This window comes from Solanum dulcamara, chromosome 10, assembly GCF_947179165.1.
Source record: "Solanum dulcamara chromosome 10, daSolDulc1.2, whole genome shotgun sequence".
In the NCBI taxonomy this organism is placed as follows: domain Eukaryota; kingdom Viridiplantae; phylum Streptophyta; class Magnoliopsida; order Solanales; family Solanaceae; genus Solanum; species Solanum dulcamara.
This window is the reverse complement of record NC_077246.1, coordinates 48322414-48466592: the sequence shown is the minus strand read 5'-3', so window position 1 is coordinate 48466592 and position 144179 is coordinate 48322414. Positions and strand designations below refer to the sequence as shown.

Sequence of the window (144179 nt, the reverse complement as noted above, 5' to 3'; positions counted from 1 at the left end):
AATAATATAAAAAAGTATGTAAAATCTACTAGAAGAATATGTATGTATGTAGAATTTCAGTTTTGTCATTGTATTTAAGATAGACACTTTGTTTCTTCCATGATTATGCCATAATCTCTGTTGTGCACTCCAATCTCTTCACGAAAATTGTTAATTACCGTCTCCATAGTCGTTGATGTATGGCTTATGGATAAATTCTGCAAAATTAAAAAGCACATATGTATCAAGTAAAACTTATTTGATTCAGTGTAGGAAAAGCAAACCAATTAAAAAGTTTGAAATTCGAAACATGAGTGCGAATTTGTTTTTGAAGACATGCAGAAGTATTTTACCTATGACAAGTAGGGAGAAGAGAGAAAAAGGGGAAAGACGTGTGGGGGGGACGTGGGAGGGGGAGAAGAGTTCTACTGGAAGAAGGATAAGTGGAAGAGGTACAATTAAAGAGGGAGGTTTAAAACTGGCAAATGAAGAGACGCGGTCTTTGATTTTTTTAAGCAAATAAAAGGGAAAAAAAAGAGTAAAAAGGCAAAAAATAGGGTAAAAGGATTAATAACTCTGTGCTGTTTTGTTAGGGCGCCACGTAGGAAGGTTGAAGATTCTCTTATATATATATATATAATATTTGACAAAGACTTTCAAAAGTAAAAAAACTGACTTAAATGTAGATTTGACCAATTTTTAAGCCAATTCAAACGGGCTCTAAGTCAATTCATTTTCTTCCCATTAAGACTTCATATTCTGCTGAGGACTATGATAGACTTTATATTCATGAGTTGGTTAATCTTCATGATGTTCCATTATCTATCATTTCAGATCAAGGTACCCAATTCACATCTCTATTTTGGAGGTCTTTCCAAAAGAGCCTTGGTACTCAACTTAAGCTTAGCACAGTTTTTCACCCTCAGACTGGTGGTCAGGCCAAGCATACTATTCATATCTTGGTGGACATGTTGAGAGTGTGTGTCATAGACCTCTAGGGTAATTGAGATGATCATTTTTCTTTGATCGAGTTTGCTTATAATAGTAGTTGCTATTCTAGCATGCAGATGGCTTCATTTGAGGCCCTTTATGGAAGGAGGTATAGATCCCCTATTGGTTGGTTTAAAGTTGGTGAAGTAACCCTGATTGGTCCTGAGTTGGTACATGAGTTCATGGAAAAGGTTTGACTCATTAGAGAAAGATTAAAGACTGCCTAGAACCAACAAAAGTTCTATTCAAATATGAGGAGAAGGAAAATTGAATTTGGGGTCAATGATTGGGTTTATTTAAAAATTTCACCCATGAAGGTTGTGATGGGTTTTTTCAAGAAGGAGAAGATTAGTACCCGCTATGTAGGCCCATACCAGATTTTGAGGTGGATTGGCATGGTGGCCTATGAGTTGGATTTTCCCTCTAAGTTCCTTATTAAGGAAGTGTGTTGGTGATCCTAGCTCCATTGTGCTTTTGAACAACATTGGTGTAAAAAAGAGTCTATCCTATGAGGAGATTTTGGTTTAGATTCTAGACCGGCAAGTTAGAAGGTTGAGAAATAAATAAATAGCTTCTGTTAAAGTATTGTGGAGGAACCAAGAGGTTAAAAGTACTACATGAGAAGCTGAAGCTCATATGATGTCACGAAATCATCTCCTTCCTTCCGCTCCTAGTTGAGTATTGAGTTCCTTCATGATTCACTCCTTCTAATCCATATATTTCAGACATTCGCATATTTTCATATGCATGCATGTTCACGAAATGAGTTTTAAAGTCATGTTTTAGCTTAGGACTAAATATTGCATGTTTCTATGCATTTTTGATATGATTTGCATTCATGTTGGGCTGCTATGTCTCTTTTCAAATGCATTCATGCTAGTTTGAGTCCCATTCGAAGATGAATGTTCCCAAGAGAGAGATATTGTAAGACTCCGGAAGTCAAAAAGTCGGAAATTGGAATTTAAAGAAAGTTCCCAAAAAATCTCAATTTTTCTTGCACTAGATGAGTTTCACGGGCAAGATTAATGGGTAATGTAACTCACCAAGGACCGTGGAAGGCACCGTGGTGGAGTCCTGTGAACTTAAGGAAAGGGGGGAAGGTCCACAATAGGATTTAAGGGTCATGGTGGACTCCACAGACCATACACCCATCTGTGAAACTTGACCTCTCAAGATGTGACACCCCAGAAAATTTTTCGCAAAAACTCGAATATTTCTTCACATATGGGTAGACTCGGACCGGAGGACTTGAAATTTTTCACATGAGTTAGGATGAGTTCCTAAGTAATTAAAGAGCGTTAGAGGTAATGTGGGGTCATGAAGGACCCCTAGGACCAAATCAAGCCAAAAGGTTCTTCGTGGCTAAGTTTGAGGAGGAGTTTGCATGAGGGGTTAACTTCTAACGACCCTATATTTTGATATATGACGATCTGGGTAGCCCACAACCTATTAAATTAATGGTCATCGAGTCTTCTTTCCAACGCCACCAAGAATGTAATTTTTGGAGTTCGGAGTCGAAAGGTATGGCGATCCTAAGATGAATGAGCACAACGGAGATTTTCAGGCCTGGGGTTCAACTACTGGAAATCTGGGCTTGGCGCCGTAGTGGCGCGATGCGCCACTATCGCGCCAGGAACATGCCTCAGTAGTTTGGCCCCTGGCGCGACGCGCCGCTAAAAGTTGTGCAGGGTTTTTCAGGTTAATTTTCCAGAATCCAGAAATTTTGGCCTTGGCGCTGTAAGGACGCGACGCGCCACTATCGCGCCAGAAACAAGCCTCAATAGTTTGGTCTCTGGCGCGGCGCGCTACTACAAGGTGTGCAGGTTTTAGGCGTAATTGGCCTGGCGCTGCAATGGCGCGACGCGCCACTATCGCGCCAGGTGCATTTTTGCCTATTTTTCAGAACTTGTGAGGAGGGGCAATTTGGGAACTTACCCAAATTATATATATGTTACCCTTGGTCTTTTGGGAACACATTTTGCAGCCTCACTCTCTCTCTAAAAAGCCTTAGGAGCTCCTCTCTCTCTCTTCTTCTTCTTCTCCATTTCCAACAAAAAGAGTCCAAGTGCTTCAAGATTTGAGTCCTCCATTGAAGATCCAACCACAAGGTTTTCTTCAAGTCTTCACTAAGGTATGTAAGGCTAACCTAAAATATGGATTGAGTTCTTCCATATGCCCATAGATGTGTTGGTTAGGAGTTGTGAAAGAGTTGAACCCTCTAAGAAGGTTTTCTTGAAAGTTTTCCTAAACTATAGAATGTTTTTAAGTACTATTAGTTGATTGATGTTTTTAATGACTTGAGTTACTAAATAGTTATCTTTTATATTATTGATTTCAAATGTACCTTTGTATATAGATTTATAGATGTTGACGATATTCTTGAGTTGAGTCTTGTTGAGAGTATGGATTCATGTTTCATTCACATGAACCCAAGATGAGATTTCTTATTATAAATGTCTTGAGGTTGAGATGGATAGTTGTGTGTATATATGTATTGATTGGAATGAAAAGAATGAATTGGTTAGTTAAGAATGTCCCTTTGCTTCTATAAAATGAACATAGGACAAAAATAAGGATTTTAGAGTAGATGTTTGATGAATGATGTGATGATAATGTTTGATGATGATGTAAATGATAATATATGATGAATGATGTGATGATAATGTTTGATGATGATGTAAATGATAATAAATGATGATGATGTGATGATAATGTTTGATGATAATGTAAATGATAATATATGATGATGATGTAATGATGATGTTTTGATGACGATGTGAGGGATGACGTGAATGGTGCTTATTTAATATGTGTAGAATGATTGATGAAGAGGTATATTGATGAGGATGTTATGTGATGAAGTGGATTGGAGTCTAATGTGATTTTGTGGTATGTGATGTGCATAATTTGAGTTGATTGGAGTCTTAGGAATATTTTAAAAATAAATTATCTTTTGAGGAGGAGCTTTAAATAAATTATTTATGAACCTTTTTGCGTAAACTATGTATACACTACTTTGAGTCTAAAGAACTATTAGTTTCATCTTTGATTTAGAAAGGAGTTTAAGTATGAGGAGCCTTTAAATGAGTTGAGTATTTTTACATTAAAGTATCTATTTTGAGTTTGATTTGAGGAGTTGAAATTATATTTTAATGTACATAATATTTTCTGCATTCATTGAGTTGAGATTGTATAAATTTTTAAAGAGAAGAGTTTGATGATTTGAGATGAGTCGATTTGAAAGAAGGTCCAATGAGGCTTGATTGAGTTGAAATGAGAACAGAGTTGATGAGGTGGCAATGTTCCACATGAAACTAGCCGTGAGGGCTTGCTTGAGATGATTAGAGGAGTTTTATAAGCATAGAGTCATGGGTGGAGTATCGAGCACCGAGGCGGGTGAGAGTACAATCCATACTCGAACCCCAGAAAACTACGCCGCCAATATAGGTAGGGATGGAACCGTTAAAGTCGGATGCTTCCCGTGGGATCAAACCGTTAAAGTCGGATGTTTCCCATTTTTATTGTCCTGAAATGATAGGACTTGACTAATCGATGGTATCTATGATTAGGGAGGCGTTTATGCCCTGTCAAGGTATGGACGGACGTGGCAACGACGTCTGATTATTGTACTATCACTGGCTCATAAGTGATGGTTGTCGGATAAGAGAAACTCCCATTTAGGTCTTGATAGTGCTCCGAGTCAGTTGAGTTGAGTGGGTTATGAGTTAGTCCTGTCTAAACTATTTCTTGTTAGACTTAGGACACTTGAGTGAGTTGTTACATATTTATTGAGTTGAGTCCTTTGAGTTGAATTGTAAAACATTGCATAATTTAATTTGCATATTTACTGAGTTGAGTCCTTTGAGCTGATTGTTGAGTTGAATGTTGAGTTGATTTTATATGGTCAGATTGGAATAGATGAATTGTGATTGGATTGAATAGAATGGTATGTGACTAGATTGGATTTGATTATTGAGTTGATTGTTGAGTTGAGTGTATATAATCGGAGTGTACATGATTGAAAGGGATCGAATTGTAAATGATTTGGTTGAACTGTATTATACATAATTGGGTTGGATTGTATGGTAGATGATTGGCCTCTGTCTAAACTGTATCCTTACTTTAGATTTACGACGCTTTATTTGAATCCCTCTTATCTTCCTGAGTTGAGATATTTGAACCAATGTTACTCTTCCTTGAGGTATGTTTCATTCTGCCATTTTACATACCAGTACATTCCACGTACTGACGCCATTTGGCCTGCATCGTTTCATGATACAGAGACAAGTTTATGAGATCGTCAATAGGAGCATCATTGGGGATCTATTTGCACTCAGCGTATTGGTGAGTCCTCCTCTACATTCGGAGGACACCGTTTGTGTATTCTTACATCGAGTTAGCCCTTTTTCTTTTTATTTGAGGTAGCCATGAACATGTCATCGGCACCAATTAGATAGTAGTGATAGAGGCTTCATAGACTAGATAGTGATGAGTCGATTGAGTATTTCTATCCTTGAGTTATTCTTGTCAAACTATTTTTAAATGACAAATATTTTAGTTGATCTGTCAGCCTATGGCCTTTATTCTTTGAGTTGGATGGGTGATTTGAGTTGCCCGCTTAATTATTCTTTATTTTTAAACTTTCCGCTGAATGAATGAATGAACGGATGTGTCATCAGGCTATGTGATTTGCTTGGGAGCCAAAAATGGTTTCTGAGTGTCGGTTACGTCTAGGGTACCCTCCCGGGGCGTGACAAAAGACCCCAAATGTGATTGACAACCACAACTGACTCCACGGACCATGGAGCACTTCATGAACCATGGTGGTCTTTGTGAAAGTCGAACCCTCTAGTATGAGTTCTCCTTCAGGTTCACGACCATCACCACGGACCATGATGGACTTCACGGGCCATGATGACCTCCCGTCCAAACTACTTCATTCATTTAAAGTTTAAGGGTATTTTGGTCTTTTCCCTATTGGTTCATTAATGTATATGGATGGTTTTTAGGTACAAATCAATTATATTAACTACCCTAAATCCTCCTAACTCCCTCATTCACACCCTAACACCCAAATCACAAAATCTTCTCTCTAAAAATTCTCTCAAAGTTCATCTTCTTCCTCAAGCAATATTTCAAGGAATTCAAGCTCAAGTATTCAATTCAAAGTGCATTTAGGGCTCCTATAGTCTAATGTATGTAGGAATTCATCTATGGATCCTTCCATCCATGGATTCCCAAGGTTCTTTTTCAATTTTCTTTTATGAATTCTTCATCTAAGCCCCAATTTTTATGGAATTGCATTGGGTCATCTCATTTATGGTTTATTTTACTTTTGATCTATTTATGCATAATTCAAGTTATATTTCATGATTTTAAAATGATTTTCATAGATCCATGTGATATGCTATTTTCAAGTATGATTTTAAGGATTAATGACCATGATTTATAAAGGATTTGTGTCAATGATTTATGAATAATTATCAAGGCTTATGAATGACTCATTAAAAGTAATGAATGATTATGAACTATGATCTTAATGATGTTTCAAGCAAAGTATAAAGGTTGTGATGGATTTTCCTTACACACTCATGTTAAATATGGTGAATTATTCTCTCACTGACTCATGGATTCATACAAATCAATCATGTTAATAAAATACTCAAATGATTATTTTATGATGAGGATTGATATCTGTTATTGTCTTTTCTAATGATGATAATGATTATGATTTATGACTTTATGTTGAAATAATGACTAGGCACTGAGAGGACTTTAAGGTGGGTTTCGAATCGAAAGCTCAAGTAGCAACCTAAGAAAATCCTAGTAGCCATCTTTATTCCCTAACTATATTGCCCGCATAGGTTTATTTGCCAATATGGCCTAGCTACTGGATCCACAAATAATTCAATGTTAAAAAAAGGTTCTCATGAGTCTACCTTGGCAAAGTAGCTTCTCTCTTCTTGACGTGGGAGTTATATTGAATTTCATGTTATAGCTCACATGGTCTTATATGTCAGTTAAAGATACCTTCCCACACAAAGGTTTATGAAATTGTATAAGTTTTCATGATGATCTTTATGATGCATTGACCACATGATTATGATATAATTTTTAAATGCTTTCAAGTTTACTCATATTTTAATGATATTGGTCATGCATCTCATGCTCACATTGCTTATGTTCTATTATCATTGTTCATGCACGCTTCTCATATACATAGTACATTCCATGTACTAATGTATACGTTTTCCTATATTGTATCATAATATAGGGATTGACGACCATCACACACCTCCCACTCGTAGACAGAGATTAGCTTTACTTTCTTATAGTGGTGATTCCTCATGCTTCGAGGACGAGATATTTATCTTTTCCATCATTCTTATGACTTCATCTTTTATTATGGATGAGCTAGTGTAATGACCCTCTAGGTCATTTAAGAAATAAAGCATTATTTCATCATTTAGAGCATTCCTGGAGTGACCCCAAGTCACTTATGACTTGCTGGCACTGATTTTTTGGTCGCCTAGTCGTTTCTTTGGTTTTTATGCTCGTTTCCCTATTTTGGAGCTTTTTATAACTTGAAAAGGTGATTTCGGTCATTACCTCAGGAAAATGAACTCAAAACAAAATTCTGGCAATTTCATCAGCTTTGAAATAGCCAAAGTAGGCTAATAGAATGGTTGGCACGAGTATCAATTCAATCAATACGAGTTTGGGGTCATTTGGTGCTTCTGCCTTTAAAATTTAGCTCATAATTGACTTTAGTCAACATTCTTGGAAAAGGCGCTCAGATGAAAATTCTGATAGAGCGATTAATTCCAGAATGTAGAGTTTGGTCTAGAATAACCCTTCGTTCACTTTTCGAGGCTTCCAGTCTAATCTCGAAGTCCAATGTGGAATTTAGCTAAAAATGGATCTCAGGTATAGGACCTATTTTTCATTAAAATGACCACGTACGGGAATTTTGAATGTACCATTGAATCTGAAATGTTAAATTTTGTGGGGTAGCATATCCCGTTTGTGCACACGGAATTCCAAATGAATTTTGAGCACCACATCAGGGATTTGGAACTTGCCAAAATGTGTTGGTGCATCACTTTGCTGATGCAGTCCACCACAGACATTGCATTTCTGAGGCCCTTGGCAGCGATCGTGAGGATTTGGTCCCTTTCCCTTTTTGATAGCGTGGTCCTCTCTCTCGACAGTAAAGAGGAGTGACCCGCTTTGATCACTTTTTGGTCATTGCGATCGCTAGGTCAAACCTCTACAATTGCAAGGGCTTTTTCCCTAGAAGGTCACAATCGCGACCCCTCCTTCAGCATTCTTGATTGGCAATTCCCTAGTCTTTTAATTAAGACCAGAGATGGGATCAGCTCACTTATAGAGCTTAGAAACTCAATATCTCTCTCGTCTCTCAATAAAAATTGGTGATTCAAAGGCTAAAACTGTCTAGATTATAGTCGCTACATGGGTCAGTGTTCAAAAATATTTGAAGATGCATTATGTGAGGTAAATTTCTCAGAAAACCTGTTGTCCCTTTAGATTTAATGGTGATAAATTGTATATTTGTGCATATTGGTGTTCGGGCAGTTTTGAGAACTGAATTGTGTTCCTTTTTTGAACACAAGTTTAGGATAGAATTTTGGACCTATTCACGAAGTCAATTCCATAATTTATAGAGCGGGTTCCACATTCTCGATTTTAACTCCAAAATTGTCCCATCTACGAATTTGGTAATTTTAATATCGAAACTACCATAATAATATTTTAATTCTATTTTTGATAGCATGGCAGCTTTTTGAGCTCATTCGAAAAAAAGGCTTAGGTTCCATGAGCTCGAGCACGCGCGGTCGGCCTACAAGTAGGCTATGATTTTCCCCTCTTTAGACTAAGCATGATTAGGCAATTTTATGATGATTTGTATGATTTCGGGGAGGTTTGGGTGTCGAATATGCTATGTTCCTATAATTCATGTCGTAGGCTATATTTTTGAGAAACTCAAGCTACTTAAGCATGTCTCATGTTATTGTTGATCATCCATACCTTGTGGTGCGTGTTGTGCCTTTGGTTTAAGTCTTTGGAAGCATGTTTCTCCTTAGTCTATGCTTAGACTAGTGTTGCCTTAGACTTATGAAATTTTGGTGTCGTTGGGCCTTAGAACTTCTCTGACACTGTTTCAGACAGCTTAGCTCCCTGTAGACTGATATAGAAGACTTGAGTTTAATAGTCTGAGCTTTATCTAGGCAGTAACACATCTTTGGAACCTTATCTCCATAATTTCCTATCCTTCTATTAGTTTCATATCACTGGATTTTTGGGTTTAGAAGTCTATTCATCGATTCTAGTTGGATGTGATTTGGGCTGGAGTGATTTATTGATGGCACTCGGATTAGGGGTACTCCCCATAATGCTCGGTTGTCCGCTAATTCTGATCCTAACCATTTTGCCTCTTTTCATAGTTCAAGTCCTCAATTCACTCCACCGGTGGGGTTTAAGTCCTTGTCTTAGTATTATTGCCTCGGTTCAAGTCCCTGGCCCTACTTAGCCTGGTTCAAGTCCACCACTGTTATCAGCCTTTGTTCAAGTCCATCGCTACTTACTAGCCTTGGTTCAAGTCCATAGCAACTATTATCCACACCTTGGTTCAAGTCCTTGGTTACTATCAAATCTTGGTTCAAGTCCCTGATCCTCTTATGATTCTATGGTTCAAGTCCTTAACTATGTTCATCTTAGGTTAAAGCTTCAAGCTATAAAAATGGTTTGGTTCAAGTCCGTGGGAAGTTGTGGAATTGTTGAACTTCATCGTATTCTCTCATTTTTCTTCAACTAGCTCTTCTATTGGTGGGATTATGAGAGTCCCTTCAGGTTGTTACTTTTAGAATTGTGCACGAGCATACCCATCGGGTTTATGGAAGCCCGGCGGATCTAGCTAGTTTTTCTTTGTCTCTTTCTATGTTGAGTACGTTCGTTTACACACCTACCTTGATTTCTTATTTCTATCTTTATTTCTGATTAGTTTCTCGCATTTCAGTTTATTATTGCTTATCTTACTCAATCGGCCTTTGGTACTCATACAACACTCTGCATTTGTTTTCGTGATGCAGGTTCGAGTACTAGCTATCAGCATTGATATCGAGCCAGCTACAGTCATGATCAAAGGCGAGGGTGAGCACACAGCGTTCTAGATTTACCCATCTCCTTCTGTATATATATATATATATATATATATATATATATATATTGCCTATCATTTGCTTTTTGAGACAGTCGTGTTTCTGTGGTCCACTTTTGGGACTTATGCTCTCTTTGTAATAGCTTTGTACATGTGACTTTCAGGTTCAGGGAGCGATCTTTTGGTTTGTATATATATTTTATTTTTCTTCTGCCATTCATTTATGTCCTTATTATTTCATTATTGTATTTAGTTCAAATTATTGGTCTTCTACCCTGACATCCCATTACTCACAGTTCTGGAATATGGGTCGGCTTGCCTACTGGTAGGTCATAGTAGGCATCATCATGACCTGCGAAATTGGGTCGTGATAGCTAGGAGCTTATCTTATGCCCCCATCTAGACTAGTAGAGGTATATTAGATGTTCATGGAGTCTATGTTGTCTTCGTATTTAAGATTTACTCTCCTTTATTTAGACTATTCATGATGAGATTTTACTACCGCACCTATGTTGTAGTTTTATTGCTTTATCTACCTTATGTATGCTCATTAATGATATGCTAAGGCTTGGTTGGAGTCCTTTGGGATTCTAATCATCGTGTCATGCCTAGGGCCTATCTTGGGTCGTGACAAACTTGTTTTCCAAATTGATGTACTTTGATATTTTTTTCATTGCATGGTACAAATCTATTTGGTGAGTTCACCAACTCAATACAACTCTGGTGAATTAAATCTGCAAATCTCCTATTTATTTCATCAAATAGAGTGATAATGACAGATTCTCTTTCAAACTCAAACATTGCATTCACCGACTCAGCAATATTTGACGTCATAATATTATATATATACAAATTAAAATAAAATCACTCAGTAAATATAAAATAACAATAAAACTCAAACAAGTCATGGTACCTATTTTTTTTGTAAAAATGTCCTTCTCCATGTGTGGAATTCGATACATTCAAGATATACAGTTGCTTTGATGCTATATAAAATGATATACCACCTTTGAATTGTGAAAGTTATTTCGAATATTTTCCCCTAAGTGCCTCATGCAAGAACTATAATGAGTTGTAGGGAAGATAATTGAAACCATCTTTTGAATACTTGGATGTCTATCAGAAATTATCCACTACTTATCGGTATCGTCTACATAGCTTCTTATTTTTTTCAAAAGAATATTGATATGAGGCATCACATTCCTTGTCCACTACACAAAAAGACACCAAAAAAATATGATTCTCTACATTTTGCACCACTACCGATAGTAAAATTTCTACATACTTTCTCTTCAAGAATGCCCCATCAACTGCTGTGGCTTTTCTTATTTCTTGAAAAACAAGAATCCAAGCTGCATATGCTTAAAAAAAGTACTTGAACCTCCAATTTCATCAACCTCCAATGTCGTCCTGCTTCCTGGATTTTTATGCTCAAGCATATAATGGTAGCATCAAAAATTGCATACCCATTCTCATGTGTACCCCTAACTAAAGACTTTGTCCTTATAAATTTTCGAATAACTTACCTTACAATCTAATTTTGTGCAGAGTTAATTTGTCATAGCTCTTGTAGATGGGCCTTTACCATTGGGTAACCTACTTTGAAAGTATTTCACTATGACTTTTGTCGTGGCATGCAGTTATGACTCGTAATATGCTCTGAACCACACGTATTATCACGATCCGACCTAGGAGCTAGTCATAACACAGCGATTGAAATCTTAGAGGGATTCAACCAAGCCTCTTGTACATATCATAAGCATTCATACGGTAAATCAAAAGAGAAAACATCATAAGAGAGTCTAAACCATAAATAGTAAATGAAGAATGTCACATGACAACATAGACTCGAAATATTTGTCCAACTAGATGCCTCTACATATGAGTATGGGCGGGGACTAAGACATGTCCCTAGCTCACCCTCAATAAGAAACATAACAAAAAGTATTTGAAACAATAACCAACTCGATGACTAGTCCCCGATAAATGAGGACTCACCACAAACACCGCCGGATAGAAAAGCTTAACTAGCCATGTGGACGAATATGATCTTCAACCTCAACCCCTACATTATGAGATAATGTAGGCAAAAGTATTTATTAGTACGTTGGAATGTACTAAGTATGTAGGCAATGCAACGCATAGAAAATCATGTTTGTACAAATGACCATTTTAAATAGCATGATAGCAGAAGTAGTAAAAATCATAAATAATCGTTAAGAAGGATCAATGCATAATAAACCATAAGAGTATCATATAAAGTAAAAGATAGGATTAGTCATTTAGAACATGAAATGGACCATACATATATGGGATAGGAACCATAACCGATAATAAGACCATGCGAGCTATAACATGGAATCCCAATATTGCCCTTACATCAGAGGAAAGGGGAATCTACTTGTCAAGGTAGACTCTACCCTGCTAGGCGGGTCATGCATATGCTATATGTGGATCCACTAGATAGGCCAAAAAGGAAATCCTACGGTGGCACGTAATTATGAGACAAGAGACTTTATATAAGGACCCCGTACTTTGAGCCCCCACCTCAAGTCCACATTCGGTGCTAAGTCAAATTCCACAGAATACATACATAGCATAGAAAATTATAATTTCATATATCATAGTCATTATCATAGGTTTGAAATCATGGAGTAGCTCATTTTCATAACACAAGTGCAATGCGGGCATTGTTCTTCCACATTACAAATCATACATACATAGACATGGTTCATACTTAGAATTTCATGATCATAGCTTATATTTGAAATTAGGGTAAGACATGAATGCATGATCAATTGACTTGAAAATCATGAAATTGACTTGAAAACATTCATGATCATAAACTTTCTTTCAGCCCATATATAATTCATAAAAATAATATCATTTGGAAGTATAGTTGAAAATACTCATATTTTACATCATGAACCTTAAAAATCAAAATAGGAGAATTCATGGGAAAACTCTTCAATTTAATGCAATAACCATCAATTTATATCAAAATAGACTCATGATCATACTTTAAATCATAATTCATACAATAAGAATAAAGATCATAAAACCCATAAAATACCATACTTTAATTTGATAGAAAACCTTGAGAAATTTATTGGGCTTCATGGATGAAAGAATCCATGAATCAATACTCACATATCTTAAGTGAGGACACCAATTAATTTGGAAGAACTTGAGAGTTTTGATGAAGAGCTTGAGTGAATTTACTTGAAGCCTTCAATATAGTCCTTAAGAGTCTTTTGTAGAGAGAGAAATATTTGAGTAAGTGAATTATAGAAGAATGAATCGAATTAGAGGTTTAGGTTAATTTATATAGTTAAATTAGGTTCTAAAAACATCTAGGTTCATTAGCTAACAATTTGGGGAAAATCTAAAATGCCCTTACAAAAAATCCAACTCGGCAAGAAAACCCTTGTCAGGTCTACGACGTGGACTTGTCGCGGACCTTTCTATTCTGTGCAGTTTCTTGAGAAATCTATCTTTCGATCTATGGGTCCTAAAAATTCACCGAAACTAATTTTCTGCAGGTTTTGACCCCCTGATCAATATTTCGAACTCAGATTTTCCTAAAAGATTAAGGATAATGTGTTACATGAGTGGCCTAATCCAAGGCATTCTTAAGGTAATTGTGAGCATTTTGAGGGATGTTACACGTATGATACTTTTCATAGGTTCGAACACAAAATTTGTCTAAACTTGTAAATTTCACAGCCCTCAACCACCACTTCCACTCTGGATGTGCACATTTAAAACAATACATCTTAAGAGAATTAATCACCTTTTTTAGTCTAAAATATTTTTTAAGAAAGCAATTTTTTCTAGTTCTTCCTTGTTCTTGAATGTCATTCCTTTATAAAAACCTATTTAATCAGATTGAACATTGCTCACCTGTGATGATTGAGAATTGGATACATTATTGCTCCCAATAATAGGTGTAGGTGTAGATGTAGGAATTTGGTACTTCCCAAAGTCTGGATGGTCCTCCCCAATGTCTGGAACATCCACTTCATTTCCACTTTCATCATTTGGAATATCCAAGTTCACCCCATTCAATTCATCATTTAACATATTTTGATCTACTTTTTCATTCTCTATCGGTATTTCAACCACGTACACTATTAAAATTAGCCTATCTATATCACTCAGATAAGCACACAAACTAATCTGATCATTTATCTTAAAAGGTAGGGCCCTCTGATTTTCAAAAGAGTTGTGCATGAAACTGATGACAAGATCTTCCGGTTGGCAATTTAGTCGATAATGATTGATGATTAAATTCACAATATCATCATACAAAACATCTTTTTAACACACAAGATCATCATACAAAACATCTTTTTGGATAGTCATTGCTCTCATCTCTAACATGTCACCATCCTTCCAACACCAAATAAATTCATTGTTCTTCTCGGTCTATTCACCATGACAATCAACCACTATTGTTATTGATTCCTCCATAAATGGTACCTAAACAAATAACAGTATACCAAATTAAGTAGTATAAAACCAAATTTGATTGCAACAGATAGGTAATCTACTGCAACATGAATTGATTATTCTCATTCACAATGATAATCAACCGCTATTGTTATTAGTTCCTCCATAAATGGTACCTACACAAATAATAGTATAGTAAATTAAGTAATGACTTTTGTATATGCTAAAGATGGGATAGAATCAAATTTGAATCCAATAGATAGGTAATTGTTTATAACATGTGACTTATTTGTTGATAACATACAAGTAAACCTCTCAAAAGAAATATAGACGATCGTTAGCAATATATTTACCCAACTAAGAGTCGAGGTCAATCCCACATGGAATAGGTTGAAACAAGTCTATTAGTATTTACTTTTCAGTTGTAGTTTTCACTTTCCGAAAATAAAACTACATAAAGTAAAATGGGGGGGTTTACTGATTGATTTAGTCACACTTAATGATGCTTTAGTAAAGTAACTAATCATTAGGCTGTGAACAATATGAGAATTTAACTAGGATTCTATTCACCATGACGTTTAACTCAGCAAACCAATCGTGTTAGTGGTAACATCTGACCCACCTCCTGTTCCTTCTTAGACGCATATCATTCATCTCTACTCGGTCTCAAAAAGTGTATTTTACTAATCCTCGCTCTAGATAGTAGAGTACTATCCCCTTTGGAACTCAAGTAACTTAGACGAAGTTTTGTTCTTTCGAATTGTTGTTGTGATAATATTTTCATAATCACTACCTCCCTCCTTGGCAAACAATTAATAAGGGTAGGTTTCCAATGCGTGCACTCATAAAAAAGACTTTTAGATAAAGAAAATCATAATACATGCAAGATAAATCACGATAATCACTTTACACGTTTGCCTAATTTGTTATGTTGTCATGGTTCCCACAACCCTAGTTATGGGCTTAGCTACTCATTATTCTAAGTAAAGAATTAAGAATTTGTTTAGAATTCATGAATCAATACCTATATGAATGAAGAAGTAGACCTTGAATCACACACATGAACCACGAATCAAGAATGAAAACCAAAATTAGATTTCAAGAAGTAGTAGATTATTTCTTCCAATGTCGTTCATAGTAATAACAAAAACTTATAATAAAAGGCATAACCTTAAAAACATAATAAATTTGGGTATATATAGAATTACAAAACCTAATCCTAATCCAACTAGGAAAACTTAAATTGGCGCAGCTTCACACCCATACACTACGGACCATACAGATCTTCAGGGTCCGTGTTCCTTCTCCTTGGTCTTTGACTTAGTTCCGTCACATAGTGGAAGCCTTCATTTCTTCATGGGAAACCACCACATCTCGTGGTCCCAACTACGGGTCGTACTGGGTCCGTAGTGATTCCCTTTGCAGAATTTCCATCTTTCCTTAACTAGCCTCTATAAGCCATCTTCACGATCCGTAGTGGACTCCACGGCCCGTGAAGGGCACCATGGAGTTTCAATTGGTCAAGATTCAATCCACTTTCAGCTTCACAAATTCAGTATTACGGCAACCACCACAGCCTGTGTTGTACTCCATGGCCTGTAAAGGGTTCCGTAGAGTTATACTTGATCGATGTTTTAGCACCAGCTTCTTCCTCTCATCAGCACTACACAACCACCATGGCCCGTGCAGAGCACTATGGTCTATAGTGGGGCTCGTAGTCCTGAATCCTCAGCAAATCAGCAACTCAGACCCAAAAAATCATCTAAACTTATGCGACTTAGTTTTACTGTGAAATAAATAAAACACACATCATATCTACAGAAATATGCTTATAACGCACACTTATTCACTATTTTGAGCATCAAAAGTATCATAAATATGCGACATATCAATACCCTCAACTTAGAACCATTGGTTGTCCTCAAGCAATGACACGAAAAAAAATAACATGACGTGAAAACACAAATGACTATAAGAGGATATATAGCATCCTAACACATCAACCATGACCCTACTATTCAGTTTACTCGATTATGCAATACACTGGCATCCAACTAACTTACAAGGATTGATTTATGATATCACACTACTCACACTCAACCAAAAAAATGCAAATGACAGTGTACTAGTCAACATATCAACTCAGCAATATAATCATAGTGCCCTCACAACAAATAAGTCTCTCACACAGTATGCAAAAATAGAACAGAGACTAAGATGAACTCATGCACACTCACAAATGAAGTTCAACCAATGCAAAAGTACGTACCATAGGCTTGCCCTTATTTTCAATTCTTAAATAACCTTTTTAGGATCACAATAGGACTTTTTTTAGGCTTGTAACGTAGGCTCAGGCTTAGGTAGGATATATTTAGGATTTAAGTGACTACATTGCCCCTCCTTGATGCAACTTTGACTTAGCTACTTCTCTTCTAATCCCCAAACTATTTCATCCCCTTGCTTACTTCTCTATTCTCACTCGGATGTGGTTTCAACCTTTTTTCTTTTCTTCTTCTTTCTTTTTTTTCTAAGTGTGCTTTCTTAGTGCAATTTTGAATCTCATGATACATCACACTTGTTCTTTTGTTTCATTAGCGAACACACCCCCATGCTTATTATTTTTCCTCTCATTACACAACTCTTTTCATGCCCTATTTTTTTTACTTCTCTTTATAATAGCCACCCTCAACTTAGGCTTTTAGCCTGAATTGAGTTGCACATTGTTCTAGAAGGGACCAGGGCCAAGATAAAGGTCTATAGTTAGACAGGGCAGGTGATTTGTGTTATGCCAAAGAAAAGGTCTTTTTCAGGCTCAAAATTCTGGTTCAAAAGGATATGCTTTCATTTGATCAGTTATTTTTAGGCTAAGTGACTCATTTTCAACAACGGCCTATGATCTTGTTCTAATCAACCTATTCAATCATTTCAGTAAGACAAATTAGGCAAGTTCTAGCTTACAGATACATTGTTCAAACTAAGTAGTTAAGCTCACACACACATGGCACATATGTTATACTATTCAGCACTAATCAACCCAGTAATTTTCTAACTAGCATTTGATCGACAAGTTAATATGTACAATGTCCTATAAAGATCCTAACATGTCAGTTTTGACAAGCAAGACCAATCACATAGTATTTCACAAAATTTTTAGTTGGGAGTCATTTTTGTTGAATTTAACTCATTCTTTTCACAAGCTACTATTTACTTTTATAGACTATTGTATTTACACAAAAATAATCCGACACATGCCAGTTTTACTAGATATACACTTGAGGGAAAAGAAACATAGAAAGAAAAACTCCAAGTATCAGGATGCCCCACCCCCTATCAAAAAATTGTGCATTGTCCTCAAGTGCACGTCAAAAGGCTAAAAAATAAATACAAGGGAAGTGATCATACCTATGACTCCCTAGGAGTCAATCGGTGGTGGTGTAGTGATACCAGAGTCTGTCGTTGCACTCAATAATGTAGGCTCCCTTAAAGGGTCAACGCCTACAGTAGGAGTAAGTATGCTGGGAGGTACCTCACTCATAGTCACAACTGGAGCCAGAATCGCAGCAGTCTCAGAAGGAGAAACTTCACTAGTCGATGCTCCAACCTTTACAACCTTAAGCCACTATCCCTCGAGCTTTTCACTCTCCTGGGCTTCTTTTCAAGAAGCGCACTTAGCCTTCTTCTCAACTTTCTTCTCAGCTCTCCTTGCCTTTTCTACCTCGTTAGGGGAGCTATCTCTCTGTCGCCGCTTTTTGTCCTTGGCCTTTTTATCAGGCTCAGGTGCCAAAATGGTGCTCCACACCCCATCTAGCTGCACAGGTGAGGGAGGAGCCAAAAATATCTGTAGCTAGAGGAAGATTTATCTTACAATTTCCCAATAGACTCTCATAAGATGGCCTGCTCTGCCCAGATGGATGCGGTCTCCTTATGGGTCTCAAGGCCATCTATGCGACCCTATACGAGTGTAATCTCCTGCCTGAGTTCACTACAAAGCTGAGTTTCCTTCTGTAGTATCTGTATCTTGACCACCCTAGGTAGCTCTCAATCACTTAATCTACCAATGCCCGTGTCTGCCACTAATTTTACAGCAATATCTCAAGAAGTGCATAAGGAATAGTGATCATCATACCTGAAGTTGCAAGAGTAGAGGGAGTAGGCCTGTGTCACCCTCGGGAGGGTACCCTAGACGTAATCGGCACTCAGAAACCATTTCTGGCTCCAAAGCGAACCACATAGCCTGATCACACATCTTTTCCTTCATTCAATCAGCGAAAGATAAAAAAGAATAAAGAGAATATTCGGTGGACAACTCAAAACATCAATCTAACTCAAAAAATAAAGGCCATGGGCCAACAAATCAACTCTAATATTTGTCATTAAAAATAGTTTGATAAGAATAATTTAAGGAAAGAAATACTCAATCGACCCTTCACTATCTAGTCGATGAAGCCTCTATCATTACTAGCTAATTGGCGTTAATGACAGGTTCATGGCTACCTCAACTCAAAATGAAAAGGCTAACTTGACGCAAGATTACATGAGCGGTGTCCTCCAAATGTAGGGGAGGACTCACCAATACGCTGAGTGTGAAATAGATCCCCAATGATGCTCTTATTGACGATCTCTTAAACCTGTCTCTGCATCATAAAATGATGCAGGTCCAAATGGACGTCAGTACGTGGAATGTACGAGTATGTAATATGAGAGAATGAAACATACATCAAGGAAGAATAGCAGCAGTCCAAATATCTCAAATCAAAAAGATAAGAGAGACTCAACAAGGCGTCATAAGTCTAAAGTAATAATACATTTTTAGACAAAGACCAATCATATACCATACAATCCAATTCAATCATACACAATATAGTTCAATCAAATTATTCAATCCAATTCGATCATATACTGTTAGCTCAAAGTCAATCGCATATCATCTAATCCAATCGAATCATATATCCATCCAATCATGCACAATCCAATCACAACTCATCTAACCTAACCTGATCATATACCATCAACTCAACAATCAACTCAAAGGACTCAACTCAATAAATATGTAACAACTCACTCAAGTGTCCTAAGTCTAACAAGAAATAGTTTAGACAGGACTAACTCATAAGCATATAGCAACTCACTCAAATGCCCTAAGTCTAACAAGAAATAGTTTAGACAGGACCAACTCGTAAACCACTCAACTCAACTGACTCGGAGCACTATCAAGACCTAAATGGGAGTTTCTCTTATCCGACAACTATCACCTATGAGCCAGTGATAGTACAACAATAATACGTCGTTGCCATGTCCGCCCATACCTTGCCAGGGCATGAACGCCTCCCTAATCATGGATACCATCGATTAGTCAAGTCCTATTATTTCAGGATAATAAAAAAATGGGAAACATCCGACTTTAACGGTTCGATCCCATAAGAAGCATCCGACTTTAACGGTTCCATCCCTACCTACATTGGCGGCGTAGTTTTTGGGGTTAGAGTATGGACTATACTCTCACCCGCCTCGGTACTCGATACTACTCCCATGAATCTATGCTCATAAAACTCCCTCCAATCATCTCAAACAAGCCCTCACGGCTAGTTTCATGTGGAACATTACCACCTCATCAACTCTGTTCTCATTTCAACTCAATTAAGTCATAATAGCAAGTCTTATTTAGGACCTTGTCCACTCGTCAATTCCATTCTCAAATCAACTCAATCGAGCCTCATTTAGATAAGCATTTATGAAATCTCCTCAAGACTCATCACAACTCTATGGCATTTAGCCCAACAACTCAAGTGGAATAACACATTCAAGAAAATTGACTTATGCAACATAATCACATGGTTAAAGAGATCAATAAGACATATTAACAAGTAAAAATTCTCAACTCATTTATAATGAAAATACTCATGTTCAAAATAATTAAAAGACTCCTCAAACTCAACTCATGCTTAAACTCTTTTTAAATCATAGATAAAAATAATCATTTCTTAAACTTAAAAATAGTGTATAAATAGTTTATGCAAAAATACTCACAAATCATTTATTTAAAACTCCTTCTCAAAAGATTCTTTATTTTCAAAATACTCATAAGACTCCAATCAACTCAGATTATGCAAATCACATATCACATAATTACATTAGACTCCAATCCGCTCCATCACATAACATCCTCATCAATATACCTCTTCATCAATCATTCTACACATATTAAATAAGCACCATTCACGTCATCACTCACATCTTCATCAAAACATCATCATTACATCATCATCATATATTATCATTTACATCATCATCAAACATTATCATCACATCATTATCAAGTATCATCATCACATCAATCATCAAACATCTACTCCAAAATCCTTATTTTTGTCCTATGTTCATTTTATAGAAGAAAAGGGACACCATTCTTTTCATTCCAATCAATACATATATACACACAACTATCCATCTCAACCTCAAGACATTTATGACAAGAAATCTCATCTTGGGTTCATGTGAATGAAACATGAACCCATACTCTCAACAAAACTCAACTCAAGAATATCGTCAATACCTATAAATATATATACAAAGATACATTTGTAGTTAATAATATGAAAAATAACTATTTAGTAACTCAAGTCATTAAAATCATCAATCAACCATTTGTATCTAAAAACATTCCATAGTTTAGGGAAAACGTTTAAGAAAACCTTTCTAGAAGGTGCAACTCTTTCACAACTCCTAACCAACACATCTATGGGCATATGGAAGAACTCAATCCATATTTTAGGTTAGCCTTACATACCTTGTTTGAAGACTTTGAAGAAACCTTGATGTTAGGTCTTCAATGGAAGGCTTGAATTCTTGAAGCTCTTGAAGACAATCCTTGTTGGAGAAGGATTTGGAGAAAAAGAAGAAGAGAGGGAAATTTTAGGGATTTTTAGAAAGAGGGAGGACTGAAAAATGGTCCCAAAACGTTCAAGTATAGGGTATATATAATTAGGGAAAAGTCCAAGTTGCCCCTCTTCAAAAATCTGAAAAATTGGGCAAAAACCTTGCTGGCGCTATAGTGGCGCGTCGCGCCACTACAGCGCCAAGCCAAAATAGGCTTAAAACCTTGCACATCTAATAGTGGCACGTCGCGCAAAGCCCCAAACTACTGAGGCTGTTATCTGGTGCTATAGTGGCGTGGGGCGCCACTGGAGCGCCAAGCCTAAATTTCGCCCAGGCCTGAAATTTCTGCAGTACTAGTCTGTAGTAAAATGGACATAACTTTTGACTCCGAACTCCAAAAATTGAAATCTTGATGGAGTTGGAAAGAAGACTCAAATACCTAATTTGGTAGGTCGTGGGCCACCAGTTCTTTATATCCTAGGAGATATGGTCATTTGAAGTTGACCCTTATACTAACTTGTCCGAAAACTTAATCGATTGGAGTTCTTTGGACTCGACTTGGTGTTAGAGATCCCTTATGACCCCTAAACACATCTAACACACTTCAAATACTTAGAAATTAATCCTAACTCATGTGTAGAATTACAAGTCCTCTGGTCCGAGTCTACCCACACATGAAGAAATGTTCGAGTCTTTGCAAAAACATTTCCAGGGTGTCACAGCCTGGTATCGCCCTCAGGGTGCTCTATGCGCTCCTACATTGGAAAGAATGAAACTGTACCCTCCAAATCTAGAGTAGGAGGGGGTGGACCTATAGGCATAAAGATTGTAGCAATGGGTCTACCCAGCTTGGTCTTGTTCAACAGGTTGTCTAATTCCTTTATAAGTGCCGCATTTGTGGATTTTGTAACCGTGATGCACTTGTCAAAGTATCTGCACACCGGGGTGCCAACGGACTCACATATACTTCTGATTAGATAAGGGAATAGAATTCTAGCTCGCTAATTAAATGCTCGATCATAAATTTTGGCCATAATTATCTGACCGTTGTGTAGTCCAAAATGAGCCATAATACAAGCTACCAGTGATACTTGTGTGTGGTGAAGGGTGTTGTCATTTCCTATAGGTCAAAGACAAGTACAGAAAATGGCCCACCAAAACTTAGTCGAAATGTGAGGGAAGCCTTAGTAATCGACTGCATGGGATTAGTGACCCACGGTGCATTTACACTCTTAATAGCAATGTTCCCAGCAATCCATCCCATAATCTACTGGTGTACCTCGGGGTCATTTATCTTCTCCTCATCACTAACTTCATGGTGTCAATGCTCATAGAGACCTGTCCAAACATCAGTCTATAATTCTGAACCATATATGAACCTGTTTAACATTGTCTAAGAAATATTGCCACCTTACCACGAATTATAACCTCACTCTACGGTGGTGACTTTAGCGCCAAGGCCCTTTTCTTCTTTTTCGAGGTCTCCTCGAGATCGCATTCATCATTATGGATGCATATGCAGAGTAAAACTCCTGAATGATATTTTCACCATAATAACCCAAGTACTTCATCATCAACCCAAAATGATGCTTGTAGAAGAAATCTTTTAGCTCAGACAGGGCGGAGAGTTATTAGCGATCACCCGAGCCTCTAGCACAATGGGTCGTTTAGTCAAGCCTTTGGACCCTTTGGTTAGACCATTGGCAAAAATGTCATATTGAACCAGAACACTCCACCAATTTCTCAGAAAATCAATAAATTTGTGGCGCACAACTTAGTCACTCTCTCTAGTGAGCAAACTTCTCGATGTCATCCATATCATTGCCATCGCTACCAGCTACACTTTCTTCACTACCCACCTCATCGGAATGTGCTTTGTCTCCACTTCCCATATTGTCTGAGCTAGTTTCCCCCTCTTTAGACTGGGGGTAGCGGTGTTGGTCTCAGCATCTCTTTTGGGTCCTATAGTGGGCGGTGCGTGAGGAGAGATAGTGGTGGTAACTTGAACCTCGAATCCACTGGAAAACTCACTTCTCAACCCCTGCTTTGACTCATGAGTTGATTCCTTAGATGTGGAGTCGTGGAGTCAAGATTGAGATGCATTCTTAGTGAGTGGTCATGCCATGGTACCTATGAGAGTGAAAAATTATTTGTAGCTTTCCAAGACGATGCAATGAATTGAAATGGGTACTCAGACTTCCGCGTATTGTATATTAGCATCGCAATAACCCTTAAGAAATGATGTGTCTCAATCTATCATAGAGTGATCGCAAGCCAAAATGAAATAAAACTTATTTTTTGGATTTTAAAAAAAAAAATTAAAGTCTTTTAATACGGTGGACCTTAACAGACCGTAAAGGTCTCCATGGTGCCTTCCAGAACCTAATCTTTAGGAGGTATCCAAAATATTTCCAAGTGTTGGCCCATGGCCCATGATGAAGTTCACGGTCCGTGAGGCCTTCCTTGATCCTACACTTAGAAACTTTTTAGAAATGGAAAAAATGGGCCTCCATCACAAATCGTGAAGTGCAATACAGTCTGTGGTGAAGGTCATCGTCCCTAACCTCTCAGTTCTATCAGTGTTAGAAATTCCTCACATTTCACAACTTAATATTCATAAAATGTCACGCACTTTCCAAACATTAAACTACTTAAGTAACACAAATTAACATTCAGCAATTTATGTTTAAGCATTCATAACTAAAATTCAACCACAAAGTTAAGCTACTAATCCTTATATTCAAAGTACCCTATCCCCACATAGTTAGCATATTCACAGACACACTAAGTTCGAACGTACCCCACAAATTATGCATAAATGATTTAAACTACATCACAACTCTCATTGTGCATCGATGCAAAGATTTGAAAGGGGAACTTACCTGATACAATGCGATGTTCCCTTACACAAATTCGACCCTCTTAGTTTATGGTACTAGAGCACATGAAGTATACACACTAAACAATAATTGTGACCTGAATCGGTGGGAATAGGAGTAGTTTTCACGATTTGGAAAAATGGAGGGACTTTAGATTATGTTGGATTATAGTGAGCAAGAAGGGAAATAGCCTGTATTTTGCGTGCAATTGGGTAATAAACCCAATAACCCTAATTGATTTAAAACCGGGTTGGGTAAAAATGTGACTAGACTTTTAGGCTCCACGATCCATGGTGGATACTCGTGAAGAGCACCACGGGCAGTATTTTCTCTGGTGGAATGGGACTTGGACAAAAGATGGAATCTCACTTGGGATTTATGGTAGGGAAAATGGTTTGTAAAGTTCTTCACGGACCGTAAACCCCCCACCCCCCTTTAGTACTAGTCTTTAGAGAAAAGGTGAGTGATCTTATATCGGATTCACGGAAGGCAAAATGGTCTGTTAAGTTCATCACGAGCCATAATCCCTCCCGTATTCCTAAAGTACCTTACACATGTGCACATTATGCCACTCCACCATGGGACATGGTTTCTTATACGGTCTGTATAGGTGCTTGTGATGAGGAAACTTTGTCAATTTTCAATGTTTTTCTCTTCCTTTGAGACCCTGCACTCACAGAACACACCATGACACTACCTACCCACTAGACTGGGGGTGATATAGAGTAGCAACCTTCTGTTGCCACATACCGTATTTCACCAAAAGGGTCCGAAAGATCTTATTATAAAAGTGGGAACCCCCATCACTGATGATATACCTAGGAGTACCAAACCTGGAAAAGATGTCTCTCCCTACAAAACCAGTAACACTCTTGCTTTCATTATCTGGTAAGGTTATAGCTTCCACCTATTTTGAGACACAGTCAACTGCCATAAGAATGTACTTCATCCCATATGAGCTCACAAATGACCCCATGAAATCGATGCCCCATACATCAAACAAACCCACCTCTAGGATTGGTTTCATAGGCAACACTTGACGCCTGGATATGTTTCCTTGCCATTGGCACTAGTCATAGCTCTTCGCCAAATCATGAGCATCTTTGTAAATAGTGGGCCAGTTTTAACCACATTTTAGTATCTTTTGCACAATACGTCTCCCACTATGGTGTCCATCTACTTGATATGAGTGGCAAGCCTCTAAAATACATAGCACTTGTGCTTCTAGAATACGCCTCCTTATGACATTGTCAGCACACATCCTGAATAAATATGGTTCATCATAAAAGTACCTATTAACATCATGTAAAAACTTCTTCCTCTGTTGGAAAGTAAGATCTTAAGGCATAATATCACTAACAAGATAGGTAGCATAATCAGCAAACCAAGGAATAAGATCAAGAGTAGCAGCCAAGACATGTTCATTTGGGAAGGAATCATCGATGTCAAGCTCGTCCTTACTTCTATTCTCATCTTCCAGCCTGGACAAGTGGTCAACTACCTGATTTTTACTACCTTTACGGTCCTTCACCAAAAAATCAAATTCCTGAAGCAGTAGCACCCATCTGATTAACCTTGGCTTAGCATCTTTCTTAGTCTTCAAGTATCTCAAGGTTGTATAGTCAGTGTGCACTATCACCTTGGTACCCAAAGGTACGCTCTGAATTTCTCAAACACATACACTACTTCCAATAATTCCTATTGAGTCACAGCATAATTCTTTTGGGCTGCATTCAGTGCCTTGCTAGCATAGTATATGAGATGTAAGATCTTATTACGCTTTTGCCCTAACACAACCCCCTAGCATCACACATGATCTCAAATGGGGCATATACCAATATGGAGAAAAACTCAATGGTGTTGAGATTAACTTCTCCTTCAAATAATCAAACGCTTCCATGCACATCTCATCAAAGTAGAACTTTATCTGCTTCTCTAATAACTTGCACAAAGGGTGTGAAATTTTAGAGAAATCCTTGATAAAATGCTTATAAAAACCTATATGACCCAAGAAGCTGCGAACACCCTTTACAAAGATAAGAGGAGGCAGTTTATCAATCACCTATATCTTTGCCTTGTCGACCTCTAAACTTTTTTCAAAAATCTTGTGGCCCAGCACAATACCCTCTTTGACCATGAAGTGGCATTTTTCCCAGTTCAAGACTAGGTTGACCTCTTTACATCTTTGCAAATCCCTGCTAAGATTCAACAAACAGTCATCCAAAGTATCATTTACCACAGAAAAATCTTCCATAAATACCTCAAGAGTGTCCTCCACCATGTCATAGAATATAGACAACATGCAGCCTGGAATGTAGCAAGTGAATTATATAGTCTAAATGGTATGCGCTTGAGCACAAAGGTACCATAAGGACATGTAAAAGTCATCTTCTCTTGGTCCTCTGATGCTATAGGGATCTAATTGTAGCCAGAGTACCCATCCATAAAATAGTACCAACCTCTATCAGCCAACCTATCTAGCATTTGGTCCATGAAGGGCATTAGAAAATAGTCCTTCAAAGTCTATTTGTTAAGCTTCTAGTAATCCATATAGACTCTCCATCTAGTGACTGGCCTAAGTGGGACCAGCTCATTCTTATCATTTACAACGACAGTCATACCTCTCTTCTTAGAGGCACATTGCACAGGGCTAACCCAGATGCTAACTGATATAGGATATACCACACCTGCATTTAACCACTTGATAATTTCCTTCTTCACCACCTTTTGCATAGGCGGGTTAAGTCTCCTCTCGTGTTCAATACTTAGAATTTAATCCTCTTCCAACTAAATTTTATAACTATAAATGCCTGGAGGAATACCTATAATATCAGCAATAGTCCAACCAGTTGCCTTCTTGTACCTTTGTAATATCTCAACCAGTGTTGTAACATGTCCTTCACTCAAATCTATAACAACAATCACCAGAAAAGTATTATTTTCACCAATAAATACATAACTCAAGTGGACTGGCAATTCTTTGAGCTCAAATACAGGCGGCTTCTCTATGGATGGTTTAGCGGGAGGACTTAGCCTGTTCTTTAAGTCAAGATCAAGCTTCTTGGGGGCATAGGTGTGTGATCCTATAACCTTTAAAGCATTCATAGACTTATCATATCCCTCAATACCATCACCTTTTAAATTCATGATTACAGCTACTAAAGGCTCAACAACAAGCCTTTCCTCAATGGGCACATCAACGGAACTCTCTACCTCGATATCGAACACAGACATCACTATTATATCTTTTAGCTGCTTCATGGAGACGCATACATTGAACTTGACTTCTTTATTGTATAGTTGGAATGTAAGTTTTCTGCGCTCTACGTCCACCATTGCTCTACCAGTTGCTAAAATAGTCTCCCCAAGATGATAGGGACCTCAAAATCAACCTGACAATCAAGTATGACAAAATTGCCAAACAAAGATTAACAGGCCCACTCATACTAGCATATCACACAAAATTCCTACTAGTCATTTAACAGATCTATCTACCATGAGTAGCCGCATAGAAGTCGGTTTGGGGGATCCCAAGATCAACTACCTATAGATAGCTAACGGTATGAGGTTGACACTGGCCCCCAAATCACATAGGGCCCTTGCAAAATCAAAAGCACCAATGGTGCAAGGTATGGTGAATGCGCTTAGATCTTTCTTTTTTCCAACCAAGGACCTTGTAGCAATGGCACTGCAGTGATGTAGATTGTCGGCTGGCTCACAAGAGATTGTCCTCTTCTTTGTAACTAAATCTTTCATGAACTTGGCGTAACCTGGCATTTTTTATAGTGCTTCCACTAATGGGATGTTGTTCGATATCTCCTTGAGCATAGAAATAAAATTCAGAAACTTTCCATCCTCAACTTTTTCTTTAGTCTATGGGGCAATGGAGGTGGCCTCTTGCGAACAAGTTACAATAGTTGAACTACCTCTGCCTCATTTTGCTTGGTACCATTGTTTACATCAGCCTATTCCTTCTCCAATACCAACTTCTCAACCTCACAATCATCATCAAACACAACTACCTTATCAGCATATCTCAGTGCAAGCTCATCAATCTCAGAAGTTGTATCCTTTGTCTGCTCAATGCCTGCAATAATAAGGTCAGAAAGTACCTTACCACTCCTCGTTGTCGCTGCCATGCATTGCCCATTTTTTCTAAGATTTTGCATCTTATCGCTAGGAAAAGTACCAGTCTTCCTCTGATTTAATCCTGCTGACCACTGGCCCATATGCTGCTCTAACTACCTAATAGAGGTGGAGTGTGAATCTACCAATTGGCTGATATTAGTCATGTCTCCTCACATATGTCTGACTCCAAACTCGGTCGCCTCAACCTTCTATAGGAATTTTGTCATTATGTCTTCCATATTAGAGTTACCATTATTGTTTCCAGCCTGATGTCTGTTCATAGGTGGAAGATACACCCCATTTATGTCATTCTTGAAGTTTTCTTTGTTCTGCCAACTTCCTTGATCACGATTTCAGATCCGATCATAGTAGTTATCCCTTTGAAAGTTCTGACCTTAGTTCCTAGAATTGTATGGTTGGAAACCCTTCGGCTATTCAAAAACTTGGCTTCCTCCTCATAATCAAACTCTTGTTCATCAGATTGACTTTCAATATCCATAGTTTTTACCTTTTCCAGCCCTCCACCTAACAAGCGCTTGGTCAAAAAATCTATCTGCATCCTCATGTGAGCCATGTATTGATCACGCTCCTCTTCCTTTTGCCTTTGCGCCGCTAACATCTCAAATGGAAAGTCAAAACCTCTTATATCAGTGTCTCTAGTGTACTAGGATTTATCATTCTTTGCAAGATGATCCCAAATTTTTGTGGCTTCCTAAAATGTCCTAAAAATAAATAAACCACCACAAGCCACATCTATGACTGGTTTGGTCATGAAGTTGCAAGACCTATAGAATACTTTCTTCAAGTGCTTATCAGTCAGGTTGTGATTTGGACACTGCTTTAACTTCTGCCTGAATCTCTCCCAAGTCTCATGTACAGCTTTAGTAGGTAGTTGCTTGGGAGAACTAATCTCATCTTTGATTTGTAACTTCTTGGATGCTGGGAAGAACCTCTCCAGAAATGCTTCCCTTCGCTCCCTCCAAGTTGTGATAGAATCATGTGGAAGCTTATTCAGCCACTTCAATGCCTCCCTAGATAGAGACAATGAAAAAAGACATAGTCGTACGGCTTATTGACTAATCCCCAGGGATTTCAGATGACATGCAGGTGGCGATAAAGTTCATCAAGAGTTGGTTAGCATCATCAGTTGCTACTCCGCTAAATATTCCTTTTAGGTTCAATATTTGCAGCATATTATTAGTGATAGTGAATTTCAGGCCTTCAGATAGTGGTGGGAGGACTATAGCTCCAGTAGCTCCTGCGCCATCTGTATCAGCATCATCATCAACTAGGGAAAAGTTCACAGGTCTTTGATCTCTACCCCTCACTACTTCATTAAGTGCATCCCTGGCTTGATTTTCAACAAGCTCTCTCAATATTTATGCCTCATGCTCTTGCACTTTCATTTTCTGAATTGACCTTTGCAACTTGGGATTGTAGGGAAGTAGTGGTTCACCCTTACTGCAGGTGTTTGGCATGAACTACCTGTTCCCTCTAAAAACAAAAAAAAATTAGGAAAATAGAACTACAAACTGAAATACAAACTAATAGAATATTTCTAAGTTGTATTCCCCGGCAACGGTGCCATTTTTTATAACATTCAAGTATACCTCTCGAAATATCTCCAATAGCTCCTGCGCCATCTATATCAGCATTATCATCAACTAGGGAAAAGTTCACAGGTCTTTGATCTCTGCCCCTCACTACTTCATTAAGTGCATCCCTGTTGTCAGCATCATCCCTGGCTTGATTTTTAGCAAGCTCTCTCAGCATTTGCGCCTAATGCTCTTGCACATTCTTTTTTTGAATTGAACTTTTCAGTTTAGGATCGAAGGGAAGCAGTGGTTCACCCTTACTGCGGGTGTTTGCCATGAACTACTTGTTCCCTCCAAAAACAAAAACAAAAAGAAAAAATAAAATTAGGAAAATAGAACTACAAACTGAAATAGCAACTAATAGAATATTTCTAAGTCGTATTCCCCAGCAACGGCGCCATTTTTGATAACTTTCAAGTATACCTCTCGAAATAAATATAGATGATCATTATCAATATATTTACCCAACTAAGAGGCGGGTTCGATCTCATAGGGAATAGGTTGAAACAAGTCTATTAGCATTTACTTTTCAGTTGTAGTTTCCCAAAAACAAAAGTGCATAAAGTAAAATGGAGGGGGTTACTGATTGATTTAGTCACACTTAATGATGCTTTAGCAAAGAAAATAATGATTATGTTGTGAATAATATGAGAATTTACCTAGGATTCTGCTCCCCATGACTAGGGGTGGGCGTTCGGTATTCGGTTCGGTATTTTCAAAGTTCGGGTTCAGTAATTTGGTAATCTGTAATTCAAAGTATATACCAAATACCGAACTTTCAAACTTCGGTTCGGTAATTCGCTAATCGGTAAATCAAACTTCGGTTCGGTACGGTATTCGGTAATACCATATTTTTTTAATAGTTAATATACAATAAAAATTTATCCACATTTAATATTTACATTAACCTAAAGAATACATATCTTAACTTACATTTTTATTACTACACCATAATTAAGTAATATATGCATTTTAACTTGCCGAATATCGAAATCGAAATTGCTCGTAAACCACATTCTACGGAGGAGAAATGATACATCGTAAACAAAGAGAAAATAATTTATGAATCAATACAAAATAAAAAAAATATTACCATGTAATAAAAATAATGAAAAAGAGTGAAAACAAAAATCTCTAATATATCATACATAATTTTTATACATATATTTTTCTTTGAATTATCCAAAAACTCTACATCACTGCACTAATTATTAATTAGTTCCTGCAAAGATATGAAAGAGTTGGAATCTTTCGTTTTCAATGTAACTACCAAATAATTTATGTAGATAACTAACGTGGGAATCTTGCAAAGTGAAATTAGAATTCTTAATCAATTACATTATTTATTCAAAAAAGATCATTTTTGATCCATTTAATAACAATAAAAGCATTTTTTGATCAAAGTATTCATAGGAAGGGCATTTTTTGACTAAACTATAAATAGAAGACATTTCTATTCATTTCACATAATTTAAGGGCATTTCTTTTTACCATTTTCTGTATTTTATATTACTTATTTCAACGAAGTTATCAACATTTAATCTATACTATATTAAAAGCATGAAGGTCTTAATAATGTTGTTTGAATTTTTTGTCTTTTATTAAAAGACTTCTCTTTAGACAAAATTGTCTTTTCACTATTTTTCTTTAATTATTATATTATTATTTTAATGATATTAAATATGGAGTATAATATAAATCCTAAAATAATTTATCCTAAAATAATTGGCCAACTCAAAATATTTAGTAGAAGATTTTGTTTATTAAGGTATCCTAAAATAATGAAAAATTCCATGAATCCTAATAATATAAGGAGAGATTTAGAACTAAATATGTTTGTGCATAATGAAATTGAGTTAATCAAGGTATTTTTATAATTTTTTATTTAATAACCTAAACATATTATTTACGTATTATGTTTTCTAGGTTTATTAGGAGTTAAATTCTCTACATTAAGAATTTGAAATAAAATATTTTTTATATATTAAACACATGCATTTGGCTTTACCATTTTTTTGTTTCTTACTTTTTTTTCATTTTTATAGGAGTCCACTTTTTTTCTTTTAGTCGATGTCCTTTTTTAAGAAAACTTTCAAATGTAAACTAATAATTTTTTTCACTCCTGCTTCTAAATTCGAGAACGACTCCCAACCTCTATGAACTCTTAGGTCCCAAATCGATGCGGGATCGAATCTGGATTTCGGTGTCGAGTCCTACATAAGCTTCGGGGTCGAATTCTGAGTTGAGTGTCAGAGTCGAATTTTGAGTCAGGTGTTGGAATGGTGTTTTGAGTTGAATATCAAAGTCGAATTTCAGATCGAGAGTTGAGGTTGGGTCATAGGTCAACGGTCGGATTTGGATCCTGAATCGATCATCGCAATTAGATATCAAAGTCGAATCTCAATTCAGAAACTGAGTCATTGGTCGACTGTTAGGGTCGGTTTCCAGTCAGGTGTCGAGGTTGGATCTTGCTTTGAAAGTTGGGTCCCGACTTGAATGTTAAGGTTGGATCTTAGTTCGAAAGTCAGATTTTGAGGCCGAGTCCTAAATCAATCATTAGTGTCAAGTGCCGAGGCCGAGTCCCGATTCAAAAATTGAGTCCTAGCTCGGGAGTCGGGGTCATGTCCGATTTGAAAGTTGGATCCTGGATCAAGAGTCAAGCCTCGATTCGAGAGTCTAGGTCAGGTCCCGCTTCAAAAATTGGGCCCACATGAGGTATCGGGGTCGGATCCTGGTTGAGATGTCGGGTCTCGATTTGGATGTCGAATCCCGAGTGAGGAAGTCAAAAGTCATGTTTCAAGTCAAGTGTCGGAGTTAGATGCCAATCGATCGTCGAGGTCATGTCTAGATTCGGATGTCAAGGTCTGAGTTTTTCATAGAAAATATTTTTCTGCATCTAACTTTACTCTTTAATTATTGGTATGGTGATTTATAATATTTCTCTTTAAGTGTATTTTTTTATCTTAAAAAACTTATGTTATTTCATAAAAAATTATACTTAATAATATAATATACTACGAATGGTTAGTGATGCCTTTTGAATTAAAGAATGCACCATAGATTTTTCTGAGAAAAATGGATAAAATATTTTCTGAAAAGATATATATATCATTAATTAATGCAATACACATGTGCAAAATACCTACACTTAACTAGTACTAAAAATATCATGAAAACACTATTCACATACCTGGTCCTTTCATTAACAGGACCACCATGTATCATTTACTTTTTTTTAATTACATAATCAAACCATGAAAAATAATTTAGAAAAACTTTTCAAAGTAAAAATGTTGTTTATAGAAAATATTTTCCCGTGTAACAAACATGTATTAAGTTCTTTACTACAAGAGAAAAGGAGGGGGAGGAAGTCTTCATAGTCATAACCCAAAAAATATGAATTTGTGAATTTGTTTACCGCAGAAAATGACTAAATGAGAGGTGATATTTATGTGGTTAACTTATTTACGTAATAAATGCTTGAGAATACACATAAAAAAAATTATGAAATTATTTTATCATGGATTCAGGTGATGAATCAAAACATATCGTAATTTGAATATCTAAATAAATTTTACTGATAAATTTAAGGGACATGTCGTTGTATAACGCCAAAGGTGGCTTATGCAATAAACTATCATTTATACACAGATAAAATGTATCCATTTCGACCAAAAAATTTTAAACCCAAAACAGAAGAAAATATTAAGATAGGGTGTCATTCGATTTTGTGAAAAATATAAAACACAGTATAGTATTTAGTCGGAGTTTGATGCAAAGCTAGCTGACAGAAAGAACATAAGGAAGAGAGACCTAAAGCAAAGAATAGGAAAGAGAGAATGGAAGTGTAATTCCTATCTGTGTTTAAACTCAAAGTAAAGAATAGCAGTAATCGACAGCAACCACAACATTCTTTGGAATTGTTAAGTCTCGATATAGAAAAAGGAAAAAACGAAGAGTCCCATATGTCAGCGTCATGCTTAAGCATACAACTTTATGGCGTGCGAAATTTGACAGAAAAGCTAAAGTTTCAGTCTTTGTATTGTAGACCGGAAACACGAGTCCTCTAAAAAAAGAAACATTATTTTCTCTCTCCACTCAATTTTTAAAGAAATTAGTGCATGTCTTGATGAGTAAAAGCATTTTAACTGCCCACACCCCCAACCTCACCATGGTCAACTCAATTTCTACTCATAGCTCATGCCATAGAAATTTCAGTTCAGGTAATTTCAGTTGTTGAAAATGGTGAGAAAGTAAATAAGTAGTCTGCTTGATGGATTTGCTGGCAAAAACATACTAATCAATATAATGTTCACAGCAACATATTAATACAAGAAGAAGAATTATGGGTTATAGCTGTTTCAAGATTTCCATTTGGTTTATCTTGTCTGTTTGTCCTGTTTGGTCACTGCAAACTCAAATAATTTCTAATCAGACATGGAAAGAGAAGATGATTATTAGAGATCATCTCCTGAAGATCAATAAGCCTTCCCTCAAAACAATTCAGGCATGTTTTTACTATTTTCTTAATTCATGTCGTCTCCCCCTGTAGCTAATAAAATACTCTACTTATTAGTGATGCAGAGTCCTGATGGAGATGTTATAGATTGTGTATTATCTCATCAACAACCAGCTTTTGATCACCCTCACCTAAGGGGCAACAAGCCTATGGTAAATCCACTTTGAATTCCTCATTCCAACTATATTGGATTTAGCACTGAAAGAATATTAATTATATTGTTGATTGTAGGATCCCCCTGAGAGGCCAAAGTCAAATCCCATGAAATTGGAAAACTTTCAATTGTGGAGTTTGTCTGGTGAAACATGTCCACAAGGAACAATACCAATTAGAAGAACAAGAGAAAAAGACATTCTAAGAGCCTCTTCTCTTCAAACATTTGGCAGAAAAATCAAAACACCAATTCAAAGAGACACCATAAGTAGTGCCCATGAGGTTTGTTTCATCAATTCTATTTTCAACAACCTCTACATACACATGTGTAGTAATGTGTGTTATTTCATTAAGCAGCATGCAGTTGGTTATGTAAGTGGAGATGAATATTATGGAGCAAAAGCAAGTATAAATGTGTGGGCACCTCAAATATCCAACCAATATGAATTCAGTTTATCACAAATCTGGATTATTTCTGGTTCTTTTGCTGACGATCTCAACACAATTGAAGCTGGTTGGCAGGTAGGCATCCTCCTATATATTATTTCTTCTTCTAGTCATAATAATATAAAGTTTGATTATCATTAAAAAATTTAACAGGTTAGCCCAGAGATATATGGAGACTATTTTCCCAGGTTCTTTACCTACTGGACAGTAAGTTTTCTTTCTATAGATATGCTAGTGCATTTTTCTTCCACCTATTTAAATTTAATGATGGGATAATTGTAATTAATTATACAGAGTGATGCATATCAAACCACTGGATGTTACAATTTGCTTTGTTCAGGATTTGTCCAGACCAATAATAAAATAGCTATTGGGGCTGCAATTTCTCCAACATCCTCTTATGATGGTGGTCAATATGATATCACCATATTGATTTGGAAGGTAATTACACTTTTAACCCCCAAAACAAAAACTGAATATATTATTTTAAATGCTCTTTTTCAGATAAATATATTTTATTTTATTATAATTATTTTTTATCGTTATTTGAATAAAAATTAATGATGAATTTATTATGATCTTATATATATGACATATATTATCCGTTAAAACTTTTAAAAAAAAAGGGCAGCCCGGTGCACTTAAGCTCCCGCTATGCGCAGGGTCCGGGGAAGGGCCCGACCACAAGGGTCTATTGTACGCAGCCTTACCTTGCATTTCTGCCAGAGGCTGTTTCCAAGGAGTGTTTATCCGTTAAAACTTAGAATACATAAAATTATTCTATTTTAATTGATAAAATGAGATTACGAAGAATAGAATAATTTCCTAAATTTTTACTACCTAAAGTGATTTAAAAAGAAAGAAAACAAAAATAGAGTTCTTAAAAGTAATATTTTTATAAGGAACAAAATTTATTTTTTAAAAAAATATATATATTTATTCGGAAAAGGGTATTTTTGATCCATTTTGTAACAATAGGGACATTTTTTACCCATTAAATAATAATAAAGGCATTTCTAGATCAAAGTATTGATGATAAAGATATTTTTGGACCAAACTATAAATAGAAGGTATTTTTATTCATTTCAAATAATTTAAGGGCATTTTTGGTCTTTTTTTCCTTTTTTAAGTGGATGTTACTTAATTAATTACATCTAATTAATTAGACTCCTAAACCATTCCACCAAACCTTTTCCCATTGTGAAAAATTGTGTTCCGGTTGTCTTCTCCAGCGTTTCTCCGATCGTCTTCTCCGGCGTAGCATTCATACATTATAAACCTTCCCACACTCATCCATCACTTCATCTCCTTATCCCTTTCTGCCAGCCGGACTCTTCTTTTTCCATTACAGGATTCTCCTCCATATAACAAATCAATAGTCGTCTTCTCCGGTCGTCATAGGTCAATCGGAGTAAAAATCCTAGCATTTCAAAATATAATCTCACCCAACAATCCCAATTAACTAACATTTACCACCAACAATCTACACAAATTAGAACACCCACTTACTAGGATTCTCAATCCGTTATTAATCTCATCACAAGGCAACACAAATCTTTTCAATATGGAGAAAAAAAGATTTAATACTAAAAACAAATGTGAAGCATGTGTAATACACACAAAGGATACGTGTTTGGTTATCTATGGCACGTCAGTATTTAGGATGAAATTTATTCTGAGAAAAATGTTCAAATATATTATCGAACTTTGAAAAAATGATCATTTATGTCATCCGTTAAAAGTTTGACTCATTTGTACTATTTATATTTGAGAAAAAGTTTTTCTATGCCATTATTTATTAACTGAAATAGCATAGATGAGCCAAACTTTTAATGAATGGTATAAATGAGCCTTTTTTCGAAGTTTGATGATATATATGAACCTTTTTTATTTTAAATAATAATTTAGTTAATGAAGTGGCCTATTACAAAATAATTTTACAAAATCAAAAATATTTTTAGTTTACAAATAATGATATAGATGAGTTTTTTCTCAAACGAAAATAGCATAAATAAGCTAAATTTTTAACTAATGATATAGAAAGTTTTTTCTCAAAGTTTGATAGCATATATGAGTCTTATCCATTTATTTTATTATAAATAGTTTAGGAGATAATAAGATGCTAGTTAATTTTAGGTTTGGTGCTGAAATTTCGGCCTTATCCCTTTATTTTATTATTAAAGAACTTGTTTTCTATCAAAAATATTTTCTAAAAGTTTTGATTAAAAAAAATTCTCCCTACCGAACACACCCTCCTTGTAGAGTCAGGGCCTTTGTTTTGACAGTGACTTTCTAAACATGGTTCTACAGTTCCAATTCTAATGTTTTTTTCTTCGAAATGTATGTTAAAAGGAATACATCTTGGAAATCATTTTATTCAGCTGGCCAGCTTAATTAGCAATAGCTTACAGTAATGTTTATTCGTACTTATGTTAGTTATGTAAAAGTGAAACTCATGCTAAGTACCACAACAATATTATTTCTTAATTGTTCTCACTTCTTATAAGCCTCTTCTTTGATTCGATCAGCACAATGTGGTCCTTTAAAACAGTGAGCAGCACAATGTGGTCCTTTAAAACAGTGAGCAAGAATGTATCCATCATCTTGGTTTCAAATTATGTATATATAGTAAAATTACAAGTGAAAGTTTGGACAATCAATTAATTATGTTACCATAATTTCCCAAAAAATTCTCCTCCCATTCATTGACTACAAATTTTGAATTCGCTTCTAAGATATTCCAATATGTATGACATAGTTTGACTTGTCATTAAAGCAATGAAAGACTTTTGAAATTTATTATTTTACAACATGTCACGACATGAATTGAATTGATATAAAAAAAAATTATTTCAAAGTAATTGACGCATGCAGGATCCCAAGCATGGGAATTGGTGGCTAGAGTTTGGGTCAGGAGTTATTGTAGGGTACTGGCCATCATTTTTATTTCCACATCTTAGGAGTTCAGCAAGCATGATACAATTTGGAGGTGAAATAGTGAACAGTAATCCCTCTGGATTTCACACATCAACTCAAATGGGAAGTGGTCATTTTGCTGCACAAGGATTTGGCAAAGCTTCTTACTTTCGAAATTTACAAGTAGTTGATTCAGACAATAGCTTAGTACCTCTCACAAATCTCAAACTTGTGGCTGATCATCCAAATTGCTATGATATTCAAGGAGGGATTAATTCTGTTTGGGGTCATTATTTTTATTATGGAGGTCCTGGTAAAAACCAACATTGTTCTTAGTTAAAACTAAAAAGGTATATGGTCTTTTGTTTTTCTTTTTTTTTCTTTACAGTTTTGGGGTGATTGGTTCTTGAGCTTGCCAGCTTGGGGGTTATTCTTTCTATTGTAATATGGGTCAAAAAGGTGATCCACTAATTAGTTATACCACATTTAATTAAAGAGTTGTGAACATGGAAAAAGGAAATAGTGAATACAATATGCTTTTGCGTTTATTAATCCTATCTTCTTTCTTTTACAACATTTTCTTGGCTCAAGTGAACTTTTAGTCTTTGTGAAACAAATGATGATAATATATAATCAAGAGTAGTTTATTGATTATACTTAAAAGTGAAGACATGAAAATCATATAGTTATCTCAGATTCTTCTTTCAATCGTGTAATTAGTTATACCACATTTAATTAAAGAGTTGTGAACATGGAAAAAGGAAATAGTGAATATAATATGATTTTGTGTTTATTACTCCTGTCTTCTTTCTTTTACAATATTTTCTTGGCTCAAGTGAACTTTTAGTCTTTGTGAAACAAATGACGATAATATATAATCAAGAGTAGTTTATTGATTATATTTAAAGTGAAGACATGAAAATCATATAGTTATCACAGATTCTTCTTTCAATCGTGTACATACTTCTATTCTATGACTGTCTAGTGTCAACCTTGAGATTGTAATGTCTCATTTTGAAACAATTGCCACAACTAATTGAAATATACAAATTGTCTCTATTTTTTCCATACCTTTTCCTTTATCCTCAGTGTAATTTAACTTGTTATAGCATTGTTTCTTTCCATTTAGTTCTCAATCGATGTTGCATTATACAGCATGGCCTTTTCATTCATTTCACGTCAAGCATTAGTATTTTCACTGATTTCTGCGGTGGGTGTTCCAGATACTTCTTCCATTTCACAAATTACCTGGTTCTAACAGCCATCATCACAATCCATCCCCTGAAAACAATCTTTCCTTCTATTCCCAACATCGCCAGTAGCAGTACTTCATAATCCATGACAAGACCCACACTCTAGAAATGAAATCCTAGCTTCATCTTACTATCACAATAATAATCCTTCGACACCAAGAATAAAATACTTTAACAAAAAGAAGTATCAATTGCCAATTCTTGCTATAACATCAAGCTACTTTAAACAAGGATAAAACAGAATAAATAATATAAACGACTAGCCTGTACCAGCAGTCGTGAGTTAGACTCATGGCTTTAAGCAAATATGCAACATTGATTTTTTTTCAACAGTATATGCAACATGAAATTAATCAGCAGACATCTGTATACAAGAAAATGTGGGTAGCATACAAGCAATAAAGTCAAAATACAACAATAACAAAAATTGGCACAACAAAACAATTTGCTTCAAACCTACGGGCTAAACCAGTTCATCTCCTGCAAAGCAGATCAAAGCATTGGAGCTCGTGAATTATATGAGCCTCAAGCAAACTTAATTGGGTTGGATCATCATCTCGGTGTGGTTTTACGTAAGTCTCAACTCATATTCACCAGCCATGGTAATATATCGCACCCAAGGAAGAGCCTGATAACCACTTTTTTCGATAATCTTCAAGTAGCGAACCTAGCATGCATTAAAGGATTCACATTGGTCACAAATTTGGAAAATAAGCAATTCCAGCTTAAAAGGAAAGCTAACAACAAAATTCCATTTAGGCTGTCGATGCAGAAAGTTTGCCAAACTAAGCCCACAAAAAATGGTCATAAAAAACAAGATATTTGTCACGTCTTCCATTACCAACCAGCAGAACAAGATTAGGCAGAAACGTTCAAGACTGAGTTTTAAGACTCACAAAAACATGTTAGGTTCTCTTCTTTAGGGCGTGGGGACAATCAGGACCACACATTTAAGTTGCTTCTGTTGGCCCCATCACCTCATTCGTCACTTTATCTAAACTCATTTAGAGTTGCTCAGCTTATCAACTGTACTACTACCCACCTCCAAATCATGCTTTGTCTCAAGGATAATAAATACGGATAATACATTTTCCCCCCAGGACTTGTCCAGTTTTTCCAAGTGAACACTTACACTTTGCAGGCAACCTATGACCCCCTTGAGCTATATCAAAGTGGAATTATTTGGCCCTTTTCTGCTGAGTTGGTACAGGTGTCCTCTAGGATTTTCTTTTTCCATTCTTTCTTTCTTCCTTGGCCGCTGGACTTGCATCCTCCGTTTTTTCTTCAGCTTGTTACTCTTTGGCTTCTCTTATTTACTCTTTTTCAGCTTTTCCCCCTTTTTTCTCTCTGATTTTCTTCTTCAGCTGACTCTCCTTGTTCTAATTTTTGAATTTGCTATTTCTAGTTTATTGATTTAATTGTATTAGCTATTTCATTTCTTTATTTTATTTTTTCTGGCAGGCAGCAGTTATTAGTTAATTTCTGAATTCATTTTCTCTAAACAGCGATTATATCTTTGTGCAAGGTTTAATTCTCTTTTTTTTAAAAATGTGTTTCACTTCAATGAAGTGAGCGTTTCGCTAAAGCGTGAAGCAGGCCTTGTCGCTTTTTCCGCTTCGCACTTCCAAAAACACTGTGCTACTTGCACCTTCTCAGAAAGGAGATCGTTTTTAATTTTATCTTTTTGTATGAGAGCACATCCATCTTAGCATTCGCATCTCTACAACACTCCTCATCTTATGGATATGTTGGGACTTTAGCGGCCCAACATGCACTGCATATAACATTGTTGATCTTATAGTTGTTCTGCAGAACTTACCCTTCACTTTGGTAAGGCATTGTTCCATCACATAACACCATGGTAACACTTCTCTATTTGAACCATCAGGTTTTAATTCTCTGAGTAACATCTTCATCTATCATTTAGTCTCTTGAAACAACGATCCTAGATATCTAAATTGTTTGTATTTTGGTACCACCTAGTCTCACCTCAACTTTACTCTTCTCATGCAGACTAAACTTGCAGTGCATGTACTCAAGTTTTAATGTTCTTATCCTACCTTACCCGAAGTGTTTTTCCATAGTTCGAGGCTTCAAGATTTGGTTGACACCCTCGATAGTTTCATCAATTAACACAATATCATCAACAAATAGAATACATCCTTTATGATCTATGCTAAAAACCCTTAACACCCATTGAATACTCAACTCATAATGGTTTCTAAATACGATGGACTAAATGTGGACATGTACAACTAGAGTGCTGTAGGAATTTGATAAAAGGAAAATACTGAATAATCCAACTGAACTACAATTACAGCCATTATTAGGGCTCACCTGTATACCCGAAACCGTAAAATACGGTATCTCAAATTTCACACGTATGGGAGCTTTTCTTTCAGGAACTGCTTCTTCTGCTGTAATGCTGGGAAGTCTAAACTCTGCTCTCAACATATATTCCTGAAAATGAAATGAGAATTAGCAAAAAAGAAATCTCAACAAACGGCAAAATAACTGAGTTAAACCTTCAGCTATGACTAAGCGCACGCTTACCTTACCACCTGGAAAAGATTTTATCTTCCAAATCAACGCATCCTTTTCAGGTGCATAAGTAGATGATCCCATTGATGTACGAACATCTGGATTAGTTGCATCAGTTGGAACGGGCAACTCAATTTCAACATTAGTTGCAGTGCTGAAATTATCAAATAAACTCAAAACTGAGCCAGCAACACATTGTAATACCATAACGCATGTCATCCAAACTCCTACAGATTAAATGATGCAGCTCCAATTAGGTGTGTAGCATAGTACAAATGGACATACCTTCTCTCCTTGAACTGGCTTCGTGCTTTAACCAGAATTTCCACACGGCTCTTAGAATGTCTTTCCACTTGGGCTTCTACCCACACAAGAGGCTTGACCTGAGAATAAGTAGTACTAACGCTTTAACCTATTGGAGTGAAGGCACTAAAAAAATTCAGCACCAAAACATTATTGTACCTGTGTACTGAGTCTGTAGGTCATAACTTCGAAAGCCCCATCAGGAGGTATGAATGATATAGTACGATCATTCTCAAATCGGGCCAAACGCACACACCTATGTTGAAGTAGAAGTTATAGAATGAGAGACGGGTAGGATAGGAAAGGATAGTGGGGGAAGGGAGATTGGTTGAGTGGGAGAGAGATGGGTTACAACTTGAACGTGGTCAAACTATACTATAGAAAAGCCTTAAGATTTTTTCATTTTAAAAGGGCAGCAAGGATTTACCGATTAAAAATAAGGACCACCCACTCCCCCACTTGCTTACTCTATCGGAAGTTTTAAAAGATTATACTACATTTCCCAGAATAACATAATTTGTCCCCTACTACCACACCAACATTGGGCCAATTCTTGCGTAAAGCATATATGCAAAAAGACGTTATAACGCGCAACAAAAGTAGTTGATCACATACTGATGAAACTTGATATCATCTAGATCAATAGCTTTCCCCTTAGCATTACGTCCTTGTGCTTCCAGCAACACTCTATCATTAAGACCAAGCTTACATTCCGGCATACCACTGCAAGAGAAAAAACATTATGGCTTTAGACCAGTACCACTCATAGATTAAACGGCTGGGTAAAGAACAAGACCTCAAAATTGAGACTAAAGAAAAAGTGGCGTGGCGGCACTTTGCGTCTGGTTTACATTTAGCAGGAATTGAATTGCATTTAAACTAGTGAAGCAGTCCTTGTGTCAACATTTAAATCCTAGACATTTTACGGGGACAGGCACTAGTGATGCTACTATAGAGGCAGCTCATTAGAAAAATGAGGAGGAAATACAGCAAGAAGAAAGAACTCCATCAACTCAACTGTGTAGATCTAGAGTTAAAGGCTCGGAGAACAAGGTTACATGTAAATATGACCTTAGTGATGACAGAATCATAATCAGTATACAACATTTTCACGCTGCTAGAAATAGTTCAAAGCATATAAAAAAACATTTAAAATCAGACAGGACACTTAGAAACATCCCAGAGGTTTTAGGCTTTATCTTGGCTTAAGGAAAAACTGTTTTAAAATCTTCAGAAAAGGGGCAATAATCTCAACTTTCACTGAAGTGCCAAAAAGATTTTAAGAGCCTGTTTGGATTGGCTTATAAGTTGCTTATAAGCTGTTTTCAGCATTTTTGAGTATTTGGCTGGTCAACTTAAAGCCATTTTGTGCTTAAAATAAGCCCAAAAAAATAATTGGGTCTGTTTGGCTTTGTTTATATAAAGCAACTTATAAGTTGAAAACAGCTTATAAGCCAAAAAAAAATAAGTTGGGCTACCCCAACTTCTGAAGCCAAACAGGCACTAAGAACACTTCTGAAGTATAATTTCATAAACGAGAACCACTACAAATGTCCCATAGTTAACAAAGTTCTCACAATCTTCAATCTTATATACAACAGGGTCAAGCCCTTTGTGTTAAGAAAATTACTCCGTCTAACACATTAATGGCCAAAAGCCTGTTGGTAAAGCCATATATGTTGACGACATACTGTTGCTCTGCACCTTATGACATTAACTGTACCAACCTGTATTCTCTGTACCCAGCTGATGTTCTAAGCTCAAAATCAGCTCCAAAGTTCTAACGTTTTCTACCTATAGTAATGATTGGAATTTTCTTTGATTGAAGTTAACTTTAACAATTATATAAGAAAAATACAATTAAGAGAGAACAGTTGTTTCATTCTATGAAGCAGCTAACCTTGCCAAAAATTACTTCTGATCATACACCTCTACTCTTACAATGTGGGGAATGGGAAGGAACAACATCTACTTCAAATTTGAAAATCGGTGGCTCGAGAAGGAAGGCTTTGAGAAATGATTGGTGGATAGTTGCCTTCATTTGTAGTTCAGGGGAGGCCTGATTTCATTCTGGAAAAAAAAATGAAAATGCTAAAGTTGAAGTTGAAAGAGTGGAACAAGGAAGCTGCTGGAAATTATGAAGTTAGAAAATGTGATTGTTGAGAAGGGTTGAAGCTATGGATAGATACATGGAGGAAAGGGATTTAACTGATGAAGAGAGGGTGGAAAAAGCAAACATACTGAAGGAAATAGCCAATGCCAACAGACAATACAATCAGATTGACAAATAGATGTGGAGGGGATAACCACGAAAGAACCAGAGGAAATTGAAAGGGAGGCTCTTGACTTTTATGAAAAACTTTATGGGGGAGAAAGAGAGTTGAGCATAAATATGAAAGGTTCAGCAAAAGTGACTGCAAAAGAAAATGTAAGGCTACAAACATCTTTTAATGAGGAAAGCTCTTAATGTTATAAAACAATATGCTTGTGACAAAGCTCTAGGGCCGGACGGGTACACAATGGTTTTCCTCCAAAAAAGTTTGTTTAGAATCAGAGATGTTATGAGGACCACTGACTATTTTCACCATCAGAAGAGGTTTGGAAAAGAGTCCCAATGCTACTTACATTGCTTAATTCCCAAGAAGAAGGGAGCCAGGGAATTGAAGGATTTAGACCAATTGGTCTAATTGGGATCTTCTACAAGTTAATAGCTAAATTGCTCACAGAAAGGTTGAGAAGAGTTGTGCCAAAGCTTATTTCCAACTCTCAGATGGCCTTTTTGAAAGGGAGACAGATTATGCATGCGGAATTTATTGCAAATGAATGCATTGATTCCAGACAAAGGGAGAAAAATACAGGTATCATGTGCAAGCTCGACATTGAGAAGGCACACGATCCTGTTAATTGGAGTTTACTTTTAGACATACTTAAAGACATGGGGTTTGATAGGAGGTGGCAGAATGGATTTGGTACTACATCATCACAGTCAGATTCTCAGTTCTCATTAATGGCTCTCCACAGGGTTTATTAGCTAGCAAGAACAAAAATGGGGATTTGGTACTGCATCAGCACAGTAAGATCCTCAATTCTCATTAATGGCTCTCCCTAGAATTGCTTTACTACTCAAAAGGGCATTAGGCAAGGTGATCCAATTTTTTCCGTTTTTGTCTTGCTGGTGACTCTTCGCCTAAGCAAATTGCTTAACTTTCCTGTAAACCAGAGTTGGATCCGAGGTATCAAAGTAAGCAGTAGGTCACACAACTACCTGTCTATCTCACATCTTTTATATGCTGACAATACTATTATCTTTTGAGGTGAGGCATCTTAGTTACGTGAGATTGATCCTGAAAGTCTTTGAAGTTGTATCAGGTTGGCACATCAATTGGTCAAAAAGTAGACTTCTCCCAGTTAATCAAGTTCAGAATTTACGGGTTCTAGCAACAGTTTTCGGGTGCAATACTGATAGCCTTCCTACTATTTATTTGGGCTTACCTTTAGGGGTAAAACATAAATCATATTCCATTTGGCAAGGTGTGAATGAAAGCGGCTCTCTGATTGGAAGAATCAATACCTTTCTTTTGTAGGTCACTTGATTCTAATTAATAGTGATTTGAATTCCATGACAACATACACTATGTCTTGGTTTCCAATGCCTCTGAGGTGGAGAAAAGGTTAGACAAATTGAGAAGAGATTTCTTTCAGCAAGTTAATAAGGCAAGAAAGACCTTTAACTTGGTCAGGTGGGACATTGTGATTCTGAAGAAAGAGGATGGAGGACTAGGTATCAAGAATTTAAGGGTGCAGAATAGAAATCTCTTGATGAAATGGCTATGGAGATTCAACTTTGAAGGTAATGCTTTACGGAGGAAAGTTACTACAGAGAAAGCCCACCACAAGGAGTAGGTATCTGGAGAAATATCAGGGCTCTATGGCCTGCTTTCTCACCTAACATTGGTATCAAAGTGGGCAATGGCAGAAAAGTCTCTTTCTGGAAGGACACCTAGATTCGGTTTTCCCCTCTCAAAGATCAATTTCCTATCGTTTTTAGTATAGCACGAGATACAAACCTCACTGTAGCACAAAGCGAAGAAGGAGGCAACTGGAACATACTTCTAAGAAGGCATCCAAATGACGGGGAAAAGGAGAGTTCTGTAGAATTTGTTGTTCTTCTAACTTCATTTAAAGATCTTAACAACAGTGAGGATAGCTTGATATGGAAGGGGCAACGACATGGTCTTTTCACAGTGAAGTCCCGTTACTCTTTGCTTATCAGGAACCAATACACATATGGCCCATGGAAGCAGGTGTGGAATTCCAAAGCACCAGTGGAAGTAATGTGCTTTGTGTGGTTAGTGAACAGCGAAGCTGCTTCCTTCCAAGATAATTTACAAAGGAGGGGCATCCAACTAGTCAATTGATGCAATTTGTGTGGAAAGGAAGAAGAATCTAGTAACCATCATTTCCTTCACTGTTCTTTCACTTTACAGATATGGTAGATGTTCTTTATTATTTAAATGGGTGTTTGGATTGACATATTTTAAGTAGCTTTTGGCTTTTAAGCTCTTTTTAATTTTGAGGTGTTTGGGACAGACAAAAATAGCTTTTAAGCACATACTTTGAGGCCAAAAAAGTAGAAAATTAAGCTAAAAGCCAAATTGGGTAGGACCAAGTTATGGCTTTTGGCTTTTAGCTTATAAGCTACTTTTAAAAAGCCAATCCAAACACCCCCTAAGCCTTGAATAGGTCATGCCAATGTCGAACTCTGATTTGATGTTCCGTTGGCATAAAAAGTACCTATTTAAGAGATTGAAGAAGGCACGGAATTATACCTGCCCATATTTGGTGATGCATTAGGAGAGAAAGGAACAATAAATGTTCTGAAGGCTGCAACAACTCTCCATTCTGAAGACCAAAATGGACCATCTACTTTTGCTTTTTTGGTGTAAAATAGACTGGATGGATGATTTTGAACCCCTGCTACATATGGTAGAAACTTTTGTATACTTCAGTTCTTCCCTGGGGGTTTCTTTTTTCTTTTCCCGCATATTTTTCAACCCTTCCCTTCTTGTTCATCAGATGTAATCTCATAGTGCTATTTTGTCGCATAGGAAATCAACAATACTTACCATTTCAAGAAAAAACAGTACAAAAGTTCATTTAAAACCAGAACTTCAAACTTCATAGTATTGATAGTCCAGACTCCAGCCTCACATCAAAACCCAGACTGATTCGTTATATTGGTAAACATGACAGGGTAAGGAATGAAGAATAGGAATCCAGATGAGGATAATATTAAAACCAAGAACAACTCAGTAAAATGATAAACTAGAACAGACAAAAATCAGTAATTACATTAGGGGTGTGGGGTGGAGGGGGTGAGGGTGAAGATGAGGTGTGTTGGAGGGTGGGGAGGACACAATCAATGTGGAATGCCACTTGTGGAACTTGTTTTCCCTGCTTCTACTAGGGGAGTCATTTCCTCAATTTTAAGGAATTTGTTTTCCAAGAGAAAATGTTTTCTTAAAAAATTGACTAACCAAACATGAGAAAATTGAAAAACATATTCTGGAAAATGTTTTCCTCCATACTACCATAGAACACTGCTGGTTATTATGGCAAGAAGTAGCCAGTACGAAACTTGATTTTTTTGTGGTGATTCTCAGGAAGACAAGTAAGCAATTGATGATAGAAGTTTTTTGGGCTGGCTTGGATAAAGATTGAATGCAAATCTGAATTTTTTATCACCGTGACAAGAAGGCATAAAGTTAAAAATCCTTTACCACCTATAGACATGAAATAGATGTTTATCACCCACTCCATGCTAGGCAATCATAAACAGACATTTCAGTTTTACCGATACAAGTACGAATATGCAATGAGTGACACATACATACATAAATACAGTTATATCTAGGAGAAGCATACCTCAAGTATGTCCGCATCTTCAATGCACCAACAACATCCGACCTCACAATTTGCCCATTGCTATTAACAAGTATATTAACACTCTCCACAACATCCAAAAATACCTGAAAGAAAAAAGAAATTTCAATATATGCCACTAAAAGAAGCTGTCTATTAAATAAAACACAAAACTTACTTCATTCTTCTTGTATTGGATCCCTTCACTGCGCCAGGACACAGCATTTGTAACTGCCATTGGAGGCCTTTGTGTAACCTCCATTCTATATGCATCAGTTTTTATAAACTCACTGAGAATATTTGCTTCAGTATATTGAGGATAACCAAAGTCCATCATTTCGTCAAGTAACTCATACTGCACAAGACAACATAATTACAGTCACAGCCAGTACTTAATTCCGGCCACATGCTCCTTTTTTGAAAAGAAATAAAATGTTCCTTGTACCACTACAACAAAATTATCTCGTAGGGATTCTTCCTCTAGCTCTTCAAAGTAATGCTTAAAGACCTGCCAGTAAACCAAATACAAATGAATAATTCTCCCCAACTACTCAACAAATAAATTCATCTCAAACCAAGATACTAAGAGCACATATTTTTAAATGCTATTGAATTGAGCCGATATTTTGTGTAAAAACAGTTAGTTTGTTAGAGATAGTTATAAGGCCCATATGACTGGCATGGGTGTTGGTCAGGGAGATGGTTAGAAGAACACTTACATAGGCTCTGTAAATGTATTAGTGAGAGGTAACTCATTTTGGCGCAGATAATAAAAATCTCTTCTCCTCTCTTCTCATTTCTTCTCTTCTTTGCAAAGTTTCATTTACTAGAAGTTCAAATCCGCTGATTCAATTTACATGCATGCATAGAAATTGACCGAGTTGCTTAATGTCGTTTTCAAGACAGCAAAGATGCCTGAAGCATAGAGATGAAGTACGATGATTCTGTTGTACAAGAACAAGTGTGACATTCAAAATTACAACTATAGGATATCAAGCTGCTAAGCCACAGTATGGAGGTTTGGTAGAGGGTGGTGGAGATGAAGGTGAGGAGGGTCATGACTATTTCCGAGAACCAATTCGGATTTATGCCAAGACGCTTGACTACAAAAGTCATTCATCTCGTAAGGAGATTCTGGAGCAGTATAGGGAGAAGAAGAAGGATTTACACACGGTGTTCATTAAACTAGAAAAAGCGTACGAAAAAGTCCCCAAAGAGGTTCTATGGAGGTGCTTGGAGGGTAAATATGTACTTATGGTGTACACTAAGTTAATTAAGAACATGTACAGTGAAGCCAAGACTCGAGTAAGGACAATGAGAGGAGGCTCAAAAAACTTTCTCGTGTTGATGGGGTTGCACCGGGTATGAACCCTTAGCCCTTTTTATTTGCCTTGATGATGAATGTATTGACGCAGCAGATTTGAGGTAAGGTGTCATGTATGTTATTTGCGGATGACATAGTTTTGATTGACGAAACTCGCAATAGAGTTATTGCTAAGTTGGAGACGTGGAGACAAACCCTAAAGTCTAAAAGGTTCAAGTTGAGCATGAAGAAAACCAAATACTTGGAGTGCAAGTTCAGTGATTTGACGCATGAGGCTAACGTGGAAGTAAGGTTTGATACACAGGTCATCCAAAAGAGAGGTACCTTCAAGTATCGTGGTTCTATTATCCAGAGAAATGCAGAGATTGGTGAGGATGTCACTCACCGTATTGGTACAGTACAGGGGAATGAAATGGAGGCCCACATTCGAGGTCTTGTGTGATAAGAAGGTGTCACATAAACGTAAAGGCAAGTTTTATAGAGTAATTGTTACACAAACTATGTTGTATGGAGCGGAGTGTTAGCCAGCGAAGAACTCTCACATTCAAAAGATAAAAGTGGCAAAGATAAGAATGTTGTGATAGATGTGTGGGTATACTTGGAGAGATATAATTAAACATGAGAATATCTGAGACAATGTGGGAGTGACTTTGGTGGTAAACAAGATGCAGGAAGCAAGGTTGACATGGTTCAGGCATGTGATGAGGAGATGCACGAGTACCCTAGTGCGGAAGTGTGAGAGATTATCTATGGATGGATTAAGGAGAGGACAAGGTAGATTGAAGAAATATTGGGGAGAGGCGATTAGACAACACATGGTGCAATTGCAGCATACCGAGAACAAGACCTTAAATAGGAAGGTCTAAAGGAAATTGTATGACCCTCTAGGTCATTTTTGTGTCAATGCCCCTTTTTCATCGGTTATAGCTTCCCTATAGCGACCTCGTGTCATTTATGACTTGTTGGCACTGATACTTTGATCGCCTGATCGTTCATTTGAATTTTTTGCAGCTTTTCGTGTTTGGAGGCCTTTATAACTTGAAAAGTTGACTTCGGTAAAAAATGCGGGTAAACAACCTTATAATGGAATTCTGACAGTTCCATCAGTTCCGAAATAGCCATTTTAGGCTAGAAGCATGGTCGGCTCGAGTTTCTAGGCTTTCGGTGCTCGTTTTGAACCGTTTAGCATTTTAACTTTAGAAATTTGGTCTAAAGGTGACTTTGGTCAACATTCTTGAAAATCATGTCGAATGAAAATTATGTTAGTGCAGTTAGCTCCAAAACGTCGAGTTTGGTTTAGAACGACCTTTTGTTCGGCTCCCGAGGCTTCCGGACTCATTCCGAGTTCCATGGTGGGATTTAGTTAAAAACGATCTTTAGGAGTGGGACCCACTTTTTTTGTCAAAACGACCTTGTATGGAAATTTCGACTGCGTCGTTGAGTCAGAAACGTCAAATTAAGTGGGATAGCACAGTCCGTTTGCGCGCACGAGGGTCCGAACGAATCTTGAACACCCCGTCGGAGACTTTGAAAATGGGAAAAGATATGTTGGTGCGCTGAAACGGGTGCAGTCTCGCCTAGAAGAAAGCCCATTTTCAGATTTTTTTTTCTAATTTTCAAACTTGAATATCTTGAGCTATAGAACTCCAAATTGAGTGATTCAATAGGCTAAATTGTGGGGAACTAGAGAGATTGGAGAACTGGAAGCAGTTCAGGAGGCCAGACCTCTAACTGATGATGAACAACTCTTGAAAGCTCACTTGGCTATGGAATATGAGGAAGTGGCTAGAAATGAGGAAGTCTTTTGGAAGCAAAGGTCCAGAGTACAGTGGACCAAAAGTGGTGACAAGAATTCTAAATTTTTCCATAAAATAGCCACAGCTCATAAAAGACTCAACACTATTGATTCTTTAATGATAAATGGAGAACATTCTAATGATCCTGCTTTTATCAAGAATGCAATAGTTGCTTTCTATCAAAATCTGTACAAGGAAGATGAAGGTTGGCGACCAAATCTAAACATTCTAGATGTACAAGGAATAACAACAGAGGAGTAAGAGGGGTTAGAAAGGGCATTTGAAGAGGAGGAGGTGCTGGAAGGATTGAAGTTGTGTGCAGCAGACAAGGCTCCTAGGCCAGATAGGTACACCATGGCTTTCTTCCAAGCTTTCTGGGACACAATAAAAGATGATCTGATGCAAGCATTCCACAGATTCCACTCTATGCAGAGGTTTGAAAAAAGCTTCAATACCATTTTTGTGGCCTTGATTCCAAAAAGGATGGGGGCAAATGATTTAAGAGACTTCAGACCTATTAGCCTTGTATCAGGGGTATACAAAATAATAGCCAAAATATTGTCTGAGAGATTAAAGAAGGTGATGAGTAAGTTGATCAACAATCATCAAATGCCTTTTGTCAAAGGGAGACAGATAATGGATGCTGCACATATTGCAAGTGAACTAATTGATACCAGAATTAGAGATAATGTGCCTGGGGTGATGTGCAAGTTAGACATAGAAAAGGCTTATGATCACCTTAATTGGAACTGTCTAATCAGCACACTTAGACAAATGGGGTTTGGGGCTAGGTGACTCAAATGGATTGAATTCTACATTAAAACCACCAGGCTCTCTATTTTGATAAATGGAGAACCTGCAGATTTTTTCCCAGCAGAAAGGGGTCTTAGGCAAGGGGACCCATTGTCACCCTTTCTATTTATTATTGCCATGGAGGGACTGGAAAGTTTGCTAAGAAAGGCTTCAATCAATAACTGGATAAGAGGATTCAACATAAAAAACAGGGCCATGAAGTTATGGAATTGACACACCTATTATATGCAGATGATACAGTAGTGTTTTGTGAAGCGGTACAGGAGCAAATATGTTACCTCAGGGTAATATTGGTGGTTTTTGAAGCATGCTCAGGGCTGAGAGTGAACTGGAGGAAGAGCAGCATTTTTCCAGTCAATGAAGTTCAGGAGATACAGATACTAGCAGATATTCTGAAATGCAAGATAGAGAAAATGCCCACAATCTATTTAGGCATGCCATTGGGTGCTAAACACAAGGCACTCCACATTTGGGATGGGATAATTGAAAAAACTGAGAGAAGGCTGGCCGTATGGAAATCACAATATCTTTCACTAGGAGGGAGAGTTACATTAATCAATTCAGCACTGGACAGCTTACAAACATATGTAATGCTCTTTTTCCTATTCCTGAGAAAGTGGTTAAGACTCTAGACAAGCTAAGAAGGGATTTCTTATGGCAAGGGAACAAAATTGAGAAGAGCTTCAATCTGGTGAAGTGGGCTACTGTCCAACAAAGCAAAAGATATGGTGGTCTAGGAGTGAGAAACCTAAAATTACAAAATGAAAGTTTGATCATGAAGTGGCTCTGGAGGTACAATCAAAAGGACCAGGCCTTGTGGAAGGGAGTGATATCCCATAAATATGGACAGAATGAGCAGTGGTGTACAAATGAAGTGATTACCACCTATGGAGTTGGAGTTTGGAGGTCCATTAGAAATTTCTGGATGGAACTTGGTCTTTAGGAGGATGCTTAATGGTTGGGAAATACCCTGGGTAACAGATTTGCTGAATATGATTGTTGGATTCCATGGAAGAAGACAAATTGATTTGGGGGCACCACAAGGATGGCTTGTTCTCTGCAAATAAAGTTTACAAATGGGGATTAGCAGAAACTTCAGGTAGAACAGAAGGTCCTTGGAATACCATTTGGAAGAGTGTGGCTCCACCAAAGGTGAAGTGCTTTCCTTGGTTAGTGGCTAAGAGAGCCTGCTTGACACATGAGGCTATGCAGAAAAGGAAAATTAATATAGCCTCTAGATGTACACTTTGCAAAGAGGAATTTGAGACAAACAAGCACCTCTTTCTTCACTGCAAAGTAACTGCACAAGTTTGGGAACTCTTCTTCAGCATAGCTAATCTGAACTGATGCATGCCAGAGCACACAGCAGACCTCCTTGGCTGCTGGATGAAGAGAGGAGGTAGTAAGAGTCAAAAGAGGTGGTGGAGAACAGTTCCAGCCTGCATATCGTGGATTATATGGAAGGAGAGAAATCAGAGGACCTTTCAAGGGAAAGAATGCTTTGTACAGAAGATTAAGTGGAAAGTTATTACTATGTTAGGTTGTTGGTGTAAAGAACAGAATATAGAAGAAGAAATCCAATTAGTGGATTTTATAGGATCCTTGTAAGTATCCATGACTCTTTTGTAAATTTTTGGAGGTGGCCAGCATAGCCCTAAATGCTGATGAATACAAATTTACTAATTTTCAAAAATTGTGGGGATTTTCCGATAGAACGCAGTGGTGTGGTCGGAAATTGTTGAAGAGGCTCTGTTTGAGGTAAAAATCGTGATTTAGCTGCTGTCCCTGACGTATTTTCTTAGCTTAAATTGAATTTTTATTGCATGTTTGATTTTCGAGCCCCGAATTGTGTTCCATTTTGAGACACAAGTTCAGAGAACTATTTAGGACCATTTTACGAAGTCAATTCTGGAGTTTCTAGCGTGGATCTCACATTCCCATTTTGGACTCCAAAATTGATCCATCTCCGTTTCTTGCAACTTTAGTGTCAAAATAACCGTAATGACGTTGTGTTTCTATTTTTGATAGCGTGGCAGTGTTCAGACGCCGTACGGAAGGGGAAAGCTCCGACATTGTGATTGAAGCACGCGTGATAGGCCTACAAGTAGGCTACGACTTTCCTTCTTTTAGATTGAGTTTGAATATGTGAATGTATGTGGATTTACATGAATATTGGGGTGGGGAACTGACTTAGTAGGCTATGCTTGATAGAAATCATATTTTGGACTGTTTTCGAGTTAGGCGGGTATGTGAATTGCTATAATTGAGTTTTCTTGCATCTTTGGTTGTTTGTATTGACTTGTATAGCATATTAGAGCATGTTTGGCTTTCGTCTAGGCTTAGCCCAGTGTTTTCCATAGACTTGCGATATTTCGATGCCGTTAGGCCTTGTTTCCTTTTTTCCAGTGTCGTACCAGACTGCTTGGCTCCCTGTAGATTGATGTAGCAGACTTGGGTCTGATAGAGATGGGCCTTAGCTAGGCTGTAACTCGGCTCGAAGCCATATTATCCATAATCCCCGTACTTCCCTACTTTGGCATCTCCGACCACGCTTTTGGGCTCGTTTGGAGCAATCGATCAGTTACAACGCGCCCTCGGCTATGTTGAGATTATTCTGAAGGAGCGGATGGCGATCCATAGAGACTTGTGATATAATGGTTGGTACGAGAAACTTTCAAAAGACTTACTTCAGATTGGATATTCTTGGTGTGATATTATTGGGAGGATTCATCCACGGTTCGAGGTCCGGGCTCTGTATTTCTTGATCTCCTACACGGGGTTAACATTAAGAGTGCCCTTTGATATCATCATTGCACTTACCGGAAGGCGACATCCGTGGTTCGAGGTCTGAGCTCTGCGCTAACCCTTACAGGTTCCAGTTTATTGACACTCTACAGTGGGGAGACTCATCCACGATTCGAGGTTTGGGCTCTGCGCTTCATCCCATTCAGAGCTCGAAATTATTGGCACTTTTGATATATCTTGGTTCCACCCGTTCTTTTATTCTTAGTTTAGCATTTTTGTGTACCTGTCGGGCTTATGAGGGACCGTCCGAATTTTCACATTAACTTGCGCACGTGTGTACCTTCTAGGCTTATGGGGACTCAATTGGGTTTAGTTCTTAGGTTGTGGTTGTTCTTCTACACCCGTGTGCATACCTTTACTATTCTTATTCTTGACCTCTATCTATGTTTTATTCTAGCATTTCCTATTGCATTTACTTTTCTTACTCAATCGGCCTATGATGCCTGCAGGGTATTTTTTTATTGGTATTCATACTACACTTTCCATCTGTTTTCGTGATGCAAGACTGAGCACCAATTATCAACTCCGTCATTCGAGCCAATAGCATCCAAGATTTGGAGGCAAGGGTGAGCACACAACGTTTTGGATCATTGTCGTCTCCTTCTGTTATTTTGTGACTTGTCTTTTGTATTTGAGATAGTTCCTTATGGCTGTATATATTTTTGGTCCACTTGTGGAACTTGTACTCTGTTAATGGCTTTGTACTAGTGACTTCCAGGTTCTGGGAGGGATTCATTTTGCTTATGCATATATTTTTGGCTTGCCTTGTATTACTTTTGTATTTCTTCCTTTCTGTTATTTAGTCCCTATGCATATACCCATTACTAGCTGTTCCGAGTTACAGGTTGGCTTACCTACTAGTGGGTTATAGTAGGTGCTATCACGGCTCGAGGAATCGAGTCGTGACAAACACGAATTAGGATAGAAGGATTAGTAAGTAGTGGTGCGCCCATACTAGTAGGTAGGAGCGCATTGTCTTGTTCCCTTACTAGTAGTTGTAGTACTACTCTTGTAGTTTCTTGTTCTTTCATTTCTGTTACTATCTGTTGTTTTGTGTAGTTTGATTATAGTATAAAATTGTTGTAGTACTGTTCTGCTACTATAGTTGTTTTTGTTACTATCTATTGTCTCTTGAAACTACAATACCTCTCTTTTGGATGACCTCGGTAGTTTCAAGTACCAAGGTGACATCACAACTCCAGATTTTGGATCGTGACAGTTGGTTCGTTGGGTTTGGGGGGCGGGGGTAGAAGAGCACTTTAATAGGCTTTGTAAATGTATTAGTGCAAGGTAATTCATTTTGGCACAGATAATTAAAATTTCTTCTTCTCTTCTTCACAATAAAGCTTCATGTACTAGAAGTTTAGATCTGGTGATTGAATTTACTTGCATGCATAGAAATTGAGCTTAATCAGGTGAAATTAACAAATGCCAATGTCACTTACATCAACAACACGGTGTAGAAACAGAAGAATACTAGCAGCATTACAATTCTGCCTTGATGCGGTCATGAGGTATATATTATTGTGCTGTATAAACATATATGTCACGCCATTATCATATGCAACAGGATCTTGAGGGTCACCCTGCAAATGATCAAATTCTAGCACTTAAATTAGTCCGAAAAAGTAAACTCTATCTTCCCAACTAAGTTCATAGTCAGCTGTCTACGAAAGAAACAAAATTATTAATAAAAATTGCAGACCATGAGGAAAACATTGAAATCTGTATCAACTCAACTATAACTTCCTAACCAGATTCTCTTTTCACAACTTTTTCATCATTTAGAAAAGAGGCATCTCTAAATAAGAGAAGATCAACACAGTCCTAACCAATGGAAAGTCATTCACAACCCATGCTTGCATGATAACTCAGATTGAAGCTTCAAAGCACATATTTACCAACTACAAGATTTCAAACGTGCTAAACCTCTTATAAAATGCTCTTTCATTCCTCCTTACTCAATTTAGCATTAAAATGCAGCATTTCCACTAAAGGCATTAACTTGGATAATGTCTATTTGGCTTTAAACTGCAGCATCTCCAATAAAAGCATTAATTTGAATAATTTTACGCTCGGTAGACGAACTTGCATTCTGGAAAGCCACCAGTTTTAAATAGAATTGGTATAAATTAAGAGAACGGAAGAAACTGCTTCAAGCGAGCAGTGGCATTTGCTTCTAAAGCCAGTTAGAACTCCGAACCAACTGAGTCTTCTACATCCTGGATCTGTCTTTACTTGCAGTCTATCTTTCGATCGTAGTCGAAATCTGCAGACATTTCGACATAAAAATCTGGAGAGAAGGGAAAAAGGAGCAAGAGAAAACCTCTTTCTCAAGGAGCTTGGTGAAAAATCGTTCGGCCTGGACGGAGGAGACATCTCCACGGAAATCACGCCAAACCAGTACTCGGCCTTTGATGTCAAGGAGGAACAGCGCCGACGCCGCCCCTGCCATGTGATGTAGCAGATCGCGAATCAGAATCGGGGAATATAGCAATATCCGATGAGATCTAGAAGTGATTGAGAATTGATTTTGTAATTTGTTATGATTGAGGGGAATATAGTTTCAGGATTTGAAAATGGATTTTCCAATCAGCTGACTGAATTTTTCACATTAATTCATTGTTGAATTGTAAGTGAGCTCATTTCTTCCTTTGTGCAGGACAACATCCAAATGTAGCTCCGATCAAGTTATTACTATGCTTTTCACGTCTAAAGTATAGACCTTGGAGGTTAAAGTTTCTCCTTGTAATAACCTATAAGGACTGATGATATTTTGTCATTCGTAACAAAAATTTTATAAAAATAATGTTTATTCATTTAATAATAAAAAAATTAAATAGTTTACCATCAAGATGATATTGATTACATAAAGATGATATTGATTACATAAAGATTTTAATTATTTGCATATTGGTTTAGTGCAAGTTGCTTTTAAGCCTTTAACTTTAAAAGGTTTACCTGAATCTTTTATTGCTGCTTTAAGAGATGGTAGAAATTTAAATTGAAATAATTCTTTAATTGGTACAATACAATCTAGTTTGGCTTATGGTGCGGTTTATTTTAATGCCTATCCAAATTTGAATGTTGCATTATCTGATGTGAATGTTTTACAGTCTTTACTTTTAAATGTGAAAATTAATGGTTATAATTATTTACCTGGTACTGAAGTGATTTGTATTTGTACTAGAATTGTGTATCGACCTTTATATATTTTATCACCTAGGTGTCGTATTGCTGACCAAAATAATGAGACTATATTATTTGAAAATAATTTTTCTAAATCTAAAATTATTACACGTAGATTAATTAAATGGGAAGAAATTAATTTTCCTAAAGAATGGATTATTGAGGAGGCTGTTGTCCCTCAAAATATTACTTGTGAAGAACTTGCTGAAATTTTCCAGACTTCAGATGGGATTGTTAGACTCCATTTTAAAAATAATGATATTACTAGATTAACTAATTCTTCCTCTAGATTAACTAGATCTGTTTCTTCATATATATCTCCTGCTAATTATTTAGTAGATATACCTTCTAGGGCATCTACTTCTCAGATTAGAGAAACTATTCCTCAGAGATTTAATCATATAATAATTGATAATAAAAATGTTGCTCGAGGAGGAGATTTAAGCGAACCAACAGATTCTGAAATGAATTTTTCAAACGGTTTAGATGGATAGTACACCTATTGATTTTAGTCCGGGTTCACCAGTAAGAAAACAAATATCTGAAGAATTTTTTTGTAAAAAGTGGGAACCTTTTCGACAATGATTTTTTCAATCATTTTCCCAGAAGAAAAGAAATATTTTCAAGAAGATTTTTATGCTGATTTAGCTAAAGAGGATATTTTATTATCATTTGTGCCTTGGTTTATGATTAAATATGTGGGTCAATATTTATCTGTTATTGAACATAAATATAGATTATCTACTGGTGATATTGTCATTTCTTCTTTACCTCCCATGCAATCTTTTGAAATTTATAAAGAAGGAAAAATAATTAATTTTACTGCTTTTGCTAAATTATTTAATGATAAAAATGTTTTAGTGAATTATGAGCATGTGAATCTATTGTTAAAACAGCAAAATTATGCTAATTATTATTTAAGTATTTTGGGTGAACATATCATGTCTTTACATAAGCATCTTGATAATTCTTTAAAGCAAATAAAAATTCTACAGGAAAAAAATGATTTATTTACAAACAAAAAAAAGGGGGAACAGAAGATTGTTCGAAATACTTTACAACCACCTCCTAAAATTCCAGATTTTAAAACAGAGTCTTCTAAAGATATTGAACAGCTTTTAAGAGATAAACTGAAAAGCATTGATTTGTCTCCTCAAATTAAAAATCTGGATTTACAACCTCAACCGATTTTATCTGCAAAAGAAGAAGCTTTTATTAATCAACGGGCTAAATATGATTTTTCTATAAATAGAATTAACACTAAATGGGCTGACAAGTCTATTCAACGCATGTATTATTATAATAGGCCTACTCTTGTTGATGTTTTGAATGAAGAACGGGAACATGTTTTTAATAACAGTTATAATTCTCGTGAGATTTACGAATGGAATATTAATGATTTTAATGACAAACAGATTTTCACTACTGTACATAGAATGTTGATGTATAGTACAACTTCTAAGATTAATAAGAATTCTGACAAAGAAATTGCATATATGATTGTTGCTGGTTTTACTGGTCAGTTAAAAGGTTGGTGGGATAATTTTTTGAATGAGGAACACTGAACCACGATTATGAATACCACTACAGTACAAACTATTGCTGGTCAATTAGCTTATCAAACCACTGATGTTTCTACTTCTGAAGGCTAAAAAAGGGTCAATGCTGTTTATACTTTAGTCACTACTATGGTTGAACATTTCTGTGGTAGATGGACTGATGAAGCTGAAACGATTAGAACTACTTTATAAAATTTATGTTGTAGACAATTGTCTGATTTTAGATGGTATAAGGATGTTTTTCTAAGTCGAGTCATGGAATTACATGATTGCAGTCATGAACATTGAAAATCTAAATTTATTGATGGTTTAACTTCTATTTTTGGTGAACGTTTTAGAAAGACTCTTCGAGGTACTAAAACAAAGATTTCTTATGAAGAACTTACTTATGGTAAGATTATAAGTGTTTGTACCCAAGAAGGTTTAAATGTTTGTAATGATATTAAAATAAATTATCATATTAAGAAAAATAAATTAAATGAAAAACAACATTTGGGTGAATTTTGTGATCAATTTGCTATTGATATGCCAATTACTGCTAGAAAGAAAAAGGTTTATCCTTCTAAAGAAAAATTTTATAAAAAATCTCGCAAAGTTAAGCGTCGTGATTTATCTAAATCTGATTTGAAAGAATTTTCCAAAAAATATAGAAAAATGTATAAGAGGAAAGTTGGTAAAAAAGATTATAAGAAGAATGTTAAATGTCATAAATATGGTAGGTATGGTCATTATGCCAATGAATGTAAAACTCAGAAAAAGATTAAATCATTAGATCTAGATGATAAATTAAAAGAATTTTTGTGTAAAATTCTTTTATATTCTGATGATGAAGGTTCTCTTTCTGCCACTAATAAAACTGGTTCAGATTCTGCTTCTCCTTCTATTGAAAACCAAGTGCGTATTTTACAAAATGAAGATTTATATTCAGATTTCGATCAATCTTTTTCTAATGATGATTGTGTACCCTGTCAAAAAGGATTGCCTTGTGAAAATGATGATAATTTGTATAATCTGTTATCCAATTTTCAGGATTTAATTGTGATTGTTATAGATGATGATAAGATTTTTGATATTTTGAAGACTGTTAAGGATAAAGATTTACGAAATAAGATTTTTGATATCATTTTTGATGAAGGTGTTAGTAGTAGCAAAATAGAGAAAAAGCCTACTGATACTATTAGACAACCTGCATATTATTCTATGGCAGATTTGAAACAAATTTTAAACCAAAGAAATTTCTTTTCAAAGGAAGTAACTACTTCTGATTTACGACAAGAAATTGATATTTTAAAAGAAGAAATTATTCAATTAAAAAATCAGAACAAAAGTTTTGATAGAAGGATTTCAAGTCTAGAAGATTCTAAAACTTTTGATTTACTTTTACAAGCTAATAAACCTGATGAAAATAATAAACAGATTATGTTAGAACCCAATTTGCAAAATAATGATGATAATTTTTTAAAAGTTATTAAGTTTGATACTAATAATGAATTTTTACAAAAACTTAGTACTATTACTTCACAAAAATTTTATATTAATATTACTTTACAAATAGATTATAATTTTTGGAAAGAATTTATTGCTTTATTTGATAGTGGTGCTGATGTTAATTGTGTTTAAGAAGGGATTATTCCTTCTAGATATTTTCATAAGACTACTCACTGTTTAGGATTTGCTAATGGTAGTAAAATGAAATTACGTTACAAATTATCTGAAGCATTTCTTTGTAACAATGGTGTTTGTTTACCTTAGAGTTTTATGATTGTTGAAGATATTTCTTGTCCAATTATTTTAGGTGTGCCTTTTATGAATACTATTTTTCCGTTGAAATATTGGGACAATAGTAAATTAATTGGTACTTACAAGAATAAGGATTTTCAATTAAATTTTGTTACTAGACCATTTACAAAAATTGTTAATCAGATTTTTAATAAATTAGTCTTAAAAAATCAGCAAATCGATTTCATTAAACAAGATTTTTTTTTAATGAAAATAGATGTTTTGAAAAATCCTAAATTACAGGAAAAAAATAGAATTGTTAAAAAACCAGTTTATTTTAAATATATGTGGGGACTATCCTAGTACTTTTTGGAATAGGAAAAAGCATGTTGTTACTTTACCTTATGAAGATTCCTTTGATGAATTAAATATTCCGATAAAGGCTAGACCTTGTCAAATGAATTCTGATTATTTAGAGCTTTGTAAAACTGAAATTGATAATTTGTTAAAAAAAAATTTGATCCGACATTCGAGTTCTGCATGGTCTTGTACTGCTTTCTATGTTAATAAGCATGCTGAACAGAAAAGAGGTGTTCCGAGATTAGTTATTAATTATAAGCCTCTAAACAAAGTTTTAAAATGGATTAGGTATCTCATTCCCAATAAAAAAGATTTATTAGATAGATTACATGAGGCTATTACTTTTTCTAAATTTGATTTAAAATCTGGTTATTGACAAATACAGATTTCTGAGTCTGACAAATATAAGACTGTTTTTAATGTGCCTATGGGTCAGTTTGAATGGAACGTTATGCTCTTTGGATTAAAAAATGCCCCTTCTGAATTTCAGAAAATTATGAATAATATTTTTATTTCAGATACTAATTTTATAATTGTCTACATTGATGATATCCTTGTATTCTCCAAAAATGTTGAATCACATTTTTGTCATCTCGAACTATTTCAAAAAATTGTTATTCAGAATGGTCTGGTTATTTCTAAACCAAAAATATTTATTTTTCAAACAAATGTTAGATTTCTCGGACATAATATTGAAAGAGATAAGATTAGTCCTATAAATAGGAGTATCGAATTTGCTTCTAAATTTCCTAATATTTTAACTGATAAAACCCAGTTACAAAGATTTTTAGGAATTTTAAATTATATTTCTCCTTTTGTTAAAGATTTGGCTACAGATACTACTATTCTGTATGATAGATTAAAAAAGGATCCTAAAGCTTAGAGTGATTTGCATACTATTGCTGTTAAGAATATAAAATTAAAGGTTAAAGAATTGCCTTGCTTGACTCTAGCTAATCCGAATTGGATAAAAACAGTTGAAACAGATGCTTCTGATATTGGTTATGGTGGTATTTTAACTCAGTATTCTTCTATTGACAAAAATGATTTTATTATCCAATTTTATTCTGATAAATGGAATAATAGCCCAAAGAATTATGCTACTGTGGCAAAAGAAATTTTAGTTATTGTTAAATGTGTTTTAAAATTCCAAACTGATTTATATAATCAAAAATTTGTTATAAAAACAGACTGTCAGGCTGCTAAATTTATGTTTAACAAAGACTGTAAGCATAATATTTCAAAACAAATATTTGCCAGGTGGCAAGCCTTATTAGCCCCTTTTGATTTTGAAATACACTACAAAAAGGGAATTGAAAATAGTTTGCCTGATTTTCTTACCAGAAAATATTTGAATTAACTATTTTTATGAACAGGATGCACCCGAACTGGTCTGGGTCCTCAAATCGAGGAAGAGCCCGAGGAGTACAAAATCAGAATAGATTTCAGTCTTTGGGCCAGATTTCAGGCTCTAACAAATTAATTGGAGAAATTTCTACTCTAGGAGCGTCGTCTTCAACAGTCGGCAATGCCGGTATTCGACCCTCCTTTGAAGATTATCAAAATTACACAAATTTTATCAATGCCAACAATGCTGAAACTACTGGGGGCAACAATGTTACCATTCAACCCACCTCAGTTGAGGACCCTACAAATGAAGATTCTTTTGCCTCAATTATTGGCAAAAATGATAAAGAGATTTTCTGCACTAATCCTAAAAAAGAATTGATTTTACATGTGGACCCAAAAGATTTTCAATGGAAGACTAATCCGTGGATCGTGATGAAGCGTTATTTAAGCAATGCATTATTTTCAATGCAAACTTATAAGACAAAATTACATAATGAAATGATTTTAACTACTACAGGGTCTGTGGAGATTACTCACAATAATACGGGTGGGTCCAATAAGTCATATTTTACCTATTCTAAGATTATTATCAAAAAATTAATTTTGCCAGAAAAATTGAGATTAAGTACCCTGAAAGATTTCCAATACACTCATCCTATTGTCAAAACTAGTGTCAATTTTAATTATTGGGATTATGTTGAAGCTTTTACCAAAACTCTGTATTATGAGAATGATGACCACAAACATTCTTGGTTCATCAAAATTTGTCCTCAGATTTTCAAAGCCACCATAATTTCTACCTGATTTGTCAAATGGTGATCTTTTTTCGGACCTTCTAATTCTATTTTACCCACATTCTTTTTAGATCAATATACTTTATGGCTAGAAGCAACCCCAAAAATTTCTGAACTGGAATGAGAAGACAGACTTTTTCCAGGAACATCATTAATGAATTTCTTTATGGAATTTTCTATTCCTTGGATCTTCAAATGGACTGTTGAAATTACTTCCGATTCAGAAAGTATGCCTTGCATTTGTAGATTATTTCATATCAAAATTTGGTCCAAATTAGTACAAAAAGATCAAAGTGGAAAGCTTTATGGGCAAGATCTAATAAATGAGATTGGTGAAGTCATAATTAAATATGATAGATTTGATAGAATCAAGATTCCAGAAGAAGAAAGTCATTTTGCCAAAGTGACTAAAAAATTACAGATTAAAAAAGGGGGATTGTTGTCCCAAGAAGAACTTGTTGCTGCTTACATGGAACAGGTTAAAAGGGATATTCAGCAACAATTTGGAACAGATGATGATTCCATGCCGAAAAATTCCGGAGAAGATAATTTTTTTAATGATGCTCAAAGTTTACACAACACAGCCTCCAATGAAATTCCAGATATAATTAAGAAGGCTGAAGAAGAGATTATGCAGCTCAAAAATAAAAAAAAAAATTAAACAGACTGCACAAAGAGATAAGCAGACAGATTTGATAGCATAAACAGTAGATTTCACTGTACAAACAGTAATTTCACTGTTAAAACATTGAAAAATGAATGGTTACTGTAGATTTTTACTATTTGTAACTGTGTACTTTTTGATTTTTTGCACATTTTACTATGCACTTTTTAGATTATGAATGAATGCATTCTGCATTCATTTCGTTTTAAGTTTTAGCTCCCCCTTCTCTCTACTCTCTCACTACCCTCTACTATCAGCTTGTAATAGTTTATGTAATATTGTGTATCATAAATAAAGTTTAAAGTTTGGCTACAATTCGAGGAGACTAGTGGTGTTACAGGTACCCTCCTTTTGCTTATTTTATTTAAATTTTGTTTAACTTAGACCCATGATGGGCTAAGTATTTAAGTGTTAAATAATAACTTACATAGATTGTTAGAATACCAAATGACAATGACTCTAAAATAAGAGCTTTTCTTTAATGAGTTACGGTTTTAGTCAGGTTAAAGTTAAAACAATTTTATAGTAAACTAAGCTTAAATCATGGCGTTGGTAAGCCCTAAAAGGGGTGTTCCCTACATGGTTAGTGATGAATTTATTGGGTTAAAATCTTGTAATTCCGTTGGTAAGTCCTGTATGGCTGATGATATCGCCTAGGGATATTCTCGGTTGAATTTTAAACGATTGATTCGTGGTTTACATAATATAAATTTGACTTTGTAAAATTATCAGACTAAGTAAAAATTTCCACAAATACAGAGATTATTATTTTGTAATAGTTACTACTTTGAATTTAATATATATGAATTATGTGTGTGTATATTTCTAATTCAGTAATATAGAAGCAGGAGTTGGATTAGTTGGTATCAACATTTATGCTTAAAATTCTTAATTAATTTATAGGTGGCATTTTAATCATTTAAGTTTAGTTCTGAATTATGATTGGTCCAAACAATTTAATTCATGTGCATTGCTTTGCTAATTTTTTACTGTGTGGACCCTTTAGCTCTTTGACAGTTTTAATATTTTTCTTATTTTATTTAATTTTGTTATATATTTTAAAATTATTATAAATAACAATAATTAATAATTTAAAATATTTAAATTATATATAAACAATTTGATTGATTCTCGAAATTCTATTAGTACCACATAAATATATATTTCTAAATTGGGACTTAGGAAGAAATATATAGTATTTGAAATGATGTAAAAAGTACTGTAAATCATAATAATTAACAACTTCAAATTTAAAAGACATATAAAAAATGTAAATAATTTTTGAAATTTTATTAGTGCCGCATAAGTTGAGATAGAGGGAGTAACATATATTATTTGAAAACTACGTGAAAACTACGTGAAAACTACTATAAATTATAATAATTAACAACTTAAAATATTTAAAAGTCATATAAAAAAAATTGATTGAGAGAGAGGGAGTAACATATATTATTAAAAATTATGTAAAAAGTACTATAAATCACAAACAACTTTAAATATCTAAAGAGCATATTAAAAATTTGATTGACTCTTCAAATTCTGCTTATATGTCATATAAGTTGAGACAAAAAAAAATATTGGCCCCGTGCTAGCACAGGCTCCTGTGTCTAGTATATTTATATATTCGGTTTAATTTGAAATTTTATGAAATACTCTTATAACTCTTGTCTTGCAATACTTAAAAACTTTCAAAGAACAAGTTACGTCTCATGGGCAAGAGTTGACACTATTTTATTGTGTCTTGATTTATGCGATGATCTATAACTCTTGCATTAGAGGCAAGAATTTTAAAACAACAAATTATGCCTCATGGAGAAGACTTGAAACTATCACATTGTGTCTTGATTAATCAGTTTATCTATAACTCTTGTATTAGAGACAATTCTTACCCCATAGACTTTCAAAGAACAAGTTACGTCTCATAGGCAATAGTTGACACTATCTTATTGTGTCCTAATTTATTAGATGTTCTATAACTATTGCCTAGAGGCAAGAGTTTGACCAAAAACTTCAAAACAACAAGCTATGCATTATGGGCAAGACTTGACACTACCAATTGTGTCTTGATTTATCAAATACTAATTAACATACTTATTTTTGCAAATAAAGCGCAACATTGTGGGACTCATAAAAGATCAATCAAATTGTATAAAAAGATTTTAGAGAAAATAATTTAAGGAATCGCCACCTAATTTTAGGATAATTAGGAAACTAATCAATTTTTTAAAAATGTATATGAAACCAATAGACTCTAGATAAGGGTTCAACTTATTTCGAATGGAAGGTATTAGCACCCTTCAAAATCCACGATTGTGAGTCCCGACTGAACTCATTTTTTTTTAAATTGAAGAGGAAATAAATAATATAACAAGTATCATAAACATTAAGCATACACAAAAGTAAAGTAAAACAATAATATAAGAAATGACCTAATACTTTCTTAACATCAATAATATAAATAATAATGAATCAAAAATATTTTTCGAACTTCGTTCGAATAGCTTTTTTGGGAGGCAACTCTAGGTACCTGTAAAGACACTTAGTAAAAGTGTTAGTAATGGATAAATATGAATCAAAATAAAAGAAAAAAAATAATAACTCAAAAATAAAATCTATCTTATATAGATAGGAGGCTTGATGGTAATTTTTTCATCGACCAATTCTAACTTGTAATTAATATGAACTTAAACTTAAATTTTCCTCTTTTAAAATGTGGAGGCAGAGATTTTTTTATTGACCAATTTAATATGATATTTTCATAACACAAAATCATATAAATCAAGAAGGATAACTTAAAACAATACACAATAACCAACGAACAGTAATCAAAAGATAACAACAAAACAACAGCTTGCTAGAAAATTCTTCAAAAATGCATGAGATTAACGCAAATAAATCAAGGGCAACCAAATACAAATAAAATAGAATAACCACGAATAATGAAGTAAATAAAAATAATAGCAAAGCACTATAATGTCTTGTCTATTACACAAAGTAAAGAAAAGAAAAGTAATGTGAGAATACAATCCACAAAATTGGAAAAGAACACCCACTTGATGGAATGAAATGATGATCGAAAAAATCAACAAGTGAACCAAAAATAAAAATTAGTAATGACGTAAAACAAAGAGTAACACGAACAGTTACAATCTAGCACAAAAATAGTAAAACAACACCCAAAGATCAATAAGTTGGTTTGGAAAGATAAAATTTATCGGAAAGACCAAGCCAATCGCCGGAAAAATGCAAATCCGGACAGATCTAATCGCGTTGTTCTTTGTTGTTCACTAGAGCTTAGAGGTTTGAGCTCGCTAACTGCGTTCTGGTGGAGAGTTGAGAATCAAAATGGGTTGGCGTTCATCATTGTTGTTGGTTGTCTCGTCTGAGAAGACGAGAAAGAAGAGGGTGGTGTTGAGTGTTGGCTTCTTGGAACTTTACCGGAGCTTTTTCAAAGTTGTTTCGTTTGTGGCCAAATCTCAGAGCGGCAATGGCGCGAGGCGGGGGATTTTCTGCGTTCACAATAGTTGGAGCTTGTAGCTCACTGGTTATAGGGTTTGTGAGCTTGGTTGGCGAGCTTGTGGTTTCACCGGAGTGGCGAAGAGGAGAGTTAACAGTGGTGGTATTAGGAAGGAGAAGAGCTCGGTGATGGAGTTCATCGGAAACAATTGAGAAGATGGTCTTAGGTGGTGGTGGCGGCTGATTTGGAAAAAAATGGGAGGAGAAAAATATTAGGGTTTCACCTAATTTAGAAAATTCACTCCTAATCTAAAAATTTGTCCACCATCCCCTATACTTTATGGCCAAGTAAAGGTTTATATAGGAAATTGAAAATCACTCATTTTACAAGATCATGAGCTCAAAATCATGTTTTCAAAATAATGGACTAATTAAATATATGTGTAATGTATGATATATCTGTGTTTCAATGTATTCTTAGACTATATTAAAAATACTAAAATAAATATAATTAACAACATGTAAAAATGCAATTTAATGAAAAATGATGATTTAACAAAACTAAACAATATTCAAAATATTCAATAGACTGTGACAAAAAAAATAATAATTAAAATTAACTAAAATTCAAAATAAGTTAATACATATCCTAATATTTTGAAAAATAAGAATATATCGATAAATTATTCTAAAATTGCAGAAAATGCACTTTGAACTATTTAAAGAATAAAAAACTTATAAGTATTAACTTTTAAAAAAGTCTAACAAAAATTGAGTGTCAACAGTTGTTCTGTAGCAACTCTTTTGTGAGGATGCCACTTACGAAACAAAATGTAGTTTTTTATTTTTTTTAAAAATCACAAATAGTCAACACCATTGCGGGTCCATAAAATACACAAAACTCGAACCAGTAGTTATTACAAAACTATTATCTTTCTTTGTGCAAAATAACAAGGCAACATATAAATGCAGTACATGCATGACTTGAGTTAAAAGCACACTTCAAAATAACAAAACTAGTCACCCTGTTCAAGTTACAAGCATATAGTTTTGTTTTCATAAGCCACATGTATCATGTACAAGTCCCCCAACATATTTACAAAAACTAGATGCATATGTAGATGTGATCTTCACAAGGGCTACAAAAATTCTACTCCAAATGGCCATCTTCATACCTCGTCCCGCACATTATCTACGATAGAAAACAACTATCGCTAAGCATAAAGCTTAGTGGTGTAAAATTTTTGGGCTTGGAGCAATTAAATTCTTCAACTCCCTGGTTCATCGCAGGTGGCTCAATAAGGTAAAAATAAGCCCAAGTGAACAAGTATATCAAAGTATCGAATACAAACCTTGAAGAGTTTCAAAATCAATATCAATATTCGAAGGCTCAAGTATCAAGAAACTTATAATTCAATTCGAAAGAGTTATCAAATAATCAATTTCGCCCAATAGGTACGTCATGCCTTCACACTAAGCACAATCAATATCAAAACGAACCGAAGCCCCGAAATCAAGAAGGGTCGTCACCCAATATCAAGAAAATTAAGAACCATGTTGAAAGTGGCTTTCCACTCGTACTCGAAAATGGACGAAAATCCCATCATCAAGATAAAATATAAATCCAAAGTTAAGATGGGCAAGATTCGAATCGAGAGGCATGCCAATATCGATGACAAGTCACCGTAACAAGAAGGACAAAGTCTCATCAAGAGTGCAAAATAATCAAGCAATTCGTACAAGCGGGTGGTTTAGAAATTTTTTTACAATACTTGAGATAATATCATACCAAAATACAAAACAAGGAGCAAGGACACAACCCATCAAAATACTTCAAATTTCAGAAAAATAAAATATTTAAGTTCAATTTTATACACGAACCTTGGCGTTTTAGCATATAATAGGTTCTACCACGACTTAGGGAGCTCACTTTCTCTCCGCTATTGACCAACCAAAATCCACTTTATCAAACAATACCTCTTAGCTTGTATAAGCACATATACACCTTAAATATACAATCAAATATCTACTTAAGTTTAAGAGTCTCATCATATCGAAACTAAACATGAAATTAATAAAAATTAGCCCAAACTATTCAAATCGGAATTCTGGACAGCCTACTGTCTTGTATTGTTGCTCAGTTTTGAAGGGGTAAATGGGGGAAATAGGATTTGTGGCCTTAATGAAAGTTATAGAAATGTGTCTTAGGGTCGCATACAATTTTGAATCACCCCTACAACAATTATGTACAAAATGATATGCCCAAAATACCAACAGCTGTCCATATAGGATTTACAAAATAAAATCTGGGCAGCACCTCCCCTATACTTCATCACCCTTTTTCGAGCAGATAAAAGAAAAACTAGATTTTTGAACCTAAATAAAAGTTATATCCCTATGAAATATCTTTCCAAAACATCTTGAATTACTCAAAATGAAGCTTTACACAAGGAGTTATACTAATATTACTAACGCAGTCATATCCAAAAATGGGTTTGTTACCAAGAACAAGAACCTCCTCGCTGCCCCAAATATAAATTTTACGTTATTAAATACCTCCATTTGATCGAAGAATACCTTAGAAAAATAATTGATGGAACGAAATCGGAGGGCTTACCTTTCTTCCTTGTTGCTGTTGTAGGTACTCTCTCTTATTCTCTAAGTTTTTCCTCTCAAATTTCTAAGTGTAAGGCTGAAAAATGACTTCTTAGTCATCTTAACATGTATATATATGCTTCCTTAAAGTGTGACATGTGGCAGCCCCTAGGGGTGATACATGTCCAGCCCCTAGGGTGCCACCTCATCCATGCTCCCAATCTAAAGTTGCCACATGGCAGCGTGGGGTCCACCCCAAGTAGGTGCGTCACCTACTTGTTTTAAGTAGGTGGTATGCCTCTTTTTCCCTCTTCCGTGGGTTCGTAATTCCGTCTTACTTTAGAAACCTATGTAATCCTTGCTACCTAAGCTTGATGTGTACCCAAGTAGCTTTGTTACGTAAGACATCCCAATCAATAGCTTACATAGAACTTCATAGATAACGTGGATCACCTGACAATCCTTTAGAAAAACCATAAAAAGAAAATTGGGGTGTTACATGTTCCTTTCTTTGAATAGGATTGATGAAAGAGGTCATTGACAAAGAAAATTGGTAAATCCAATTTTGGTCGAATTCATGACCTTCAAATAAGGGCGTGGTTTGATTGAAAGTTCCACGTTTTGTTGCGTCTTTGTTGACATAGCCCACACATGTGGTTAAACTAAGATTCCATCCTCTTCGATGTTCTCGAAAAAAAAACTAAGATAAAACTCACTAGTAGAAATAAAATTAAAGAAAAAGGTAGCATCTTTTACGATACTTTCTGTCATCTTCTTAGCATGTTTTTGTGGCTACGTTGTTATCTTGGTGCTTTAAAGTCATTTTTATTTCAAAATTCATGCACGTCGATAACCTTCATCTGATTGTTGAAGTGTGGTGTTAGTCTGTTGAAAGGACAAATAATATCCATTAGCGGGATATGAGTGTGGTGGTAAAATAATTGTCAGTCAATTGATAGGACAAATAAGAATCCATTTCTAAGACATTTGACCAAAGGAATGCATGTCTGTTGGTAGGACACATGAGAATCCGTTGACATGATATTTGGAAAAATGAATGCATGTCCATTGGTAGGACATATGAGAATGATCCATCGATAGAATATAAATGCATGTCAATTGGTAGGACAAATGAAGATGATCCATTGGTAAAATATAAATGCATGTTCATCGGTAGTATAAATAAAGATGATCCATTAGTAGGATATAAATGCATATCCATTGGTAGGACGAATGAAGATGATTCATCAATAGGATATAAATGCATGTCCATCGGCAGGACGAATGAAGATGATCCATTAGTAGAATATAAATGCATGTCCATAGTAAGACGCACAAAGATCCATTGATAGGATACTTGACAAAATAAATATATGTCCATCAATAAGACGAATGAAGATCCATTAATAGGATATGCTGATTCATCAGCAAGGTATGATTGATCCATCAGTAGGATGATGATGCTCCATTGATAGAACGATCATGTTCCATCGGTAGGATGATTAGGATAATAATATTTCATCGATAGGATGATAATGATCCATCGACAGGATGATGATATTCCATCGGTAGGATGATAATGATCCATTGACAGGATGATGATATTCCATTGGTAGGATGTATATTGCTCCATCGTTAGGATAATAACGTTCCATCGGTAGAATGATGCTGACTCATTGGTTGGATATAAATGCATATTCATCGGTAGGACGTATGAAGATCAATTAGTCGGATATAAATGCATGTCTATCAGTGGGACGAATGAGGATCTATCGGTAGGATAATTATGTTCCATTGGTAGGATGTAAGTTGCTCCATCGTTAGGATAATAATGTTCCATCGATATAATGATATTGATTCTTTAGTAGGATATAAACGCATGTCCATCGGTAGGATGAATAAAAATAATCCATCAGTAGGATATAAATGCATGTCCATTGGTAGGATGAATGTAGATCCATTGATAAAATCTATGTTGGTCCATCAGTAGGATGTACACTAATTTATCGGTAGGACATATGTTAATCCATCGACAGGGCATATGTTGATCTATCGATAAGATAATGATGTGGCCTCAATGGTCTTTGTATATTTCCATGTTTGGTATTAACGTGACTGGCGAATATCCTTCAAATGCCAACATCTCATTAATTTAAGGCATGACAATGGATATTTTGACAAGTTACACTTCAAATCTTCTTTGATATTTGATGTATATTATATATGTCTTTCAAATGTCAATAACGTTGGAAAATGCTGATGTTTCTCTTCCACGAGATCAGCATGCATTGGCCCTCTCAGTAAATGAAATGTAATGGCTTGATAACAATTCAATTATAGCGAGGTAGATGTCTAGATGATTATCCAATTGTAAGAAGAGAATATTCGATGATATCCAACTATAACGAGGTGGACGACTCATATTTTTTGGAAGTGTCACCCTCTTAATGCTTTTATTTGTCCCTGTACTAAAAAAGGAACAATAAATACACATAATGTCACCTTATCTAGCAACTTAGTCAAGAAATCTTAAGGAAAGATTCTTTAAAAGAGAATGTGTACAAAGTGCCTGATCACTTTGACACAGGTGAGCAATCATATTTTTCTCTTGAACACTTTGTGTTATGACTCATATCTTGTTGGAAAATTATATGAGGTATCAGTTGGTTGCATTCTGAATTTGTGTTCGCTCCATTCTAACGATCCTAGGGATTTTGAAGTTAACTTTGAACTTCAGACGATGCTGAAGATCATTTGAAGTTGACTATCAAGCTTCTAACAGTACTTGATGGAATTTTTAAGGTCTTTCTCAAATAATTTATCCCAGTTAGATCTCTTGGCAAATCTCAAGTTGTTGATAAGAAATTTTGACATTCTTGTGGAATTTTTTAGATCTTCTCAAAAATTCTCCTTCAATTGCATATACTGACATGATCTCCAATTTTGACTTGCTGGCGATAGCATCTTTGTTGTGAATTTTTGAGATATTCTCAAAAATTCTATCCCAGTTGTTATTATGATAGAAAATGAAATTTTTACGGAATACATGACCGAGCCGTTATGGCGCCTACATATCTTGTTGAGCTAGAATTCATGTTAAATGTAGTTCCAGTTCTATGAATGGGGAATACTGCAAAATCCAAGATAAGATCATCAGTAGATACATGTATAATATGAGCATAATAAAATAAAAAAGATACTCCTTACAATATTTAAAGCTTAGAAATTTAAAAATATGTCACATTTTTAAGACGAACGATCCAATGAAGTAAAATAGGTGTCTCACACTAATGGAAATAACCTAATATAACATTTTTTTAAAACAGACAACCTAAAAAAGAAAATGCATTTTTTTTTATCAAAAATCACTTTAAAAGGTATTAAAAAGTGGGTGCTTGCCCATTTTTATTTTTTTGAGAAAATAAAAAATGTGAAGAGATAGTCCAATCTTGACCACAATTTATCCCAACAGTTAGGATTACATAGAAATTTCTCTCATTCCTTTTCTTCTAACTGAGATTGAATTCATGGTAATTCATACAACTTCAAGTGGTACTTCAAACATTTTTAAGTATCAATAAGATTTTTTCATTTTTCTTCAAACAAATATTTCGAATTATGGCAATCCTCATGTGTCAAGTGCCCTCACAATAAAGAAAGTCATATTCCACACACATGTGAAGTATTTGATTTAAGGACATTTCGCAAAATACACTCACACTCAGAAGAATGTTCAACACATGCAATTATGATACTATTGGTTTGGCCTTCATGTAAGTCTATTAATGTGAAAATATTTGGAATGAGATCATGTAGGGCTTGTTATTGACATGTAATATAGGTTTAGGAATGGATAGGATATTCATTTAGGATGAAAGTGACTTAGTCCTTCCTCGAGCACCACATTGAATTTGTGTTTTTGACAATTAATACGCGTTGACGCCTAATCTTCTTTGTTGTCCCTTTCTTTTGTTTTGACTACTTTTGAGTCTTATTTGTTGGAACTTTTCCTCTTTTCATCTATTTCTTTTGAAGTTTTCTTTTTTTTTGGATTATTTTTCTTCTTGTCTTGACCTTGTAGGGATATTTTCTCTTTTCTTATTTCTTTCAACTTTTTTTTCTCTCTAGAAGTAATATCTGCTTTCTTGACTTTGGAGACTTTGCATTTTTTGCCTTTGACAATTTCAAACTTGGATTTTCTCCTATAATTTGCATGTCTTTGGTATGATCAAGAAGGTTGGATCAAGAGAGGGATAGTGCATGTAAGCACTCAAAAGGGTAATGGCTAAAATATGATTGTCCAAAAAAAAGGTTCAGGCTCAAAGTGAGGAAAACTAGAGATTAATGCCATCAGGCTCACCACACAATGCACATGAAACTATGAGGTTGGTTTTATTCTTATCTTGCCTACAAGAGAATTTTCAAGCACCACAAAAGTACAAATGAGAGATACCAAAAGAATTTATGATTTATCACAAAGTCAATCTTCTTCATCATATCAACTATTTCACATGTTCCTAACTTGTCACGATCCAAGCTAGGCCCTAGATGATTAGAATTCCCGAAGAAATTCTAATCAAGTCTCTTAGCATATCATAAGCATACAAAAGATAATAATAATTGGAAACTTATAAGAAATCTAAGAGCATAGTATAACGAGAATGAAGTAAGACAAAATAGATTCCATACACATATCCAACATGCCTCTACATGAACTAACATAGGCGGGGACTAGGACATGTTCCTAGCTCACCCTCAAAGAAAATTAATGACATAACATGGAATAGTCTTAATGTACCAATATAGTCTAGGAATGACAAGAGAAGAAAAAATAGACTCGGCTTGCCCTCGAAGCATAAGAACTCACCACACAATCTTCGATAGATCACCAACTAGCCACGAGAATAGGATGGAGCGTCCGTCCCTACATTGTGATATAATGTAGGCAATGAAATATGCATTAGTATGTTTGAATGTACTAAGTATATAGGTAATGTAATGCATGATAAAACCATATTGTGCAAATGATCATTTCAAATAGTATGATAAGAGAGGTAGTAAAAGCATAAGTAAACATGAGAAGGATCAATGCACAATAAACCATAAGATTATCATGTAAAAATAAAGAATAGGATTAGTCAAGTTAATCATCATAAGGTACCATACATATGTGGGATATAACTGTAACCAACAATAAGACCATGCAAGCTATAACATGGAATCCGATGTAACTCCCACACCGAGAAGAGAAAGACTACTTGCCAAGGTAGACTCCGTATAAATATGAACATGAGCTATATGTGGATCTACTAATTAGGTCATAAAGCCAAACCTACGATGTCAACGTAGTTAAGGGACTAGAGATTGTTACTAAGGACCCCTTGGGTCGAGTCCCCACCTCAAAGTCCTCTCGGTGCTAAGTCAATATCCCTTGAAATACATATCATCATCATAAATCATACTTGTCATAAATCATAAATTTATCATGTGAAAAGGCAATCAAAATCTACCAATCCAATTTAGAAAACTTGTTCATAAGAATACCTCATTATCATGTGATTCATGTAATGTGGGTGTAAGCCTTCCATTATTATGAATCTTCTTTCATAAGGAGTATCATTAGGGTCTTAAGTCACCCTTCTTCATAAAATTTTCTTGAACACTTGAAATAATCATGACTTATACTTGAAATTATGGTGAAAGCATGGGTTCACAATTAATTAACTTAGAAATCATGAAATTGAATTGAAAACATGCATAATCATATAATTTATATTAAATCATACATAATTCATGAAAATAATATCAATTGAAAGTATGATTGAAAATATCCCTCATCCATGTCATGAACCCTAAAAGTAATGTAGAAGATTCATAGAAAAATCTTCAATTCCATGCAATAATCATTAATTCATATTGAAATAGGTTCATAATAGTAATTTAAATCATAATTCATGTAATTGAAATATACATACTTGAATTGATTGAAAAAGTTTAGAAATTGGTTGGGCTCCATGGGTGAAAGGGACCCATGGATGGATACCCACACATCTTGGATAAGAAATTAGAAGAATCTTGAAGAAATTTTGAATTTTGAAGACAAACTTGAGAGGTTCGTTGGTTGGTCTTCAATGGAGATTTGAGAGCCTTTGTAGAGGGAGAAATTTTGTAATTGATGAATTGTGAAAGAATGAGGGATAATTGGGGTTCTTGGGTAGATGATAGAATAGTATTTTATCCCAAAAATGTTCAACTTCATTAACTAATAGGTAGTGAAAAGTCTAAAGTGCCCCTAATTAAAAATGAATTCAGACAAAAAATAAGCCTATCGCGGACTTGGTCCCCAAATATGCGACGTGGACTTGGTCCCCAGATCTCATTTTCAGAACTCCATGACTCGGGGACATCGCGGACTCTACTATCTCAAAAGTTTCCCGAATCAAAATTATGTTCCCAAGTCCGCGACCTGGACCTGCTCCACATATCCTATTTTTGAAAATATTTCTTTGGTTCACGAAATAATCTAAGCTAGAACATTACACGGTATTACATAACTTTATTGATCCCAACCAAGTTGAAGATAAGACTCTTAAAATATGTACATAATATTTTTTATTATTATTTTAAGAAAATATTGAAAAAAAATACCGAACCAAGAAGAGTTGCCTCCGTTCGTGTAGATGTGGCATAAAATATATGTTTCAAAACAATGCAGTTTTGAAAGAAATTATGACTGAAATGACAACTCGATATGTCATATTGAAAGATAGACTATCCAAATGAAAAATGATAAACAAAATCTTTTTTTTCATCATTATTTTTTGAGTGGAGTCGAACCCAACAAGGGTTACCTACGTATCACACTATATGATGAAAATCAGACTTGCGTAGTTCGTGCAGACATGTCAAAATAATATGTTTTTAAATAACAAATATTTTTTAAAAGAAAAAATAACAAGAATGAAAAAAACTAATGAGTCACATTGAAGGGCGGACTACCCAAATTTTAAAAATGTCAAAATAATATCAAAGATATCTATTGAATCTAACATTATCTACAAAAATTAATACAAAGGCGTAGACAAACTTAGAGTGGTGCCTCGAGAGTCTAGTGTCATAGTATAGTCTTGAAGAAATTTTTGAGGACTTTTCTCAAAATTCTGCCCCAATTTCAACTTCAATGAACTTTATATTAAATCTTGTAGCAAATGTCTTCCTTGTGGAATTTTTTAGACTCTCTCAAAAACATTTGCTCAATTTTCATTGCAAAAGAATGAAAAGCTTATGAAAAACATGATCGAGCCCTTATGGTGCCTACGTATCTTGTTGAAGACGAAATCAGGTCAAACGTAATTTCAACGATTGTGACTGGCAATAGAGATATGAACTCAGACAATGAGTGGTCTGCACTGGGTACTTGAAACTACCTTGCTTTGATATTTGAAGTGAGTAAACTTGATAACAATTTAAATCAACTTTTTTGAGAAATAAGAAAACTCAAAACCAAAACATCAGTTCATTGATCTTAAAAGTTAAACAAAATAAATAAAACAGGTAACACTTATTTTGCTCAAACAGACTTATCCAAGATATGAAGATTTGGACACTCTAAAAAGTTGATCAATTGAAAATAATTGATCATTTCAAATTCTGAGATTTTGAACAAAGTGAATTATGTGATAAAAAAAGGTATGAATGTTTGAAGATATAGTACCAACTGACTTTTTTGGATTTATTTTGGAAATCTCTTTAAAAATAATGGAGCCCTAAAATTAGAATTTGATTTTTAAAAAATTTGGATACCTTTGACAGTGACTGGTGTGAAAAAATAATTTTTAAGAATAACAAGGTCAACGTGAATTTGAACGATGACCCAATGATTATTTCTAAAAGAAAGAATTGAATTATGGAACTTGGATGATTTTATCATATGCGAGGATGAACTTTGAGGGGTACTTTAGAAAGACTCGAATTTTGAGTTTTTATGTCAAAATATTTTTAAAAAATGGAATGGGATAATGGATAAATCATGTCTGAAGCAAAACATATGTATTAAATACAAAATCAAATAAACATGAGTGAACCATATTTTGAAATATTTCAACACACAAATAATGTATAACGCGTTCTAGTATACATGTGACCTTTTAAGCCAAAAGTAAACCTCAAGTTTGAAGAATGTGTATCTCGTTTGTAAAACATTTCATTGCCCCCAAAAATATTTATACAAAATTGTATGAATAAATTGAATAGGATACGAAATAAGTGGAGGGATACACAAAATAATATGAGTCTCACGCAAGGATGCAATACTAAACTAAGTTGCCATGAAGATTTCTCCTTTGACTTCTCGAAACTTCCATATACCTTTCAGATGAAGATCTTTCCTTAATTATAATAAAATAAAATAAACTGAAAATTCCAACCCCAAGGGACAATGGTCCATACAACTCGACGTATATATCCTTCAAATTCATCAAATAATTGAATGATTGTCTTTTTTGTTGTGGGCCAATTAGACGCAAGTGGTCTTCCAATGGACCCAATATGCTATTGGTCCAACTTAGGCAAATGCGCTAAACAAAGGGATTTGATTTCAACTTTACATTAGGTGACTAAGAGTGGACTTTATTTGAAAGTGGAACAGTGACCCAAGCAAACTACTCGGACTGAAAACGTTAATGATGGTTGACCGCTCGAGGTCAACTCACTTCATCAGGGTACCCTGATAAATAATTTGGATTCAATGGTTGCGATCTTCATACCGGTTATTTAGTTAAAAATAAAAAATAAATCGAATGGCGAAAAATATTTCATGATGCAATGATAGCTTACATATAATTAAACAGATAATAAATAAATAAATAAATAAATCAATAAATAAGCAATATAAAAACTTATAAATTAAAAATAAGTAACAAAATATAAAAGGTATATGTAACATCCCTAAAATGTTGTATGTGGTATTTCAATTGTCGACGAAAATGTTACTATTTCTGTATTTTGGGCATAACTTTTCATAGGTGGTCCAAGTTAGGTGATTAAATTTTTTGAATAACCCTAACATCGTTATCTAGAACTTTTATGAAGATCATAGCTTAAGATTCGAAGGCTAAGTAGGTCAAATAAATTAATTTTTGTAAGACATGGTGCTATGACTAAATGGAGAGTTTGTAGAAGAAAAATCACATATCACTGTAGGATGATCCAATTCAGATGATTCTTGAGCGACATGAAAGTAGACATCTAGAGCTACAATTCATACGAAGACACCAAATCCCAATTAGGAAGTTATCTTGTTCAAACGTAGCTCCAAAATATGATATTCCGTTAAAGAAAGGTTCATCTCACCAACAATGAAAGTTCTAGATCTATTTGACATCACCATGACATCAATAGTCCTCCATTTGACATCAAGCATGGCATCATAATCCTCCATTAAATTTTTAAGATCATTCTTTATAATTATTTTATTTATTGTTAGATTCCTCCTTTACACCTATAAATACTCACCTTATTTCCTCATTTTATTTATCAAGCTTTCTCATGCAACTCTTCTCTCTATACATTTCTTTACTTATTCTCAAATATAGTTTTAGTTTTTAGTACAGTAGAAATATTATTTTGTGATTCATATAATTCGGGTATTGCACAAAACTCTCCAGCAAGAGATAAGGCTAGGGGTTCAAGAGTATTTATTGAGTTCTTTAATTCGGAGTAAAATATTCGGATTTTAGGTATGTAAGGCAATTCATAGCATTGAATTGAGTTCGTCCATACGCCTAGTATTTAAATTCATCGTAATTGAGTTATAGTTGAGTTTTACCCTAATTCTTGAATTCTAAATGAGTTAATTCTTCTTCTATTGAGTTAGATATATTTATCATTGAGATTATTATTATTTTTATCTCTCATATTATTTGAATTGTTGTTTATGGCTACTTTTCCATGAATCCTTGATGTTCATGATTATGTATTTATTTTTATGCGTGTTTGAGTAAAGAAGTTGGCTTGTAATGACCATTGACAAAAAGAGTGATTTGAATTAATACTATATATGTATTTTATTGAGTTTTAAAAGAGCAAAAACATAGAGTTTAAATGAATTTGATTCTTTGAGTTAAATGATGTTTTGAGCAAGACGTTTTGATATAAATGATGTTTTGAAGTGTAATGTTTGATGAAGAGGTAATGATGATAATGATGCGTTGAGATGAGTTTGATCTTATAAATTAAAGTTCAATGAGACTAGATGATGATGTTAATATGAGAACATATTTTGGGAGTAGTATTAAGCACCGAGTTGGGTAAGAGTTTAATTGACTCAAACCCCAGAACTACGTAGCCAGCGTAGGATGGAGGCTTTGCCTCTTAAGTCCCAAAAAGAGGACTTTGATGATTGGACCCAAGATGGTGATGTTCTTTACTCTGGCAAGGTATTGGATGGATGTGGCAACGACATCTCTTCATTGTATCATCACTATCTCATAAGTGATGGTTGTCGGTTAAAGAAACTCCCAACTGAATAAGCATTGCCTATTATTATTTTAAACTTGCATTGCATATTGATGTTGAGATGATGTTGAGTTCTGAGTTGAGTCTTATTGAGAGGAGTATCTTGATATCTGTCCTTACTTTCATACCATTTAAATAATCGTACATTCCATGTACTGATGTCATTCAATCTGCATCGTTTTATGGTGCAGATACATGTGTTAGAGATCATCAACACGCCCATCATTGACGATCATTACTTTCCAACAATTTGATGAGTCCTTGTTGTATTCGGAGGAACTCTTTATCCTTTCATTATTGTTGAGTATTATATTTCTTTTGAGGTAGCCATGGACATGTCATTGGCACCGTCTGATAGTGTTTGAAGCTTCGTAGACAGAGTTTGATGATGTAATTGGAGTAGTTTACCTTTGAAACTACTTCTTCTAAGGGTTATTTCTTTCCTTTGATGTAGATGATGGAGAGCCAAATAAGTATTTTTATTTTTACTTAAGTCTTCCGCTGATGAACGAATGAGTGATGAGACCAAGTGATTCTTTCGGAGGCCAGAGATGATTTTTGAGTGCCGGCCATGCCTCGGCTATCCTCTCGGGGCGTGACAATAAATGACATAATCAAATATAAGAATATCCTCCTCAATTTAAAAAATGAACCCATAATGGTAAGAACCTCTATTTCTCTAGTAGAATCTTCATTCTATTGACATCCCTATTTTTGCAAATAAGGCGCAACATCATGCGACTCATAAAATATCGATTAAATTGTTTAAAAATATTTTAAAGAAAATCATTTAAGGAGTCACCACCTAATTATAGGATAATTAAGAAACTAATTAATTATTTTAAAATATATCTACGAAATCAATAAATTCTAGATAAGGGTTAAAGTTATTCCGAAGTGAAGATAATAGTACCCTTCAGAATCCTTAATTGTGGGTCCCGATTGAACTCATTTTCTCAAATTGAGGAGGAGATAAATAATATAACAAGTATAATGAACATGAAATATACACAAAAATAAAGTAAAGCAATACTATAAGAAGCGGCTTAATATTTGCTTAACATCGATAATATACATAATAATGAATCAAAAATATTATTCGAACTTCGTTCGAATAGCTTTCTTGGGAAGCAGCTCTAAGTATCTGTAAAGACACTTAGTAAAAGAATTAGTAATGGATAAATGTGAATCCAAATAAAGGAAAGAAATAATAACTCAAAAATAAAATTCATCTCATATACATGGGAGACCTTGAAAATCGACTGTAATTTCTTCATCGACCAATTCTAACTTGTAATGAATATGAACTTAAAAGTAAAATTTTCTAAAATTGGGAGGTCTCGAAAATCGATAGAGAGAATTTTTCAGTTGCCAATTTAATATGATATTTTCAAAACACAAAATCATATAAAACCAAGAAGAATAACTTTAAAAAATACACAATAACCAACGAACAGTAACCAAAAAATAACCACAAAATAACAATGTAGCTTACTGGAAAATTCTTCAAAAATGCATGAGATTAGCTCAAATGAATCAAGGTAACCATATACAAATAAAATAGAATAATTACGAATAATGAAGTAAATAAATATAATAATCAATATAATAGAAAAACATTGTAATGTCTTGTCCGTTATACAAAGTAAACAAAAAAAAAAGTATTGTGAGAACACAATCCAAAAAATGTAATGTCTTGTCCGTTACACAAAGTAAACAAAAAAGAAAGTATTGTGAGAACACAATCCAAAAAACTGTAAAAGAACACCACATGATGGAATGAATTCTTTAATGATGATCGAAAAAATGAACAAGTGAGCCAAAAATAAAAATTAGAAATGACGTAAAACAAACAAAGACTAACACAAACAGTTGCAATCTAGCACAAAAATAGTAATACAACACCCAAAATAGAACAAAAGATCAATAAGTTGATTTGGAAAGATAAAATTTACCGAAAAAACCAAGCCAATCACGGGCAAAATTGCAAATCCGGACAGATCTGGATGCGTTTTTAGTTATTATTCACTTGAGCTTGGAGTTTTGAGCTCGTTGACTGGGTTCTGGCTGAGAATTGAGAACCAAAACGGGCTGGTATTCGTCATTGTTGTTGGATGTCTCATCTCTGAAGACGATAAGAAGAGGGTGTGTTGAGTATTCGTCATTCAAATGACCCAGCCTAGTTTATTGGAAACAATCAAGTCGACAAGATGTTAAGATGGTGTCGAAAATGACACGGCTGTGGTGTTCGACAAGGAGTCGCAAATCTTTTTTTTTGTCCTCTTTTTTATTTTTTTGCAGATTAACAATAGCATGATACCTAGTTAATATTGAGCTATTTTCCACATCGATGATTCACAAAGAAGTCAGAGGCTCCGAGCTACAAACTGTCGGATTCGGACTTGGTCACAATAAGCTTGAGACGGATGCTAACCAAATCAATGACAATGACGTTGTCAGGATTATGCAATAGTAATAGAAGTTCCAAATATATATTCACTAAGAAAGAGGCTTTCCCTTGATGTTGGAGCAATAAGTATTGTGAACCACGATAGAATTGAACTGATGGCGGAAGTCGTGGATAGCAACTACAAGACCATTTTTTTAACAGTCACCCTTCTCTTTTTTTTCCTTCTAATTTGCATGTTCACCAAGGAGTGTAACTGGTGTTTCTATCATACGGGAAGGTATAAATGATGTCCTTATGATCGACGTTGAATTATTCTTGTACTCTACTTTCTTTCTGATCAAACTTTGGTGCATATCAATTTAGCACGACATCTACCTTTCCAAATGAGGATTCGACAAATAATCACTTGGTAATTCACCTTCCACCCTCATTGCGGCGTTCGTTAAAACGATTTGCTACTTCAATTTTCACTATAGCCTTGGCGAATGACTACTTGTAGAGTCCACCTTCCTTGCGACAATGGTGGTGACAACTTCCAGCCTCCCTTTTCATTGATGCCTTTTACGATTAACTTTTGAGTAGCCCATTTTTACCCTTGACGAGCAAGTTATCATCATATCTTTCTTTGCAGCTTTAAGAAGAGAGACACTTGGAGTACCTCTTTTACATCCTCGGCAAGAAAGCACATGGCGTGAGAAACTCTTGGTGTAGCCCTCTCCAACCTCGGCGAGCAAGTACTTGATGCATCTCATCCTTGCGACATTGGTGAAAGAAGCGGATGGAGAGTTTTAGCTATCCAGATTTGGCATAGATTTTATGGTGCGCCCGAACCTTCGATTTTAGCATGAACACAATCTCTTCTAGAAACATGGCGAAGAAGTACATGGAGTGTCCTATCCTTCCAGCCTCGATGACTTCCTACTCTGCATATCTTCACAAGAATATTTACTTTCTATTGTGGGAGCGATAGAATTGTGAGACGCTTGATCCTACAGAAATAGAACTTGCATATCTGCAATATATCAAAAATACATAATTTAATTCCTCTTGGATTGACCGGAATCAATGTCTGAAGTTAACTTCGAAATAGGATAGGCTCGTTTCACAACTTTGTGCGCTCTCGCTGAAAAATTCATATCTCGAGCTAGGTACGTTGGAATTGCGAGATTCTTAGTCTCAATGAATAAAAACTCAAATATCTGAAACATCTAAAAATTTTGTCACTAAATTCCTCCTGGATTGACCGGAATCAATTTCTAAAATTAGCTTCCAAATCTTGATAGGTTCACTTGACCGCTTTGTGCGCTTTGGTCGAAAACTTCATATCTCGAGTTAGGAGCGTTGGAATTGAGAGATTCTTAATCTCAAGGAATCATAACTCAAATATCTGAAACATATCAAAAATTTGTTGCTAAATTCCTTCTGGATTGTCCGGAATCAATTTCTGAAGTTGAATTCAAAATCAAATATGCCCGTTTAGCAGCTTTGAGCGGCCGTTGTAGAAAATTCATAACTCGGCGTAGGATTGTCGGAATCATGATATTCTTATTTAGTTGTAAATAAGACTCCAATCACTACAATATATGTTAAAATCACAGCCATAGGACTTGTGGATTAGTAGATATTTCGTTTTGAAGTCAGCTCACCATTCTGCCGTGCTTGGTTCTTCAGCTTTACGTGGCCGTGGTAGAAAATTCATAATTCGAAGAAGGGATATCTAACTCATACACTAACTATTACACTTCAAAGAACTATTGTGATGATCAACTAAGGGCGCACCTTTTTTTTTTTAACTCCTATGACTGAGAAAGATGAGTAGTCTTTTTTTTTTTGCCTAGATCGTCTTTTTCGAGGTTTTCAACCTAGAGGACCGCCTTTTTTTTGAGCCATACACAGTTTAAACTCATGCGGGCCAGGAGTATAGGCGACCTTCATGGGAAGTACTGCTTCAGAAATTTGCCGTTGATTGGACCAACTCTTAAGTCATTTTTATCAACAATTTTATATGCACCATTCGTATATGCTTCCTTCACGATGTATGGACCATCCCATTTTGATGTGAACGTATCACCCATGCGCCTGTTGAGGATTATGGATCTTCGAACAGCTAAGACCAAGTATCCTGCTTGAAATGATCGTGGCCGCACTTTCTTGTTGAAAGCTCTTGCTAGTCAGGCTTGATAGCATTCCAACTTTTGTTGTGCTTCCAATCTTTTCTCATCCAATGCCTCCAACTCTGCTAGACGAAGTTGAGTGTTGATTTCGGCCATAAGTCCTTCTTGGATTGCGATTCTAAGTGATGAAATTTGTTACTCCAATGGAAAGACCGCTTCTACGCCATATACTAGATTGTATGGAGTCGCTTGTGTAGTAGTTCTGTAGGTTGTTCGATATGCCCATAAAGCTTCACCAATTTTCTCATGCCAGTCTCTTTTATTCTTTGCAACGACTTTCTTCAACAGGTTACCAAGTATCTTGTTAAAAGCTTCAGCAAGGCCATTGGCAGGTGCATTGTACATTGAAGATTTGTGTTGCTGGAAACTGAATTTTTTGCACAAACTCCTCATAAGCTTGTTGTCGAAAGGCATTCCATTAACATTAATTATGTATCTTGGTATGCCATACCTGAAGATTATGTTTGACTTGATAAAGTCAACAACATTCTTCTTCTTCACCTCCTTTAACGGAACAACTTCAGCCCACATCGAGAAGTAATCAGTGGTTGCTAAGATGTACATCTTTCCTTTTGATGACTTTGAAAGAGGCCCAACGACATCAAGTCCCCACGCATCAAAAGTCCATGAAGCCACGGTTGGATGAAGTGGCTTAGGGGGTTGGTGTATGTAATTGGCATGGAATTGACATGCTTGACACCTTTTGGCATGCTCTAGACAATCCATCACCATTATCGGCCAGTTGTATCCCATCCTCTTGCTACGAAAATGCAATTTAGGCCCTAATTGGTGTGCTTCGCAAGTGCTAGAATGTACTTCTTCCTTTCTTTGTCAATTTTCTTCTTTATCAAGACACCGTAGGAATAGTCCGTCATATGAGCGACGAAATAATATTCCTTCATAGAAAATGAACCGGTGCCCTTCTCTTGATTTCTGCTTTTTTTTTTCGTGGATCTTTAGGCAATCTTCCATGTTCGAGGTATTCAATTAGTGGTTGTCTCCAATCTTCTTCTTCAATAACTTGAATGGATGTATAGTGGCTTTCATTGATTTGAAGATCAAGACGTCCAGGAATGACCCATCGATGACACACACACCTTTGTTGATTCTTTCTCTCCAAATGCCATTGTTGTAGCCAAGTTATCTAAAGCATCAGCCATGCGATGTTCTTCTCTTGGAACATGGTTTAAGAACACTTGATCAAATCTTTCAAGTAAATAGACAGCATATTGATGATGTGGAAAAAGATCTTCTTTCTTTACCTCACCACTCCCCAAGAGTTGATTGATGATTAGCTTAAAGTCACCATAAATATCCAATTGTGTGATCTTCATGTTTGATGTCATTTCAAGACCAATAATTAGAGCTTGATATTCCGCGACATTATTGGAGCAAGTTTCACCAAGAGTAAATAAAAATGGCAAGATCAACCTTTCTGGGGATATTAGCATAACTCCTGCCCCCACACCATCTCGACATGCAGCCCCATCAAAAAGCATTGTCCATCTTGATAGTTCCTCAATGTATAATGCATCTTCATTTGGGAACTCATCTAAAACCTCCCATTCTGCTGGAAGAGGGTGATCAGCAAGACAGTTGGCGAGTGCTTGCCCTTTTACAGCCTTCTGAGGTTTGTATGCAATGTCATATTGGTTGAACAATATAGACCATCTTGCCATACATCCAGAGAGAACTGGTTGAGTCATTACAAACTTTACAGGATCAGCTCGAGAAATTAGCTTAATGGTATATGCCTCAAAATAGTGTCTTAATTTCTTTATCGCATAAAGCAATGCTAAGAACATTTTCTCAACGGGTGTGTAGTTCAACTCAGCTCCTATCAAAGTCCGACTCAGGTAGTGCAATGCTTACTCCTATTTTGCTTCATTCTCTTGAGCCAATAGTCCCCCAAGTGATCGCTCTTGTGATGCGATATAAAGTATCAATGGCCTCCCAGGTGGTGGTTCCCCTAAAACATGTGGATTCGACAAGTACCTTTTGATGCACTCAAAAACATTTTGACATGATTGATCCTAGTGAAAAGAGACATCCTTCTTCATTAGATGATTGAAGGGTTGGCATCGTCCGGCCAAGTTGGAGACAAACCTTCGAATGAATGCCAAATTTCCTTGTAAACTGCGAAGCTCTCTCAAATTTTTTAGAGTAGACATTTTTTTGTAATTCCACGGTAGCGTACAATGAAGCCAAGAAACTTTCTAGAAGTAACTCCAAATGCGAATTTGAGTGGAGTCATCTTCAAGTCAAACTTTCTTAACTATTCGAAGATAATTCGAAAGTCTTCAAGATGGTTATGCCTATGCCTTGTCTTTACTACTAAGTCATCAACGTAATATTCCAACCTCTTATGAATCATGTCATCAAAAATGTATTGCATCGCACGTTGGTAGGTGGCACCATCATTTTTTAGACTGAAAGGTATTACCTTATAACAATATATTCCTTTTGGAGTCTGAAAGGCAGTGCATTCTTCATCTTTTGGAGACATTCTAATTTGATTATACCCATATGACCCATCAATAAATGATATATCTTCATTCCCAGTCATAGCGTCTACCATGAGTTCAATGATGAGCAACATAAAGTTATCCTTTGGACACGCTTTATTTAAGTCTCAAAAATCTACACAAACACGTATATGACCATTCTTTTTCTTTACCGGTACAATGTTTGAGATCCATGATAGATACTTCACTCTCGAATAAATCCAGCCTCAATGAGCTTGTTGACTTCAGCTTCAATCTGTGTTACCAATTCAGGGCGAAACATGTGTTGTGACTGCTTTATAGGACGTTCTCTATTTTTGATCCTGAAATGATGAATAGCTACCTTAGGACTAAGGCTTGAAATTTCTTTGTGTGACCAAGCAAACATGTCTTTGTATTCGGTCAATAACTTGGCATATTCTCCTTTTTCTTGAGGTGTAAGTAGTGCACTAACGAAGGTTGAACGTGGATCTTCCAAAGTGCCCAGATTTAACTCCTTAAGTTCATCTACAGTTGATTGTATGCCATCTTTGAGTTCAGGTGGAGCCTCTTGAACACTATCATTCACATTATCAAGGCATGGACTGTTATATCCCGCATTTTGATATTTTTGGATAATTCGAGAAAAACCGTGGAAAGTTTAAAACAAGGCCATATTTTATTTTGTTTAGCACACAAGTTGCTTATGAAAATTATGAATGAAAATATCAAGAATGGCTAGGAGCAAAAAAAAAGAGAAATTCGCAATATGACTCATGAAAATATGGAGGAAGATAAGGGGCAAATTTGGAAATTAGAAAATAAAATTTTCATGAAGTGCAAAAAAAAAATAAAAAAAAATGGGCTTGATCACTTGGGCCTAGGTGGCCATCCATAGTGATGGGCCAAATCCCATATGGATAAAAAAAAGAAGAAAAAAAAAAAAGAAAAAGAAAAAGGCCCAAAAGAATGACTTATTAGTCATCTTGATTTTTTTAATTCCTAGAAGCTTCAAGAAGCTTGGAGAGAAAGAAGAAAGGGAGAAAATAAAAAGGGCCATTTGGCCATGTTCTAATAGGCAAGAATTTTGGAAAAATTCTCACCAAAAATTATTCTTTCTTAGACAAACAACTAAATGGGAGGGTCCTTAACAAAGTGGAGTAGTTGTTGGAGCAAGAAAACCATTCATTCTTGCAAGGCACAATTCTAGCCAAGTTGAAGAACTAAGTGGAAAAGGTAAGGTTTCAATCTTCTTTATATGTTATGAATGATTGGTATATGTTGTAGAGTGAAGAAATAGATGAAGTATATGGAAATAAGTGTGTGGGTGTTGGCCGTGTATGTGTGATGTTGTGTAGAAAGAATGGATTAATTTTATGTAGTATGTGGTTGTTGTTGTAAGGTATAGAAATGGATGAAAATTCATGAAAATATGCATGTAGTGGTGTGGCCAAATATGGGGGTGGTTTGACAAGTTATGATGAATTGATTCTATTTCGTGTTTTAGTTGTTGTTATGGATTCTATGTTGCTAATAAAAGCTTAAGGATCCTTATAAAGTTGTAGTAGTTAGAGACTTGTTTTAAAAGTTTGTAAAGTTAATATAATCTTCTTGCATATATGGAAGCTAATGTTGTTAGTATGATGTGGTTAGTGTGTAAATTATTGGGTTGTCGTAATTGAATTTGAAAGAAGGGATTGGATTGTTATTGTTCTTATTGGAGTTGGAAGGTCTTGGAGGAAGTAGTATATTTATTTGGTATTGTTGTTGGTAATGTGACCGAGTTGAATTCTCGGATTGTTGTTGATAAAATTGACCGAGTTAGATTTTCGGGGATGGTGTATTTACAGGGGAAGTGCTGCCGAAATTTTGATAGAAAAAATATTAATTTAGGATGGGAATCTTGGATATCTACAGCTAATGTTTGCATTCGTTAACATTGTTATAGATTTTTGGGAAGGCCAAGATTTAAGTGGGATTGACTAAGAAAGCAGACAAGGTATGTAAGGCTTACCCTTTTCTTTAAAGGCATGATTCCGATGTTATGATTTCATAAGTGCTTTCATATTTTCTTTGTTTTCAAAAGTTAGGTGTCAATGGTCCCAAGGAAATGACTACTTTTCCTATAACCAGTCAATATTTTTCAAAATGTCTATAGTTTCTCAAAACAAAGGTTTACAGTATTACAAGCTTTTATGATAATAACGATGGATATGTTTTACAACGACATTAATGATGTCGAGGATGAGAATATGTCTATGATGGCTATGATAAGAACGGCTTCATGTATGTAAGGTTTACTCTTCTTTCTCTTGGCATGTTTTGACATAAGTATATAGAGCTACTCTTTCTTTTGGCATGAGTTTTATGAAACAAGTATATGACATTTTATACAATTTCAAGGAAGTCCTATTCGTAGAGCCACTAGGATGACCAATTTTCTTGAGTTTCCAAAGGATATTTTCTCGTGCTAAGATACGTGTATATGATTCCAAAAGTTTTATTTTGATATAATCCATGGTAATTTTTGAAAGGTACTTGACATGACTCTTGTCTTGATGTTTTTGAATCATAACTCATTCCGATTATTCTACGAGTCTTGAAAATTGGTCCTATGTGCACATGTATACGATTTGGCGCCTTACGAGATTGTGACCTTATTCTGCGTTCTCTTAATATTATCCTTCGTGGATAGTCTCATCTTATAATAATTATTCCTTCAAGGTGAGACAAAGCGACCATGGTTAGTCTATAATACAATAGGAGGTTACCGACCTTCCGTCACTCCGATAAATACATGACTTTCGTTGAGCTCTCCTGCATGTTGTCTATATGTATATGTATATGTATATGTATATGTATATAGGGGATATGGGGAAGGTTCATATGTGGCGCTATAGACGCATTGCCACCTGATCAGTTGGCGTAATTTTCATCCTGGACGCAGGATGCCCGAACGCGGGACATATGTGGGCGTTATGACATGTTCTATTTTCTATGGATATGAAAAAGAAATGTTTTTAAAGGAAAAGACAAGCATGCATGGCATCCGGCCTAAAAGGCACTCATATGTACATGTTACTCTCTTATCTCACTATATGTTCTATGATTCTATGATATGGTTGTTCATACCTTATGTTCTTTGTTATGCTGATTTTCATGCCTTACATACTCGGTATATTACTCGTACTGACCCCCTTTTCTTCGGTGGTTGCGTTTGATGCCGCGCAGGTATACCCTGACGAGTAGAAGCTATTATAGAAGATGTTCCAGCGGGGTTAGCAACTCCACTTGTTCCTAGAGTGCTGCTTAGTCAGAGTATATGCGTTATGGTGTTTCATTCGAAGTTAGAGACTTTGCAGACAGAGTCGTGGGTATAGAGTGTCATCTTTGTAAGCGGTGTTACCAGCCAATATGTTATTATGTCGTATGTCACGAGTTTTATAGGATGATAGATTTTGAAAAGCAAGATTCGCAAAGCTTAGCTATGTTTTTTTTCATTTCTTTTGATGTACAAGTCTAAATAGATTAAGTATGTAATATGAGGTAACGGGTTCGCTTGGCTCCGAGCATAGGGTCGGGTGCCCATCACACCCTATTAAGATCGGGGTGTGACATGGACTATCTTCTATTATTACGTTATATGATGCCTGCACAAAGTTTGAATCTTTCCTCTGGGTTTCTTCAAAGGACGTTGTGATGTCTACTTCTTGTTTCTCCTTTGTTCTCCCACGAAATTGGTTGGTGAAAACAATGGTGCTTCTTTTCACCTTCAATGATCCCTCAGTGGTGATTGATAAATCAACCTTCCTCTTCATACGTGATGGAACAACACTACGGATCTCTTTGTCATCACTTCCTTCACAAAAGTCTTGCTTTTCATGCTCCACCATCTTTCTTGATAATGAATTCTTTGTAGTTCCCAAGCGATGAAAGACGAAGGTCTTTAAGGCGGTGACATCTCCTTCTATATGCTTAAAAAATTCACTTTCATCATTGCATCCCAATATTTCAAATATAGAGACGCGAGTCGTCGATCTTTCTACATGGTCAAACACTAAAGTTCGTTGTTGTGTTTTCTTGTCCTTAACTTTATCTTTCTTTTCTATTGAGGTATGGTGTGATGAAACCATTTCCTTCTTAGATGAAATCCGTAGAGGCTCTACTAAGCTGAATCCAATCCCAAATTTTGAAGTGGCGACATAATGCCCTTGCTTTCTCAACATCATTTGGGACTCTGTAATTCCATGTACCAGTCACTTCATCTTTGAGCTCTCCTAATCTAATAAGATTTGAGAAGTCGTAACCTAATTTTTCAAGTAGTGCGAAGACCTTTGGATCAAAACACCCTTTTATCTTATCAACTTGTGTATTGCCTTTAAAGGACTCCAAAGTGATGGCAATACTTGTGCAATTGAGACAATCATACTTTCCTTCAAATTTTGAAATAAATTATGACTCATTTCTTTCCTTAGAGGGTGAACTTGTTTGTTGAGTACATTCCTCCAGTAGGGGTTGCCCCTCTCTTCGATGCTTACGTGGAGTGTAGCAAAAAACAAAATGATTATCATCAATCTTTGTCTATATATATCCCTCAGATGGCGAAAGCTTAATGGAGACTCCTTGATTTCCCTTCTTAGACACCTTGACAGCGGCCCGTTGAACTTTATTCTCTTTCTTTGAATCAACATCAATTGGGTCCACAATTGTAGGTTTCTCCACATTTGATTTACAAAATTCTAAGTAGAATTTTGCATCTGCAAAATATGACTCAGTCTCGGTGAAAGGATTAATGTACGCATCAATTTTGATGATTTCTCCAATTTTTCATGTACTTCATGTACTGATGCAAAGTAGATGGCACCACTCCATTTTCATTAACCCAAGGACGTCCTAGTAATAAGTTATATGATGTTTTGGCATCTATAACATGAATCAAAGTATTTGATTCCATTTCACTAATGGATAATTTTACGCGAATCATTCCTATGGCTCGTTGCCCACCCTGATTGAAACTTGGATCGTTAGGTTACTTTTGGACAACTCATCAATGGTGATTCCCAACTGTTTCACCACTATTTTTGGCATGATGTTGACTGTCGAACTGCCATCTATTAATATGCGATTGATACATTGCTCGCGAATAGCTCCCATAACGAACAAAAGCCTGTTATGTGGCTTAGAACCTAACAATAAGTCATCATCAGTGAAGGCAATTGCAGCAAAACATGGGGAGACTTTTCCATTAGCATGTCGTTCTTGTTGTATCGTTAGATTAAGCCCACCTTCACTTTCCTTTGTTTTGTCAGCACTAGAAATCGCATGTGCTGAACTAATTTGGTTTTCTTCAAGGAACTTTCCAGGAAAGAATTCATGCAATGTAATCAACTTTTGAATCTTTTATGGAAAAAAACCGCTGATCTTCCTGATAGTACGAGATTGTGCTTGATCCACATCATTCTTCACCACTCTTGGCTTAGGAAGTCGTATCTTTAGGACTGCTTGATGCCTTTGTTTCTTATGAGAAACTAGAGTCCAACTATCATCTACATTGTCTTTAGGCTTGTCCTCCACCTTTAGTGCCCCTTTAAAAATCCTCTTTGAGTGATCGACTTCAATAGGCGTGAAATTACCGAATTACAAAAAGATAGTATTCAGCATAACCCGTGACTTGGAACACATCTCCGACTTGGGTAGCATGATTGTTTCTGCTATTTCATCCATGTTAATGATGATTTTTCCTTCACTCACCAGCATTAAGATTTTCTCTTTCAAGACAAAACACTTTTCCATCGGGTGGCCAATGACGTGGTGAAACTTGCTGTACCTAGGGTCGCTAACTTTGTTGATTTCTTCGAGCCTCTTTGATTCAGGAAGATCAATAACTTTCTGGACTAGTAACTTATCAAGAATCATAAGTACGTTTGAGTCAGGAAATGGGTAAATCTTTGCCTCCAGCTCCCTTAATGTTGAACGACGTTTCTCCTCTTTTGGGTATTGCCTCAGGGCTTCTTCTTTCTTCAATTTTTGCTTGATTGTGACCTTTACAAAAGTCGGATTCATCGCCATAGATTCTTTAGTTTGAATCTTTGAGGTTATACCTTTCTTGAACTTCTTCTTTTCTTTTGTCAAATCAGTAAAAGGAAATATCTTCCCATGACATGCGATGCTCAACTCCATGTCATGTGCTCGCGTAGAAAGTTCTTCAAAAGTTCATGGTTTGATCCCTTGTAGAATGTACAGAAGATCCCAATGCATTCCTTGAATGCATATTTGCACCACAGATATTTAAGAAAGACGATCTTTGCAGTCCAAACTCAACGCTCTCCAACGATTGATGTAATCTACCACAGGTTTTTCCTTTCTTTGCTTAGTGCCAGTCAACTCTATCATGCTGACGGTTTGTCGAGTGCTGTAAAAATGATTGAGAAACTTCTTTTCGAGTTGCTCCCAACTATCAATAGACTCATGCTCTAGGTCGATATACCAGTCAAATGTGTTTCCTTTTAGCGAATGAACAAATTATCTTACCAAAAGATCATCATGCGTTCCGGCGTTGCTATAAGTTTCAACAAAATAGGAGATGTGTTGCCTCGTATTTCCTTTGCCATCAAACTGTTGAAACTTTGGAGGTTGATAGTTCGTTGGCATGGGTGGACAATCAATCCTTTTGGTGTAAGGCTTGGTGTAGTACAACGAATTTTGTGGTGCTCCACCATATTGAGCCCTAATGGTGTTGGATATCATGTATTGCAAATGTTGAATAGAAAAACGCCGCAATTGAAGCAGACTATTTCTCCTTTTGAAATTTGGACCTAGCAAGTGACTCATCAGCATCCTTGTGTTGTGGAACAAATTTAGGTGGACAAGTGGGGAAATGACTCGTCTCTCTAGCTGCGAAAGCCTCCATCTTATTCATAAGAGCGATTTGAAGATCTTTATCATCAACGGACTTCTTCAAAGCCTCAATGATTTGTTACATCATTGCAAACTTCTCGTCCAGGTCAGTTGAGTCAGCCATCAAAGAGTTAACCTTCATTTGATATGGAGAATCCATTAAACCCTCAGATTCACTAAAGTTGAATTCAGTATGAGAGAGTTCATCAAACAACATGGACGCAAGGTTAACCCAGGAGTCGCAGTTTTAGTCGTCATCCGTGATTTACTCTTTCTTGCTAGATCCAAGGAAGTGAAGTGTTCAAATCCATCCAAACCACTAATTTTGAATCTGCGTCGAGTGATGGGGCTAGCATGACTAAGGTCAATAGATGTGGTAGTAGTAGAGTCCTTGCATGAAGTATCATTGATTTTTTCAAAGTCCATCGCAATAGTTAAATTTGTAGTTCTTAGATTTACAGGAGGAAGAGATGAAGAGCAGAATTGGTCCCACTGGGCGTGCCAAATTTGTTTGCAATAAATTTTTGTGGTACTAAAAATTAACTACAATTAAAATAAATAAAAGAAAAAATAATTTTATTGATGAATCTTTGTGAGTACAATTCCGTTGTTTTCTTGATTCTTCTCTCCTAATATGTTTCCGTAATTCAAGGGCCGGCAGTAGCGTATTTCTCAAATGCAAGAGGATGTAGATTTCCTTGAGATGTGTTTGATCTCCGAAAACGTCAAAAACGCTTTGTTGTTTCAAGTCGATCTCCAGAAAGAACTTCGTTGACCACTCCTTCGAAGAACTATGTAGTTAATGTTGTAGCTTTTCTCCAATGCTTGCAGAATGTCCTTAGAAGATTATGTAACCCTCCTATTTATAGTTGTAGGAGGGAGGCAGTCCAAGTGTGAATGAACACTTTTGCCTTCTTCTGATTGGTTCTTGTAAATTTTCAAGCTTATCACAAATACTATATTGATAAGGTTACTTTTTGATTGGTTGTTGAACTTTGATCAGGTTTGCCACATTATTTAAACACGTGGCATCTTCTTCTTGATCTTTAACTTGACTAGGATGCCAAGTCATCTTGACACGTGGCATGAGCTTGGGTCTCAAGATGAAATGGACTTTGGACTTGAAATTAATAAAATGAACTTATGCATTTGTGAAGCCCAAATTAATTATTTCAATCCAAATAAATATGAATTTAATCCAAATTTTGTATGAATTAAATCTAATAAAATTTGTGTGTCTACATATACTTACTAGATCAGCGCCCAACAATAGGTGAAGTGAAGATACATTATATTCTGATATATAGGCTGGCATCTTTGTAAGAGTTGACGGGAAAAAGAAAGAGATAACATGTTGAGTAAAGTTTTTCATATCTTTTGGCAAATCAAAGTGTCCTTATATGTGTGTGTATTTCCCTTTAAGCTAAAATGTGGGAGCTTGAATTGAGTATGAATCAAACAAAACTTTTAAAATATTATTGCACCCAAGATGTCCACAAATATTAAATATATTTTCTGTGTTGCTCAATTACTGGGAATACAAATTTTCAGTGAACTTGCTCAAATTGCAGCTCTCTTTGACAGAGAGCAAATCAGATATCTTGTTCATGCAAAATCTTGAATGTAAAGAGATTTTAAGATCTTGAAGCATGAATAAAGACATCACACCTACAAACACAAATGAAAGATGTATTGAATGATAGAGTTGAGGTATGCGTAAAAAAAAGAAAAAAATTATCTTCTGATACCTGAGAAAACAACAAGAGTTTTGGCTTTTTGCAGGCACCATTTTTTTGCGAGACAATACATATCCAATCTATCACTGACCAAACATATTTCGGAACTCTGGATTTTAAATCTGTTGTGATAACATTCAAAAACAAATTGAAGCAAACAACACAAGCAATTCTTTGATAAATTAATTAGCAGCAAGCGTAACGTCATATCTTCATCTATTAAGTCTCCATTATTGTATTTTTCAAGTAAGGTTGTTAAAAAGAATTCCTTCTAATAACAGCTCATATAAAAAAATATAGTAAAGCAAATGCAAACTATGAGGAGGTGCATATATTCAGATAGATCAACTGCCAAAAAAAGGTCGAGCAGAAGGCTAACGACAGGGACGACAAAATCGCAACCCTTCAAAGGAGGAAATCATTGTAAAAAATATGAGGGAGAGACATAAGAAAACACACAGAAATATGTCTAAACCATTATCCTTGTGAATAGAGAAAGTAGATAGACCTTTTGTGAATAGTTTACGACAAGGCAACCACCTAAGTGTTATTTTTCACATAATAAACGTCAGTATGATGACAATACGCCAAATTTCACAAAGAAAAGGCCGTTAATAACCAAATTCGTGACGGAGCAACATGAAAAGATTGATGAGGTTTAGAGAGAGCAAACATTAAATACGTCCATTTCGTTTCTATGATCAATCAAGAAAGAAGCTTGGTCAGCACTTTCATCGTATACTTGATCCTCTCCTTCACGAGCAGAACTAAACTAATTTAAGCTCTTAATTGAATAGATAACTGAAGATGTAAAATAAAAGTGGCGATAATTTCAGAAAGAAATACAGTGAGGCAGATTAGAAAGAAATATAGTGATGAAGACGAAGAATGTAGAGGAGGAACAATCGAGAAGTAACTCATTTGCAAACCACCGCTTGAGTGAGCCAATAGAAGGCAATGAATGACCGAAAAAATGACCAAAAAAAAGAAAAAAATTATCTTCTGATACCTGAGAAAACAACAAGAGTTTTGGCTTTTTGCAGGCACCATTTTTTTGCGAGACAATACATATCCAATCTATCACTGACCAAACATATTTCGGAACTCTGGATTTTAAATCTGTTGTGATAACATTCAAAAACAAATTGAAGCAAACAACACAAGCAATTCTTTGATAAATTAATTAGCAGCAAGCGTAACGTCATATCTTCATCTATTAAGTCTCCATTATTGTATTTTTCAAGTAAGGTTGTTAAAAAGAATTCCTTCTAATAACAGCTCATATAAAAAAATATAGTAAAGCAAATGCAAACTATGAGGAGGTGCATATATTCAGATAGATCAACTGCCAAAAAAAGGTCGAGCAGAAGGCTAACGACAGGGACGACAAAATCGCAACCCTTCAAAGGAGGAAATCATTGTAAAAAATATGAGGGAGAGACATAAGAAAACACACAGAAATATGTCTAAACCATTATCCTTGTGAATAGAGAAAGTAGATAGACCTTTTGTGAATAGTTTACGACAAGGCAACCACCTAAGTGTTATTTTTCACATAATAAACGTCAGTATGATGACAATACGCCAAATTTCACAAAGAAAAGGCCGTTAATAACCAAATTCGTGACGGAGCAACATGAAAAGATTGATGAGGTTTAGAGAGAGCAAACATTAAATACGTCCATTTCGTTTCTATGATCAATCAAGAAAGAAGCTTGGTCAGCACTTTCATCGTATACTTGATCCTCTCCTTCACGAGCAGAACTAAACTAATTTAAGCTCTTAATTGAATAGATAACTGAAGATGTAAAATAAAAGTGGCGATAATTTCAGAAAGAAATACAGTGAGGCAGATTAGAAAGAAATATAGTGATGAAGACGAAGAATGTAGAGGAGGAACAATCGAGAAGTAACTCATTTGCAAACCACCGCTTGAGTGAGCCAATAGAAGGCAATGAATGACCGAAAAAATGACCAATTTTCCCCTGTGAGGAAGCACGCATGTCAACCACCAGCAGCCTGCTCGTAGACAATTTTATATGATAATATAGTAATAATAATATATACATTAACATATCGATAAGCCAACATGGCAAAGAACATACTACCAGAGAATCATCAGAAGAACCTGCATTCAGGTGACAGAAGAAATGCATGAACTTGGGTAAATTTGTCCTGTTTTTATTTGTCTAGCAAATCAAATTGAAAGGGAGAGACTATATGCATGCATAAACAGAAAATCGTAATTAGAGAGTAAAAGAACACTAACTGCAATAGCATTAGTAATTAATTGTTCAGCTCTTCCTAGACGTTCATTCAAACCATAGCTCAAACGCCTATCAGATCTAACCACCAAAGTCCTTCCTTTCCTCTCTGCACCAACTACACAAACAACATACAACATGCATCAAAACCAAATCATAAAATTCCATCAAATGATTGAAATTTGGAAAAAATAGATAATTTAAAATTCTTTTTGTGGACAAAATAATACTTGAAACAGATCAAAAACAACCCAAAAGACACAAAAATCAGATAAATCCGAAATCAGAAAACAGAACCAAAAATACAAAAGACATAAATTTAAGCAAAACTTACAAAACTCCATTTCAAATACTACATAAAGATTCAAAATTTGCAACAAACCTGACAAAGATATGCGAGAATTGGGGAAAAATGACTTCTCGGTGTCCAACTAAGCACATACTCATTTCTTTTGTCACTTCACATCATTGAACTCTTATTAGCTCTCTCTCTCTGTTTATCACTTTTCTTTTTTCTCTCGTTGGAAGCAAAACAAACATGGGAAGGAGGGAGGCAAGCAAAAATCTCTAATTTATGTCTACTGGAAAATCACTTCTTTAGAAACTGAAGCTATATCCGAGCATTAACTTGGAAGATATTATGATACAGAAATATAAATTTATGTTCCGCCAACCCGCAGCCATCACTGTAGATCCATCCTCAGTAGTATAGTCATTCAAACTTTAATTCTACCACCTATTTATTGGAGAAAGTGCTTAAAAATATTACGGAAGGGCATAAAATTTCAAGCAAACTAACAATTGAAGCTAAAAGTTCAGTGCATGTGTATAGCGTTTAAATATTCATAAAAAAATTCAAGCGGAGCAAAATGATTTTCTCAACAAACAACCGTTTCCATGTTATTTATGATTTCCTTTTCAAAAGGTCAAAACTGTAAACCCAGGAGAAACGAAAATTCCATCAAATTCCATAGAAATAAGGAAAAATCAAATTATACTAATAATGAAATCTGCGGAAGAGGCAATATCGAACTGAGAGGGGAAACTCCAAATCAAAGTAAAAGAGAACTCACAAAGTGTATATCTTGAGAGCTCAAGAAAAAAGGTCGAACAAAATCTTGGTCGAACGAAAGACCGATCCGAAGGAGGAGATCCCAAATTGAAAGCAGAAAATCACAAATTAGGAGGAAGAAATTGCTGGTAAAGCTGTGAGACCCTCTAAATTGAGATGCAGATAGACATATAGATATGTTAAAGCACCGCTTGAAGAAACATGAGACAGGAAAAGACAAACTTACAGTTGAAACACACAAGAATATATCATGCAGGAGAAAAACGAAGCTCAAATCCGAACATACATACATTCCAAGACGTTAAATGACACAAAAAAGAAATAAATTCGGCCAACAATCAAGATTCAACAAAGAAACACGTCTCCAGATCTAAGTATCACCGCCAAAAGCAGAGCAACTGCCGAGAAGAAGACATCGAAGATATGGCGGTTTCATGTGAGAAGGCCAGTATTAAGCAGTAGCACAATTAACGCCGCGTGTAACTGTGTGTCGAAGGACAAAAATACCCCTGAATGAAGCAGGCATGTTGACCATCAGGAGGCAGCTTGTAGCCGCTTATACTATAGAGTAATTTGTTGTCGAGGTGTACATTGTTTTCCTGCAGTTTCAAAGAGTTGTTCCATTAAAATATAAGTTTGTGAATTTAAGACAGTTTAAAGGTGATTTTAAGTCGATCGAAATTAAATAGTCAATATATATTTTATATATAATTGAGCTATTTTTAATTTTTTGAGTGTATCATAATATATAATTATGGTATAACTCATGTATATAACAACAATAATAACAATAATAACAAATCCAGTATAATTCCACCATGTGGGGTCTGGGGAGGATAGAGTATACGCAGATCTAACCCCCACCTTAAAAGGTAGGACGACTGTTTTCGAAAGACCCTCGGCTCAAGTGAGGAAAACAAGATAAAAGGTCAGATAGGGACAAACATATCGAAAATAGGATGAAAACAAGAAATAACAAAAGTGAGAAAGTCATGATAGAATAGTACAGAAAGAAAGAGGCATTAACTACTATAAATAAATATAGTATCAGTGGCAGAGTCAGGATTTTCAATAAGGGGGTTCAAAATTTAAAAAAGTAGATATACGAATTAGTTGAAGGGCTATTTATACATAAAAAAAATATTTTAACCATATATAAATAGTATAATTCGAATGAACCCTTAACCACAATGTGGTTCCGTCCTTAACGACTAATGTATAAGTTTTATAACTTTTAATTATTTTTATATAAATAAAACATAACTTTATTTATTAAAAAAAAACAAAATATAATTTTATTCATCGTAAACTAATTACTTATATATTTAAAACTAACCCTAAATAAAATGTTAAATGTTCAAGTAGTTAAGAAATGATAATTTTAGATAATTTGACCCTTTTCGAAAAGAGGAAAGAAAGCCGGAGAAGGCAGGCAGGTAGACAAGTTGCAAGATAGTGGTAATATTGTATGTTTGTGCATACGTATTCCGAGCTAAGCGGTCACCCTCGTCACGACTCTCCCTACCCAGTGATTGATTTGTCTCCGCAATCTCATAATCAGCCAATTTAGCACATCCCTCAATCAAGGTGGAACGCAGAACCTTTGTGCCACAGAGTTATTTTTGTGTCAATTTCGATATGAAAGCTTTGTTGAATCCAGTGGACCCATTGATATCTCCACTACCCATTACAACAAATACCAGAGTCTTGTGGAATGTTCAAAATTCTCTCCGAATTCCCATCAAACGTTTTGATTATTGGGCAGGAAAGAGGAGTTATTTTGCCATCAATGCTTTATTGGATTCGGCATCGATTGAGGAACTGAGGCTTCAAGAACCAGATATCAAGAATCCAGCTTTGTCAACTTCCTATCGAAATTCTGAGTTTCCAAAGCCTAATCAGACTCTTTTAGATGCTCAAACCAAAGTTTGTACTGGCCCAACCCAAACCAAGCCTCTCAATGAGGAACAAGCCTTCAAGGTCTTGGACACCATCCTTAGATCAGGTTCTTCTCATTTGGCTTTCTTCTTTCTGTTTATATTCATTTCTTTTAGCTTTTCTGGTACTGTCATATGTTTTAGGATTCAAGTTATATAATTTTTCAATGACATAATTGTAATTTAGCCACTTATTATAGCAAATCACTTTGTGAACATTTTTTCCGGCTAATCAGTCGACGTTTATTTTTAAAAAACTACCTATAAATTAGATTTTTTAAGTGTCTGCATTGTGTAAATACTAAATACCATCTCATTGAGGACTTGCTTGTACATTGGAATAGTTGGATGCATTGTGATTTTACCAAAAACTAGAAAATCTTACATTGTGTTCACATGCTGCTCTGAAGAACTTAGCTAAGAACACTCGGAGCAATGGTACCACATATAGCAATACAAACTGGTCAGGATTATTGCTTTGATGTTCTTGTTACTCTAACATTAGCTTTGATGTCTGTCAGTTATTTTGGTTAGAGATTTATATGTACATATACGGACTTGAGATTTCGAAAATCTCTAGTGGTAGAGAATATACTAAAAACATGCACGCGTGTAGATACATAATTTATATGGTGTACAGGTTGGCTTGCTTTACACCTCAACTATTCTACCAGGTAGTTACCACCTTCCACTAGATAGTTATTTGATAACTCTACCCACAAAGGTTGCGACAAATGCGAAGCCTTTACCTAGTGTTGCCTCTGTTGGGATTTGAGTGTTGGTTTCTATAGTTGTCACTCTTAACACTTCGATTGCCCGAGAATCCTATAAATTGTGGTATTAGAATAAATAGACATTTGGATGTAGAAGATTCTCCAACTAGTCTGAGATCACATAGTTAATTTTTAATCTACATCTCTCGATGCAAAAAGAAACAAGAAAAAATAATAATAGGAAAGTAGAAACAGTCTAACCAATCCCCTCTAAGTATGCATCAAATAACTCGGGTTCATATTGTAGCTCATAGTTATTGATGGTTAGTTCATCTGGTGTTCTGATTTTGGTCCACTTCCATAAATCTGCATGCCATAAGTAGCTTGATTTGGATCATTGCAGAAGACTTTCGGAAGATAAAATTGAAAAGGTCAAGTAATTTAAATTAAGCAAAACCACAACAATTATTGAGGCCTGATTTCCCAATCACCAGAGGAAGACTTGCTTTGCCATTAATATGGATATATTTGTGTAAGACTTCCCGATTAACACTGAAGATACTCAGTACCATAGTGTTTGATTTCAGCAAAGGGAGAACTCAAAGATGAAGAGCCAGTATCAAAAGCACAACTTGGGGCATTTTTTACTGCAATGACAATTCGTGCAAATGCTTTCCCTGAGCCAACCCAATGGAGTGAAGGGGAAAGGCGTGCGATGAATCATTATTGGCCCCAATTAATTCGAGTGCTGCCTGAAGATACCATATTTATCGCTGATCCAGAAGGCTCAATAATGGGAATTGGCAGTTCAATAGGTCCCCAATTTGTTGGAAATGGTACTGCCGAGATGAGACTAGTTGGCGCCCTCAGGGAAGTTTTGGCTGGGGGTCATCTTGGATACGAGGAAGTTCAAGGTGTTCTAAAAGACGTCCTTCCATTGAAAGTAGAAGAAATGGGATCATCTAGTGTAAGTGAGTCACTCCTTTCTGCATTTATGATAGGCCAACGAATGAATCGGGAAACAGACCGTGAGTTGAAAGCCTACTGCCTTGCATTTGATGATGAACTTGGTAATATACTATTACCTTTAATCTAAAAAATTGGTTCTTGCTTGATACATGCCTTTTGCTAAATTCCATTTATTAGTATCTGCTTAAATCTTATAATCTTCCTTATTAGGCCCTGCACCAGTTGCTGATGTAAACTCATTGACTCACTACGGTGAGCCTTATGATGGAAACACCCGCTACTTCAGAAGCACACTGTTTGTTGCTGCTGTTAGATCCTGCTATGGTGAATCTTGCTTGCTCCATGGTGTGGGTTGGATGCCACCAAAGGTCATATGAGCCTATATGCTGTAATAACTAATATGATGTCCACTACTTATATTTTAATCTGAAATTTGTGTCCGATGTATATGCTGAGATGCAGATTTTATTAGTAATAAACATGAATATGTGAGGAAAATGGAAATATTTACTTGAAATGGCACCTGCTGCTACCTTCCAATGAAAAATTATATTTGCAGAGAATATTATGACTTGATATTGGCAGACGGATTTCCACATCTGTTCAAGTTTGTACTTTCTATTTTTTTTGAAGCAAGTGGTCTACTCAAAACTCATTTGCTTATTCCAGGGAGGCATTACTGAAGAGCAAATGCTGATGTTTATGGGGGCCAACACACACTTAACCCCCTCTCAAGCAAAAAAGCTTCTTGAGGTTCATGATTCTCCCTGTCCTTGATACCTTTTTCGCCTTAAAACTTAAATGAACTGTTGCAGTTTCTTTGTAATCCAAATTGTATTCAGGATGATGAAGTTGGTTTTGCTTATGTGAGTCAGCGCGAGGCTCGCCCATCTTTGTACGTAGATCCAACCTCTCAGAAACCAATGATTACCTTTTTGTCCTTGCTTTTATCTTTTTCTTTTTCCTTTTGCACTTTTTACAGAGAAAAACAACGCCTCAATTAAATTTCCAGCAACTTCCGTAGATGTCAATTAAAAATAAAAAGGATATATTTTTGCTTAGATTTTTTAATCTGGTCTTCCCGATTCCGAAGGCTTCTAAAGTTGTAGGTTGATAGTATTAGTATCTGATTGTTTGAAATAATCTGTATGCCTGTTCCAAAGCCCTTTGACATGTTGGACTCCTCCCCCCCCTCCGCTCCCCCACTCTATATTCTATGCTCTTAATATTTGAGTTTGTATTTTCTGACTTCGGCTCCCATCTGAACATGGCTCCTACATTGCGGGTTCTTCTTCACTTTTTAGTTTCTTGGCTTCCTTAAATGATCATTGTGACATCATTATGTCTTCTATTTGAGCACTTCGATCATGCTCTTATTTATTTGTTTGTTTGGCGGGAGGGAAGTTTCTTTGTGGTGCAAGACTGCAAGGATAAAGCACTAAACATTAATATCTAGCAATGTTGTGAAATAAAGTTACCACATTCGTGAATGTCGTATGAAAATAAAGAAATAGAAGTATGTACATTCGTTAAGCACGTAGTCATTGTCCTTCCTCCGTAGAGATCCTAGATGTTCATTTAAGGCATAGCTCAATCGTAGAAAGAAGTTGTTTCTTAGCTTATTGCTTTATGAATACCTGCGCTAAACTTCGGATGATAATAAAAACCAGCTGACATGATGGGAGACATGTTATTATTCTTGCAGATATTCATTGATTGGGTTAAGGGAACATATAAAGAAACGCCCACCACTGGCAACAGCTGAGAAAGTTCAACAAATTGTGCGGGTAGGTCATGGTACTGTTTGTTTCTGTTGTACCAAATACAAAAAAATCATCCAACTCGGCTTAATTAAATTTCTAAATTTCAGGTAGCCCATGTTATTATCTTGTCTGTTGACTGACGAGCTTAGCTTAGAACTATGAATTAATGATTTAATTCGATTTACTCCCGATCACATGTAGGTTCTTTAGAAAGAAGCTACTGGTTTTCAGATGTCTTTTTATTTTCTCCCATTTGTGTATATTCACCTTAAAAAAACAGAAGCTCCTTGCAGCTTGAACAAATTGGTCTTCAGTTGAAATGTGCTATTTTCTCTTCAGGCTTGCGGAAAGGAAGCAATCGTTGCTGGTTTTTATCATGAAGGATATGAAGAACCACTTTTAATGCTTATGAGAAGAAGGGGTGTGCATGCTGGTTTGGTTGTAAAGGTACTTCATAACCTGAAAGATCTTTTTTTTTTGTTGGGGGGTTGGGGAGGGGGGACCATCCACTGTCTATTATCATCTCTGACCTGAGAAAACTTGTGGAGGCATTGATTTCATGAGTTGTATATAATCTCTGTATATGTTTGCATCTTTAGGGTGAGGAAGGTGCACTTTCAATGACGACAAGGCTGCGGTCAGCAAATGCGTCAAAAGGACTTCCTGTGAATTATTGCTCAGGGTTTCGTTCAGTGAATTTGGCACCTTCTTGTGCTGTTGATGGTACGTGTTTACCGTACTGCCAGCGATTTTATCCTTTACAGTCTATGTTGAGTTGCTAGATTCCTGCTTCTCCAAGTACATAGAAACAGCTTACCTATTCTAAAGAAAATAGACAATGAGGAAGATTGTTTTAACAAATCTTTTCTGCAAGCTCAAGCCTATTAAGATGTCGCAGGTGTATCACGTGAGAGTTTCAATATTGAGGTGAATGCTAGGGATTATGGCTTTGCATCCACAGATACTCCAAGAACAGATAGATCTGTAAGCTCCATCTCTCTTAATCTCTTTCATATGTTTTTTCTGTTCCCGAGTTTCGATGGTACTTTGCTAGCATCAAAATTTGTCAGATCAGTAAGTGATACTTATTTAGCCTGCTGCTTACCTTTAAGGCATAAAATGTGGACAAGTTATTCCTTTTCACTTGTTAATATTATGGTGATAGACTATTTTTAAGTAATAAAAACTGAGAGGTGGTGTAAAAATGTTGAAGATCTATCAGTTATTAAGATTGATATACTGTTCTGAAAGGTACTTAATTGGTGAATTACCAAACAGATGAACAGACAGAACTTCTAAACACCTGCTAGCTTTCAATTGTCATTTTGCATGTTACACTGATTGCTATTGGCCATTGGATAAATTGGACTACTCTCTTGGTGGCATATCAATTGTAAGAGAGTATAAATGATCATTGCTTCTGTGAAGTTAATTATGTGTACGATATCATATTTACTTAGTTTGGGATCTGAAATTTCTATTCGGAAGGGAAGACGAGGTTAATCGTCTTAACATGGTTACTACTCTCTCAAATGAGCATAGTTCCTGTGAAGAAGATGGGTGTAATTGTTTCTACTTGATTGCTTCTCTCTCAAATTGTAGGCTACCTCCTCGGGTTTTTATCTTTTTGCTGTTCTCAAGGAGAATCAGGATGATTAATCCTCTGTTCCTTTATGAATTTATTTAGGTTGCAAGGAATATAGAGTTGGGTTTAGCAGCTTTACGTGGTGAGAAAGGTCCCACCTACGATAGAATTGTCTTAAATGCCGGAATGGTTGACCATTTGCTTGGGTCTGATGGAGCTCAAGACATAAGTGCAGCCTTTGATAGAGCCAGAGAAGCCATTGACAGTGGCAAGGCTCTCAGAAGACTACTAAATTACATCAAGATATCTAACAAAGTAATGTCATAATTAGAGGCATGAAGGATTTTCCCCATTATCCCAGCAAACGAGTACAATAGTCCATGGACGATGACATTGAGAACTTTTCTTTCTCTTTTTTATATTTTTGTCTTTTAAAGCTGTTGTACATGACCACAAGATTTTCACTGTTCTAGTTTTGCTTAAGCGAGCCTCTGTTATCACCACTAGTTCACTGCTACTAAAATGAACATTCAAGATGTTGATACCACACAATACGAAGGATTTAGTGACAAGTCTGTATATCCAAAATTTAGTGTTTCTGATTGATCTGCAACTAACCACTTTTCAAATTATGATATTCTCATGTGTGCTAAATGTCTACAATGTTTCTTAGTTGGTACTTCTTTGAATAGTTCTTGATCTGATGTAAAAGGTATACTCTTGTCTGAGTTCAGAATTTTCCTGCCAACTATAAATAGTTTCTGAAAATTGTTGAACTAATATGAAGTTTCTGCAACCCTAACACGAGAGAAATTTGGACTTCTTTTAAAAAATTAAAATTAAAAATCTCTTCTCAACACACTTATGACATTAATCTACATATCCACACTCCAAGGCATCTCCTATTAACCTTCCAATATGTTCTTCATTCTGAGTGAAGCTGTCTCCATTATAACTGATACCAGTTGAATAACTATACATTATTCCAGACTCAGATTGTAACTTTTTGAAATCAATGATTAACGGAGACTCAGTTCAAATAAAATAATTCTTTTTAAAAAAACTACTCATTATTCCAATCCTTCCTTTATTGTTGTGGCTTCTGCAACTATGTTTGTGCACTCAAGTAACCTCTTATGCTTAGCACTTACTAGGTCTCCTTCAGCATTTGTGATGCAAAAAGCCACTGAGGTCTGATTTAAGTCCCGGAGACTAGTGACCTTCTTGAGAGGATTCTACTTACAAAACTAAAACTAATATAAGACTTATAATGTTTATAATATATTATTTTTAAAAGGAAAAATTACAAGGGAGAACACTTTTTAATAAAAAATTAATGATTTTAGCGATACTTTTTATTTTTTACCATCTATAGCAATACATAACAATATTATGATATATTTGCCATGTATTAAAAGTGAATTATGCATGCAATATAAATGTATTATAAGTGTTTTAAAATATATTATACTTGTTTGGTAAGAAATTGACACAATGTATTATAAGTATATTAAAGTGTGTGATAAATATATTATCCATGAATAAAACTTGTATTATGTGAGTTTTATAAATTGTTCTCGCTAATATGTATTAAAATTGTATTAAAACTGTATTATAAATCTATTATAAGTGTTCAATAAAAAAAATATTATTGCTATAAATGATAAATATTTTCTTACATAAATTTCCTTTTTAAAACATATTCATAGTAATTTGCTATGTATTGCTTGTGTCCAAGAGACCAAATGGATAGGATCTAAAGCTAAGGAGGTAGACGGGTACAAACTTTGCTTCTCTGGTAGATCAAAGTACAGGAATAGGGTAGGCATTTTAGTAGACAGTGATTTAAGGGATCAGGTGGTGGAGGTTAGGAGAGTCACTGATAGAATGATGTCGATTAAGGTGGTTGTTGAAGGGATCACGTTGAACATTATTAGAGCTTATGTGCCGCAAGCGGGCTTAAGCGAGGAGGATAAAAGGCGCTTTTGGGAGGATTTGAATGAGTTAGTGGGAGGCATACCGCCTACTGAGAAGCTTTTCGTAGGAGGGGATTTCAATGGGCACATCGGGTCTATTTCGGGAGGGTATGATGATGTGCATGAAGGCTTTGGCTTCGGGGACAGAAATGGAGGAGGAGTTTCACTTTTGGATTTCGCAAGAGCTTTTGCGTTGGTGATAGCCAATTCGAGGTTCCCGAAGAAGGAGAACCACTTGGTAACCTTCCGTAGTTCGGTGACTAAGACTCAGATAGATTATTTACTCCTTAGGAAGGATGATAAAGGTCTCTGCAAAGACTGTAAGGTCATCTCGATCGACAATCTTACAACCCGACATAAGCTCTTGGTGATGGATTTTGGGATCAAGATGACGAGGAAGAGGAGGATCGGGGATGACCGACCTAGGATCAAATGGGAGAGTTTGACCACGGCTAGTTCCTTGGAGATGGGAGAGAAATTGAATGATATGGGGGCCTGGGATAGTAGCGGGAATGCGAACAGTAAGTGGGATAGGACGGCTAATTGTATTAGGGTTGTAGCAAGGGAAGTGTTGGAAGTCTCGACAGGTAGTCATAGCCGGCATCGAAGGGACTGGTGGTGGAATGGAGAAGTGCAAGGGAAGGTGGAAGTAAAGAAGATGACGTATGCGAAGTTGATAGAAAGCAAGGATGAGGTGGATAAGTGGACGAATGGGAAACTTTATAAGATAGAGAGGAAGGAGGAAAAATCGGCGGTTTCGATGGTAAAAATGACAGCTTTTGAATGCCTTTACGCTGAACTAGAAGAGAAAGGTAGGGATAGAAAATTATTCAGGCTAGCTAGAGTGCGGGAGAGAAGGGCACGCGATGTGGATCAAGTGAAGTGCATTAAGGACGAGCATGGAAAAGTATTGGTAGACGAGACCCTCATTAAACAAAGATGACAGTCCTACTTCCATAAACTCTTGAATGAGGAAGGGGACATAGAGATTGTGTTGGGAAGTTGGAACATACAGGGAGGCCTCACGATTTTGGGTGTTGCAGAAGTATTACGGTCGAGGAGGTTAAGGGTGTTGTTCATAGGATGCGCTGGGGAAGAGAGACCGGACTTGACGAGGTTCCTGTGGAATTTTGGGAGAGCGCGAGCTCGGCAAGTTTAGAGTGACTTACTAGGTTATTTAATGTCATCTTTAAGACGACAGCGATTGTTACGCCCCACACTTTTAAACTTAGAATGTCTCCTAAGTTCCTTAGACATTATCATGAGAGCCGGATAAGCTATGACACTATCAAACGATTCTAAGGTAGGGAGAGATGTTATATCTTGCACTTTTGGGCATTCAAAAAGAAAGAAAAATTGTGATTTCCAAGGAATGATGTTGTGATTTATTTTATTTATTCTAGTTTGTACCGGTGTGATGTTCATGGAAAAAATTGATGTAAAAATACGGAGGAAGGCCGAAGGTAAAATTGGGAATTTTGGAGAGTAGTTTGTGAATTGAAAAAAGAGAGAAGACTTGTAGCTTTTGGGCTTAAATAATAATTGCAATAAAGTAGTTTGGGCTCTCATAATAACAATAGTAATAGAAGAATTGAGGCCCAACACAAGTCTTGGAAAGTTAGTTCATTAATTAAGTGGCCTACATATATATGTTTTATGACTTATTTCCCTCATCCTTATCCCATAAGTCCTTTTCTTCAAGAGAGTTCAAGAAGAGAGAAGAAGAAAAAGAAACCTTAAGCTAGAGAGAGAGAACTCGGATTTGAGAGAAAAAAATACGTACGTTCCGATTTCGCTCCATAAATTAATTATTTAAGGTATCCTATGGTGGTATAGCAGTGTTTAATAACATAAAAATCCATTTTGGAGCAGCAAGAATGAGCTGCAAATAGTCCGCAACTTTCAGCATGCTAAAGAAGTTTCCGAGGCGTAATTTTGGCTAGTTTTAGCCAATTTCGGGTAAGGTAAGGTTTCTCCTTTAAATTTGGACTTTATGGGGTTGTTGTGAAGTGTATTATGTACCTTTTATACTGCTTAAAGTATAAAAAAATTGTGGATATGTTCAGCGAAAGAAACAATCTAAATTGAATCGTCGTAGTTAAATTATAGTCGAAGTGAGGTGTTGTGTGTTTGGAGGCGGATGCTGGTTATGTGGTGTGTGTTGCAGGGCCTAAATGGGTTCTAAAAGAGTTGGGGGAGCTTCTGGTTTCAGCCACACGACCCCCACTTCATACGGTTAAAGGTTTTGCAAAATGGAAACTAGAAATCTTATTTTGGTAAAGTAGTTTCGAGCGAGTCATTTGGAGTTTATATTGCGTAATGTTGCCATGTTATATATATATGTGAGCTTCTGGTTATGTTTTTGGTTGGCTGTAGGTATTAAGTACGTAATTGGGGATTCGGATAGGGCATATTATAGTGGAGGTGCTGTCCGATTTCCGTTAACTTCTTAACTAGTTAAGGAACTAGTCGAGAATGCGAGCGAGGGGATGAGTTCTATGAATACTCATGTGTAACCTTAGGCGCTGAAAATTCTAAGGTTGTTAATACTCGTATTGCTTTCGTGTTACCTAGGTTCAAAGGACGACGAGGCGAACGAGATAAAGAGTAACCCGTAAGAGGTATGTAAGGCCTATTCTTTCTCTTCTTTTGGCATGTCTTAGAGGCAAGTAAAAGGTGATATGATCTCTGAAATAATTTAATTTCTAAGTGTCTCTTATTCACTTCTGGATGATGAACTACTTTCCTAGAACTTTCTATATGTTAAGGAAGTAATGAATGTATAGACTCCTAGTATTAAAGACTATAGGATGATAAGTGCTTCCGATTTCATAAGTGACTAGTGTTACTTTAGTACATGTATAGGATCCCTGAGATTCTAATTGATGCAGCCCTGAATGGAAACTAGAAGACACGTGAGGTGATCACATTACTACTCTGATCCTCAGACGCTAGCTTATTCTTCTTATACGGTCGAGTCTCTAATAATGATTTAAACTGCACATAGTTGCTCACTACTCTACTCGTGTATATGGTAACACATCTTTCTCCGAGTCCCGGGCCGGGTATAGATTCATGCTTAATCTCACTGCATTGTTCACCGAGTCCCTCAGTAGAGGGCCGGGTACGTATGTATATATATGATGATGTGATGTAATAAGGTGGTGATGGCGCCGGACCTATGATGGTCCTACATGTATACTTCACCAGTTTTCTAAATGGGCCGGCTATATTGTATAATTTCAGCATGCATGTTTATGATTCCCAAGATTCAGGTACAGGTTCCTTATATGACATTTTATTCCCTACTTCTCTATTTCAGATATGTTTCCAACTATGTTATGCTATATTATGTTTCACATACTCAGTACATATATCGTACTGACCTCCTTTCTTCGGGGGGCTGCATTCATGCTTGTAGGTACAGATACACCTTTTGGGGATCCGCCAGTATAAGAGTCCCACTCAGCGGTTCGGAAGTGCTCCATTGTGCTGGAGCCTGATATTGGGTACTAAACCTTATTGTATATATTTGTTTTGCTCACGGGTACGACGGGGGCCCTGTCCCGCTCAATGTTACTATTTTCTTACTCTTAGAGGTTTGTGGATACGGATGTGGGTTGTACGTATGTGGGTTGTATGTGTATGTGGGTTGTATATGAGTTGTTTATGAGTTGTGTATGAGATGTATATGAGTTGTATACAGTGGTAGATAAGTTGTATATGTATGTATGTACAACTGTACTGATATGACTTATGATTTGGGGGCGTTCCTTGTGTCGTGGCGGCCTTGTCAGCTTGCGTATATGCGTGTTATGGAACAACCCTATATATTACTACAGCCTTGTCGGCTTGTATGTTTTTTTACCTGTTAATGCATTTTGAGTACAAACAGGAGACGAATTATGTATAGTTAGTAAGGGTAGACGTTTGTGTCCAGTTCGGGCACCTGTCATGGCCTACGGGGTTGGGTCGTGATAGAAGTGGTATTAGAGCAGTCCTTCCTTGGAATGTCCACAGACCGTGTCTAGTAGAGGCTTGTTTATCGATGTGTCGTACACCACATCTATAAACATGAGGCTATAGGGAATTTAGGTTGTTACTTTCTTTCTTGTCTTAGATCATGCGATAGAGCTATGTTTTAGGATGACTTTTCACTGAACGACCTATGTGTTTATAGTGATGCCTCCAAGGAAAGCAACCACTGCCCAGAAGGGCAAGTCAGCAGCAGAGGAAACCAGTCGGACCCCGAGAGCTACTAGGGCCCGTGCCTAGTCTATGCCGAGGATTGTACTTTAGTCGGCGAGCTCTACTACGCCGCCACCCCAGAAGAGTTTAGGGCACCAGCAGCTGCAGGTCCTGAACCTCCAGTACAGGAGCCTCCAGCCCCACAACACGGGGCAAAAGACAAAGCTATGAGAGATACTGTGCAGTTGATGACAGGACTGATGGCAGGACAAGCTCGGAGGCATGGCCCAGATGATGCAAATAGACAAGATAGCTTGAGGGTTCGTGACTTCTTAGCTTGCAATCCCTCAGAATTTCATGGGTTGAGACCTGCAGAGGACCCACAAGAGTTTAGTCGATAGATACAGTATACATTGCGAATCATTAGGGCCTTGGAGACTGAGTCGGTGGAATTAGCCTCCTATCGGCTGTATAATATGGCCGCTAACTGGCACGAGTCTTGGGAATTATCGAGGGACGAGGGCACTCCTCCAGCTGAATAGGATGAATTTACAGAAGCTTTTCTTAGTCACTTTCTGCCTCTAGAAATGAAACGAGCCAGGGTTGATAAATTTTTATAGTTAAAATAGAACAGCAAGAGTGTTCGGGACTATAGCCTCGAGTTTGACTCATTGGCGAGACATGCCCCCACAGTTGTAGCTGATATGGCAGATAGGGTGCATCAGTATGTCATGGGCTTGGACCTATATTTGGTTGATAGCTGTATGGCCATGGCTTCTCAGCCAGGCATGGATATTGCCCGGGTACACGCATATGCCCAAGGGGTAGAAGAGAGACATAGGAGGTGTCATCCTGACAGAGGGTTTGATAGAAGTCAGCCTAAGAGGGCTAGGTCAGTTGGTTATCCGGGGGAATTTCAAAGTGGGCGGTTCTAGAAGTTTGGTAGATATCTCTCCCAGCCAGCTCGGAGTGTACCTCCACAGTTTCCAAGTGGAAGAGTTGAGAGCACCAGATATTCTGGGGCCGGTCAAAGCTCTAGAGTTTCAGGTACACAAGTTAACCAGAGTTCTCGATAGTCAAGACCACCGATACCCTAGTGTCCCCATTATAATAGGCCTCATTTTGGGGAATGTCATTAGACTATAGGTGCTTGTTTTTCTTGTGGCCGCCAAGGCCATATTGCGAGGGAATATCCACTTAAAAGTACTCCAGGTGGTATGGCTCAGCCAACTGGGTCAGTTACAGGTTCTTCTTCTTCTGTGGCTATGCGCCCGATGAGGCAGGGTATGTAGATACCGAGAGGCCGTGGTGGAGCTTCTAGTTCTAGCGGCCCTTCTAATGGTATATATGCTTTGGCCAGTAGATAGGATCAAGAAGCGTCGCCAAATATGGTCACAGGTACATTATCAATCTTCTCTCAGGACGTATATGCGTTGATGGATCCCGGCTCTACTTTATCATATATATCTCCTTTTGTTGCTAATAGAATTGGAATTAAGCCTGAGTTAATAGAATCATTTGAGGTGGCTACACTAGTAGGAGACGCTATTATGGTGAAACAGGTATATAGAAATTATCCGGTCAATGTATATAGTCATCATACCTTGGCTGATTTGATAGAATTAGATATGGTGGAGTTTGATGTTATTATGGGTATGGACTAGTTAGCTTCATGTCATGCCAATGTAGACTATAGGAACAAAGTGGTTCAGTTCCAGTTCCTAGGTGGATCAGTTGTTGAGTGGGTAGAAATCACAACATCACCGAAGGGTAAGTTTATTTCATACCTTAAGGCAAGGAAAATGATCAGAAAGGGGTGTATTTATCATTTAGTCCGCGTGCACGATCTAGAAGTAGAGGTGCCAGCTCTTCAGTCGGTGCCCGTGGTTAATGAATATCTAGATGTGTTTCTAGATGAACTTCCAGGTCTTCCTCCCGAACGGGAGATAAAGTTCACTGTAGACGTGCCACCAGATACTCAGCCTATCTCTATTCCCCCATATAGAATGGCACCTGCGGAGTTAAAGGAGCTAAAGAAGCAGCTGAAGGACTTAATGGAGAAGGGTTTCATTAGGCCCAGTACATCACCATGGGGAGCGCCAGTATTATTTATGAAAAAGAAGGATGGGTCGCTGTGAATGTGCATCGACTACAGACAGTTGAACAAGGTAACAATTAAGAATAGATATCCCCTCCCCAAGATTGATGATTTGTTTGACCAGTTGCAGGGTGCTAAATGCTTTTCAAAGATAGACCTGCGGTCAGGCTACCATCAGGTATGGGTAAGAGAAGTAGATATCCCAAAGACCGCATTCAGAACCCGATACAGGCATTATGAGTTCAAAGTGATGTCTTTTGGGTTGACAAATGCTCCAGCAGTGTTTATGGACTTGATGAACCGATTGTCAATCCATTTCTAGATTTGTTCATGATCGTATTTATTGATGATGTTTTAGTCTATTCACGATCAGAAAAGGAACACGCGGATCATTTGCAGGTGGTACTGGGAATACTCCAACACCAAAAATTATATGCTAAGTTTTCTAAATGTGAATTTTGGTTAACTTTGGTGGCTTTTCTGGGGCATATTGTTGGGACAGATGGTATCCACATAGATACACAAAAGATCGAGGCCGTGAAGGCCTGACAAGACCTATAACCCCTACGAAGGTACGTAACTCTTTGGGGTTAGCAGGATACTACCGGAGGTTCATGGAAAAGTTTTCTTCCATTTCGGCGCCTTTGACAAGGCTGACTCAAAAAGCAGCTAAGTTCCAGTGGACTGATGCTTGTGAACGGAGCTTCCAGTTATTGAAAGAAAAATTGACTACAACTCCTGTTCTAACTCTTCCAGAAGGACCAAATGGCCTTGTTATTTATTGTGATGCTTCCAGTATTGGTCTTGGATGTGTATTGATGCAACAGGGTAAAGTTATAGCTTATGCCTCCCGACAGCTCAGAAAATATGAAAAGAATTATCCAACTCATGACTTGGAATTAGAAGCGGTGATTCATGCTTTGAAAATATGGAGGCACTACTTATATGGTGTACATGTTGATATCTATACAGACCACAAAAGCCTCTAGTATATCTTCAAACAGAAGGAATTGAACTTAAGGTAGAGAAAGTGGGTAGAATTGCTGAAGGACTATGACGTCGACATATTATACCACCCAGGGAAGGCAAATGTGGTGGTGTACGCACTCAGCCGTAAATCAATGGGTAGCTTGGCAGATGTATAGCCAGAACGGAAAGAGATAACCCGTGACATTTTTCAACTCGCTAGTCTGGGAGTCCGCTTAGCTGATTCGGGTAATGATGGGGTTTCTGTTCGAGGTGTTGCTAAATCTTCGATCATGGAAGAAGTAAAACAATGTCTGTTCCAGGACCATGTTCTAACACAGTATAGGGATGAAACTCTCCAAAAGGGAAAAACTCCATTTGAAATCACGGTTGGTGGGGTACTACAATATCAAGGCAGAGTTTGTGTTCCAAAAGTTGCAGGGCTACGACAGCAAGTACTGGGAGAGGCACATTATGCCCGCTATTTTATTCATTCGGGGTAAACGAAGATGTATCACAACCTCAGATGTCTATATTGGTGGGACGATATGAAAAGGGATATAGCAAAGTTCGTAGCCCAATACCCAAACTGCCAAGAAGTTAAAGTGGAACATTAGAAACCAGGTGGGCTACTACAGGAGATGGAGATTCCAACTTGGAAATGGGAAGCGATTAACATGGACTTTATTACAGGTTTGTCTCGTACTCTTTGAAAGCAGGATTCTATATGGGTTATCATGGATAGGTTGACAAAATCAACCCACTTCCTTCCAGTCAGGACCACTTACTCAGTTGAGGACTATGCAAAATTGTACATCAAAGAAATTGTACGACTTCACGGAGTTCCTACATCTATTATTTCAGACAGGGGAGCTCAGTTCATAGCCCACTTTTGGAAGTTATTTCAAGAAGGCTTGGGAACACAGGTAAGACTTAGTACAGCATTTCATCCTCAAACTGATGGGAAAGCTGAACGTACTATTCAAACGCTAGAGGATATGTTGCGGGCCTGCATAATTGACTTTAAAGGTAGTTGGGATGATTATGTACCACTTATTGAGTTTGCCTACAATAAAAACTATCACTCCAGCATCCAGATGGCGCCGTATGAGGCTTTATACGGCAGGAAGTGCAGGCCACCTATCGGTTGGTTTAAGGTAGGCGAAACATAACTAATAGGCCAAGTCATGGTCCAACAGGTGGTAGATAAGATGAAGCTTATTTGGGAAAGATTATTAGTTGCCCAGAGTTGACAAAAATCATATACAGATAATTGACGTCGACCTTTGGAATTTCAAGTAGGTGATTGGGTGTTCTTAAAAGTATCGCCCATGAAAGGGGTAATGAGGTTCGGCAATAAAGGGAAGTTGAGTCCAAGATACATTGTCCCTTACCTGATTCTTCGCCGAATAGGAAAACTGCCTTACGAACTGAACTTACCAGCGGATCTAGAAGCCGTACATCTAGTCTTTAACGTGTCAATGCTTCGTAAGTGGGTGGGTAATCCATCCTGGGTGCATCCCGTAGACGATATCCAGGTCACAAAAGAATTAGACTTAGACATTATCATGATAGCCAGATAAGCTATGTCACTATCAAATGATTCTAAGGAAGGGAGGGATGTTATATCCTGCACTTTTGGGCATTCGAAAAGAAAGAAAAATTATGATTTGCTAGAAATGACGTTGTGATTTATTTTGTTTATTCTAGTTTGTATCGGTGTGATGTTCATGGAAAAAAATTAATGTAGAAATACGGAGGAAGGCCGAGGGTAAAATTGGGAATTTTGGAGAGTAGTTTGTGAATTGCAAAAAGAGAGAAGACTTGTAGCTTTTGGGCTTAAATAATAATTGCAATAAAGTAGTTTGGGCTCTCATAATAAAATAGTAATAGAAGAATTGAGGCCCAACACAAGTCTTGGAAAGTTAGTTCATTAATTAAGTGGCCTACATATATATGTTTTATGACTTATTTCCCTCATCCTTATCCCATAAGTCCTTTCCTTCAAGAGAATTCAAGAAGAGAGAAGAAGAAAAAGAAACCTTGAGCTAGAGAGAGAGAGCTCGGATTTGGGAGAAAAAAATAGGTACGTTCCGATTTCGCTCCATAAATTAATTATTTAAGGTATCCTACGGTGGTATAGAGGTGTTTAATAACATAAAAATTCATTTTGGATCAGCAATATCGAGCTGCAAACAGTCCGCAACTTTTAGCACGCTAAAGAAGTTTCCGAGGCTCAATTTTGGCTAGTTTTGGCTAATTTCGAGTAAGGTAAGGTTTCTCCTTTAAATTTGGACTTTATGGGGTTGTTTTAAAGTGTATTATGTACCTTTTATACTGCTGAAAGTATAAAAAAATCGTGTATATGCTCATCGAAAGAAACAATCTAAATTGAAGTCGTCGTAGTTAAATTATAGTCGAAGTGAAGCGTTGTGTGTTTGGAGGCGGCTTCTGGTTGTGTGGTGTGTGTTGCAGGGCATAAATGGGTTCTAAAAGAGTTGGGTGAGCTTCTGGTTGCATCCACACGACCCCCACTTTATACGGTTAAAGGTTTTGCAAAATGGAAACTAGAAACCTTATTTTGATATAGTAGTTTCGAGCGAGTCGTTTGAAGTTTATATTGCGTAATTTTGCCATGTTATATATATGTGAGCTGCTGGTTATGTTGTTGGTTGGATATAGGTATTAAGGACGTAGTTGGGGATTCGGATAGGGCACATTATAAGGGAGGTGCTGTCCGATTTCCGTTAACTTCTTAACTAGTTAAGGAACTAGTCAAGAATTCGAGCGAGGGGATGAGTTCTATGAATACTCGTGTGTAACCTAAGGCACTGAAAAGTCTAAGGTTGTTAATACTCGTATTGCTTTCGTGTTACCTAGGTTCAAAGGACAATGAGGCGAATGGGATAAAGAGTAACCCGTAAGAGGTATGTAAGGCCTATTCTTTCTCTTCTTTTGGCATGTATTAGAGGCAAGTAAAAGGTGATATGATCTCTGAAATAATTTAATTTCTAAGTGTCTCCTATTCTCTTCTGGATGATGAACTACTTTCCTAGAACTTTCTATATGTTAAGGAAGTAATGAATGTACAGACTCCTAGTCTTAAAGACTATAGGATGATAAGTGCTTCCGATTTCATAAGTGGCTAGTATTACTTTAGTACATGTCTAGGATCCCTGAGATTCTAATTGATGCAGCCCCGAATGGCAACTAGAAGACACGTGAGGTGATCACATTACTACTCTAATCCTCAGACGCTAGCTTATTCTTCTTATACAGTCGAGTCTCCAATAATGATTTAAACTGCATATAGTTGCTCACTACTCTACTCGTATATATGGTAACACATCTTTCTCCGAGTCCCGGGCCAGCTACAGATTCATGCTTAATCTCACTGCATTGTTCACCGAGTCCCTCACTAGAGGGCCGGGTACGTATGTATATATATGATGATGTGATGTAATAAGGTAGTGATGGCGCTGGACCTATGATGTTCCTATAAGTATGCTTCACCGGTTCCCTGAAAGGGCCGACTATATTGTATAATTTTAGCATGCATGTTTATGATTCCTAGGATTCAGGTACAGGTTCCTTATATGATATTTTATTCCCTGCTTTTCTATTTCAGATATGTTTCCAGCTATTTTATGCTATATTATGTTTCACATACTCAGTACATATATCGTACTGACCCCCTTTCTTTGGGGGGCTGCATTCATGCCCGCAGGTATAGATATACTATTTGGGGATCCGCCAGCATAGGAGTCCCATTCAGCGGTCCGGAAGTGCTCTATTATGCTGGAGCCTGATATTGGGTACTAAACCTTATTGTATATATTTGTTTTACTTATGGGTACAGCGGGGCCTTGTCCCACTTTATGTTACTATTTTTTTACTCTTAGAGGTTTGTGGATACGGATGTGGGTTGTACGTATGTGGGTTGTATATGTATGTGGGTTGTATATGAGTTGTTTATAAGTTGTGTATGAGCTGTATATGAGTTGTATACGAGTGGTAGATGAGTTGTATATGTATGTATGTATAACTGTACTGATATGCCTTATGATTTGGGGGCGTTCCCTGTGTTGTAGCGGCCTTGTCGGCTCGCGTATATGTGTGTTATGGAACAACCCTATATATTACTACAGCCTCATCAGCTTATATATTTTCTTACCTGTTGATGCATTTTGAGTACAAATAGGAGACAGGTTATGTATAGTTGGTAGGGATAGACGTGTGTGTCCAGTTCGGGCACCCGTCATGGCCTACGGGGTTGGGTCGTGACAGTGATGCCTGAAGAATGGAGGTCGAGCGTAATGATCCCTCTATACAAAAATAAGGGGATATCCATAGTTGCAACAACTATAGAGGTATCAAGCTTCTAAGCCATATGATGAAAGTATGGGAAAGAGTGGTAGAGATGAGGGTAAGGAGAGGCATGTCTATTTCAGAGAACCAGTTCGGGTTTATGCCGGAACGCTCAACTACAGAAGCCATCCATCTTATGAGGAGACTGGTGGAGCAGTATAGGAAGAGGAAGAGGGACTTGCATATGGTATTCATCGACCTAGAAAAGGCCTACGATAAAGTGCCATGAGAGATACTATAGAGATGTTTGGAGGCTAAATATGTACCTGTGGCATACATTAGGATGATCAAGGACATGTATGAGGGGGCCAAAACTAGGGTAAGGATAGTTGGAGGCGACTCTAAGCACTTTCTAGTTGTGATGGAGTTGCATCAAGGATCAGCTCTTAGTTCATTTTTATTTGCCTTGGTGATGGATGGATTAACGTGATAAATTCAGGGTGAGGTACCATGGTTTATGCTTTTCTCGAATTACATAGTCTTGATCGATGAGACTTATAGCGGAGTTAACGCTAAAATGGAGGAGTATAGACAGACCTTGGAGTCTAAAGGGTTTAAGCTAAGTAGAACCAAGAAAGAGTACTTAGAGTGCAAGTTCAGTGAGATACCTCAGGAGGTTGGCACGAAAGTTAGACTTGGTGACCAGACCATCCAAAAGAAAAGTAGTTTCAAGTACCTTGGATCTATTATGCAAGGCAGCGGAGAGATTGACGATGATGTCACACATCGTATTAGGGCAGGGTGGATGAAATGGAGGCTTGCTTCCGCTGTGCTATGTGACAAGAAGGTGCCTCCACAACTTAAGGGCAAGTTCTACAAAGTGGTGGTTAGACCGGCTATGTTATACGGGGCAGAGAGTTGTCCAGTTAAGGTATCTCATGTTCAAAAGATGAAAGTTGCTGAAATAAAAATATTGAGATGGATGTGTGGGCATACCAAGAATGACAGGTTTAGAAATGAGGCTATTCGGGACAAGGTAGGAGTGGCCTCGGTGGAAGACAAGATGCGGGAAATATGACTGAGATGGTTTGGGCATGTGAAGAGGAGAGACACAGATGCCCCAGTGTGGAGGTGTGAGAGGTTAACCATGGATGGTTTCAGAAGAGGTAGGGGTAGACCGAAGAAATGTTGGGGAGATGTGATTAGACAGGACATGGTGCAATTACAACTTACCAAGGACATGACCTTAGATAAGAGGGTGTGGAGGACCCATATTAGGGTAGAAGGCTAGTTCATAGTCTCGTTATTCTTCCTTATTAGTAGGCGTATTAGCGCATTATAATTTCCCGTGGTCTAATATCTATTATTATTTATTACTTTCATTACTTTCTGTACTTTGATTGCTCTATCTTATCTGGGTTGCTTTCGTTACTTGCTTTTCTATATCGCTTTGAACTTCTCATTCTTATCTGACCCCTTTTTTGATTTTACTAAGCCGAGGGTCTTTCGAAAAGAGCCTTCCTACCTTGGTAGGAGTCAGGTCTGCGTACACTTTACCCTCTCCAGATCCCACATTGTGGGATTTCACTAGGTCATTGTTATTGTTGTATTCATAGTAATTTAACTGTGGAAATTTGGCCCATTCGAAAAAGCATTCAAAAGTGTACAATATTTTTCCACTATTAAATTTATATATTTATACGTTAAGAAAATGCAATGTAAGGGTATTAGTTTAAGATGGTAGGACCTTTCTTAAAAGAATCAATACAAGTACCTAAAAAAATTATTTTTCATTTAACACTACTACATGTTCATACTATACATGTATTTTCAAAAATTTGAGTATCAAAAGATAAACTAGTTTTCTCCTTTGTACATAATTACAAGTAAAATATAAATTTAGTACATCAGAAGACTTGAGTTTGCACACCTTATAGCCAAATAAATTACCAATTTGAAGTTATAAAATTTATGATCTTATTATCCAACAAGCCTCCAAATTTACATATATAAATATAACATATGAATCATGTACAAGTCCAAATTACTACAAAATATAAATGCATGTATGCAAATGTGATCTTCTTAAAAGCTTCAAAAAGTCTACTTTGAATTGTCATCTTCAAAAATCTTCCTAAACATTATCTACTATAGAAAATAACTATTGCTAAGCATAAAGTATAGTTGTGCATAAACTTCAGGCTTGGAGCCATTAGATTCTCCAATTCCTTTTTAAGTTATATATCAAAAGTATCAAGTATCAAACCTTGAAGTCTTTCCAAATATCAATATCAATATTTATATTTAAATCATATTCCACAATTCAATACTAAGTTCAACTTAATTTTTACATACGCGGGGCAAGTTTTAGATGTCTAATATGCAATAATATAATCAAATTCTCACCTCACATGACACGTTAATAGTTTTGAAAAGGGCTCCCTAAGACTCCAAGATTTACAACACAATCAAATTGAATGAACATTCATTATTAATTCATTTTTTTGTTAGATTCATGTTATAGGTCTGTGTGTCTACACTGAAGTATCTATCTTTTTATGTGCTTTTTGAATGAATAATCCATGAAGTCTAACAATTTTTCAAGTAGAGCATCCAGAATCAGCTAGCAATGGGTTCCATTTTTCTACATCCTAATGCCTAGTTTTTCCTCGAGTTGGTCGTCATCCATCCATCATAAGGAAAAGTCACTTACTTTCGGTGCTTATCTTCAATTAAAAGATAGCTACCTGCCCTAAAAAAGATCGATTAGTTCGTCTGATGTATTTCTAATAAAAATATCTAATCGGTTCAAAGGGACTATCCTCGAGAAAAGCACCGAAAATAAACATTGAGAAAACCAAACAAAAACAATACAACTATCATCTACAACACATTCAATCATTTACTGTTACAACCTATAATATCCCGAGTGTTTGAAGGTTGGAATGTGATATAATAGCGTTAAGCTTTCCAAAAATGGTCTCGGTGGATTTTTAGAACCCGTATAACGAAAGATAATTTTTTTAAGAAATTGCACAAAACAGTAGGGTGCACTTGCTCCCCCACAGTGTAATTTTTTTTCAAGTTAAAATCTGGCCAAAATCTCATTGCACAAAATTGGCCTATCTAGGAACAAGTCCATTTCGTGGTCTTGACATAGGTTTTCTGTCCGAATTTAGGTTTTAAGTGGGGACACTTTAGACATTTTTCTAATTATTAGTTAATGAACTGGACGTTTTAGGACCTAATTTGGCTCTATAAACTAACCTACCCCTCTAAATTCATTCATTCTACCACAATTCACCTATTTAAATATTTCTGTCTCTGCAAAAGCTCTTAAAGACTCCATTGAAGATCTTCAAGAAATTCTCTCAAGCTCTTTATTGAAAGTCCAAGTTTCTTCCAATTTTTTTGATCTTCTCACTCAAGGTATGTGAGAATTTGATCTCAGGGTACTTTCACCCATGGAGTCCAATAAATTCCGTACTTTTTAATCAATTAAAGTGTGTATTTTTATAGGCTTATGATCCCTATTCCAATTGCATGAATTATGATTTTAAATTATGATTATGATCCTATTTCAATATAAATGGATGATTATTGCATGGAATTGAAGAGTTTTCTAAGAATTTTTCTATATTGATCTTTAGGGTTCATGATATATATTATGAGTATTTTCAAGTATACATTCAATTGATATTATTTTCATGAATTATGTATGGGTTGATATACATTATGTGATCATGCATGTTTTCAACTCAATTTCATGATTTCCAAGTCAATTGATCATATATGCATGTTTCTACCTCAGAATTTCAAGGAATTTTCAATGAATGTTTATGAACGACTCATGCACGATCTTGAATGATGTCTCAAGCAAGTTTTATGAATGAGGGTGACTTAAGATCCTAATGATGTATCTATGAAAAGAATTCATAATGATGGAAGGCCTATACCCACATTACATAAATCACATGATAATGAGCTAATGACTCATGAAAAGTGATGAATGATGACGAATGAACTATTTTTATGAACAAGTTTTATAAAGTATGCTTATGAAAAGCTTATGATTTTTGATAAGTATGAAATATGATATGATATGTATTCAATGGCATGTTAACTTAGCACCGAGAGGAATTTGAGGGGGGGAGTACCAAAAGCCCTATTAGCAACCTCTAGTCCCTTAACTACTTTGCCACCATAGATTATTACCAATATGACCTCTTACTAATGTTCATGTTATACGGAGTCTACCTTGGCAAGTAGCCTCTCCTTTATCGATGTGGGGATCATCTGATTCCATGTTATGGCTTGCATGGTCTTAGGTTCAGACTATCACGTACATTCCACTTGTGGCTAGAGACTTAGTACTACTTCTATTGTTGATGAGTCCTCATATTACGAGGACAAGTCACTTGGCTTTTCATTGCTTCCTTATGATTTTTACTTTCTTTGAGGGTGAGCTAGAAACATGTCTTAGTCCCCGCCTATGTAGTCATATAGAAGCATATTGGATATATGTGTAAAGAGTCTACGTTGTCTTAATTTTATTTAGTTATGCTATGTGTTCTTGTACTTTTATGAGGTTCCCTATTTGTTACCTTATGTATGCTTATGTTATGCTAAGAGGCTTGGTTGGGATTTCTTTGGAAATCCTAATCGCCGTGTCACAGCTAGGCCCTAGTTCAGATCGTGACATAATCCAATTTTTTTTACTCACAAGTATTCCAATTTAAAAATAGCAGTACAACTCGATAATAACATAATACAGGGAAATAAGAGAAAGACCACTAAGAACACCTATCAATGTAATGCAATGGAAAGTTTTCCTCCACCCCACATTTAAAACATAACACTATCCTTTATGCTCAAAACTATATCAAGATCAATTACTGAGGAAAAGAAAACTCCCCAGTATCTAGTCATACTCCATTTTGAAATCATACTCCTTTGCCACCCTATTCAGAGTCCTCTCCATCCCCCTCCTCATACTTGATGTCTGAGTCCTCCGATAGCTACTCAACATCACTGGGGACATCACCATCCACTGACTCTTCAAATCCTGAGCCTATGTGGTAGTGTCTTTGTTCACTCACACTCACCAGGTAATCCTGATTCAAATATTGTATTTCAATCTCAGTAGGAGGACAGGCACCATATTGCTATTGAAGCATATCTATGCCATGTATATTGCTATAATATTTATCTGTTCGAATATTGTGCTCGACAAGTGTAAGAATAAACCCATACTTATTGTCAGACCTTTTGATTTTATCACATTCACCCCACTCATGTTCTAGAGTGGTCTATAGTAAGATGTTTCCTCCCCCATAGGAACCTTATGAAGCTAGTCACGAGGCTCCTAAAGTTAAACCTAAGGCCTTTTTATAGTCTGGCCTTTTTCATCATGGACCTTAACACTACCCAACATTAATGTCCTCGTACTCCATAAGAGAATATACTAGACACACCTAATCCCAGTGATGTGTATCATGTATGTCCTAGGGATGAGATAACTGCAAACAATATTTATCCATGCTCTGGTGTCTATGCTTAGGTATGTGAAAGGAAATATTTAGTGAGACCCCTTCAGCAGGTGGTGGGCCTACCTTGTACCAAACCCTGGGCCACACAAAGTATGGTGTATAGCCTTATACGAAGGTTGAAAGTACATCTCAAACAGTGGTGTGGGATCAATAATCGGTGTGTGTAGTAACTCTTTTAGGGTTGTGGCAGTCAAAGTGGTAATCTGACCTTTAGTGGCCACTTAGTTGTTGCAGTTGTGAGGGTCCTAGTTGACATAGAACTCCCTGACTAAATTGTGGTTGCATTGTTTTTGGTCATTGAATATGAAGTCTATTCATAGGGTATGGAACCACTCAAGGATATAAGGAAATTCTATTATTAGGTTGTCTTTGTCCACCCACTCATCAGGGTGGTCCTTGTTTTTATTTTAAACTATTTCTTGACCTTATATTCTTCAATCCACCTTAGTCTAAACCTCCGAGTAGGGACATGAAGGGCAGGTACTGCTGGGGAAGCTTGCAAACTTTGTCCCATATGATACCTCTTTTATCTCCTGCTGGTGGAACCAACCTTTCCCTTTCCTCAGTTTTCCCTTGATGTCATAGTTCTTGTCATACACACAATCATCGCTATTAATTTACCTAAATATGTCTTAGAAAAATTCTGTTTTGAAGGGGTTGGGACTTAATTTGCTAGCATGGTGATACTAGTCTTTGTGTTCGGATATCAGACGTTCCCTACTAACTCAAGTCATCAATGAGATACCATCCTCAAAGCATGTCAGGTTTACTAGGCACAAGTCTAAGCACTTTCACTTTTGTCAATTTTGAGTTAAATCTAGTGCTAGGTCCATTTCACATTCGATTTTGTAGGCTACCACATCATATTTAAGCATGTAGTTTCAATTGTAATAACAACCCAACAATTCAAGTATTGCAATGCATATTAAAGCCTTAAGGCTTCCACGTTTCACATATTTCATGCAATTTCAAGCAAAATACTTCTACTCAACCACATTTGTTTTCAAGAACATGCGCATTATAGATTTCACATTATGATTTCAACTTGGGGAAAAAGAGGGAAAAGGGTTGAACGAACTATGCATCAAACAACTAAGCATATAACTATAAGTCAATTGCAAACTCAGTTTGATGCTTGATGTAGTGAAAAAAAGGAGAAAGTTTGTGAATTTGGAGGTGTGCTATGTAAGTTCTTAGTGAGAAAATAGAGAGGAGCGGTGCAAAGAGGAGAAAGTGTGGGAAAATAGTGGTATAGGGCTTAAATTAAGTCTATTGAGTCAGATCAACTCGGTGTTTTTAAACTAATTTTTGACTTAGAAATACTACGGGGCCTAATGCAGAGGCATACGTATGTGTTGTGGACCCCAATGCAAAACTTGCCTTTTTTTGCACCCCTCATTTTGGCTACCAGATATTTTTTAAGCACATGCATTCCTTAGTCTGCATTTCTCAATTCCTTTGCTGCCTAGAACGTGCAAAATACCCCATGAGTTGTTAGAAAGGTGGTTTGCCTCCCACAAGAGCCTTTGGTTTGGTCGTGGTATGACATATATTTTTGTATTTCCTTATTTTTATATCTAAACTATTATAACCATGAGTTTTCTTTAGAATGGCGCTTGATTTAACACCATGACATGATGAAACCATTAATTAAAATCCTCTCATATGTTTCCTGCTCTCGCAAGCCACTTTTTGTTTCTTTTTTGCTCTAAGTGGTCTATCACTCTTAACTTTTACTTGCTTTCTTTTCTCTTTTCTGCTTTTCAACTCATGTTCAGATCTATGTCTTAAATTCAATAGGCTCACTTTTTTGCACCCTACACTTATTTTTGTTCACCTCTATGATCCCGCATAAATCTATAGAGTGCAAGGGGATAGAGAGCGCTTTGTAGACATCAAAAGTCATCTTCTTATTGTGGACTCGTATCTTTAACTTTCCTGATAGCATATCAATAATTGCTCCCCTAGTGGCTAAGAATTGGTGCCCTAATATGACTAGTATCCTCGCATCTACATCAAAATCAAGAATTATAAAATCGACAGGATTCACAAATTTACCCACTTTGTGGAGCACATAACACGTGATTGATCAGCCAATAACAAAGTGATATTGGTTGGACACGACTCTCCTAAACTGAATGTCTTAAACACAGATAGGGAACCTAGATTTATACTCTCCCCAAGTTACATAGCATTTGTCAATCATCACTTTCACCAATTTGTATATGAAGCATGAAACTAACAAGAGTCCATTTTTTTAGGAAGCTTTCTCAATACTCGCAAACTGCACTACTCAGTAAGTGCAATCCTCCCAATGTCTCCCAAATGTCTATTGCATGCCACCTCCTCTCAGAGGTTTTCAATATATTTTGGCATGTCTCTCAATGTATCGATCAACATGTTTATGGTTAGTTTCTTGAAGATATCAAATAACTTCCTAAAACGAGCATCGTCTATGCTCTTCTACTGTCTATGCAGAAAGGGAGAAGGGCACTTTTGAAATAGCAATTGGTTTATTTGCAATGCCTTCCTCCTTTCTTTTTTCATTTAAAATGAACTTTTTTTTCTCTTCAAGAGTTTTAGCTCTCTTATCTTCACAAACAATTATTTGACTTATATTAAGTTTGGTCTCAAGAAAGTTATCCATTTTTACATGGAAATAATATCATATAAAATCATTCCACAAGACAGTCAATTTTATTGTCATACAAATAAAACTGTCTGTAACTACTTGATTGTTGATACAAACAAGTCGAATGAGCAATTGTTTACGACAATGAGATCATTGACTGAATTATTTTCAACAATGTATTTGGCTAAGCTCATAGATTCAACATATTAAAGAGACAAGAAGACAATGTATCTGGATAAGCTCAAGGATGCAACATCTTTATGAACGTGATTTGGTCACAAAACACAATCAATGCCAATACTTGGAAAGGTAAGTATAAGATTGGGAGGCAACCTTCACAATAATTAAATGATGTTCTAATCAGGGGGAGTATAATACATGTTGTACTCTTTTTTCCTTAATCAAGGTTTTGCCCACTAGATTTTCCTAGCAAGGTTTTTAATGAGGTAATTCTCAATGCATATTACTATATATGTTTTCTCTTTTTCCTTCACAGACATTTTCTTCATGAGAATTTACCTAATAAGATTTTAACGATACATATTATCTATTAATGCATATCTAAGGAGAAGTGTTGTAAACAAATTGTGGATGTCATGACCCATTACACTATTGCAAGCTCACCTCTCCAAGGTGCATTATAAAAAGCTTTTCTCTCCACATTTTCTAGGCTTATATATAGCCTTATAGTGTAGATTTAAAACATGATCAAAATATAGAAAGAATAGTTACTACTCCTATTACTAAGTTTTGACTACTACATCTTGACTCTCTCTACCCCAAAACCCTAGCCGCCGATAAACCCTAGCCATCGACAACCTTATTCAAATAACTATGACCACCAATTCACCAGGTTAACCCTTCTCTAAGGTAGATCAATTGCAAGAAGATACTGAGTCGGAGTCAAAATTGAAATACGCAGTTGTTTTATGTCCCACACCTAGGGTAGCTAAACCTATTCCTATGAAATTGATTTCTTATCTTCATAGGGAGCCTAGGATTATATGAAAGGAGGAGGTCAAACAAATGACCATTCAAGAAAATTTAGAGTTTGCAGTAATTAGGAAGTTTTTGTGTGGTTGGCAAGATATTCACGAGTTGAAAAAATTAATTCCCAAACATTGTGTTAAAGAAGTCTTCAAAGGTGTTAAATCATGGCATCAGTGGGATTTTTGATATTGAAGTGATTACAACCCAAACTTGGATGTTTCTTAGATTTAGCTTGGTTTTAGAGGCGTGGGACCTATGGAAGGGGTTCATTTGATTGACGTCAGTGGAGAAGGTGAATCACTCATCTAAGGTGTTGAATCACTCATCAAAATTGTTTTCTTAGAGAAGTCGAGCATTCTCAGCTGAAGAAAGTTCTAGATTTTCATCTCATCTTTTGTTTTTAAATTTTTAGATAGTTTTTGTTGCTGTTTTTTTGTTTTGGGTCACTTTTGGGCTTAATCAGGCTTTTGTATGTTTTTAATTTCTAAATAAAAATTCCAATCTGTGGGTGTCTTTTATTTTTATAGAAAATTCCCAAACATTGTGAATTGAGAGGAGAATGTAAGATTGGATTGTTGAGCAACAAACATGATTTGATTAGAGCATCATGTTTTGACGTTTATGTCAACCTATTATCCAATTTTTTTTTTATCTAACGCATAAAGGGTGATTATATCCAATGAGGACCTTGAAGTGGATCTGAAGGAAGAAACATCTACGATGATTGCATGGATATCTTTTTTATCCTTGCCTCCAAACTTCTTTAAAAAAAGTTATTTTTTTATTTGCAACTGCAGCAAGAAAGACATTACAAGTGGATACAGTGAAAAAGAATCAGAGGAGGCCAAGTTGTGCGAGAGTGAAAGAAAGGTGGATCTTCTATGTGAATTTCCAAAAAAGATCAACATAGGTTTGCGAAAATAGTTGGGGAAATCACTAAAAAATGGGTGAGAATCAAATATAATTATGTGTCAAAGTATTGCAAGAACTACAGAATTCAAGGGAATAATAATCATCAATGTTATATGATACATCCAGAATTGTATCCAAAAAACGAGAAAAGAGAGTAGGAATAGAAGAAAAGGACAAGGAAGGAAAGCAAGACAAGTCTATACAAATGTCATGACCCAACCCCGTAGGCCGTGATGGGTTCCTGAACTAGACACTCGCGTATACCCCTGCTACTATAAGTGAACCTGTCCCCTGTTTATGTTATAATGTATCGACAGGCACGATAACATATGAGCCGACGAGGCCATCACTAAATATAGGAACAACCATTCACACATACATATACAACCCACATATATGTCCACAGATCTCTAAGAGTAACAACGGTAACATAAGGCGGGACAGGGCCCCCGTCGTACCCGTGAACAAATAAATATATACATCAAGGGTTAGTACCAAAACTAGGCTCCAACACAATGAAGCGCTTCTGAACTGCTGAGTGGAACTCCTACGCTGGCGGATCCCCAAAGTGTGTATCTATACCTGCGAGCATGAACGCGGCCCCCCAAGAAAGGGGGGTCAGTACGACATGTGTACTGAGTATGTAAAGCATAAACTACTACAAGAGAGTACAGTTGATACAAGGATGCAGGGAACAAATATAACAATTAATAAATCACTGTACTTGCATCTTATAAAATAAAGTCATGTATCTAAGTGTCATATTTCGTATTCGTCCCGTTGTGGGACTCGGTAAATAAATATACTATCACAATAATCATACCATTATTTATCATACCCGACCCTTTATGGGACTCGGTCGTACCCGGCCCTTTATGGAACTCGGTCATACCCGACTCTTTATGGGACTCGGTCATACCCAGCCTTTTATGGGACTCGGTCATACCCAACCCTTTATGGGACTCGATGAATACTTATATCATCTTATATCGTACCTGGTCCTTCATGAGACTCGGTCATACACGGCCTTTTATGATACTCGATGGAAGATATATTAACCTTATGCATGAGTAGAGTGGTGAATAACCATATGCAATTTAAATCATTATTAGAGATTCGACCATGTAAGAAGATTAAGCTATTGTTTGAGGACCAGAGTAGTGGTGTAGCCATCTCGAGTACCTTCTAAATGCCATTAGGGCCTATATTACTTAGAATCTCAGAGACCCTAGGCATGCACTAAAGCAACACTAACAGTTCATAGAACCAGGGATACCCGTCGTCGTATAGTCCTTAGGACTAGGAGCTTATGCATTCAATACTTCTCTGCATATAAAGTTCAAGAAAAGTAGTTCAATTTACTACAAGATTTTGACATTCAAAAGTAAATAAGAGATACGAATTACCTTTAGGACTTAAGAGTGGAGTTACCCAAAGCTCGTATCACCTTTTACTTACATCTAGGACATGCCAAAGGAAGAGGAAGAATAAGCTTTACATACTCTCTACTTTCCCTCATTGAATCATCATATGCATATATCGTACCCGGCCTATCATGGACTCGGTATCATAACTTCCCTATGCATTACCATATCACCATATAGCGTACCTGGCCCATGATGGGGCTCGGTGAATAATTATAGCATATTAGCATCATACTTATATCGACAACATACCAAGAGGAAACAGGGATAACTCTATTTAATCATGCCAAATACATGCCAAGAGAAAGGAGATAACTTTACATACTTATGACAAAGACATGGCAAGAGAAAGAAAGGGCTTCACATACCTCTTACGATTACTCTTACACGTTCACCTCGTCATTTCTTGAACCTATTTAACATAAAAGTAATACTAAGTTTAATGATCCTTCACTTTTCAATTTCCAACTCTACACCCAAGTACTCACAGGAGTTATTTCCTTATCCATTACCTGGACTAGTTTGTTACTAGTTCTAAATCTACCGAAAATCGGGCAACATCTCTCCTATAACTTTAATATCTCCGAGATTTCAATTCGGCCCCAATATTAACAGTAATACCACCACCAACAACCAACAACATATTTACAAGTAAATCACTTCAACCTTACACAATATAAGCTCCAAACAACTAGCTCCAAACTACGATATGAAAATAGAGTTTTTAATCTTTATTTCACAAAATCTTTAACCATAACAAATGGAGGGTCATGTGGCTAAAACCAGAAGCACTCACACCCTTTTTAAAACACTTTAAGTCCCTGCAACATGCAACCCAATCAGCTGCACCCGTAGCACCACAACGACAACCCACTACTCGACTTCGATTTAGCTATAACCACTTTAATTTAGTTGGTTTCTAACATCAATCATTCTTATGCAATTTTTTCACTTACAACCTTATTTAATACATTTATTACACCTCATAACAACATCATAAACTCCAGTTCAAAAGAGAAAATCTTACCTTACCCGAAACTCGCCAAAACTTGCCTCGAAAGTTCCTTTAGCGCGACTAAAACTTTGTGGCTATTTGATAATATTTTAGTGCTGCTCCAAACAGTAAATTTATATTTATAACATATTCATAACACCATGGTATACCCTAGATAATTAATTCACGAAGCGAAATCGGAGAACTTACCCTTTTTTTGGTTCCAAAACCATGACTCTCTTTCTCTTCTAGCTAGAGGTTTCCTTTCTCCTCTTTTCTAGAATTTTCTTGATGAGGATGAAGTTAAATGATAAGTATGAGCCTAAAAAGTCATAAAATATATATATATAGGCCACCTTAGGGGGTGACACGTGTCAAGTCCTAAGTGGTGACACGTGTCAAGCCCCAAGTGGTGACATGTGTCAAGCCCTCATAGGAGAAACACACCACTTCTTCCACTTAGGGTCTGCCATGTGGCATTTGGGCCCCACCACCCTTGCTCCACCTACTGCCATATGGCTCTCTCTCATGCTACCACATGGCCCTCTCTCATGGGTTGCCACATGTTGCTTTCTTTTCCTCCTCGTGGGTTCGTAATCTCGTCTTGCTTTACAAATCTTTGTAATCCTTACTACATAACCTTGGTATGTGCTCAAGTAGTTTAAGAATGTATGATTTTCAAATTGGTAGATTACGTAAGTACGTCGAGTTCTACGACTCATTACTTGGTCTCTAACTCCTTCTAGATTCTTACGACCCTATTTCTAATCTTCTCTATTATAGGGTATCTCATTCTCCTTTCCTTAGAGTTGTTTGATAGCGTTATAGATTATCCAGCTCATATGGTAACTCTTAAGAGATTAAGAGTTCTTAAGAAGTCTTAAGAAGTCTTAAGAATATTTAAAAAGCTTTAAGAAACTTTAGGAAGCCTTAAGAAACTTAAGAGGCTTACGATCCTTACAAGAAACTTAAGAGCCTTTCAAAAGACTTAAGAACGCATTCCAAGGTACAAAAGTACGAGGTGTAACAACAAAGCTGGCAGAAGATAACACAATCAAAAGGGGAATATGGGAAGCACAAAGAAAAAAACCCAATTGAGAGGGGATCTAGGAAATAATAAGGAGCAGGAGCAATTCAAGGAGCAAAAATATAAATTCGGAAGGGGGGGATATGGGCAAGAAAAAGGGGCACAAGTTTGGAATACATAGCAGATCCAATAAGTGAAAAAAAGTAGATACGAGTAACAAATTTGAGGCATTAGACAAGTTAGATAGGGAGGTAGAAGGGGAAAATAATCAAAATGGGGAAGATGTGTCTACTAAAAAATGGGTGGAAGAGAATTTTAGGGTAAGGATAAGGATATAGATGGAAGTTGTAGTAAACAGGGGGAAGGTCAAAAGAAAGTGGTGGATAGAAAGGAGAGAATGGAAATGCCAATTGATATAGCCTTTCAGACAATGGACAAAAAAGATAACAAACAGAATGAAGGATATGTTAGAGGTAGCAATGTGTGGAGAACAAGGAGAAAGGAAAAATAAGGTATAGAGAATGAAGGTATCTCAACTTTTAATGAGGAAGGCAGAAGTAAGAGTTTTAGAGATGTTTAAGAAACTGTAAAGGAAGAGAAATAGTTGAGAAGAGAAATGGAGGAGGATGAGGAGATCGGGGAAAACATTAATAAAATTGCAAGATATGAGATTTATCTCAAAAGAAGTTAACAAACTTGAAAAGTGGAGTAAAGAGAAGTCAGTTGTAACACCCCAAAACTCTATTCTAAGAATCCGAATCTTTCATTGTAAGTAAATAAGCTTGAATTGGGTGATATCCTACTTGTCCTTATGTGTTAAAGTTCATTGCTATGTGTAGAAAGTATATTGGAAGTAGTTTAGACTCATAAGAGACCTTGTACTTAGTCGAATTCAAAACCTTCCTACAGACTAAGTTTTTCGCATTAGTTCATACAAGAGTCAAATTTGAATAATCATATCTCTCAGTACATAATGAATTACGTGTCCTATGACCTATAAAACTAAAGGTCTACGAGTCCTCTTTCCAACGCCATCAAGTATTCCTTATTTGGAGTTTGGAGTAAAACGTTATGATAGTTCTACCATAGACTACTAGAATACAACTTTCGAAGTCAGTATCGATGAACCTGGACAACATGTCGTAGATAGGATATACGACCTATACTGTCACTCATGGAAAAAGTCTTAAAAGTCAGATTTTGTATCATGACCCAAGCCTAAGTCCTAGATGTGATGTGATGAATGAGGAACCCTAAAGTACCTCAATCAAGCCTCTTAGCATTCTTTTAGCCTTTCATAGGTAATGACAATAAATAAACAAGCGAAAATCATAATAGTAAATCTTCAACTTACATATGTCCAATAAAACCTCAAACTTTTAGATTTAATAGGGCTAAGATAAGTCCCTAACCCACTCTCAATCATAATAGAACAAAATGACATAGTAAGTGTCTAAATATTTCAACATATCATAATCTAGAAAGATCAGAGAGTATTGTTCCTGGAACATGGGAACTCACCAAAAGTAATCTTCAAATGAAATCTCAACTAAACACGTGGAAGAGAAAAAGGAGGAGCAATGATCCCTACATGGTGATATCATGTAGACAAAAGAGTATGCGTTAGTACTTTAAATGTACTAAGTATGGAAGTATGCATGAACATTGAGGAAATATTAAAACATTTATGTAATATGAAACATAATGCAATACATGCATAATCAATCATATAAATATCCTTTAAAACATTCATTTTATGAGAAAATGACCATAACCGACATTTAAGACCATGCGAGCTATTAAATGGAATCCAACATAACCCCCTACGTTGGCCAGTGAGACTACTTGCTGGGTAGAACTCCGTCAACTTCATTCATTTCTTTAACTTTAACTTTAAGGGCTTTCATGTTGTATGCTTTTCGAAGACGATATAGTCCTGATTGATGAGACTCATAGTGGAGTTAACGCTAAGCTGGAGGATTGGCGACATACCTTGGAGTCTAGAGAGGTTAAGCTGAGTAGGACCAAGACAGAATACTTAGAGTGCAAGTTTAGTGAGACACCTGAGGAGGTTAGCGCGAAAGTTAGGCTTGTGACTAGACCGTCTGAAAGAAAAGTAGTTTCAAGTACCTTGGGTCTATCATGCAAGGCAATGGGGAGATTAACGAGGATGTCACACATCGTATTGGGGCAGGGTGGATGAAATAGAGGCTCACTTCTGGTGTGCTATGTGACAAGAAGGTGTCACCACAACTTAAGGGAAAGTTCTACAAAGTGGTGGTTAGACCGGCTATGTTATATGGGGTAAAGTGCTGGCCATTTAAGGTCTCCCACGTTCAAAAGATAAAAGTAGCCGAGATGAGAATATTGAGATGGATGTGTGGGCATACCAGGAATGACAAGATTAGAAATGAGGCTATTCGGGACAAGGTAGGAGTGGCCTCGATAAAAGACAAGATGCGGGAAATGCGACTAAGATGGTTTGGGCATGTGAAGAGGAGAGACACAGATGCCTCAGTGCAGAGATACGAAAGGTTGTGCATGGATGGTTTTAGAAGAGGTAGGGGTAGGCCAAAGAAATATTAGAGAGAGGTGATTAGATAGGACATGGCGCAGTTACAGCTTAACGAGGACATGACCTTAGATAGGAGGGTGTGGAGGACACATATTAGGGTAGAAGGCTAGTACATAGTCTCGTTAGCCTTCCGTATTAGTAGGCGAAATAGAGCACTATAATTTCTTGTGCTCTGACTTTCGTTATTATCTCTCTATTACTTTCTGTTCTTCTGTAGTTCTGTACTTTTATTACTCCACTCTACTCTACTCCTCTATACTTTATCTGTGTTGCTTTCTTTTTTTATGTTATTTAATATTTGATATTTGCTTTTTTAAATCGCTTTGAACCTCATAACCTTATCTGACCTTTTTTTAAGTTTCTTTTAAGCCGAGGGTCTCCAGAAAATAGCCATCCTACCTTGGTAGGAGTAAGGTCTGTGTACACTCTATCCTCCCCATATCCCACGCTGTGGGATTTTATTGGGTTATTGTTGTTGTTGTATGAATCCATTAGTCTAAGCCTACAAGAACTCCTATGTTGACACATAGTTAATGAGACAAGGGGTTGCTACTAGGATTTCCTTATCGAATTCCACATCAATGCCCCATTCGGTGCTAAGTAAATCCCACAAAATAATTTAATACTTCAAAATAGTCATAGTATATAGCTTGAGAATTCAAAACATCACATTCGGTGGAATAGCTCATTAAAAGCTTTAGTGATTCAAATATGCAAGAATTGTCCTTATAGCATAAAAAATCCATCATTTATAGCATTTCATCATTCTTTTATTTCATAAGACACCCTTTTGATAATAAACATTGCTTTCATAAATATTTATTTGGAGTCAAAGCTTTCAAGTCAAATGACATTGAAAATATAGTAAAACTAGGTGGGTTTAAATCACTTCAACTTTCAAACATGTTTGTAAATGATATGATGCATAAATAATTTAAAATTCAATAATTAAAAATCATGCTTTAAACAACTTCACTATGAATTTCAAGAACCTTTAAAGAGCTAAATAGGGAAAAATACTTGAAAACCATCAATTCATACATATGAAATCATTTTGCATCAAAATAGACCAATAATCATTAGTTTAATCATGATTCATGCTATTAAGTATAAATAAGAATTACCCATAAAAAGTCTTTTTTGAAATCAAGAGATTTAGTTGAAAGAGCTTTAGACTTCGTGGGTGGAAGAACTCATGGATAAACACTCACATACCTTAGAGTAAAGATTAAAGAAAATAAATATAATTTATCATATAATCAAAATAATTCAGGCATGAGAGTGGAAGAAATACTTTAATTGAAGCCTTACATACCTGAAATTCGAAGTGTTACTTAGAATCGAAGGACTTAATAAACACTCTTGAATCTTAGTATTTTCTCCTCGTCAGAGCATTTTGTGTACTATCCGGAGTATATGAATCACCGGAATAATATTTTTACACTACTAAGAATAAAAACTATATTTTGAGAATGAGCAAATGAGTGTATAGAGAAAAGAGTTGCTTGAGAAAATTTGATGAACAAAATGATGAAATAAGATGGGTATTTATAGGAGTGAAGGAGGGGCGTAACAATAATTAAAATAATTATACAAAAAAATATGAAAATTTAATGTAAGATTGTGATGTCATGGGTGATGTCAAATGGATCTAGATCTTTCCATTGTTGGTGAGATGAACCTTTTTTTAACGGAATACCTTTTTTCGGAGCTACGTTTGAATAAGATAACTTCCTCACTAGGATTTGGTGTCTTCATGAATTGTTGCTCTTGAAGTATACTTTCATTTCGTTCAATAATCAACCAATTTGGATCATCCTGCCGTGAGATATGATTTTTCTTCTATAAATACTCTATTTCGTCATAGCACTATGTCTTGCAACAATTAATTTATTTGACCTACTTAACCTCCAAAATATAAAATATGGTCTGCACAAAAATTTGAACCACCTAATTTGGATTATCCTATGAAAATTTATTCTCAAAATACAGAAGTTGTATCCTTTTCATCAAGAATTGGAACATCATATACAACATTTTAAAGGGGTATTACATTTTGGGTCCAATTCCTACGGATCTAACTACAGGTCATAGAAGCATCTTCAGACCATAGTTTGGGCTTGTAGAATTGAGTCCAGAACCTCAAATTTCAGTTAAGTTTCTACGATTGACTCCTACGGCTCGTAGAAGCTTCGACAAACCGTAGATGAGTTTGGCAGTGTTTTAATAAGGGTTAGTTTATTCTTTTTTAAAACTTTCTAAGTCTAAACCCCAATATCTTTGCTCCTAATTAAGGTCCTAAGCATTACTATTTGATTTCTTTACTCTCAAAAACTTTTCCAACTCTTAGAGCAAGATTCAAGAAGAGAAAAGCTAGGGTTTCGAGCATCTTCTTTAAAGCTTCTTCAAGAAATTTGTTCTTCCAAGTATGTAAGACTAATCATAGTGTTGGACTAAGTTCGTCCTCACACCTTACATCTAAATTCAGCTAGTAAGAATTTAATCTAGAGTTTTAACCTAAGCTTTCCTTGAATTTTGTGTAATTTCATTACTCTTCATTATCGAATTGTGATGCTATCATTGCAGTCATGATTTGTCATATGTTCCTTATTCTTGATTGTGTTTATGCCTATTTTTCACATGAATCATAGTTAGCAAAGAGTTGTTTGAAGGTTTTACCTTGCTATGCATTATGCATTATTTTCAGTTAAATTAAAGTTCAAGCATTTTGAGTTATCAATTAAAGAATAGATTTTGCATTACTATTCATTATACATTATTTTATAGAGTTTTAAGTGAGTTAAAGTATTTTTCATTTATTATTGAGATGGAGTTTTAAGGGAACTGAAGGGTTCCAAATGCATTACTTTATTTTGAAAAGAGCATGACTACTTTCAAAGATAACACTATCAGTTTGAGAACACAATTTTCAATCAGTTAAAATTGAGTTCAATTCAATTTAAAGAAAGTATTTTGAGTAAAGGCTCTAAGTATCAGATTTTTAGTTTTTCGCTAAAGTGGAACATCTTTAATGTTATTGAGCACAATGCATGTTTTGGAAGTAATATTAAACACCAATTTGGGTACAATTAAGATAACTCAAACCCCATAACCTACGCCGCCAACGATAAAATCGTGTCGTTAGTTCAGACGACTCCTCATTTTAATCCTAAAAGAGAACTTTTATTTAGATGGATCCATAAGCTGAGTTGTTATCTTATACTCTAGCAAGGTATAAGATGGCACTGACAATGTGGGCTAGATGTTGTATCATCACGAGACTCATAGTGATTGTTGTCTATTAGAGAAACTTCCCAACAAAACAAAAGTTAATATTTTAAAGAATTGCATTTATTTCCTTACTTTAGTTATAAAGCTTTGAGGTTTTCATTACACTTGCATTGTTTTACATTTCAATCAATTTTTTTTAGTATTTCTTTCAGCATGAGTATTCAGTTTGGTTATTGTTTCATTTGACTTTATTACATACCGTACATTTCATATACTGACATCATTCGATACTGCATCATTTTATGATGTTGATTCAAGTACTCACAATCGCAGACACTTCCGTAAGATCTTCTTCCATCAGCAGTTGGTGAGACCTCCTTGCTTTTGGAGAGCTCTAATATAGTTGGTTCAGTTTGCTTGATTTTCAGTCATTGTTTGTAGAATAGTCAGGTAGTTGTGGGTCTTGTCTCAGCACCTATCTCAGTTTAATAGAGGCTCCATAGATAGACAAGGTTAGTAAGTTAGTTCAACCAATTTATTCTGATATTTTAAACATTGCTATTATTTATATTAAGAGCTATTTTCAGACTTTGCATAAATTGAGATTGAGATGTTTGGCATTTCACTTAAATGCTTTAAAGGTTCAGTTTTGAAAATCTTCTGCATGCTTGTTTAGTATTCCGTTTACTAGTTAGCCAGACCAAAGATTCACTTGAGACAAGCAACGATCTTTGAGTGTCGGCCATGTCCAGGGTGTAGGCTCGAGATGGGACATCAACCTTCTCTCCTCTTCAAGTTAAAACAAGGAGCAACAAAGATATGTTAGAAGAGTTTTCTTAATGATTGGAAAAGCAATTTTTTGGAATATCAATTTAGTGATATTGCAAAAGCCTTAGGGAGATTGATGGATCTTAATAGGGCATCATTATAAGTATATAGCTCTAATGAAACCTTTTCAAGGTCTGCTGGAGGTAGAACAATATAAAAGAAGATTAGGATTTCAAAATTCTTATTGTAATTGTTCTTCCAAAATCTGAATGTTTGGGGATGATGATTGGACTGGAAAAGTAATCAAAACTAATGTATAACAGACAACCATGAAGTTTAATAATGGGAATAGGAATTTACTGGTAACAACTGTGCATGTGAGATGTGATGCTTTGGAGAGACTAGAATTATGAGAGGATTTGGAATCAATAGATGAAAATAATCGGAATACATGGATAGTGGGAGGGGACTTTCAAGTGATTTTCAATGAAGAGAAAAAATAAAGGGATTTGAATTTTACTCCATATAAAGCTATGGATTTCAATCAATATATTAATAATTATGCTTTGTCAGAGATAAGGTTTTCGGGTAGCAAATTCATTTGGTGGAATAGAAGATATTAAAGATGACTACATTTTCAAAAGATTGAATAGAGTGATATGCAATCAGGAATTTGGAGAGCTATTTTGTACTAGCACGATACACCATCTGGTAAGGCAGAGATCATTGCATTTGATAGGTAATTCAAAGAAGAAAAATGTGATCATGCCTTCTAAATTTCTTAATTTTTGGACAAAACATCCAAATTTCATAAAGTAATTAAGGAGAATTGGAAGGTGGACATTAATTGTAACCTTTTATGGAGTTTCATGCCAAGATCAAAAGAGTTAAACATGTTTTAGCAAAATGGAGCATAAAAACTTTTGGTGATTTTTTTCAACAAATTATGTCACTAAATGAGGAGATAAGGTTATAGGAGATTCAATTAGAGATTAATCCTATAATTTGAAATAGGGAAGAGCTTAGCAATACAAAATCAGAATTGAAAAAGTATCGATATATTGAGGAAGAATTTTGGAAGCAGAAAGGAAGGATGAGATGGTTTAAAGATGGTGATAGGAATAAAGATTTTTCACAATTATGAAAAAGGGAGAAGGAAAAAGTTTTTCATCTCAGAAATTATAACAACTCAAGGTGATTGCATGAATACCAATGAGAATATTGGGTCTGAGGCAGTACCATTTTTTGAGGAACAGTTTAAAGAGACGGCAAGGAATGAGGATGAAGGGATGCTAGAATTGATTTCAAGAATAATTACACAGGAGTAGAATAGGGAGATGGGTGAAATACCAAAGTTGGAGGAAGTCAGGAAAGTAGTGTTTGCATTAAATAGGAACAACACAAGTGGACCTGATGATTTTTGATATTTATTTTCAAAATTGTTGGGATGTGATAGGGGAAAATATTAAGAACATGGTGAAGGCATTTTTTTTGTGCTCATCAACTCCAAAGTTATAACTCATATGAATGTTGTATTGTTGCCAAAAAAGGAAAATGTTAAAAAAAATTCTATCTTTGACCAATGAATTTAAGTAATTTTGTGAACAAGATCATCTCCAGGCTTTAACAATAGAGGATAATAAGATTGCTACCTAATATTATTTCTAGGAACTAGTCGGGTTCTGTTAAGGGAAGCAATATAATGGAGAATGTATTGTTAACTCGGGAGATTATAAAGGGTATCAATAGGAGGAAAAAGTTCCACAATGTGGTGATAAAGATGGACACTGACAAAGCATATGACAAGGTTTCATAGGTATTTCTAATTAACGTACTTCAAAGATTTGGTTTTTCTGAATTGTTCATAGACATGGTTTAGATATTAGTGTCACGGACTTAGACTACAACTAAGACCTCCGTGCGGCACTTGAAAACTTACTCACGAATCTTTCACGATCTTGCAAGCTCAAGTAAGCCTTTAAGACTAGATCACTAAGGGAACACTAGATTGTAAGAAAGACAAGAGAGCTTTTATGAAGAAGACTTTGTATTACTTGAAAGAATGCTTGATTTCTGGATGGTTTGTTACAAATGAATGCCCCCTCTATTTATATTACTCCTAAGAGGCTTAAGTGTAAATAATTTTTTTTATACAAGTCCTTTTATATTTACAAAGAAGTCCCTACTATAGAATTCTCTACATACTCTAGAGAATTCTAGAGGACTCTATGTTTTCCAAGACTTCTCTACAATATTCTACAAGAATCTAGAGTCTTCTACAAACCTCTCCAAGACTCTAGGTTCTTCCCCCTTATTCAAGATCAAGTGACGAGTCATAACATTCTCCCCCACCTGATATGGCGATGTCTGTGGCACACTGCTGCTACAAAAACTCTCGAATTTTGTCTTTAAACCACCACAGGTCTTCCTATCTCTCCCAGGTGGCCTCATCTAGAGATTGTCCCTTCCAATGGACTAGGAACATAGCAGTGGCCTATTGTTCCCATTTTCTCTTAGTTTGGTAGTCTATAATGTCCTCGATGTCTCGATCATGAGAGGCAGTAATTGTGAGTGGCGCTCAACTTGATTCTCCTTGACTAGGGTCGTCCTTGTCCTCATGGTACGTCTTGAGGACACTAGCATGGAAATAAGGATGAACCTTAAGATGCATTGGTAGCTCCAACCTATATGAGATCTTGCTAACCTTGGCAACGATCCTAAATGATCCCTCATACTTTCGCACCAAGTTTTGATGCACGCCTCACAATGCTTTAAATTTTCTTGGGTTGAACTTGACCAAGACCTTTGGCCATGTGATAAGCCCCCAAACTCTTGCCTTCAAACGTGGCTGGTAGTGAATGTGGAGTTTTTGGTTTTTGTCCTGTGGCTAGCTCAAACGGTGTCCGCCATGTGGCCTCACTCTGCTGCAGGTTGTATGAGAATTAGGCCACATCCAATAGCCTCTCCCAATCCTTCTGATGGGAGGTCACAAAGTGCCTCAAGTAGCATTCTAGCAAGGCATTGACTTGCTTCGTTTGGTCGTCTGTCTGCGGGTGGAAACTAGTGGAGAAATGCAATCTCATGCCAAGAATCTGGAACAATTTTCTCTAAAAATTCCCGTTGAAGCGTAGATCTCTGTCGCTAATGATATGCCTTGGCAATCCCCAATACTTTACCACATTTTTTAAAAATAGCTTGGCATCCTCCTTAGCAGTGCAACCTGCCGTGGTGAGCATGAAGCTAGCATACTTGGAGAACCTATCCACCACGACCATAATCATCCCATACCCATCAGACTTTAGCAGACAAGTGATGAAGTCCATGGTTACGCTCTCCCATGGATGCTCCGTTACGGGCAGGGGCTCCAAGAGCCCTCCTGGTTGATGCTGCACCACTTTGTCTTGCTGGCACACAAGAAAAGTTTGCACATAGCATTCGATATCGTCCTGCATGTGTGGCCAGTAGTAA

General features: G+C 36.2%; 4 protein-coding genes and 1 long non-coding RNA gene across 12 annotated transcripts; 2 read left to right on the top strand and 3 right to left on the bottom strand.

Annotated features, from left to right (window-relative positions):
- Positions 1-34102: 34102 nt before the first annotated feature.
- LOC129870544 (uncharacterized) lies at positions 34103-38653 on the top strand. 2 transcript variants are annotated; one of them, XM_055945355.1, is made up of 6 exons: positions 34103-34748; positions 34828-35031; positions 35107-35271; positions 35350-35403; positions 35491-35637; positions 38071-38653. In XM_055945355.1, the coding sequence occupies exons 1-6, from the start codon at positions 34611-34613 to the stop codon at positions 38446-38448; spliced, it is 1086 nt and encodes a 361-aa protein (XP_055801330.1). In that variant the 5' UTR covers positions 34103-34610; the 3' UTR covers positions 38449-38653. The 2 variants fall into 2 exon arrangements, with proteins under 2 accessions (XP_055801330.1, XP_055801331.1); XM_055945356.1 differs by lacking the exon at positions 38071-38653 and adding an exon at positions 37725-38064.
- A 1049-nt stretch (positions 38654-39702) lies between these two features.
- LOC129870251 (AP-1 complex subunit mu-2) lies at positions 39703-57612 on the bottom strand. Its single transcript, XM_055944952.1, has 11 exons — positions 57196-57612; positions 56315-56455; positions 48577-48639; positions 48310-48486; positions 48135-48238; positions 42825-42932; positions 42369-42465; positions 42192-42289; positions 41919-42060; positions 41703-41825; positions 39703-40032 (listed from the first exon to the last, which is right to left on the bottom strand). Exons 1-11 carry the CDS (start codon positions 57322-57324, stop codon positions 39934-39936), a joined length of 1281 nt encoding a protein of 426 aa, XP_055800927.1. The 5' UTR covers positions 57325-57612; the 3' UTR covers positions 39703-39933.
- Positions 57613-86712: 29100 nt separating this feature from the next.
- Positions 86713-87459, bottom strand: LOC129869777 (uncharacterized). The gene has a single exon (XM_055944393.1). It carries the CDS (start codon positions 87457-87459, stop codon positions 86713-86715), a length of 747 nt encoding a protein of 248 aa, XP_055800368.1.
- Positions 87460-96477: 9018 nt separating this feature from the next.
- On the bottom strand, positions 96478-100692 carry LOC129870254 (uncharacterized). 6 transcript variants are annotated; one of them, XR_008762061.1, is made up of 5 exons: positions 99417-100692; positions 98441-99152; positions 97444-97889; positions 96783-96892; positions 96478-96702 (listed from the first exon to the last, which is right to left on the bottom strand). It is a non-coding gene; the product is annotated as an uncharacterized LOC129870254 (long non-coding RNA). The 6 variants fall into 6 exon arrangements; XR_008762060.1 differs by having other exon boundaries at positions 100108-100692; XR_008762063.1 differs by having other exon boundaries at positions 100333-100692.
- A 780-nt stretch (positions 100693-101472) lies between these two features.
- LOC129870447 (uncharacterized) lies at positions 101473-107710 on the top strand. Of its 2 annotated transcripts, none has more exons than XM_055945249.1 (10): positions 101473-102111; positions 103344-103826; positions 103936-104093; positions 104395-104478; positions 104568-104620; positions 105431-105512; positions 105828-105935; positions 106088-106211; positions 106387-106472; positions 107176-107710. In XM_055945249.1, exons 1-10 carry the CDS (start codon positions 101745-101747, stop codon positions 107398-107400), a joined length of 1770 nt encoding a protein of 589 aa, XP_055801224.1. In that variant the 5' UTR covers positions 101473-101744; the 3' UTR covers positions 107401-107710. The 2 variants fall into 2 exon arrangements, with proteins under 2 accessions (XP_055801224.1, XP_055801223.1); XM_055945248.1 differs by having other exon boundaries at positions 106378-106472.
- The last annotated feature ends 36469 nt before the right edge of the window (positions 107711-144179 follow it).

What these genes read in the sequence shown, in the direction of transcription:
- LOC129869777 (XM_055944393.1), bottom strand. Translation starts at nt 87,459, where the DNA reads ATGTTCTTAGCATTGCTTTATGCGATAAAGAAATTAAGACACTATTTT.
- LOC129870447 (XM_055945248.1), top strand. Translation starts at nt 101,745, where the DNA reads ATGAAAGCTTTGTTGAATCCAGTGGACCCATTGATATCTCCACTACCC. An exon ending in GGACACCATCCTTAGATCAG is followed by an intron (nt 102,112 to 103,343) that starts GTTCTTCTCATT and finishes GTTTGATTTCAG; the next exon opens with CAAAGGGAGAACTCAAAGAT. An exon ending in ATGCTGGTTTGGTTGTAAAG is followed by an intron (nt 105,936 to 106,087) that starts GTACTTCATAAC and finishes TTGCATCTTTAG; the next exon opens with GGTGAGGAAGGTGCACTTTC.
- LOC129870544 (XM_055945355.1), top strand. Translation starts at nt 34,611, where the DNA reads ATGTCGTCTCCCCCTGTAGCTAATAAAATACTCTACTTATTAGTGATG. An exon ending in TAAGGGGCAACAAGCCTATG is followed by an intron (nt 34,749 to 34,827) that starts GTAAATCCACTT and finishes TGTTGATTGTAG; the next exon opens with GATCCCCCTGAGAGGCCAAA. An exon ending in CAATTGAAGCTGGTTGGCAG is followed by an intron (nt 35,272 to 35,349) that starts GTAGGCATCCTC and finishes AAAATTTAACAG; the next exon opens with GTTAGCCCAGAGATATATGG.
- LOC129870251 (XM_055944952.1), bottom strand. Translation starts at nt 57,324, where the DNA reads ATGGCAGGGGCGGCGTCGGCGCTGTTCCTCCTTGACATCAAAGGCCGA. An exon ending in CCAAGCTCCTTGAGAAAGAG is followed by an intron (nt 56,456 to 57,195) that starts GTTTTCTCTTGC and finishes GATCATTTGCAG; the next exon opens with GGTGACCCTCAAGATCCTGT. An exon ending in AGCCAGTTCAAGGAGAGAAG is followed by an intron (nt 42,061 to 42,191) that starts GTATGTCCATTT and finishes TGATAATTTCAG; the next exon opens with CACTGCAACTAATGTTGAAA.